A 144179-nucleotide genomic window follows, 5' to 3' on the forward strand; every position below is an offset into this window, starting at 1 on the left:
GTCCTCAGTAGTGATTAGAGAGGTAAGAGGTAAGGCAGGTCTAGAAATGGAGAGAGTATGCAAAGTTTTGGACCTGAGTATTTTAGAGGAAATTTGATAAAATATTCAAAAAGGAATTATTTTCTTATGTTGCTACTTAATGGTATAATCTTTTGGTGGAAAGCCATAATGGGGACAAACATGATATGCAAAAAGCTTGAAAAGGGAGGACTTGTAAATAAAAAGTGTAGATGTGAAAGTGATTAATCTCTAAAATATTTATTTTAGGATGTATGCATTGCCATTAGGAAGCCCTTCCCAATTGTGGCATTTATTTTGGGATGTATACATTGGCACTAGGAAGCCCTTCCTAATCATGACATTCAAGGAAATGAGTGAGAGAAAAATGGAAATTAGTATCTTTGGTGGCATGAAGTTACAAACTAAATAAAAGAAGTTGGGCTATCAAACTATCAGAGCCTTCACTCCATAGGCAATATAGGAGGCCTAGCTAAAACTAATATCTAAGAAGAATAGAGTAAAAATCAAGTAGGAAGGCATAGCATATAGATTGAATCAATTTTGGGGTGTTGCTTGTGAACTAAGTTTAGGGAAAAAGATCGGGCTAATGTACAAGGAAGGGTTACACACGAGGCTTAGTTGATAAGCTTAGAGTGAATTATAGAAAATGTGTATATCATTTATATTACTATATTATTTTTGTTGTAGGTTTGGAAAGCTTCAAACCTCCAGTGGGCTTCTCGAACCTACCCCCTTCCCAAACCTCCCCTTTTTAATTAAAACCCCCTCTTTCTCACATGTAATCTCTTCCTCTCTCTTCCCCCTCCCCTTTTTAATCAAGCCCCCCATCTCTTTCACATGTAGGCTCTCTCTCTCTCTCTAAAAAATAAATCAAACTTTTCACAAATGTCTTTTTCTCCCCCTTTTAAAATCAAACGTTCCTCTCTCTCTCTCTCTCTCTCTCTCTCCCATCTCATTTAGTTAGAGTAAACTTTTTAATTTAAAAATTTTCTTTTTTTATTTTCTCTTTTAATTAAATTTTTAAATAGATTAAATATTTTTAAAGGCTTTTTAAAATTTAACTTTTTTAATGTACTTTGGAGAGAGAGAGGGAGAAAAAGAAGAAGAAGAAGAAGAAAAAGAAGAGAGAGAATGTAAACACAAAGAATTATAAAAGGCAAGAGAGAGAAAGAGAACAAAAAAGAGGAGAGAGATAAGCAAAGAGAAGGAATGAACGAGAGAGAGAGAGAGAGAGAGAGAGAGAGAATCAATGATGAAAGATGAGAGAAAAAAAAAGAAAGAAAATTAAAAAAATAGGGAGAGAGGGAAGAGAAGAAAAGAGGAGACAAAGAGAAGAGGAAAAGAAAAAAGAGGGGAGAGAGAAAGAGAAGAAGAAAAGAAGAAAGAGGAGAGAGAGAGAGAGGAAAAAAGAGGAGAGAGAAAAATATAAGAGAGGGAGAGAGAAAAAGAAGCAGAAGAAGAAGAAGAAAAGAGGGGAGAGAGATAAGAAGAAAAGGAGAGAGAGAGAGAGATTTGGGGGCAAGTAAAAAATAGAGAGAGAAATAACAAAGAGAGAAGAAAAAGTAGGAGAGAGAAAATAAAAAAAAGGAGGAGGAGAGATATGGGAAAGAGGGAAGAGAAAGCCAAAGAAAAAAGAGGAGAGAGAGAGAGAGAAAAAGAGGAGAGAGAAAAGTAAAAAAGTAGGGAGAGAGGGGAGAGAGAGAGAAGAAGAAATGAAAAAAGAGGAGAAAGAGGGAGAAAAAAGATGAAAGAGAGGGAGGGAGAAAAAATACGAGAGAGAGAGGAGGCAAAAGAAATGAGAGAGAGAGAGAGAGAGAGAGAGAGAGAGAGAGAGAGAGAGAGAGAGAGAGAGAGAGAGAGAGAGAGAGAGAGAGGAAGGAGAAGAAAAAAAGAGGGGAGAGAGAATATGAAAAGAAAAATGAGGAGAGAGAAAAAGAGGGAGAAAAAATATGGGAGAGGAAGAGAGAGAGAGAGAGCAGTGCAACTTCGCTTGCTGTTTCTTAGCCGCGGCCTAGCGTTTTATGCATGTCGAATGTTAACATGTAATTGTTCCAAAAGAAGACAAGTTTGAGAAAAGAAACCATAAATTAAAGGCATAGTTTGTGTGTATAGGCCCTTTAGAAATGATAACGTAGCCTGATCTACCCAGACTTTTGTATATGGGAACGTTCACCACCTAGGCCAAAAACCAAAAACAAAGAAAGTATGCATAATGCCATAACAGAAAACATAAAAGGATGTCCACAACGAATCTCTCGATGGCGGGAGCGTAGGCTGTACATTCCCCTCACCTCCCCTCACCTCCCCTCCCCCCTTTCTCTCTCTCCGCAGGGACGAGGCAGCTAAAACGATCATCGGCCTATAGGCATTCACAGTGTCTAAGAGATCCCTTTCGAGCATATTGCGACTATACAAGCAGCGTGCATGCCCGGAATACCGCCGCCTTTGTGTTCAGAGCACACACAACCATGCCTTTCGCTGCCCGTCTTGCAGCCCGCGCGTCCTCACACCAGCCTTGCACAGATGAGGAAAAGCGAGAAGTTGGCAATGCATGGAGTCTCTGAGGCAGGTCAATACCTTGACAGGTTGGTTATTACAGAGAATGCCGGCAATGGAGATGCTCTATGCTGAATGCAGATAAGATTATGGCGGGCCTCAATATTTCAGAGGCGTTCGCCTTTGCCGGCGACGATTGCCCTGACTTGGTGATAACAGGGCGACAGAAGTCGCCAGACGATGAAAGGGAGGATGATGTTACGCTGCTCAGTATTGAGCAGCTCACACAGAGAATCACTTCCTATAAGACGACGATCGGGAAGGTGGGAAAAAACTTGAAAGATAATGGTATCAAACTCAAGTTGCGCCTTGAGAAGCATGAACATGAACTCCAGAGGAAACTCGACTTACAGAGAGAAGCACTGCGATCCAAGGAGGTAGACCGTGTTTTGCTTTTTGTTTTCCTGTTATTCTGATTGCACAGGGTTTCTTGTCTTTCTGACCGATTCTTGAACTCTGTAGCTAAAAGTAACCTTTCCCAAGCAAAAACAAATGTAGAAGCATGTGGAACTATATGCAGGCGTTTTTATGTACGGGCCAGAATTAGATACATGTAATAACGTGGAAGTAGGAAACACATACATCCACTCGGTCATAAGCAAACAATACATTTAGTACCCAGGGTAAACCTATTAGCAAGCTACCTTATTGGCTTTGAGAAGCTAACCCAAAAGGATATGCAAGAGCTAGAGCAGGAACTACTTAGCACAAGGATTTGAATGACCAACTTTGTTGTGTTGGGCTTTGTGAATTAAGGATTCAAGACATGAAGAGGATTTCCCTACTAAGAATTCCTCAAAAGAGTGTTCCAAAGACCATTTCTGAACTAGAGCTGTGCATTTTGACTTCTTAGTAGTACCTTTTGGGTTAACCATGCTCCACCAACATTAATGATGCTATGGACAATATCCTTATATGGTTTCTATGAAAATATGTTATCGTTTCCTATTTAATCTATAGTGAAGTGAAAAGAAACAGCTACCTAGAACACTTGAGGTAGGTAAATTTTAAGGAACATTTCTTATATGCCAAGGAATTGAATTGTCACTTGTTAACAAAAAGGAATTTTATTATGTAGGTTATGCAGTAATTGTAGAACAATGTTACATAGAGATGCATTTCTTATAGGTAGCAAATGTACATACTTGGGAATTTTCTTTTTCCAGGCTCTTTCCTCTCTTTCCCGCGCACCCAATTGGTTTTCTTTTGTTGGGATTTTTGAAAAAGTATTTTTTGGGCCTTTACTTTTGGAACTCATACATGATATAGCTATCTCTTGGACCACCTTTTAGCCTCTTCCATCTCCCTTGAAGAGTATAGCTAATCTTTGTCTAGATCCCTGAGAGAGTCTCTACAGTGGAGATGTCCTAGAGATTTATAGCATGACTACACCTCGTAGTCTAGATGAACTCCTATCTTCGATAGTGTCCCCATACCCGAATTCCATTGTGTTTGGACTTTGCGAGTAGTTTGGAGTGGGAATTTGAAATATCCACTTAGGATCCAACATGCACATGAGACATAATACAAGTATCAAATACGTCTCCCAACCTTAGAGCCAAATGGGCTTACCCTTGAGTGTGGGAGCTAGCAACAAACTGGGTCAGACCACATCTCAAGAGTTGGCATCCCATACCACCAACCCACACATTCCAGTGTACAGATGCATTGGTCTGCGTGCCAAAAGTCAAAGAGTGGTGATCACACAATGATATGCACAGTAGGGCCTTGAGTCCTATTAACAGGACTTGAGTATCCTAACCTTGAAGTACCTTTAGTCATTCACACCAAGTTACCTCATGACCATTGTGACCAACGCTACTAATATCTGTTTGAATGTTCAAGGATGTAATGTCCTTGGATATCTGGATGGGGGCTAGCAACAAACCGGATTACAATCACGTCCCAAGAGCTAGTCTCTTGTACCACTAGCACACACTGATCCTAATGTATAGATGCGTCGGTCTACAGGCCAAGAGTCTGAGTGGTGATTATAAAATGATGTGCACAATAGGGTTTTGAGTCCTCTAAATAGGACTTGGCTTCCTTAGGCTTGAAGTGCCTCTACATTTGCTCTAAATCACTTCATGACCACTACAATAAATACTAGTAGTGCTCATTCAAATGTCCAAGGATATAGGATCTAACATAAATATTGGCCAATGATGAGAAAATAGTGGCTCCTCTAAAAGTCCTCATATACACAAGTTGGGCCTTTGTCTATGACCCTAGCTAATGTAGAAAGCACACGGTATATCGGATAGAATGTGAGCAAAGGGGTAGAGAATACACAACAAATATGAGAAAAATAGAAATTGCTTTAATTTCAAACAAATTGATACAAAGATAACTCTGTGTATTTGCATGCTTCCATTGTGAGCTGTAGATGGTGATCCAGACATATGATAGGTGAAGATCTTAAGGCTAGTGAGAAGGACTTTGACTGGGTGAAAGATAGATTGATGATAGCTTTGGAGGGATCTTTCTTTTATAGCTCAGGAAGGTAGTCCAGTCGGCTTGTTTGACCATCTTATGAACCTTTCCTAATCGGCTAGGAAATATTATAGGGAATATTTTCTCTAATGTTGGGGCCGGGGACATTGCATTGGAATCCTATCAAGGGGGCTGCTCTTGCTACCCCTGGATCCCAAAATAAAAGTTCCTGATAACTCCCACACCCTGTAACTCAATGCATTGTGCCTTGAAGTTGCTATTAGCATAAGTACTCTATCTAACCTAAAAGCTAGATCCTCAAAGGTCACCTTTTTACCATCCGATCACATAGACCTCATCTGACATACAAGTCAGGACTCAACCAATGTTCGTACTTACACATGGCTTCTCCTTATAATGGGGGCCTTACAACTTGGAGCACCATGGATCATTGGTGACACCTTATGAGTAACTAGGGTGGGGCATTGAGCATAGCTAACAGCCCCTCTCAATGCCCACTTGCAAGGTGAACTATATCTTCCGCCCAACGTTGAGTCTTTGAAGGTAAACTCGAAGTAGATCTTTCGTAAGAGCTTTGGTGAAGATATCAACTCCATTCTCCTTTGTTGGACAGTAGATAAACTCTACTCTTCCATCCTCGATCAAGTCACACATATAGTGATATTGGATCTCAATGTGTTTGGTTCATGTATGAAAAACTGGATTTTTGGCAATGGAGATGTAACTCTGATTGTCACATCTTAGCATTGTTGGATCTTCATCTTGTACTCCCATATGCCCCTTAACCATACTACCTCTCATGCAGCAAAACAAGTTGCCTTGTACTTTGTTTTGGTAAAAGACAATGCCACAATTGGTTTTTCCTTACTGATCCAAGGGAATATTCTTGAACCTGAAGAGAAACAATATCCAGAAATTGATTTCTTGGAATCATTGTCACCTACCCAATGTGAGTCATAGTTTTCTACAATAGCACTTTTGGAATTGTATGTGATACCATAGTTGAGTTTTCTTCAAGTATTTGAGCACTTGCATTCTAGCTTTCCAATGACTTTCTCGTGGTTTGTTTGAGAACTTGCTCAAAATACCAACATCAGAATTGATATCTGGCTTGGTGTTGCACAAGTAGATGAGGTTGCAAACCAACCTCCTGTACCTCTCAATGTGTACTAGTGTGTTTGTGTCTTCAATGGATAACTTCACATTGATCTCTATAGATGTAGCTATCTTCTCACAGTTAGTCATGCCAAATGCTTTTAAGATCTTCCATGCATATTTCTTTTAAGAGATGAAGATTTCGCCAAACTTAAATTCCCAAATAATAGTGCAACAAGTCCAAGTCTGTAATTTCAAATTTAAAGCTCAAAGCCGTTCAAGTTTGATGGATCGTATCTTTATAGTCACATGTAATAAGAAGGTCGTTCACATCTAGGACAATCACTACAAACTTTTTACCATTCTTGTAAATATAAAAGTTAGCATCTGAGGCACATCTTTTGAAATTCAAGCCTAAAAAGAAATTATCTATCTATTGGTACCATGCTCTAGGGGCTTGTTTCAGCCTATACAATACCTTCTTTAGCTTATAATCTTTGTTCTTAGAATGGGGGCCTCAAACCTTGGTGGTTGAGCCACGAACACCTTCTCCTTGAGGTTACCATTCAAGAATGTTGATTTAACATCCATTTGGCAAACTTGTCACTTTTTTATGAGCGGCCATTGTAAGTGTTGTATGAATAGTGGTCATTTTAGTAGTTGAAGCAAATGATTCTTGAAAATCAAATCCTTCAATCAGTGAAAATCCCTATGTAGCTAATTTGGCTTTCTACTTTTCTAAGTTGCCATTAGCCTTGTACTTTACCTTCCAGACCCACTTGGTGCTAATATTCTTCCGCTTTTGTGGTGGATCCACTAGCTCCCAAGTATCATTTTTCATTATGCTGTCATACTCAGCTTACATAGTTGCTCTCCATGCTAGAACGGCAAATGCTTCTTCTAAGTTTGTTGGCTCTTTTACTTTTCTCATAATCTTAGACATTAAGGCATTGACTATGTGAGTAGAAGCCTTTTTTTGCTTCTCTATTCTCAGAGACCTCCTTGGTCCACTTGTCTTTTCCTTAATTGTCGTAGGCATAGGATTATTGTGATCATAGAGTTGCTTCATCCATCGTGGCAATGGCTTTTTTAGTGGCGTGATTGCAGATTGATGAACTTGTTCCTCATCATCCGAAGATGATGCTTTCTCTTTCTTAAGGGTAGGAAGCTTGGACTACTTGTTTGTTGGATGATAAAGTGGAAGAACTTATAGCCTCCTCCTCCATAGTATGTAGCCGCTCCTTGAACATAATATTACGACTCGCTATGATATTCTTTGCCTCTTGGTTATACAATGTGTAAGTCTTTTGCTCATCACTATAACCCAAGAAGATACATTTTGTGCTTTTTGGGTTTGACTTGTTTCTCTTATCCTTTGGAACATGTGCATAACTTTCGCATCCAAAAGTTCTAAAATGTGAGACAGATGGTTTCTTACCAGAATAGGCTTCATGAGGAGTTTTGCTTTTAAGAGCCTTTATGTAACTGCGATTGAGAATGTAGACTGTAGTATTAATAGCTTTTGCCCAATACTAGTTAGGCAATCCCTTGCCCTTAAGCATGCACCTTGCCATTTATACAATGGTGTGATTTCGGTGTTCAACAATGCCATTTGCCAAGGTGTGTGAGGCGTCGTCAATTGACTCTTAATCCCTTTGCTCTTGCCAAAGTCTTCAAACTCCTTTGAGTTTAACTCACCATCAAACTCCTTTGAGTTTAACTCACCACCACTATTTGTTCTAAACTTCTTTACACGTTGCCTTGTTACATTCTCAACAAGTTGTAGTCAATTTTTTAAACTTGCCAAAAGCTTGAGTCGTATTATGAAGGAACTACACCCATATCTTCTTGTTGTAGTCGTCGACAATCAACATAAAGTAAGACGATCCTCCCAAGGCTTGTGTAGGCTGCACTAACTCTAGAGGAGCCTTTACTCTATTCTTGCTTTCTTGTGGAAATGTCTTTTTTTGTTGCTTGCCTAAACTTTTCATGCCAAAGTTTACTTGTGCCCACACCAACGGTAGCTGTGAGAGCACTTAGCTCATATAAGTCGTTCATTTTTTCTCCTTTGTTGACAACTTTGCTAGCACTGTTGATAAGTTTTACACTTGTCTTGGTGAACGTCACCTCACGGCCAATATTAGTTACAGAAGCAATTAATAGTAGCAAAATTCTCTTAATCTTTGGAACATACAACACATTTGAAAGATTTTCGAGTTTGCCATTTACAACAACAAAGAAAATAGTACCCGTGCCATCAGTAGGGCATTTTGCATCATTCCCAACCGTCATAGTGATGGATTCTTGCAAAAGCTTAATAGAAATATATAGACCTTTCTTGTTGGTCATGTGACAGGAGGTGCCACTATCCGATGCCCAAAAGTGATTTATCTGCACTAACTATTGCCTGCGGAAATTGTTGATGTGGCAGCCTTTATAGTGGCAAATCGCTAATGCATAGTGTGAATACATCTAAACTGATCAAAAGAAGAAATGCATGCTCTAGAATGAGTTGCCTTCTTCGTCAAAACACATGACAGACATGCTAGAGCTCCTAATATCAGTATTTGACTCAAACTGAGGCTTATAGGCAGGAGATGATAGTACATGATAAACATGACTGCTAACACCCCCTCTCAGATCTTGGTTATGGCTGAAGGTTGAAAAAGATATGGATTCGAGGGGAACATGAAGAGTGCCAATGTTGATGAAGTTTGTTGATGTAGACCACTAATGAAGAAGCTCTTCACAATCCTGGAAATCCCCCTCTAACACCCTAGGGGCCAAGGAATCCACAGTTGTATCATCGAGATTGTACCCCTCTAAAAGGAACAAGGGCACAAGGGAACCAACGGAGGAGGTGGGGGATGGGAAGGAACCTATGGAATAGATAAGGCATAAATAAGAACGGGTATAACAATAGACAATTGCCTCGGAGGACCTTGCATAAGAGAAGGGGAACGGAGCTTGTATAGCCCACTTTCCTATCAACCTGTTGCTAAAATAGCTCTTGTAGAAGAATACTCAATAGGCTATGTAGAAGAATACTCGATAAACATAGGCTACTTGGTGAAGACAACTTGAGTACCAAGTCTAGTTAGGCCATAAATAGAGAGGAGGGGAAAGCCCAAATGGATGCACCTGTTAGCAATCATGTTTGTCATGCCTTGTCATCTCCTGCCTGTGAGCCTCAGTCTGAGTCAGACGAGGACATTAGGAGCTCTGACATGTCTGTCATGTGTTATGATGGGGGAGGCTAGTCACTCTCGACTGGCTATCTTAGGTTGTGTATTTCTTTTTGGCCTCTTTTAGTGGGCAGCCACTGGCTGCCCGGCCACTTTTTGGTCACTGTTGTGGGGCGCCCATTTTAGGGCATTTTTAGGGTTTGCGCCCATTTTAGGGTTAGGGTTAGGGTTAGGGTTTGTCCGTTGCCTATTTATAGGCAGCCCCCCTCCCCACTTGGCCAGTTGTCTTCTTGCAGATTCCGACACTCCTTCTCCCCCGTGGTGGTGCTGCCATCATCATCAGCCTGATCTGGTGCCCTCACTGACGCTGTGGGCTGCGTGCAGGGACTGATCAGTCCATTTCAGTGTATTCAGCATTCATTTCAGTCAGTGCAGATTTCTCTTCCTTATTTTCTGCTTTCTCTCTCTCTCTCTCCCTCCGTGTTCGTATTCCCTCTTCCGCAGCGCACTCACATGGTATCAGAGCCGAAGGAGAGTACACGGAGCTGAGTTTTACGCGGGAGAACACCCACAACTTTGCGTTTGCTGGTCAAGAGGTCTCCAACAGCTGAGGCGTCACCTTCTGCACCATCTTCTTGATCAAGGCGGCCTGTTTTGGTGTCACATCTTTGCGTTTGCTGCTGGCGTCATCCCGAACAGCCAAGGCGGCCCTTCCAGGAGGTCCCAAATATTTGCGTTTGCTGCTGGCGCCTTCTCCAGTGGCTGCCACGTCATCACCAACCTCTTCTTGCTTGCGTTTTCAGCCTGGGTGGCCCTCCTCCAGTTGGGCGACACTCCTCCCACCTGCGCCTTGCTGTTCTGGCTGTTGTTCCATCTTCAGGCGGCTCTTTTCCTGCTGGTGACCTATTCCCAGGCTGCGTTTTGAGGCAGGAGGCTGTTTTTCTGTGGTGATTGCATCGTTAGCACTTGCGTTTGACATCATCCTTGCGTTCTGTGCAAGGTGGCCAGCTCAGGAGCTTCTGGTGTTTGTGTTTCGGCACCGGCAACCTTCTCTTGTTGTGTTTTGGTGTTTGCAGATATCGAAGATGTCTTCTCATCAGTTTACGGGCTTTGATGACTCAGATGACGAGCTTTTGTCTCGACACTCATCTGAACGGAGGCGTGATTTCTATCACGAGGACCGTCGTCCGGAGTCTATTCCTCTTTCCCGTGCCCCTTCTATTCATATATCTCGGCGAGCCCCTTCCAGTGGGCCGAAGATGCAGCCTTTGGTACCCCCTGTACAGGTACTCGTACTTCCTCAGCTGCCCAAAGAGGACCGGTTGGATGGCTCCAACTTTTCTCTATGGTCTTGCAAGGTGGAGTGTATCTTGGACTCCTTCGATCTTTGGGAGCTTGTTTCTGTTCCTATTCCCCGGCCTAAGATGGATCCCGCAGATGGGACTTCTATGGATCGTGCAGCCTTATGGGATCGGCTCAATTCTAGAGCCAGATCTTTCCTCTTTCTGAGTTTGCAGGATTCTGTCCTTGTTCATGTTTACAGGTTGAAGACTGCAGCAGACGTGTGGAGAAAGCTCGCGTCTCTCTATCAACAGAAGACGTTTGCCCACCGGATATCTCTCGAAAAGAAGTTGCGGATGCTCGCTATTGATGATAGTCCTTCCATGAAGGACCACATCAACAGATTACAGGATATGAGGGATGAGCTTGCATCCCTCGGTCGGACGATATCTTCTGAAGACATGGCTATGATTCTTTTGACTCAGCTGCCATCGCCTCGGTTTGATGTCTTCTACACCAGCCTTCTTACATCGAGGACCCGTGAGAAGCTTCTATGGGAGGAGCTATCCCCGCTTGTCTTGGAGCATGACGAGTGACTCAGAGAGGTCAATGCTAGTGGATCCGACTCCACTAGAGCCTTTGTTGCAGGTTCGGGAGGACAGAAGAAGAAGAAGAAGTCAAAGGATAAGGACAGTTCTTCAGGCTCTGACTCAGATTCAGAGAGACCGAAGTGCCCACACTGTGGGAAAGGGACACATCCCGAGGAGAAATGCTGGAAGAAGTACCCTCACCTTCGTCCGGGAGCGACGGGTGGATCTACATCGGAGCCTTCTTCTACCTCTACACCAGCTGTTACCCATGAGTCAGTGTTCCTTCATATCCATGCTTTGGAGGAGGATCCTTCTTCCGTGGCTGCAGTGTCTTCTGCGCCGCCTTGGTTAGTGGATAGTGGTGCTTCGAGTCATATGACTCCCCAAGGTGATTTGTTACAGGATCTCCATCCATCCGAGGGTTCAGTCACTATTGGTGACATTTTATCGGTGCCTATTAGTGGTGTTGGCACATTGCCTTTGTTTACCGACCGACCTTCGAGCTCCTTTTCCCAAGCCCTCCATGTTCCGGATTTGGGCCTTCCCCTCCTCTCAGTTTATGGCCTTACGAGGCTTGGCACACGAGTGATCTTCACCGAGCATGCCGTTGTTATTGAGGATTCTTTTACAGGAGCTGTCTTATCTACAGGTTGGCAGGAGAGCAGGCTTTACAGGCTCCATTCCCCTTCTTTGATGCAGGGTCCTCCGAGGCAGTCTATTGCTACACCCGTTTCCGCTTGTGCACCTTCTATTCCACAGGTTCCTTCCCATCCCCCACCTTCTCCTCCGGTGGTTCCCTCGTACCCCCCATCCCTTTCAGAGGGGGACGATCTCGGTGATGCGGCTGTGGATTCCCTGGCCCCTAGTATTTTAGAGGGGGATTCCCAGGATCGTGAGGAGCTCCTTCAGCAGCAGTCTACATCGACGGACTTCATCGACCTTGGCATTCCTCTTGCCACCCCAGGATCCGTTTCTCCCTTGGCCTTCTGCCACATCCAGGATTTGAGAGGGGGTGTTAGCAGTCATGTTTGTCATGCCTTGTCATCTCCTGCCTGTGAGTCTCAGTCTGAGTCAGACGAGGACATTAGGAGCTCTGACATGTCTGTCATGTGTTATGATGGGGGAGGCTAGTCACTCTCGATTGGCTATCTTAGGTTGTGTATTTCTTTTTGGCCTCTTTTAGTGGGCAGCCACTGGCTGCCCGGCCACTTTTTGGTCACTGTTGTGGGGCGCCCATTTTAGGGCATTTTTAGGGTTTGCGTCCATTTTAGGGTTTGCGCCCATTTTAGGGTTAGGGTTAGGGTTTGTCCGTTGCCTATTTATAGGCAGCCCCCCTCCCCACTTGGTCAGTTGTCTTCTTGCAGATTCCGACACTCCTTCTCCCCCGTGGTGGTGCTGCCATCATCATCAGCCTGATCTGGTGCCCTCACTGACGCTGTGGGCTGCGTGCAGGGACTGATCAGTCCATTTCAGTGTATTCAGCATTCATTTCAGTCAGTGCAGATTTCTCTTCCTTATTTTCTGCTTTCTCTCTCTCTCTCTCCCTCCGTGTTCGTATTCCCTCTTCCGCAGCGCACTCTCACAGCACCAACAACAATAGGAGCATTAAAGAGTGTGATCTTCAAGAGAAAGTGCATCAGCAGCAGTTGTCAGCTTTCCAAGGTTAAGAATATGCAATCTCCATCACCAAACTGGTCTCCAATGGCTGGGAAATGGCCCCAAAAGTTGGCAGCAACAGTCCAACACCTCTTTCCAACAGCTCCAAAATGAAAAAACGAGATTTCCCTCTCCCTTCAGCCCTATTTAGCCTTTCCTCCACTTGCATGGGAAAGTTTTGCCAAGTGGCAGCTTTCTTAATCCATTTTCAGCAATTTCCAGCCATTTAATTAATTTTCAAAATTAATTAATTCTGTAAATTAAATCAGCCCTTAATCCATGCCCAGAAAATTGACCTTGCCCATTCAAAAATTAATTGGCTAGGCCATTTGCAACCCAAAGTGGTCCCATGCATTAATTGACCCTTGAACGAGCATTAATCCATTAATTAATGCCTAGTCCCTAGTGTCACCATTGACACTTAATGGCCAATTAATGGTCCTAGGGGCAAACTGACACCAAAATTCACCTAGAATCTAACAAGTGTAACTTGTTACAACTTTTGCCTTTAACACCTATCTTTTTCACAGGGTCCTTGGGTCTTCAACTGTAAAAAAGGTAGCTTGCACCTCACATGTGCATCTTTTAATTTCACATTTGATTAATCCTTTAATCAAATGTCAATTAAATATAAGCAAAGCATCAAATTTTCACGTCCTCGTGACAAATGAGTTGTTCCTCCGTCAAAACACATGGCAAACATGTTAGAGCTCCTAATGTCCCCGTATGACTTAGAGTGATGCTCATGGGTAGGAGATGATAGTGCATGACAAATATGACTATAAATAGGGCCATCATCGTTGTATCAATAAGCTTCGGTGTTGAATCCTCAATCACCTCCAAATGGAGAAAGGCAGTTGATGGAGGGGTAGCCACCACCAGAGTCCTTCGTAGATTTCTCCTTCTTGGTGTCCTTGTCCTTGTCGGGACAATCCCTCTTCCATTGACTTGTCGTGCCACAAATGTGACAAGTAGACTCCTTGGCTTATCTTGCTTGGTCTTCTCGGCCTTTTTCTTCTTCTTCTTGTTCTTTCCCTTCTGTTAAGAAGATTGACCTGTCAACGCCTCTGTTTTGGGAGTGTTTTGTCTTTTGAGTTGTTTCTCTTGATCCAAGACTATCGGAACCAACTCCTCCCACTTAAGGGTATTTGTTTGGTGTGAAACAATCAAAGCGGAGTATAATCCATTAAATTGGGGCGGTAACTGCGAGAAGAGTTATTGCCATGTCCTCAGAGGTAATTGCCTTCCTTGCGTTCTGGACTTACATCTGCAATTGCTGAGGCTTATTGACATGCTTATGTATAGAAACGGAGTTGGATGGGTTCAATGTCTATATCTGTACCTTTAGAGAGAGGGTTCAATGTTTGTATCTATACCTTTAGAGACACCTGCTTCATCACGGTTATCCGATTGTATAATTGATCCAATTCTAGCCATACCTTTGAGCAATGGTTAAATGCTCCATGTGGGTTATGATGGTGGGAGTGCAAGAGAGAAATAGGAATGATAAGATGTAGGCATTTAGTTTGTCCCAATGTGCTTGTACTTGGCTTGGATGCATCATGGGCTGTAGGACAGTCTAGGGCTTTGGTCACAAGCTCTGCCAAATCATAGGACTCCAAGGTGGCAAGTATCATTACCTACGAGGTGTGGTAATTCTCTTGTCGAGCTTCCCATCCCGAGGAAGAGCTAGTAACATGGGAACCTTACGGTCCATGATAGACTGAAACTCCATGTTGAGCTCAGAAGACATTGTCACTTGAATAACGTGCATAAAAACAAGGGCAGCCCCCTTTGACTTTGAAAGTGCAACTTGCTAGGGCTTCCTCTGCTCATCTCAAACCTATTTCGACCATTAGAGGCAATGAAAACGCAAAATCTGCACCAAAAGACTGAAAACACAGCCTTTTCTCCTTCATGAATAGCAAAAACATGTAGAAAGTCAGTAATTTTACTCCTTTCTTGTGCTTCACTGCTCATCTCAGCCTTGTGTTGATGTGTAGCCTTGCCACTTGCCCTCGAATGGTGAAAACACAAACTTTTGTTACATTGAAATCTTGCCTTCAAGTTTGTTGATGATCAATCAGCCTTTCAATGCTGCTTTGATACCATGAGACTTGAGTGCAGTGAATGCGGAAGTGTATGATTAGATTGAAAGAATATGAACACAAAGGGAAAGGGATAGAAAGAGGGAGTAGAACACAGAAATTTGTAATGAGTGAATGCTGAAATGAAGGAAGCAGATATGTGCAAGGGGTTGTCGAGTGTATGTTTGCTGAGGATCTCTCTCCACTTGCAAAACTCAAGTGGGAATGGCTGGGGCAAGCCAGCCAATATACAGGTAGAAGTAAAAGAATAAAATATGTAGGTTGATGGGCCAAAAATTGGCCGATTGCATAAAAAAACCAGCCGCCATAATTAAATAACAAAAAATAATGCTGCTCAAAATTTGCAGCATGATAGGTGGCATTGCCCAATTGTTGTACACTTGGTCAACTACTCGGAACTTTTGGAAATGAGCTGGGGACTAAATGGAATTGTTCCACTTGACATGAAATGCCTAAATATACCTGAGAGTAATAATTGTACAACAGCACATTGCTTGTGCCCTTCTAGGTGATGATTGAATCTCTAACACTTAGGCCCAAAATTGGAAGTGGGAGAAATTGCAAGCATAACTCACCTTGGATTGTGCTGAAAGGTCCCACCCCAAAGCAACCAAGGTATTAGTCAATGGGTGCACAATGCTTGCCCAAGAATCTACCAAGACTACCAAGGTGATAGCTATCTTTTCTTAAGAGTCCAAATGGCCACCTTAGAGTTTGTAGAGATCCTTGGATAGTTTTAGGTGTGGAGGGGTTTGCAACGATTCGATGACGTGACATTTCATAAGTGAAGTCATACTCAAGGTGTCCTAAGTGAAAGTGCCAAAGATGCTTCTCATCCGTAGGATTCCTAGCGGCAGCTAGATAACGAATATGGAATTCGGAGCCTTTAGTAGTAGTCTATGTAAACAAAGAAGAGGGGAGAGAGGCGAAGCAACCAAGAGTATACACACACAATGGAAACTTGAGCACATAGAGAAGTAGGGTTGAAATCTTCTTCTTCTTCTTCTACACCAAAAAAAGACTTAGTCTACAACATGAGAAGAGACATATACGAAAGTCCTAAAACATATGTACATGCATTTACTAAGTGTGAACCTATTAAGGATAGATGAGGTGGTAGAATGGACATGCCATAACTGAGAGCGGACTACGTTGGTATAGTCTAATTGTGGAATCACTAGCATATCCTTTGTTGGTTATCTAATGTGACAATGAGCGAAGTGGCAAAGTGAGTAAAGTCTTGCCACTTCATGAAGGCATGTAGTAGATACACTATCATGTTGAGCTCGACATCTCAATACTTTCCCTCAAGCTTAGTATGAGCTCATGAACTCCAAGGCCTTGGTAAAAATATATATAGTTTGATCCTTTGTTCCGACGACATAAATCAAGTTAATATCACTTGCTAGAACTTACTTTTGAATAAAATGGTAATGGGTTTCTATGTGCTTTGGTTGCGCATGATACACTGGGTTTTTGGCCATTTGGATGCTACTAAGGTTATTATAGTAGATGATAACCTTATTGTCCACATGCAGCCTTAGATCACCAAGTAGCTTGCATAGCCAAGCTACCTCACATGTTGGAATTGTAACACCCTTATACTCTACCTCAGTACTAAACAATGCAAGTATAGATTGTTTCTTGTTGCTCCATAGTGATAATAAATTAGATAAGGTTGCTCACAATCTTTCTATGTGTAGTGACATCTTCAATCAAGTCCCTAACATTCTCATTGCCTTTTCTTGACATGTGTGATGCACTTGGTGGAGTGACTTGTGACCATAGTCTACCACTCCAAGGTCTATTAATAGAGCTTGACTAGGAGACTCCTATGGCGTGCTCAATGTTTGTGATTGTTGACCTGGTTTTTGCATAGTTACACTCTGATTCACGTCAACCTCAATTGTATCCTTTATAGTCACACTCTCATTCACATAAGCCTCAATTGTATCTTGTATATTACTATACTAATTGCTCATTTCATCAAAGTGAACATTCTTGCTAACTCTCAACTCACGCTTAATAGTAATGGGGTGATAGTACATGTATCCCTTTTGCTCAAGAGAATATCTCACAAAGACACATTTTTTCGTTTTGGAATTCAATCTATTGCGCAACTCATCAAGAATGTGCATATTCTCATCTAAATACTTTCAGATCAAAATATGTATCCTTTTCTTCAAGTGTCATATCATATAGCTATGGGTGTTTTGTTCATAATGTATATAACAATAGCAATTGCTTTAGTCCAATAGAATGAGGTAAGTTTCTTTTAAATATCAATGCACGAGCGTTGTCATACCATGTACAACAACTATGGATATTTTGTTTATAACATATATAGTAATAGCAACTACTTCAGTCCAATAGTTATGAGCCAAGTTTCTGTGAAACATCAATATACGAGCCATCTCTGTAAGATGCATGTTTTTTTGCTCAACAACCCAATTTTATTTTATAATATATCTACATGTAGAGTATTACTATATGCCATTTTTTTGCAAAAAATTAGAAAACTCCTTGGAGAAGTATTCTTATCTTCCATTTGACCTTAGACCTTTTATATGTAACCTTATCTCTTTCTCAGCCAAAGCTTTACAAGTTTTAAAGTGAGTGAGTACCTCATTTTGTTGACATATAAAATAAATCCATACCTTTTGAGTATGATCATTGATGAAGGAGACATAATACTTGCAACCACTAATAGTTGCAGTCTTTGCAATACCATTGACCAAGAGAAACCAGGTTCTTAGTTATGCTTGGTAAATGTATCATATCAACCATATGTTTTGTTTTACCGTCTTGCATACTCAAAGGAACATTTTCAATGTGAGTAACGGGATGATTTGTATCATTCCCCGTCTCCACATAGCTTGGAGACTTTGGACCGGCTAAACCACTCTCCGTGTGATGTCATGCGATTAGAGGCACTTGGGTCTACACATCATACATCATTCTTAGACGAACCATGGATAGTCATAGTATTCATGAACTATTACATAACAAATGGCTATTCACTTCTGTCATCATTGTTTCTAGTAGTAGAAGCATGGTTACCTTAATGCCTTTTTCCATATCTAATTTCAGTCTTCTTTTTGAAGCTATTCTTAGAAATGTGGTCTTTTGTACCATAATGTTAGCATTCCTTGTTATTACTAGAATTTTACTATCTGTTAGAACATGCAACTTTCTCTTCGACTCTCCCTTCCTTGGGACTATCCTCTTTTATTTTGTTGTGCATAATAACGTTGACCACATTGACTACCTTGACCTTGGCCACGACCTCTATCTCTGCTAGTAAAGTAAAATACTTGTTTAGATTTGTTTTTGCTTTGAGAAAAAGAGGAATCTAATAGGGATGATATTCATACATGACTTGAAGCTCTACTCTTGATCTTTAATGCATAATCAATGATGGACAGATTCCCTCTAGCTTGATTTAACTTTGATTTAAGTTGCAACTTTTTGGTCTTTGTGTTTACTTCAAATAGCTTTGCCAGATTCTTCTATGCAATAGCGAGGGTTTTAGATTCTTGCAAATAGCCCATCATGCTATCTTTGACACTCATAGGCAACCAATACATTACTTTACTTTGTGTCTACTCCCAATTTGTCTTAGCCTTTACATATGTGTCAGTTGTTGTATTTTCATCTCTACACTCTCTTTACATTTGTTTCTCTCTCTATTTTGAATTGTTTTGCTTGTGTCTCTCAATCAATTCTTCTGTTGCTCAAATCTAATAAAGTCTGAAGTTGATTTGCTACTGTTCCCGTAAATCCAACATGGGCAAAGACTCGCCAAATGCTCGATTCAAAGGAGTCGGATTCCACACTTGGCAAACCCGCATCAAGCTCATTCTGATGAAGAAGGGTCTCTGGGCCATCACAAATGGCAAAGAGAAGAAACCGCGGGACGCGGACCTTGCAACTACTTGGCAAAAGAATGATGACAGAGCCCAGGCCATTATCAAATTGGAGCTGGACGACAGTTATATCCATCATGTGGATAACTGTGAGACCTCACAGGATACATGGAAAAGACTTGACACCCTGTTCGGTGCACAATCTAAATCATCAAAGTATGGTCTCCTAATTGAATTCTTCAGGCTTGAAATGAAGTCCAGCACATCACTTGCCACACATCTTAATTACATGGAAGGACTCCTAACCCAACTTGCAGGAATCAACATTAAAATGGATGAAGATGTTTGCATCGGTGTTCTACTTAAGAGCTTGCCTCCTGAATATAATAACGTATCAACAACTTTAATCAACATGCCAAATCCTGAACTTGTTGATATCCAAGCATCACTGTTAGAAGAAGAAAAGAAGCTAAAAACTAAGGAAGAACCAAGTACCTCTAGAGATGAGCATGCATTATATGTTGGCAACAGGTACAAAGGCAAGAAAGATCAGCTCTTTTGTGACTTCTGCAAAAGGACCGGACACACCGAGAAGTTCTGCCACGCAAGAAAGAGATCCCAAAAGGCCTATCTAGTCGCAGTCAAAGAAGAAGAAGAAAATGAAGCAAAGGAAGAAGAAGATGAAGATCACCAGGATCGGAAGGACAAGACTCATCAGTCCTTGTACTCTCATAATTCTGATAGATTGTTTTAATAGCCTTGTATTTTCCTTACCCTAATGCTTCCGGCCATAAGCTTTGTAAACTCCTTATGTAACTTGGCATTACAGTCCCTGTACACTTTGTGAGGCCCCTGTTACAGCCTCTGGATGTCCACCATGTTTATGGTACCCACACTTAGCTTTTTCTGCAACAGCCTCTGGTGTTTTGCCATGTCTGTGGTATACCCACACTTTGCAGGTGGTTCTCATTACAGCCTCTACACACTTTGTGCCTTTCCTAGTTGTGATTGAGGAGGGGTGTTGAGAATCAGCAATCACACTCAAACAGCCTCTTTGTATGGAATCTCAGGGTCAAGGACATGCAGGCTAACTTATCCCATATGCACAATGGTGCCTACTGCAGTTTCCTACTTTCCTATAAAGCATTGTACTTGCTTCCTTTCTTAATGCAATGATAGTACTCTTTTCATTTCAGTAAAGTGCCAATGTCATTGTCCACATACACAAGATTGTGTTTATGAGTCCAAGTCTCAATCTTGGAACCTAATTCACTTGTGTAACAAACAGTGTCCATTCCATCATGAGTCTACACTTCTCCTTCCATCCTCCATAGCTTCCGGTTATGTCATGCTCTAGATCCCTCATTTCTAACATGCACCATGATGGAGCATCGACAAACATCTCAGTTTCTGTGGGCCGAGGCAGTGGCTACGGTAGTCCACGTCCTAAATCGATCCCCCACTTCGGCCGTTGACAGGATGATACCTTTTGAGGCTTACTTTGGGACTAAGCTTGATGTCTCTTATTTCGGAATCTTTGGGTGTGATGCCTATGTGCACCAGGAGTTTACTAATACCAACACTTCTCAAGAGAATGGCATTTTGGAGCGGAAGAACAGAAGTGTGATCGAGATGGCATGCACCATGATGGAGCACTGACAAACATCTCAGTTTCTGTGGGCCGAGGCAGTGGCTACGGTAGTCCACATCCTAAATCGATCCCCCACTTCGGCCGTTGACAGGATGATACCTTTTGAGGCTTACTTTGGGACTAAGTCTGATGTCTCTTATTTCGGAATCTTTGGGTGTGATGTCTATGTGCACATCCCAAAGACGTAGCGTGACAAATTTGAGGCGGCTTTTCGACAAGTATTTGTTGGCTACAACTCCCAATCCCAAGGTTATCGCTTGTATGATCCCGTGAAGCGGGATGTCTACACGAGCTGAGATGTGCGGTTCGTAGAAGTTCTGGCCACAGAAGGGGGTGAGGAACACCTCGTACTTGGAGATCTAAGGGAGAGTTCGACTCCCAAGATAGTTTTTTTGGAGCCAGAGCCCTCTTGATGGAGATTCTTCTTCAGAATCTGAGTCTTCTCTTCCATCGGCCATCCTAGTAGAGATCCTGCTGGTGGATGTTCTAGAGTCTTCAGTAGATGGAGAGTGTCAAGGAGAGATTCGACCTCCTCCTCGTTGGGCCCATGACACACTTCGAGATTTAGGGATTGAGGGGGTCCTTGAGAAGTGGGAACCGCAGGATGGACCGCGGAGGTCACGGAGGCACCAGGCATATTCTACGGAGCTTGTTTGCTCTAACTACTGTTTGATGTCTCGTGTTATGCAAGATAGAGAACCTATATCAGTGAAGGAGGCTTTACAGTCTGATCATTGGCGGAAGGCGATGGAAGCCGAGTTAGAGGCTATTGAGCGGAATGACACTTGGTTCATTGTGTCTCGTCCCCCTCATAAGAAGGTGATTGGTGTCAAATGGGTCTTCAAGACCAAGTACCATAGTGACGGCTCTTTGGACAAGCACAAGACTTGCCTTGTTGCTAAAGGTTTCGCACAGCACCAAGGTGTTGACTTCCATGATACTTTTGCCCCTACATCTCACATGGTGACTATTCGTGCTGTTCTTGCCTTGGTTGGTCATAGGAGATGGCCTGTTTTTTAGTTGGGTGTGAAGTTGGCCTTCTTGAATGGTGATTTGAAGCAGAAGATCTATGTAGAGCAACCTCTTGGCTTTGGTTCCTTAGATGGGTAGGTTTATAGGTTGAAGAAGACTTTGTATGGCTTGAAGCAGGCTTCGCGCGCTTGGAACGAGAAGATTGATTCGTTTCTCCAGGCCAAGTTGGGATATTGACGCTCTAGGGCCAATCTGCAGCTTTATGTGCACACTTCCGAGGGTGGTTGTGTGTTGTTTGTTTTGTATGTTGATGACTTGATTGTTGCAGGTGACCATACCCTGAAGGTCGACGAGACGAAGATAGCCCCACATCAGAAGTTCGAGATGACGGATTTAGGACTTCTCCATTTCTTTTTGGGCCACGAGATTTATCAATCTCAAAGGGGGATTTTCATCTCTCAGCAGAGATATGTATAGGAGCTCTTGGTGACTTTTGAGATGTCGTTCCATTTCTACTCCTATGGATCCGAACTGGAAGGCCACTTCACATGCAGATTCTCCTTTGGGGATGCTACCTGCTACTGTTAGCTGATTGGATCATTGATTTGGCTTCTCAACACACGGGTTGATCTATGTTTTGCTGTAGGTCTTTTGGTTGGGTTCATGAGTGCCCCTTGGTAGGTGCATTGGCAGGTTTCTCAGAGGATACTTCTGTTTTTGAGGGGGACCTCCGACCTCGGGATTTCCTATCCAACAAGTATAGGTGCTTCTAATCTTGTTCTTGAAGCTTGGAGTGATTTAGATTGGGCTGGTGATGTGGATCAAAGGCGATTTACTACAGGTTATTGTTTTACCTTGGGTGCTATCTCTTGGAGTAGCAAGAAGCAGCCCACGTTAGCCCTATCTTCGACCGAGGTAGAGTATCGGGCTGCACCTTCTACCACATGTGAGACTGTGTGGCTTTGGCGGTTGTTGGAGTAGCTTGGCTGCCCCCAGACTCGTCCTACTATTTTGTCGTGCGACAATGAGAGTTGTATTGCCTTGTCACGGAATCCCGTATTCCATGCCCGGATGAAGCACATAGAGATCTAGTATCACTTTATCAGGGAGAAGCTTCTGGATGCGACCATTGATGTGAAGTACTATAAGACTGAAGACAATCTTGCAGATTTGTTTATGGAGGCACTTCCCCAAGCTTTACTTCATCGACATTCTAGGTCCCTCCGTCTGCTGCCTTGTCCACGATCTGAGAGGGGGTGTTGAGAGTCATCTCCTGCCATGTCAGCAGTGCCACATGGCAGTAGTCAGACTGTCCGACTGCAGTCGGCTACATTAAATGCATCTGACCTGGTCATTATGGGTCATTTTTGAGGTATTCTTTTCAGCCTTTATAAGGCTGAGTTTCCAGCAGACTTCCACACTTGTATCTGACAGATTTCAGCCTGCTGCTGATGGAGACTGCACTCGGGGCAGATAGAGATCGAGGTCCTCGAGGTGGAGACATACGCAGATATTTTCTCTGCACCCGTGTATAATTCTGTATCCTTATACAGCATTCTTCACTACAGATTTTCTGCGTTTCAGTCTCTTTCTCTCTCTCTCTCTTCTCTCTCTGTTCACTCTTTGTCACGGTCATTTGCTTCCGCATTGCTTCACTTTGATAGAAATGTTTGATACAAGTAGACTTTGCTTCTAGTATAATCTCACATAAGGGGGTCTTTTGGTGGTTAGGCCAAAGGGAGGGAGTCCATGGTCATGGAGTGCTTTTCAGGAGTTGGTTTGTGGCGGGCATTGAGATTCAACTATTTCTACGCTCTTTGTTCAGGGATTGGTAGGATCACCATTGACCTCAACGTATTTCGGGGCATCTTGGTGGTGGCTTGTCACCTATTGCTTGGGTATCCATAGTCCTATTTGATTTTCATTGTTGTGTACTGCAATGAGTCCTTAATCATTGCATAAAGACACCTTGGTGGAGGCTTGATTACCCACTGCTTGGGTATCCATGTTCCTATTTGATTGTCATTGTTGTATGTATTGTGATGAGTCCTTAATCATTGTATATTTTCTTGTACTGATCACCCATGATTTGAGAGAGGGTGTTGGTAGAGTATATATCCTTTGTGATAGTTTATAGTTAGACTGCAATTTTGTTTTGTGTTAGGCGCATTTAGTGCCAGTCAACCTGTATTTTAGACTGCATTCCATGCTGGTTGACCATTCTTTTACCTATTTATAGGCTGCTCCATTCCTCCACTATTATACATGATCATACTTAGCCATTCAACATGTTTTGCTTCTTGGTGGAGAGAGGGAGACTGCAGCACTCTGCCTCACAGCACGTGCCATTGTACTCTCTCTTGACCTTGGTGTGTGGATTCCATTTCAAGAGTCTATTCTCTTTGAGTTCATTTGTGTTCTTGCTGTTCTTTCCAAAGGGGATCAAAGATCATTACCATAGAGACCCCTGAAGTAGTAATGATCCTATTAGAGACCAAGGTCTCTCGGGTTTGCCTTTGTAGCATCTTAAAGATGTCCTCAGAGGATAGGAGTTGTTGGGTGATTGGGAAAGCCTCACCATGATAGGGAAGAGAAAACACTGTTCCTAGTCCTTTGGGGGTTAGTGGGATAAGAGGATCTCCGACAAGAGGTTCATGTTTGCTGTAAGAGGACAAGAAGACATTACAAAGTGCGGGATCTTTTGGAACCAGTGGCAATCAGCGGGCCACAAAATTTGATAGGCTGGCCTTACAAATAAGGTCCAACTCTAGCAACTAGGAGTAGTCCTTGGAACAACCATGTCCACCATTGCTCATAGCCCATGTGAATGGACGTTTCAAAGTGGTGGATTAAAGGTATTATCCCAAACATCTCAAGTGACATCCTTGTGGGGAGGCATTCGGAGGCCCAAGGCAGAGGAGGAAGAGGTGAAGGAGAGCATGGAAGAGGTGGAGGAGGAGGAGAAGAGCGAGGAGGAGGTGGACAGGCACGAGGAGGATGAGGAGAAACAACATGAGGATTTTAGGAAAAATGAAACATGGGCTGTAAAAGCACTGCATATTTTTTATAATGTAAAAGAAGCCCTGATTTTATTTTTGCTTCACAACCCCGTTTTGCGAAATGGAATGGAACGTTTTATTTGCTTTGGGGTTTTGCATTTCTCTCGGACAAAACACATTTTTGTATAATATGATGTCAATGAACTTGATCTTGTGTAAGTTTGATAATCTGATAGATCATAAGTGGTGATGGTCAACATAAACAAATCAGACTCTTTGGGTCTTAACTATGTGGTTGTGGCCTCATCATGCTTCAGGAGTTTTCACAACTTGAAAGGAGGAGGTGTGCGCATGGTGCTTTATAGGGCTGGCCTTTCATGCAAAGGCAGCCGTTGGAGGTGAGGAACTGTGAAGTGCTGTTCAAGAAAAGTTCACTTTCAACAAGTGTTGCCATGACCAGAAATGTTCTCTGTGATAGTTGCATGTGTCATGGCAATTTTTGTTTCTGTTCGAAGCTTGAGGTCTCCCTCTAGTATGTAGGTTGTTGATTGCAAGTTGTCCATCTCTCTTCAGAGTGGTGTGGAGACAACGACGAGATAGTTGTTGCAACCATGGTGAGCTAGGTATCACTCAGCTGGGTACCCTTTCTGTTTTTTTAGCCTTGGGCATGGATATTGAGAGCATAGTGCTCTGTGGCAGCTCCACAGGAAGCTGGCTGAAGGTTTGTATTTGGACAGGAGCATTTTAGCTGAGTATGGAGCATGAGGACTTTCTTTCTTTCTTTCTTTTGTCCTTGTGCATACCTCAGGATATCCATGTGATATGCCAGCTCAAGGCCTTTGCCCTGTATTCTCCCCTTGGACACACAGCTATATACTTTGTTTAGGGGCTATTCATTCTCATGTGTGTTTGTCCACACACTTGTCATCATTCACAGATGTGCAAGGGAGTGAATGAGGGTCTTTATTATTGTATGAAGCTGAATGTGATTGGAAAATGTGAAGTTTCAATTCCGACATCTTGCAACTATCAGATATGAATGATCTCGGCTGTATGTATGAGTAGCATTCAACAAAAATTTACCATAATCTGCACTGCCATGAATAAGTGTGCAGTTCTTGACACTTTTATCTTGTGAAATGTGTTGAAATTTTGAAGATGGTTTTCAGAAAATGTTTCATGCTTGAAATGTCAGGATGGTGGTGCATAGTAATGCATCCTTTTATGGTGTGTCTATGGTGTAATAGTGATGCATCTAAAGGGATATCTTTACATCTTCTCTCCTGCAACATAATTTAATTTGTACTTCACAAAATGTGAGTACAATTACTAATGCTAATGCTAAAAGAAAAGTGGAAGTGGAATTATTTCTCCCTATGTATTGTGAAATGCACATCCATGAAATGTGATTTCTGTGAAATGCTTTTCAAATTCTTTTCAAGCTAAGTCGGAAATTAAACCAAGCCTCCCTACACTGAAATCCAACTTTTACATTTAAAGTTTGATATGTACACCTAAAATAAAGTACTTGTGGTTTTATTGGAAAAGAATGTACAAAATGAGAAGCATCTCATTCACCCTTCCTTGAAGACCTCTGTTCTCAGATTTGAGAGGACGGAACTAATGTAAATGAAGTGATATATGGACCAGGTGTTTACTAGTTTGATCAACATCACACATGGATCTGCATTTTGATTCTTTCTCCATTCTCAACATGCACAATCTGTGACAAGTTTGTTTTAAACTCTCTGCTGGGGCTTTAGACATAGAATGCCTGCTGGATTGCCTAAACCCTTGCTAACTGATTTCATTTGGCAGTCTTATAGCTAGATTTCTGTCTTTGTCTTATGGACTTCATGCTGTGATGTGTGGTGTGACATCTATGTAATTTTAAGATTCCATTCGTTCTAGACAGCCTGTTTATTCTGCCTTCCTGGCTGCCAAGTCGAGGAGAGGGATGCTGGGGGTTACATGAAATGGTGGTTTTGTTTTGGGGGGGTGGTTTTGAGAGAGTTGGCTAGACAGAGGGGAGGGGTGAGGAGCAGGTGGAGAGAGGGAGACAATTTTAAGGCTTGACCAAAAAGGAGGACAAGTTTTGCTGACAAGCCACATGCTTGTTTTGTTCCATTGGTCTCTTAATACGCAAGCTTCAATGGATTTGGTTTGATTTTTTGGATCTTACCATACTGGATTCCTTTCATGCATATGTCAATTTGCTATATGTTTTTGTGTTCCCTCAAGGTTTGAAACATGTCCAATATTGTTCTTGGGCTTTTTGCTCCATGGCACTATATACTTTGTCAAGGCACAAGAACATACTAACATGAATGTAGGATTGTAATTTCATTTATTTTTGTTTAACATACAACCTGCATGGCTATACTTAAATCTGTTGATTCGACCACTCTGGTAATGATAATGTTGAAGTTGCATTGCTCAGACAGGTCAAAGAGTTGCTGCACTACCTAAAGCATTTTCTGCAGATATCGAGGCTCTGAAAGGGACATTGCATAGTGGTTCTCCAGAAGCTAGGCCTTTACAGGAAAGTAGTCCTGCTTATTCTTCGAGAGGCCAGCAGGCACGAAGGACCTCTGCTGACAGTGAAGGTCATATTTGTCCATCAAGTCAAGAATCAAAGAAAAATGAAGAAAAAGAGAGATCGCAGAGAAAAATCAACAAGGGGAAAGATTGCTCTGCTGTGAAGTTTTATACATCCAATGGATCCATGAAAGAAAGAAATGGAATTAAAGAGAGAAATCTTGAACACACTAAGTAAGTTTTATGTAAGATTCACATTGCAATCTGTTCTGGTCATACTTGCCTGTTGGTTTTATGTCTTCTCATTCCGAAATTTTTCTATGTACATGAGCTTTCCACGTTGAAGCATAAGATGTTGGTAGTGTTAAAATGCATATCACCTTTCTCTAAGACCTTAGGAACTCAGAGTACCAATAGCTCTGACCCTGGCAAGCTGGAAGCTGAACAACTTTCTCACAGGCTCTCTTGCAACTCACTGATTAAGGTAAGAACTTACACTAGAGCCCCTTGCTGCCTCACCTGAGCCACCTGCGACCTTTCCTGCCTGCTGTCACCATCAGAGTGACCAGCCTTGAAGTGCCACCTGTCATGCAGCCTTGTGCCAGACTGTCACCACGTCATCAATATCTTACACAAGTTTGTCATTCTGTTCCTCCTGCACCACATGTTATCACAGCCTGACCCGTAGCCCTTGGCTTGCACACCCGGAGTTTGCATAACTCATCATGAGCTCTCCCAACCACTCCAATGGAATCGATAAATTTTGTGGGGAAAGTGTCACAAATTGCTTTTGCTTGGCATGGCCATTGCAAGAGGGCAACATCCTTGACATTAAGGGGGACTTTTTGCCTTGTTAAAATATTATTTAAATGATCATCAAAGTAATTTTATTTGAATGTAAAATTCTGATTTGTAACTAGACGTTGGCCATGCAACACACATGTGCTAAGACCTTTCCATCACATACATAACAGTGTGGATTCTGAAATGAGTTATAACTTTCAGTGGGGTTTGTAACCAATTTCCATGGTCTCTTAGTTGAGATTGAGAGCCATGCTTTGGGTTTCGGCCCCATGCATTGTACATCCATGACATGCTGGCCTTTGATCAGCTTCTGAGCCATGCACATGCATCTCTAAATGATGCCTAACTCTGAGTTCATGAGCTTGTCTGTAAGACATGCCATTTTCTAGTTACAAATAAAATTTTTTACTTTGTATGTCTTCTCTCAAGAAGCTTTTGTATTGGACAAAGGGGGCGTGTTGGTTGCCCAATGGTCCACCAAGAGTGCAGAGGTGGTAAAGATGTGCTCTAGTTTATCCTAAGAGGTCTCCCCAAAGCAACAATGGCATTTGTTAATGGGTGCATGTTGGCCGTCCAAGAACCTACCAAGACTACAAAAACAATAGTAATCTTCCCTTAGGAGCCCAAGTATTTTAATTTACATTTTTTTGCTACACTTTACTTTTCCTTTTCTTTTTCATTTTTATCCCCAAATTCTCTTTAGTGAGTTTCTTGGGGAAAGAAAAGAACGGTTAGCTCACATGCTTGTCAACAAGAAACCTACCCAACCACCCGCAAGAGTGTCAATGCTGAGGTATGGGATGGGGAGGGTGGTGGCAATTCGGTTGTGACAATTTGAGATCAATGGATGATGCTTGGGGTATTTGCTCAAAGGTCTAAAAGGGTAAAGCATGCTACACAATGCATGGTGTTTTGCTTGAGAAGGGGATCATAAATACAAGTGTTCCACTTCCAATTGTATGAAACATAAACACAATGTATATGCGAAAGGAGTATGCAACAAGGTCCACTCAAGCAATGCCATCGTAGGGGTGCCACGCAAGAAGTGCCCTTTTACAATAAGTATAATGTATCCATGCACAAATAGGAGAAAAAGTTAATGAGAAATATGTAAATGATATACCAAACCTTGAAAGTATAATGGAGAAGAGGTAATCCTCCTCCGAGTTGATGTTGATGGTGGAAGAAGAGCCACGACCTGCCCCCTAACTTGATGTTGAGGGGGAAGGACCTATATTCGATGTTGTTGCACAAGCGTTGGAGTGTTAGTTGATTTTTGACTACCTTTGTGAGGTCAGCATAATTTTGTGTAGATGGGACAAACAGGAGTTGAGTAGTCCCCAACTCAACTTGTTGTCTTGAGAAATGATAGTGCACTCCACATGCCTCGTGTTAGGGGATACAATTGGGTTTTCTACAATGGCGATGACACTTTGGTTGTTGGTGGAGATGGCGGTAGGGGAGTTAGGAGGAAAGTGCAACTTGGTGAGGAGGAACCGAAGGTAGATAGTTTCATAGTTGGCATCATAGAGAGCTCTATTCTTTGCTTTTGTGATAGAAGCTATAACATTGGACTAGGGACCAAGAAACTAGAGCTGATCCGAGAGAGAATGTATAGCCACTATGGGACTTTTGGGTATCATGGTCTCCAGTCAAGTATGAATTTGTCAATCCTTGCAAACTCAATCTAGAATTGAAGTGCAAACCATAGATGTAAGTATCACTGTGATATCTCAAGACACGCAAAGTACTACTGTAGTGAGATGCAGTTTAATATATTATGAAAGAACGGATGTGCAATATGCAAGGTTAGGTCGGGAATCTGTTAGCCAAAGCAGCTTGCCCACTAGTTGTTGTTCAGTAAGAAGTCCCATCATGGAGTGCATCATCCAGATCCTTGGTTAGTTTAGGTGTTGAATCAAATGGAGTGGCCACTTATCTGACACCATCACGAAAGTACTGATTCACTAATTGCAAGGCATACTTTTGTTGTGATACAAAAGTACCATCTGAATGTGGCACAATCTCCATGCCTTGAAAGTAGTTGACCGAGGTTAGCCATCTCAAAATTAGAAGAGAATTGTGCTTGAATGCATGGAATTTTGGAAATATGTGAAATTGTAACGATAAATTCATCTACAAAACCCCCTTTGATGGGATCATAAGGAGAGGGTTTAGAATGATTGTTCCTTAAAGAACCAATCAATCCGATGATACTAGGTCCGCGAGTGAAGTGGGTAAGCCACATAGAACTTCTCTCTAGAATACCATTTGGAAAGGCACTTTTTGCATCCATCTGATACAGTTGCCACTTACGATGGGTAGCCAATGCACAAAATTGAGAAGAAATTACTCAAAAGCATGAAAAAACAAAAGAGAGTGTACAATACAAGATTGGGTACAAAACCCAATCCCTCCAGCCCTGCCCTGTGCATTGAGAGGGCTCTCCTTGATGCTTGCTTTTAGTGATTCAATTTGCCTTGTCCCTAAAACAGCCCTTTACAAAAAGAGGGTGAGCTTTTTGCTAATTGAGCTTGCTTAATTGAACTAGGATTTTGAACCTTCATGAATCCAATAGATAATCAAACTCTAAGGCTCAATAATAGTCCAATACTAATGCTAATACATCTCATATATAATAGTAATCGGCAAATAGTAGGCAACACCGTAAAATTAAATAAACCCATTGGTGTTCCTTCAATGAATAAATTCAATGGTGCCAAAAAATAGAAATAAATATGAGATGATAAAAAATTGGTTGAATGCTTGGCCTAGCATTGGGGACACCTGTCTTTGCACATCAATAAGTTTAACTCTAAATAGAGTTAGTGTGAGAATCCATATAAATAAATCATTTCTCAACAACATTAAAAATAGAAATTATTAAACATCAGTTGTCACCAAAAACAAATAATCAAGGGATACTCCAAGGGCACCTGACTGCCTATCATTTCAATTCGCACTATCTATGGCTAGCTTGATTTATTTGACTTCATCTCAAAAAGCTATTCTTGTCTGCAGGACACGCTAGACAATATTGAACTATTCAGGGGTCTTGTGTATTAATTAAACTCTTTTGGATCACATAATCAGTTCTATCTGACTAGTTCCTTTAGTCACTATCTTTAGAATTTGGGTTGGGTATAGAATAGGTGATCCAACCTGTTCTTGATGAAGTAGCAATGAGGATGACTGTGTATTGCATATTGTGTTATAGCTATCATTTATTAACCTGCAACATCAATTGACAATCTCCAAATATGACTTAGATTTACTAACCTCTATACATTTGACAAGGAGATAGAGAGCATTTTTGGCTTCCCTCCCATCACATGCTGCTGGATGTCATGTAAGAAATTTTGATATTAAGTGCTTCACCTATACAGGTTGAGGAGAAGCCTATGGTCTACAAGCTAGGGGGTTTGGGAAGCCAACTTGAAGCTAGCCCCATTTTGCTTTTTGGTGTACCCTACAAAAGGCCTTGTTAATTGTTCTGTGGTTTCTCCAGAAAATCGTTTTTTCCCCGAACAATCTTGATTTAATTCAACACAATCTTCTACATGTACCCCATTCTCTCTCTGGGCTCTTATTTTGTGCAAGTTGAAAACTTTTTATTTATACCTTTTTTATTCAGTAAACAGTTTTGGCAGGTCTTTTATTTTGAGCTTGTGTTGATATCATTTTCTTCAGCGGTTAAATGAGCAGTTTTTAAATCACATTATAATTCATATGTCTATGTCTATGCTGCAGAGAATTGCAAAAAGGCTTGCCTCTTCGGCTTCAACCTGTTTTGGCAAAAAGCCAAACTGTAAAATCTAACCTCAGAAAGGTTCTTACATTCACAAGCAGACTTAGCCTTCAAATGCAATATGGCTGTCTTCTGGCATTAAGTACTGTTGTTTTACCTGGCAGCAATCTGCTCGTGTTTCTGATCTGGTGCACACTAATGGTCACAGCTTTTCAGGGAAACGCAGGCATTCAGGCCCTATTGGCACAACACTGGTCCGTTTTGTATTTTTTGAATACATGCATTGGGCATTCTGCATTCTTGGGTGGATGTGAAACAAGTTAGAGTAAACTAAGCTAAATGTAAACTATCATTTGAAAAGGACTTCTGTTCAAGAACCTTTCTCTTCAAGGTCACGGTTTCTGTATTGATCTGGAAGCTCAACAGCTAGCACGTGTCTTTAGGATACGGCAATGGAGCTTTCAGACGATGAAGAGCAAGGAGTATCAAGTGATACAGCCATTGACTCAGCAAGGAGTCATCAGCATCGGTATGAGTTACGCAGTGATTCAAAAGGGTATGTCTAAAGGTAGTGAAGCAGTCATTTTACTTGATTTTTATTGTACATCCAGAGCATATTCCTAACAATAAATTTGTTGGACAGGAAAAGAGGTCTCAGCATTGCATACCCAAGGTATTTTATGATATGGTCCTTTCTTAAACTGATTTATGACCTTGCAAATATGGAGTTGATAACTCATGTGTTAAGTATGAATGTAGTTTCGATGTTAAGTTTTTAGTCATTTGTTTATCTTTAATTGAGTCTCAAACTTATCACAATTGTAACATGGGAGAGTTTCAACTGCTTTTTAAAAGTTTTTAGACACCTTTGGCATCAGGCACATTCATTTGATTCTACTTCAGTAGAGATGTTCAATTTCTTCCTCTTCTAAAGTTTCCAATTCAACATTTGGTGGTTTGCTTATGAAATACCCTCAGAAAGATCCTAGTCCTTGAAACTCCATCTTTTGTTTGTGCAGTAGGTCACCTTTTCAAAGTTTTGTTGTTCCACATGATTAGCATGTCAAGCCTTTCATTGTGCCTTGTCCACTGTATGTATTGCTTTTGTTGAATTGTCTGATTTCGTCCTGTTACATGCATGGACATCTGAGATGGATGCCATAGCATTGGTCATAGCCTTGGCTCACTTAGTGAATAGGTGAGAATTAAGAGGACTCAGTTACTCGTCTGTGCCACATAGAGGAAAATCGCCACACTTGAACCGTGATGTCTGTACACTAGGATGGTGTGCGTGTGGCCTGTAGACTGTTATGCATGCTTGGAATTTTAAATGTTTTAATGCTTGCTATCATTGTTGCAAGGTTGTATAATAGTGGTGTTCAATGTAACTGCGAAACATTTCACCCTTGAGATGCAGTATTTCAGCATGGAATGTTTCACCCCTGGGTAGGTCTTAAGTGAAGCACTGTGTGGAATGATAATTTGCACATTTAAAGTGTGTATATTCAGCATTTTTTAATCCATTGGAGTGAAATGGTAGGGCCTAGGCAAAAAACTACATACTGGAAGGTCTAATTTGTGAAACACGTTTGACGTTTTATGCCTGGTGAAATGTGTTTCAGGGTTACCATGTTGGTGTTAGAGTATACTCATATTTGTTTGTTGACTATTGTGATTTACTACCACACTAAAAAGGATCTCATTAATGCTCATATTGAAAGCACAAACTACAATCAAATGTTTTTGTTCATACAGGTAGTGGAATTTGTTCTGCAATCAAATGTTTGTGGTTCATACTGGGTAGAAACATTTCTTAACATGTTTCACGTTTCATGCCTGGTGAAACACGTATCATGATTACCATGTTGGTGTTAAAGCATGCTCATATTTGTTTGTTGACTATTGTGATTGACTAGCACACTAAAAAGGATATCATTAATGCTCATATTGAAAGCACAAACTACAATCAAATGTTTTTGTACGTATAGGTCAGTGAAATTTGTTCTGCAATCAAATGTTTGTGGTTATGACTGGTTACGGAAGTTTGATCATGCAATAAAGTATGCTGAGTGTGATCTTATGGCTTTATAGTGCTGATGCAGAAGCTGTTGAGGTTCGAGAGTCAGACATGGCACATTTGAATAATGAGGAATTTTTGAATGATACAATTATCGACTTTTATATCAAGTAAATTTCTGCCCACCCTTTAGTCCAATTTGTTTTTCTTCTGAAGTCCTTAATTTCACTTTAAATTTGTAGCTTTTGTAATTTTAACTTCTTTTCATAGAATCGTATCTCTCTTTTGGTTTTTATATGTACCATACCTAAATACGATGTGTGGGCTATTAGTATTATAGAGGTTATGTTTGTTGTAGACATTGATGCAACTCTCAATTTGTGTAGCTATGTGAAGAGAGCTTGATAGCTCCAAGATCTGGCAAGGTGTTCAAGAGAAAAGGTAGGATGAAAAAAGGTCACATGGGTAGTACCTTAGATCACAAGTTTCTTGACATTAAGTACGATTTGACAATGAGTCCAAGAGAAAAGAGGTTTCCTAAAGAGCATTGTTAGTCGGATGTGTGTACTTGGGAAGCTAGCTGACTTGACACTTGGATGTGGGATTGATGGAGTGTGCTAGTGCGGGGGTTGTGTGCACTGTGCATTGGTGTGGACATTGCCAAATATGCTTTCCTTTCTCTCTCTCCCCCTTGGTCCCCCCCTTGCAAACAGGATAGGTGTTTGGTAGAAGAAAGAAAGAGGAAAGAGAAACCCAACATGTGCTCAAGTGTTCAGTGCATGGTGGTGTGTGCTAGTGCGCACGTGCAAAAAAAAGATCAGATGGATAGTACCTTAGACCACAAAATGTATCCGAACGTGATGCAAAAAGATAAGAACGGGGACACAAATGACAGAAGTCAGAAGCTTCGAAGGCAAGAAGATGAGATGAGACTCTTTGAGTGGAATACTGCTCTAATATTGAGTAATGCTTGCTATCTCTTGTTTCTCTTGTTGTTGTAAGCTTACAATGGGTTCCTTATATAGGTTTTGGATAGAGAAGCAAAAGCTTTCCTGCATAAAGAGATAAGCTCGTATCTTTGAGTGTGGGGTGACATGTAAATGTAGATGCCTTTCTACATGAACAAATATTGGGCTTTGTTACAATCAATAAGAATATTGTACATCAGTAATATTTTGCTTTGCTTTTGCTAAGGTGGTTTCTTGGAAAGAAGATCGGCCACAATATTTTGTATTCCTGGCACATGCTCGAAGGTGACATCTAGAGCATCGAAAAAGAGTGACCAGCGAAGTAATCTTTTATTTCCAATTTCATTCGGGGCCCTTTTGGTTAGATAGCTTGGTACATGCTTTAAGTAGTGCGGATGGTGAAGTGGACAAATTCAATGAAAAAGCGAAAGGCTTTGATGGCCTTTATCATTGCTAATATCTCTCTGTGAGATAGAAAGGGTAATTCTTTTGAGTGCCTGAGAATATTCTTGAGGCATATCGGCATGGGTACAGTTCTGCAGATTCTTCTTCATAGAGGCATGCTCCCCAGCCGGAATTTGAAGTATCCGTATACAAGATGAGAGGATGGACGGATGACAATCTTAAGGGTGGAAGATTGCTAATTAATTTCTTTATGCTCTGAATGGCCATTGTGTGAATTTCCTTCCAGTGGAAATTATCATTTCTTAACAAAGGATACAAATCTTCTTTAACACACGATCCTGGAACTGAATTTGTCCTTGATTTATCTCAATTCCCAAAAATTCAATTGAGGTTTGAAACCTGGTGGATTTTGTAGGTGACAGGACTATCCTTGTATTTTCCACTGCGTTAGCAAACTGTGAAAGATGGTCCATCTTAGACTGTATTAGAGAATACCAAGATGTCATCTATGTAGGTGAGGCAAAAAGGAAATTTGCCAAAAACGGAATCCGTCCATTCTTGAAACTTTGTTGGGGCGACCTTGATTCCGAAGAGAGGACAGCCCACTGGTAGTGTACTTGGGGGACATAGAAGGCGGTCTTGTATCTGTCTTCTACATTTAGAGGCAATTGCCAAAAGTCAGATTTAAGATCAAATTTACTAAATACATTTGCTTTTTTTTATCCTTTTCAACAATAGGTCCTTTAAACGAATTGGATGTTCATGTCCAATCAAATACTTGTTGAGTGACTTGTAGTTGATTACCATCCTTTTTTTACCTCTTTTTTGCTCCGAATGCTTGTTGACGTAGAACGCCTGACAAGCCCATGGGGAATTTGTTAGCAGAGTATTTGTCAGCTCATGTGTGAGTCTGAGCTTGATCTGGGCTGGGCATTTTTATTAGGTATTTTAGGTATTTATTCTAGTGTGGCATTTTATGCCAGTGGAGCATTTTATGTACCAGATTGCTCCCCACTTTTCAGCCTATTTATACTCAGTGGCTCCTCCTCAGTCACTCAGTAACTTCACCATCTGCAGACTCTGTAGAGAGAGGAGCCAGTGCCAGTGCCCACGCAGCCAGTGACTCACTGTTGTATGCGGCTATCTCGTGTTCAGATATATGGATTCCATTTCCCGTGCATACGTCTGAGTTCTCATCTGTATCGTGTTCTTTCTTTCTCTTTTTGTCTTGTGTTTCAGCAGTTTATTTCAGCACATGTTTATGCTTCCACCGCTGTTCCACTTCTGACATGGTATCAGATTTCAGGATCTGTGCTCCTGCTGTGTTTTCTTGCTGATTTTAGGACTGGACTGTTTTGTACCCCTACTGATCAGACGACTGCTGTAGCAGCCAGGTGACCTGTTTTGGGGCTGTTTCAGCCTGCGATTTCTGCAGTTTTGCCATCGCCTGCTGCCTACGCACCCTTTGCTGCCTGCGTTTTCCATCAGCAGCTGCTGGCGACAGTTTTCTACCTGTTTTTCTGCAGTTTACAGCCTGTGTTTTGCAGATTCAGCATCTCTCGTGGCTGGGTGACTGTTAATTCAGGCCGTTTTTGCTGTTTTTGGCAGTTTTTGACTGTTTTTTTGACTTTCTGCAGCAGATTTTGTCTTCTATTGATCAGATTTTGGGTTATATTGCATGTGAACTCTCATTTTCTGCAGTCTGTGCTTGTGTTTTGGCTGTGTTTCCTCTCTAAATTCCATCTCTTCTCTACTTCTCTTCTTATCCTCTCCGTATGGCTCCTCTGTGCACTTCCACTGATGATAAGTTACATGGACCTGATTATCTCACATGGAGTGCTGTCATGAAAGCTTGGTTTGTGCAGAAGCGGTTATGGTATATCGTCTGTGGAGCTATTCCTCGACCTCTCCGTCCTTTTCCTCTTCCTGAAGACTTTGATGAGGACCGCCATGAGGAAGCGGTGCTCACATGGGACTCGGACGATGCCCGTGCTTACTCGGCGTTGCTTCGGTGTATTTCTAAAGCGGTCTTACCGGCGATTACCTCCTGTAAGACATCTCCTGAAGTATGGTAGAAGTTGCAGCAGATGTACGAGGCACCTTCCACCATGCGGGCCGTCACACTTTATGGCCAGATCCAGCAGATGAAGTTTGAGCCGAAAGATACTATTCAGTCTTTTCTTCTTCGTGTTACGCAGGTACAGGACCAGCTTCGGCACATGCAATTTGCTCTTCCCGAGGCGCATCTCGTCGGGACGGTCCTCTACAAGCTCCCCCCGGAGTTTGATGGAGTGGCCGATGCTTTGCGGGCGCAGACATCATCGACTCCTGTCAGTTTTACACATATGACCTCGATGCTTCTTGAGCATGAGACATCCTTGCGATTACAGGGGCGGCTTCCGGCACATTATGGAGGCGAGGCTTATGTAGCTTCAGAGAGGGGTGACAGGAAGAAGAAGTCGAAGGCCCAGTGTTACCACTGTGGCACGAAGGGACATTTGCGGAAGGACTGCAAGATGTTAGCGGCTTCCAGGAAGAAGGAGCAGAAGACGAAGCGGGATTTGACTCTACCGATGTGTCATCTCCTTCATCAGACTCCGACTTAGATCCTCCGACCAAGGTGAAGTCCAAGGCGCGGAAGGGATCCTCTTCTTCGGATCGCGGGAAGGGCTTGGTGGCCCCTTCCTCGGCTGCTTTCTAGTGGTGGTGATGAGATCATCCCTCACGACTCTCTTGTGCCAGAGAGGGAGTGTGAGCGGGTGTTCAGATGGGGCAGCCGTGCCTCATCTATACTTTTATACAGGTGCACAGGTTCCAGAGAGGGACGTACCTGACGCATCGACTTCAGTCTGGCGGAATCAAATCCTGGAGCTGGGATTGATATCCAGGTTTATGATGAGCTGGTTATCTGACAGAGAGCGGGAGGCTTTCGTCTGGCGCTCACATGAGGGGACACTTTGGCGGTCTGGCCAAAGGCGGGGAATCCATGGTCACATATGTTCAACGGCATTTTTGACAGGATGGTCTTGTATGCTATTGCGAGACATTGGTGACGGACACAGAGATATGCTATGATCTTCTCTATTTTCAGGTGTTTGATCCGATCGACATCGACATCAGATTCTCTCCGAGGCACCTTGGTGGTGGCTTGATCACCCACTGCTTAGGTATCCATGGTTCTACTTGGTGGTTCTATGTTGTATAGTTTCTGCTCCCTTTTCATCGTACTATTGTATTGTATCAGATCACCCATGATCTGAGAGAGGGTGTTAGCAGAGTATTTGTCAGCTCATGTGTGAGTCTGAGCTTGATCTGGGCTGGGCATTTTTATTAGGTATTTTAGGTATTTATTCTGGTGTGGCATTTTATGCCAGTGGAGCATTTTATGTACCAGTCGGCCAGTATTAATGCTGGCCGACCAGCATTTATTGCTCGCCACTTTTCAGCCTATTTATACTCAGTGGCTCCTCCTCACTCAGTAACTTCACCATCTGCAGACTCTGTAGAGAGAGGAGCTAGTGCCAGTGCCCACGCAGCCAGTGACTCACTGTTGTATGCGACTGTCTCGTGTTCAGATATATGGATTCCATTTCCCGTGCATACATCTGAGTTCTCATCTGTATCATGTTTTTTCTTTCTCTTTTTGTCTTGTGTTTCAGCAGTTTATTTCAGCACATGTTTATGCTTCCACCGCTGTTCCACTTCTGACAGAATTGGTTGGCTCAATCAAACCTTTTGCCAAAAGAGATTCTATTTCTTCCTTACAGAGTATTAAGTCTTTTTCTTTCATGCCGAGGTGAACTGCCTTTGTGGGTACAACATTTGGCTGGATTGGCAAGGAGATGGCAAACTTTTTTTTTTTCTCTGTATATTAAAGGGCCTTTGTGCATGAACTGTTTGAGGTGTTCATGCATACTTTGTATCTTTTCAGCATATTTTTTCATTTCTAAATTTATCCAGTGTTCCCTTGCATTTACTTTGGTAGGATTAGTGGCTTCAACTATTGAATAGACTGATCTACCAACTTTGGACAATAGAGGCAATTTTGCCTTCTTACCTTTATATGAGATACCAAAAGAGTTTGACCAAAAAGTGTAGGGTACAAGATGTTGTAGTATATCCGTACCTAGCTGAATCTCAATGGGTACCTTCACCTTTCCAAAATGCAGATAAGCTTGGGTAACATGTGTGAGGGTGATTTTCTTCTTGTTTGACATCTGCACTATGATTGGAGTGGTGGCTTTGATGCACTTCTTTGGGAAAAGCTCAAATGGAGCTATGGTTAAGCTTGATCTTGTATCAAGCAAAGCATCCACATATAAAGAAAACTGAGGCATGTTTTTCAGTTGGATGCATACTATTGGAATGGGTCCGCCTGCATTCAGTGCATTAACCTTGTATGCCTTGGATTTGGATAGCCTTATTTAGTTAGTAGGGTTTGTTGATGGTGTAGTAGTAGAAGAAGGTATAGCTTGAGACATTGAGAGCATACCATGAAAAGTTGAGGGCATACCATAGAGTTCTCTAAGTATGGATGTAGTTCCTTGGGCAAGTTCTTTCTGACTTGAAAGAATTCTTCTGTACACTTTGCATAATGAATGTAGCTCCTATTGCATTTGCAAAAAAACACTTACTATTTCTTTGCCAGTTTGTTGTGTATTAGTAGTTGTAGGTGAAAGGGATTGGAGAAGTTGAGAAGCAGTTCTGGGTTGGTGAATGTTCTCCAGTTTATGTGGCAAAAACATATTGGCTTGGCTCTTGGTCTTTGGACCTAGAGTTCTTGGTTTTGGCAAGTCATACAGATTAGCAAAGAACTCTTGCTTGAGCTTGTTCTTATGCTTTTTGTGCTTGAAGGAGAACGTGTTTGATTTGTCAGACTCACTTGATGACTCAATAGAAGCAATTTTTACCTGCTTTCCTTTTGACTTCTTTGAAAAGTCATTTCTGGGATAGGAATTAAAAGTTGAAGACATGAATTTATCTTCATTTCCACCTGGAAAACAAGTTCCATGAGCATTAACAGGATGAAAACTTGTAAGACTGATTGTATCTTTATCTGTTACTTCAGTAGCATCAGATGCAGTATCTTCTGTTGAAGAGTCCCTTGCTGCATGCCAAGATTGGGGTGAATCTGATTCAGTTTCTATTTTTGATGTTGTCTCTGACTCAGTGGTTGATGAAGTACTTGGTTCTTCCTCCTCTCAGTCGTATCATCATAAGAGTAACAATTCTCAATGCCCGTAGAAAACGTCTTATGAAGAGCTAGTATCAAAAAAATGCATATTGACTTTTGCAGAATTATTTTGCTCTTTTTCCTTCTTTGAGTGTTTGTTTGCTAGATGTGAAGGACTGCTGCGAATGAAGTATTTAAGATATTTTTTCTTTGATTCTTTTTGATTTTCCTTGTATTTGTACTTTGCTTTGCCTTTTGCTTGCTTATAGGATTTTCTTGAATACCTTGAGTGTTTATGACCATTAGTATAGTCTTGTTTGTTGGAAAAGGACTTGGAATGAGAGTAATTTTTGTGATACCTGGATGAATATCGATGCCGATGATGGTGATGACTATACTTGTAGCTGTTATCACAATTGCATTTGTCGCATCCAAAATCCATATCAAATTTGTGAGCTTGCTTGCAAAGAGACTATGGGAACTCTTGGTTTAATTGAGTCATCTTTTGGAGATGACAGACTTCCTTAATTGTCTGCTCAATGGTTTGGATTATCTCGCCGACGCTATCTGTGAGATCCTTGTTTTCATTTTTCATCTTTTGCTTACAATAAAAGGGGATTGGCTCTGGAAAAGAACAGACTAGATGTTCTTTCATAGTATTGTCACGGGCTCCTTATTCCTCGTACAAAAGATCTCTCATATATATTAACTATTATTTATACATGCGAGGATCACAAAGCTTTGATTTAAAGAAAGCTTCCCTAGCTTCCAATACATCGTCTAGCTTGTTTCCTACTAGTTCTCCTAGTAACAATTCAAAGAAAATTTGTCTAAGATCAGGACTTTGTTCAATAGCCAATTTTACCTGTGGATGAATTGATGTCCACTAGTGTTTGAGACCTCCCACAAAACCATGGGTTATGACGTTGAGAATATCAATCCTATATTTGTTTGTGGTTTCTCAACTATCTTTTGGCCAACATAGGCGTATATCATGTAAATCAGTAATTTGATTTCTTCTGATGTCTTCCCATCAATGGACCAAATAGGAAATGATCCAACATTTTTAGGTACTCCAATCTTCTTATAGAAGTCATTATGAGAAGTCTTTGATGTGGAAGCCGTACTTGTGGCATTTAGTGGTACAGTTACGGTGGCCAAGGTAGGGTCATAAGGTTGATGATAATGATGACTATGGGCATTCATATGTGATCTGAGTATTGAAGTAGGTGATGTTTTTGACCTATGAGGATTAATGGGGGTAACTTCTTCGTCTATGACACTTTCTCCGTCTTCGTCTAAAGAGGTAATGGCATATGCTCTATTTTACTCAAAATAAGCCTGATCGTGAAAATACCATGCAGGTAATGCCATAGGAGGAAGATGTGGTTGATTATGTTCTATACTTTCTCCTAAAATTCTAGAATCCAATCTTTTGTGAAGATGGCAGGTAAGCTCATTATTATCCCTTTCTTCTAGATCAATGCACAAGGGCATTTGATCTAGAACTTTGTTTTCTTCCCTTTGCCTTTAAAGCTTTTTGACATCAAGATCTATCTCATCAAAAGCTTTTTGTAGTCAGTCTCTGATCAATCAGGAAACATGAGCTCAAGATATTCAGCTAGTTCAGTTGCTGTGGAGCCTGGCTGAATGGGTTTCTAAAACAGTCCTGGTGGTATAGACCATGAACCAGTGGCTTGGTTATGTATTGCTGCTACCATAGGGCAATAGGTATCCTGGATTTCTTATAGAATGTCTTCTGGGTAGTCTGTGTCTTGCAAATTCTCATAGCAATATAAATCCTTTTCAGGGAGAATCGATATAGTGGGGTTTTCTGTAGACTTGGAGGTTCCTTCCCCAGTGGGTATAATTTCTTTCTTTTCCTTTGATAGACGTATACATATTCAAAGTTCCTGATGAGGGAGAAGAGAAACGTGTTGTCCATCCCTTTTGCAATCTTTTGTTTGAGAAGTTAGACTAATCTGTCGTACTGCTTGATGTAGGCACTAGTGTTGAAGAAACATGGGATGGTACTAGTGTGGCTGGTTTTGCAATCATGTTCTTTTGCATTTGCTAACATAGGGCAAATAGCTGATCTGAGATCTGCTGCAAAGATTCCATTTTTTCAATAAGACCTGTAAGGGCAAGGTGTGTTCAATTGATTGCTTGTATTTCTGCTGTCCAAGAACTATTATCGTGGGGTCGCAGATAAGGGGTTGCCTTGTACTGATTACTTTCATATTCAAAGTCTTGAGTGACGTTAATCACAGAAGATGAAGCTCTTTCAATTAGCTTCTTACAATGTTGGCAAACACCATGGATGACTTGATCATGAGAGCATGGTTGAGTATGAAACTTTAATGTGTTGGCTTTTTGAGAGGGAGAAACTCTCAACTGTGGTTGTATTATGGCCTTTGAGGATGAGGAAGATGACTGTTCTGGAGGAGAGTTATTGATCATTTGTTTCTATGGAAGTAGTAGTGTCTTCCCTTTTATGTTTTGGACTTTCATGATTTTTGGAGGAAGTAATTTTTTTTTTCTAATAGAGGAAATATTAAGTTGCCATTCATTCGGCAACTCTATTTCAGACCAATTTACACAGTCAGGCAAAAACCTTTGTGTAATCTTGTCTGATTTCATGATAATAGTTTGACCCTTATCATGAGATTAGTTCACTCCTTCTATGACTCTAGGAATGGCTAGAGACATACACCTGAAAACCATTCTATACTGGATTACAAGATATGCTGATGTGTAATCCCATTGTTCTGATGTGCAACATAAGTAATTCTGGTAGATAGGGGTCATCTATTGCTATTACATAATTGGTATCAGAAACATCACCTACTTCAATACTCAGATCACAGATGAATGCCCATAGTCATCATCATCATCAGCCTTATGACCCTACCTTGGCCACCGTAACTGTACCACTAAATGCCACAAGTACGGCTTCCACATCAAAGACTTCTCATAATGACTTCTATAAGAAGATTGGAGTACTTGAAAATGTTGGATCATTTCCTATTTGGTCCATTGATGGGAAGACATCAGAAGAAATCAAATTACTGATTTACATGATATACGCCTATGTTGGCCAAAAGATAGTTGAGAAACCACAAACAAATATAGGATTGATATTCTCAACGTCATAACCCATGGTTTTGTGGGAGGTCTCAAACACTAGTGGACATCAATTCATCCACAGGTAAAATTGGCTATTGAACAAAGTCCTGATCTTAGACAAATTTTCTTTGAATTGTTACTAGGAGAACTAGTAGGAAACAAGCTAGACGATGTATTGGAAGCTAGGGAAGCTTTCTTTAAATCAAAGCTTTGTGATCCTCGCATGTATAAATAATAGTTAATATATATGAGAGATCTTTTGTACGAGGAATAAGGAGCCCATGACAATACTATGAAAGAACATCTAGTCTGTTCTTTTCCAGAGCCAATCCCCTTTTATTGTAAGCAAAAGATGAAAAATGAAAACAGGGATCTCACAGATAGCGTCGGCGAGATAATCCAAACCATTGAGCAGACAATTAAGGAAGTTTGTCATCTCCAAAAGATGACTCAATTAAACCAAGAGTTCCCATAGTCTCTTTGCAAGCAAGCTCACAAATTTGATATGGATTTTGGATGCGACAAATGCAATTGTGATAACAGCTACAAGTATAGTCATCACCATCATCGGCATCGATATTCATCCAGGTATCACAGAAATTACTCTCATTCCAAGTCCTTTTCCAACAAACAAGACTATACTAATGGTCATAAACACTCAAGGCATTCTCCTTGTTTTAACTCTCTCAAACCGCTTCCCATTTTAGGGGTTTTCATCGATTAAGCATTTTTGGGACTCTTCAAGAGGCTAATTCAGCATATAATACTAATTTTAGCTCACCATCCCCTCTTAGGTCCAAAAACTGAGCTAGAAAGTGTCAAGAAACTACATTATTTCAACAATTTTCCTTTTTCATTCCCATATTTGGTTTCAATTTCCTGTCCCAAAAAGGCTTTCTATGGTCTTTCGAGAGTGTTGAAGTGCCATACGAGAGACTTTAGTGGGTGAGACTTGAGATTGTTTGCACCTATTTATACAACACCTCCCATTCATTCTTTATCCAGTTCTTTCACTTGGTGCGACCATCATCTCTCTCTCCTCTCCTTCCATTGTCTCCATCCTTGTTGCTAGGCATGAGTCTCTAGTTTCCTTGGGCTGCGTTTATGGTGGCAGTGGCTTCTCCTCTCCAATTGGTGACCATCCCTCCATCATGGCAGCAACATCCTGAGGGTGGATCTCTTGCGTTTGACATCTATTGCCCTCTTTCTCCACTTGGCGCCTTTCTTTATCATCAGGCATCACCTTTCTTGGCTTTTGGAGTTTGTGTTTGCAGCATCTGGTGGCTGCTCCACCATCTAGCTTCACATCACAACTGGTGTTTCCATCCTCCGAAGCTCTTTGTTCTCGCATTTGTAGCTTTTGGCTTCCTCCATCCTCTAGCGATAGTGTACCAGTCCTTGGTAGCATCCAGCCTTTTGTGTTTGGGCTGTCGGGGAGGTTACCTTTATAAGCCACTCTTCATCTCTGCGTTTGCAGATTCAAAGGCTTCTTTGCAGTCTCCTTGCTGTAGGTGACACCTCTTCATCTTTTTGTTTGCAGATTCAGAGGCTTCTTTGGTAGTCACCTTGCTCCAGGGTATTCTTTCTGCTGTGGCACCCTTGTATTAGATTCACTTCATTATTTCATTTTATTCATTTGAGTTTCTCTTTTTTTCTCCCTTGAGTGTTTGTCGTACACACTGTGTTTCTCCCTACAAACCCTACTGTCTCTTTGGTTGCTTAGTCCTTTCTTGAAAGGAAGACTAACCCAAAGTTTTGTGTGTGCTTGTTTTTGCCCCAAGGCATCCCAGCCCAAAGTAGCCAGCGTATTGGACAAAGGGTGCATGTTGGCTGCCCAATGGCCTACTAAGAGTATAGAGACGATGCTAATCTTACCAATGGAGTCCAAGTGGTTAACCTAGAGAGGCATGTTGGCTCCTCAGTGGCCTACCAAGTCTTGCAAAGGTGGATAGAATGATAGTTAACTTTTTTTTTTTCCTGGAGTGTTTGTATAAACAATATGTATTGCGGTCAATTAAGTAATTGATTGGAGACTAACAAATGGTTAGACCCAAGACCTTAACAAAATAAGGGAGCTATCCCTACCACCACTAGGTGTTGGTGATAATGAAATGGACTAAGGATGGGGTGAAGCAAATATGAAGGCTATGTGGAGAGGTAAAAAAGATGGGTGGAAAGCAAGCTAGCAAAGCTAAGAAAGCAAGGGAGATGCCTTGGAGAGTGCCGTGTGCAATGTCACGAAAATGATGGATCCAAAGTCGACTACTCCAAAAGACCGAAAAGGGATAAATGTGCGTAGATGTATGCTTATGAGAATAGAATGCCAAGGTACTGGAGTTATGCAAGAGCCAATGCAAGTGTAATTATGCTCATGCAAAATGCTATGTAATGATGCCACTTGGATAGTGCCCTCGTAGAGAATTGTTTACTTGTCCAAGTGTCCTTTTATAATTGTGGTATCTTAATGATGCCGATGAAGATACAAAGTATAATATACAGCCCCTTGTCAATCGTTAGGTGACGTGAAGTATTTTGTTACTTTCATTAATAATTACTCACATAAGGTTTGGACATATCCCATAAAGCAGAAATCAAAAGTATTAGCTACCTTTTAGCATTGGCATGCTCTTGTTGAGAACCAATTTGGGTATAGGTTGAAATGCCTACAATCTCATAATGGGGGTAAATATGTATCTAAAGCCTTTGACTTTGAGTAGTTTTATGATGAGAAGGGCATTAAGTGTTGGTTGATTGCCTTGTGTATCCCATCCTAGAATGGTACTGTTGAGCATATGAACATGATAATTTAGGAGAGTATTTGTAATATGCTTAGCCAATCAGGCTTACCGCAACATTTTTGGATTGAGGCAATTAGTACTGCTATACATTTGATTAATAGATTCCGAGGCACAGCTATTGACTATCCGGTTGCAGAGGAGATATTGTCTAAAAATTCTCCATCATATGCTCATTTGCGTGTCTTTGGTTGTGAGGCTTTCTATCGTGTTCCCAAGGATAAGTGCAATAAGTTGGATCCTAAGTCAGTGAAATGCATCTTTCTTGGTAATGGAGATGTAGGTGAGATGGGCTATTGCCTATGGGATTCGCAGACTTGGAAAGTCATATGAAGCTATAATGTTGTTTTCTATGAAAAGAAAATGCATAAGTAGCTTGATCAGATAGTTGAGATATGCAAGATGATATTTTAGGAGGAGCCTCTTGTATAGTCAGCTAGATAGCTGCAATTGATGCTCAAGTGGCCCATGACCATGATGTTAGATAAGATGTATAGGTTTCATAGCTTGCTGTGAGAAGTTTTACTAGAGATAAACATCTTTGTGAGCGGTTGGCGCCTTCCATGGATTATGTTATGGTGACAAATGCTGGAGAGTCTCTTACTTATGATAAGGCCATGCACAAAGATGATAGTTACTCTTGGGAGAGGGCCATGTAGTCAGAGTATGACTAATTGTAGAAATATCATATGTGAGATTTGATTCCTTTGCCTAGTGGAAAGTATGCTTTGTTATGCAAGTGGGTGTATAAGTTAAAGAGTATCCCTGGATGCTCCAAGCCGGCATATAAGGTCATATTGATTGCGAAGGGTTTTAAGCAGGAGCATGGTGTTGACTTTGATGAGGTTTTTTCTATTGTAGTCAAAATGGCTACCCTACATTTGGTACTGACTTTAGTTGCTTAGTTAGATTTTGACCTTTATTAGATGGATGTAAAGATGGCTTTCTTACATGAGGACTTGGGTGATAAGATTTATATGCAACAACTTAAGGGCTTTGAGGAGAAAGGCAGGGAACACCTAGTGTGCAAGTTGAGAAAGAGCCTTTATGGCCTTAAGCGTTGAGAAAGAGCCTTTATGGCCTTAAGCAGGCACCTAGAGAATGGTACCACAAGTTTGATACTTTCATGCATTCATAGGGATATACCTGCATTGATATAAATCCGTGTTTACTCATGAAGAAGGCTCGTGATGGCAGCCTTATGATTTTGGTATTCAATGTGGATGATATGTTGATTGTTGGGAGTGCTCATAATGAGCTGGAAGCCTTGAAAAGTCAGGTCAAGAAGAGCTTTGAGATGGACGTAGGACATGCCTCACATATTCTTGGGATGTGTATCATTGCGCAATTTCTCTAAGGGGCTCCTTTACTTGTCCCAAAAGGAGTGCATCCTTCAACGATTTCATATGTAGGATGCAAAGCCTATCAGCTATCCTTTACTTTCTCATGTAAAGGTTAGTTAGACCGATTGTCTATAGTTTGATGAGCAGAAGGCCAAGATGGCCAAGATCCCTTATGCATCCGTAGCAGATAGTTTGATGTATGTCATGATAGCCACTCGCCATCACATAGCATTTGCAATGTGGGAGTTGTGGCATGCTATATGGATATACTTAGTAGGCAACATTGGGATGTTGTGAAGGGCATTGTAAATATGTGCATATGTTATAGTACCTGGGATATAGGAGTCGTGGAATACATTGACTTTGAAAAGCAGGGCATGCAGACAATAGAAAGTCCACCTCTGGCTATGTCTTCACCTTCGCTAGAGGTGTTGTTTCTTAGATGTCCAAGGTGTAGAAATGCAAGGCCCTATCTACTATAGAGGCAGAGTATGCCTCATCCATTGAGGCTTGCAAAGGAGGCTCTTTGGTTAGGTTGTTTGGTGGTAGACCTTGGTATTACTGATGTGGTCCCCACATTGCTTTTGGATTCTATGAGTGCTATTTAGTTGGCGAAGAATGTGGTCTTTCATACGAAGACAAAGCATATTGAGGTGCGTTACCACTTTATCAGAGAGGTGGTTGAGGACAAGTCCCTTGAGCTTGTCAAGGTCTCAATTGACCAAAATCTTGCAGATCTGCTTACTAAAAGTTTCTCAGTGGAGTGTTTTGCCTTCCTTAAGAAGATGATAGGCATTGGATGAGATGATGACTTTTCTCATCTTGTTGTACTTTATGTACATTTGTATATTTGTACATTTTTCTTGTTCTCTTCTCACTAGAGATACATTTGCGTTTAAGTGGGAGGTTGTTGGGGATAAAGGCACCTATGCCTACATTGCATGTGTATTCACTACACTTAGAGTACGTGCACACATGCATACTGCAGGTGCCAGGACTTGTACAACTGTACTTTGCAGGTGGTAGGCGCCTATCACTGTCACTTCATTCGTTATTCTTTTAATGACTAATGGATAAGGGAAGGCTAGTCATGCATTGTAATTTGTGATTGTTAGAGTTTCCACATCTTCTTTCTCTCTCTCTCTCTCTCGCTCCTTCCATAGCTCATTTCTCTCTTGCTTTCCCATGCTCACGTTTCCACTCAAGCTTCTCTCTTCACATTCTCTATCATTCATTTTCTATCAATTAATTACATAATTACTTCATGCATGGGCCAACCCAATGGGTGGGCTGACTTGTGCGGCCATATTCTAGGTCTTGACCAGTTAGTATGCCAATTGTGGCATCAATTTGGCTATTTATAGGCAGCCCCTCCCACTCCACATCATCCATCTATCTGATCATTTGATCATTATGCTAGCCCTCCTCATTCTTGTGTCTTATCCCCTATCTCTAGTAGCTAGCTGGTGCTCAAATTGATGCTCTCACTTGTGTGTTGGGTCAATTATTGCGGGCTTGTAGTCGAGATCTGCAAGTAATCAGTAAGACTGTTGCACCATGGGAGTTGACAAACATGTGTATTGCATACATATGTGCCCAAAAGCACTTATGATACATAGAAACACTAGAATTCTTTGTAATTTCTTCAAAATCTCACAAGCAAGAGATAATAAACTTAAATTTCATTGTTGACAGCATCGAGATTGCTTCAGCAATGTTCCCAATGAGCATTACACATCAATTTTGCCAAAATTCACGAATTTCAGCAAAAGCCCCAAAATTTCATTGACCAATGTGCACAATTTCTTCAATTTCTAGGTCATTGTTATGCATGACCAACATCAAATTTGGGAAAACCCTCAAATTTTCGGGCATAAATATGCACAAATCTCAGAGTTGTGCTTACGCATGTGAACCCCTATCAGTGAGAAGGAGAATAGTCTGCAAAATTAATTAAAAAGACCGACGAAAGAAAACAATGAAAACGTGATTGTTGACTTGGTGTCATGCTTGGCCTGTTGACTCATGTCGTTGCCTATTGACCTGCACCTTACGCTTGGCCTGTTGACCTGTGCTTTACTTGTTTGGTAGAAAACGATTGTCGCCAGTTGTCCTGTTGCCCACGCTGGCTTAAAAAGTGTGACTGACAAAATTGACGGATTAACTAGTTGCTTGGTCAAGACAAACGCTTGCACACACTCCACTAGTTGAGAGGTGAATTGCTTGACTCCTTTGCACGTGCATGGAGAACTAACTCACACTGTCCTCGGGAAGCATGCATACTCTTGCTGCAACTTTGATACCAGTTTGTTGGGATGAGTGCGTAATGAAGTGCAAGACAAAAATGGAGCAGGAGTAGTGTTGAGAGCGAGAGCGAGAGAATCCCCAGACGAGTGTGCGAGTGTGTGTCTGTACATAAGGAATAAAATGTATTTATATGTTAGGTACAAATAAGGGTATGTTCACACTCGTATAAGTTTATACACATGGAGATTAAGGGACTTTACACCTGAAGGGACTTTACACCCAACATGCATCAGCAAAGCGACGGCCTAGAAAGTAGAGGGGAGCTACGATAGCCAACTGAGACAAGTCAAGTGAGCAGGCAACGGGTTGGAGGCAAGTTAGGCGTGACCAAGCAGTGCAGTCGGGCGCGACAAGCCAGCTCAGGTGACAGCCTAGCAAGTAGGTGACAGGTTGGAGGCAGGTGTCATGGCGCCACGATTTGGCGCAGGCGATTGCCTGGTCAACAACGTTAATAGTCTTGCTTTCGTCATTTTTATATTTATTTACATTTTTGCAATCTATTTCCTTCCCAGTGATGAGTATTCGCATGTGCAAGCATAGTGTGAAATTTTGAGCCACAAAATTGGGGCTTTTCCCAATTTTGGGGATTTTAATGCAGAATAGGATAATTTGATTCAAAAATTACAAAATTGGTGCACATTTGCTAGGGAAATTTGGGGTTTTTCACATTTTAGTAAATTTTTGTCAATTTCACTGAAATTTTTTGCACACTGTACCCGAGAAATTAGGGCTTTTGCAGAATTTCATCAAATTGTGCAAGAATTGCTTGGTATATGCACTTAGGTACATGTATTGATGCAATTTTGGTGGATTTGCCTTTGAAAATTTGGGGCTTTTGATCGCAATTGTTGAATTTGTGCCTGAGAATGCATTTGGAGCAGAAATTGCAATAGAATTTTGGGGATTTCACATGCAATTGGTGCATTGGCTGTAATTGAATGTGGAGTACAGTAGCATATATTCTCTTATTTGAAATTTCTTGTTTTTTCGCAGCTGGTTGGTATTGCAGCGTATTGTGGTCATTTGTGTGACATTTGGGCTTGCATTTGCTGACATTTGAGTCGATTTAGTGTTGCAAATCATAGCTGGAAATAATGACAGCAACAACCTTTTGCACATTAAGAAGCTTGAGGGTGCACACAATTTTGCAATATGGCAAAAGTAGTGCTACAATGTCTTGGTGCAGAAGAAACAGGTGAAGCCCATCAAAGCCAAGGAAATAAGACCAGTAGGTATGGAATAAGAAGAGTGGGATGATTCGGATGAGCTTGCACGCTCTACCATAGAGCTCTCATTGTTAGACAACTTGCTCTTTAACATTGAGAAGTTGAATTCTGCATATGAAATGTAGCAAAGGCTTGAGGAATTGTATGCTCTGAAAAGTGGAGCCAACAAGCTTTATTGGCTGAAAAAGTTGATCAACCTTCGTATGAAGGAAGCTATACCCATGTCTATCTATTTGGATGAGTTCACCTCAATTTTTAGTTAGCTGATTGCTTTGGATTTCCACATTGATGATGAGTTCAAGGCTACTTTCTTGCTATGCACTTTGTGTGAAAGTTGGGATACTTTCAGGGCAGCTTTGAGTAACTCAAATGCTCAGCTGTTATATTCTAATGTGGAGAGTTCTTTGATGATGGAAAGACTCAATAGGCAAAATAATTCAGTAAACAAGTCTTCTAATGTAGTGCACACTGGGGGCAGATTTCAATGAAAGGGCAGTTCTGAAAATAGAGCACGTAGCAAGTCTCGTGGCAAAAATGTGGAGTGTCATCATTGTGGCAAGAAAGGGCACTACAAAATGGATTTTTTTCAATTTAAGAAAGAGAAAGGCAAAAACAAAAACAATGAAGATAACAAGGCTAAGAAAAAGGATAACCAACTTGCAAATAAAAGCAGTGTGAGGATAGAGGAGGTAAATGTAGTCACTTATGAGAATGACAGTGAGCATACATTCTCATAAGTGAGCATACACTCCTTGGATATTCTTTGAGTGCACATGCATTGATTGTAGATTCTGATGATGACATGCATACTTGGATACTTGATTATGAGTGGTTTTCTGACTACAATGAACATGCACATGGTATTGTCCACGTTGGGGATAACTATGCATGTAACATTGTAGGTATTGGTAGTGTAAAATTGGAATTTCAGCATGGCTCCATGTTTATTTTGTATAATGTGAGGCATGTACCTCAGCTCAAGAAGAGCCTGATAAGCACATGACAGCTAGATGACGAAGGCTATTACACCACACCACCTTTGGGGATAGCAAATGGAAAATTTGTAAGGACTCATGAGTCATGCATTGTTGCCAAGGGCTCCGAAAGTGATACTTTGTATTCTTTATATGTATCTAGCATGCGCGACCATGTAGTCGCCATAATCGAGCAGCCAAGTGTTTTTTTGTGGCTTAGCCAATTGGGACCCATGAGTCAAACTGGAATGAAATGACTCATGGAATGAAAGTGTTTCTCGTTTGGGTTATTTGCCATCTTTGAGGTCTGCTGATTTTGAACAATGTGATCATTGTATTTATGGTAAGCATGCTCAAACGTCACATAAAAAATCTCTTTTTTTAAAGTCTTCACCCTTAGAGTTGGTACATTCAGATATATGTTAGATGCCAAGGCTATCTCTAGGGGGAAAGAAGTATTTCATTACTTTTGTTGATGATGCCACACACAAAGTATGGTTTTATCCAATCTGTCGTAAAGATGAGGCCTTGAATAAATTTAATAAATTCATGGCACTGGCTGAAAATCAGACTAGCAAGACATTAAAGAGTCCCTCAAGAAGCGTGGTTGGGCAAGCCACCTTCGTATGCTCACTTGAGAGTGTTTGGCATTTGTGTACATTCGCAAGGAAGAACACAACAAACTTGAGGCAAAGTCTTGTAAATGTATTTTCCTAGGATATGTTGATGAGGGTGAAATGGGGTATAAGTTATGGGATCGTGGAAAGGCTGAGGAAGTCAGAAGGGTTGTATTTTGGGAATACGTATCGATAGGACAGCAAAGAATGCCCGCTAGACAGCAGCAAATACCTGCTGTAAATGGCCTTGAAAATGTAGGGAATGATGCTGAAAATGTTCAGCAAGATATTGCCCATGATGTATCACAATTTCAGCAAGAACAGATGCCTTTGGAACAACCAAAACTAGCTATACAGCATGCTAAACCTGCAAAACAGCAAGCTGTTAATGCAAATTTGCCTATCATGCCCATGATGTACCACAATCTCAGCAAGAACAGATGCCTTTGGAACAACCAGAACCAGCTATACGGCATGCTAAACCTGCAAAACAACAAGCTGTTAATGTAAATTTGCAGATTGAACAGCTAGTAAGTCTTGATCATTGGGTCCGCAGGTCAACCAAAATGCAAAGACAACCAGATAGGTTTGTTCTTGGTGTCAATTATGTGGCTGATTATGTCATGTTGATAGATTGTGGTGAGCTGTCATGTTTCAAGGAAGCAATGGATAGGAAAGATAGCAAGAAATGGCATAAGGCTATGCTGTCAGAGATGAAATCTCTCATGAAAAATGGCACTTGGGATTTGATGCATTTTCCTAAAGGGCAAAAAGTGCTACCACGCAAATGGGTTTACAAAATGAAAGTCACTTTTGGTTCTTTGCCAAGGTACAAGGCACGATTGGTTGCTAAAGGGTACAAGCGAGAACAAGGAATTAATGTTGATGAAATTTTTTTCTCTTGTAGTCAACATGACTACTTTGTGAACCATTTTGGGCTTGGTTGCATTTGAAGATATGGAACTCATATAGATGGATGTAAAAACAACTTTCTTATATGGTGATCTGCATGAGGAGATCTATGTGTAACAACTCGAGGGTTTTGTTGCAAAGGGGAAATAGCACACAGTATGTGAACTCAACAAGAGTTTGCATGGGCTGAAATAGGCACCACAAGAATGGTATCGTAAATTTGATACATTTATGCAATCTCAGGGATTCCATAGATCTCAAGTTGATCACTGCATATACACCAAGAAGGCAGCCGATGGCAACCTTATTTTCTTGGTTTTGTATGTGGATGATATGTTGATTGCAGACAGGGATGTTCATGCTTTGGACTCCTTGAAACAAAGCCTATAGAGTAGCTTTGATATGAAGAATCTTGGTGAGGCCAATCATATTCTTGGCATGCATATACTCAGGGATAGATCACAAGGTTTTTTCTGTTTGTCACATTAAGAGTACCTTACTAAGGTTTTGCAGTGTTTCAATATGGAGGGCGGGGAAGCCATTGATGTACCGTTGTCCTCATATGTGAAACTTAGTGCAAATGACAACCCTACATCTGATGATGGAAAGGCTGAGATGGCCAAGATTCCTTATGCTTTAGTTGTTGGTAGCTTGATGTATGCTATGGTTGCTACACGTCTTGACATTGCATTATTTGCAGTGGGAGTGGTTAGCAAGTACATGTCTCACAAAAAGCATTGGGAAGTAGTGAAGGGTATTGTGAGATACCTTAAGGGCACTAAGGACTTGTGCATCTACTTCGGGAAGCATAAGTCATTTGTTATTGGCTTCATGGATGCAGACTATGTTGGTCATCCTAGCTGCAAGAAGTCTACTTCAGGATATGTATTCACGTTCACAGGGGGGACAGTCTCTCGGATATCTAGGCTGCAAAAGTATGTTGCATTGTCTACTACAGGTGTAGAGTATGTGGCTGCCACTGGGGCATGCAAGGAGGCTTTATGGCTTTCACGTTTGGTGAGAGAGCTTGGCATTACAGAGGTTCCTATCCTCCACTATGATAGTTAGAGTACTATCATGCTAGTATGGAATTTAGTCTTTCACGCAAAGATAAAGCATATACAGGTGAAGTATCATTTTATTAGGGGTGTACTTGACAACAAGAGCATTGAGCTTGTTAAGGTACATATTGATGATAACCTTGTAGACCTTCTCACAAAGGGTCTTCCAAAGCAGAGTGATTTGCTCATTGCCGCCAGACGATGGGGGTTGGATAGTATATGTGTATTTCAGCTTTGTATATACATAGACTTAGCTGATTCTTTTCTCTACCTTCAAGCATGTTGCCTTTAGGTGGGAGGTTGTTGGGAATAAATGGTCGCCGTGCCTTTTATGGTGTTCAGGTGTGCACGCACCCTTACACATGTACTACACACACACACACACAAAAGTGGTACACTACGAGATTGTACCCACATTGAGTCTTCTGCTCTCTCTTCCTCACTCTCTACTCTGCACTCACTCACTCTCTCTCTCTCTTGACAAAAAGCATTGCGTGTCTCGATCCTCTTGCACTCTACTAACATGGACTAGCATGTACATTTTATATTACATCATTGGACATGCTGGATGGGCGCCCCGAACATTGGCCATTGACCATTGCTCATTTGTTCAGATGTGAATACATCCTAAAGTTAGGTAAGTCGTATAATGAATATGCCTGACAACACTCGGAAGATTCACTACTCCAAGGAAGCTCCATTTGTGTGTTATATCATTGGATATCTTGCATGGGCACCCATAGTGTTAGCCCTTGCCAGCTAACAATTTAGTCACTAGGTGTGAACATGTTAGCAGCTTAGGAGGGTGAGGGGGTTCTTGTGGTGCGAAGATGCCTTAAGGCTACTGTGGGTAAGGAGTCCTATAAAAAGGAATCATAGCTCATTTGTGCTTGCAAGATCCATTATTGGACTCCAGACCACATGCAGTTCCCTGCACGTGCTTGGATGGTGTCGGCTGATGGTATAGGATGTTGGCCTTGGGCTTGTATGGCTTGTGCCATGACATATGTTTTGGTTGTAGATCCATAGGGGCATTGCTTACTGTGACTCTTAGGATGATGGCTAAGTAGGAGATGGACTGGCGACTCTTTGAGGAGTCACACATAAAGAGAGCATGTTATACATACCATTATAGCATGATACATTTATGATAGCTAGCTGCAGACATGCTCTTCATCATCATTCATGATTTATACTACATGATAGAGACTTTCACAAACTTGGATAGAGGTCATTCACACCTTGATAGGTAGGTGGGATAGACTTCAGATTCTATGAGTATGGAAAGGAGGACAGGATGCTTTTTTTAGCCACTTGGGATTCTGACATTGGACTTATCATTCTGTGGCATGGCATTATAGACCTTTTCATTACATTTTTCTTGTATGGAACTACTCCGTTAAGAGCAGCCAGCATGGTAGATTCTCGTTTCCTCCATGTTCTTGATTGTCATTTTATTTTGGCTATGCTGGCTTTTACCTTGGCTCATAGCTGTGGTTAATTTAAAAGACTAGACATTACACCCATATTCAAAGATGACCATAGAGTATCCAAATAAATCAAGACTTCTCCAAAAATTTGCCCTTTTCTTCATGCACCTGTTCTGAAACAAGGAGTGATGTTCCTATTCCTTTCCCAGATGTTATTCCTACCACAAGTTCATCTGCACATCTTCAACCTCTCCCGTGTACCCCGTGAAGTACATTCCACCTTCTGGTTTAGGACCCTTTGGTTTCACTTCCCATGGGGCCCTTTTGCCACCATTGCTATTGAGGTGTACTGCCTTGATATTTGTGTTGTCCATTTTAGCTTTCATGGTCTTTTTCAAGCTAGTAAGACGTCGTCTATAATAAATGTGTTCAACTGCATTCATGAAGTGGCCTTCCCATTGAGTCCACTGTTATCAAGGTTTTTCTAGATTTGTTGTGTTTTCATTTTATTGTTCAAGTTGATATATGGGCAGGTACATTCAACGACCTGAAAATTTGCCAGATGAAGAAAGAGAGAGGTTTCATTTCTTCAATAGCTTTTTCTTCAAGAAACTTTACTTGGAGAAGGTTTGTTCCCCTATGATAACGCACTGAAAAACCTCTCTCTCTCTCTCTCTCTCTCTCTCTCTCTCTCCTCCCCCCCCCCCCCCCCCCGGCGGAAAAAAAAAGAGCCCCTTTCTTTTTGTGCAATATATTTGCCATTTCCAGGTCGTGAATACTATGCACTTCCATGGTTGATAAAATAATCTCTTTGCCCCTACAGAGAAAGAAAAAAAGTAGTGAACACTTTTCTAAGATGAGGAAATGGACAAAGGGAATCAATATCTTTGAGAAAGACTACCTTTTTGTGCCAGTGCATGACAGGTGAGATCTTTGATCCTTGGGTTGTATGGACCTTCTACATTCTCACTTATGGGTGTCTTGTTGCTCTAAAAGATCTTAAGTCCAGATATAATGAGACTACCTTTTGAGCCAGTTTTCTGTTACAGTGCACATTGGAGTCTCTCAATCATTTGCTTCAGGAGGGAGAAAGATCCAAAAATTTTGATACCTTACATACTGCATTTGGATTCTATGAGGGATGGCCACAATAGTGATTCTATCTTTCAAGTATTAAGGAGGTACGCCCACAGTAGTGCCACAGTAGTGAATCTGTCTTTCAAGCTTTAAAGAGGTATTTCTCTATCTGTCAAAAGACTAAAATGTGACAATAGCTTTTATTTCGAAGTACAAGCTGAAGGTGTCTGCTGGCCTTTCTGCACACAAACAGATTTTCAATTGCAGATTATTTGTGCTTGGTAGAGAACAGCTGTCTTAGCAAATAGTGTGCTGTGTCCACTGACATGTATAGTATTTCTATCTATCAGCGACAGTTCTATTGCATGTTATTGTTGTGGAAGGATTTCTGGCAGTAGCAGTGGGATACTGATTTCATGGACTCTGTACCTTGTATTGACAAGATCAAACTTGTCAATTTGGGATTGATGAAACCAAGAGCTATTAAACATCAAATCTACTTCAACTCGGAAGAAAATTAAATTTCCACAGCTTGCTCACATCAGTATTTTGCAAGGGCATCAGAAGGTTTATAGCTGGTCAATGTGATGAGATTTTTTTGACTTATAATACCATTTATTTTGTCTGTTATGCAATGCAAATGTAGTCACAGGATTTTGTAAGGATTGAAAGTCCCAGATAGGTATTAGTAGAGTACTTGGAACATTGCATCAGTGCAAGATCAAGACAAGTGGGTTCTCCTTTGCAGATTTACTCCTCTCAACATCTGATCCCATCCATCATAGAACTCCTCTCTCCATCTGCTCCCATCCATCGAAACTCCATCTCTACCTAACATTGGCTGCTCTGCTGTAGATCCACTCCTTTGTCTGTGGTAGAGACTCAGCTCCCAGCTGGGAGCACATATAAAAGTGCTGGTGCGACCAGCGGATCAATAACTAGGGTTATTAAAGGGTCTTGGGAACTGTATGTGTGCATACAGGCTTGCCATAGCTCCAGGTTCAGCACATCCTTGAGAGTGTCTACCCTCCATTGCTCTCCCTATGGGGAAGTTTAGGCCAGAAAAAGTAAACCCCAAAAGGCTCATATCTCTGACTTCGTAGTGTCTTCCTATCCAAAGTAAAATTGGCTAATTTGTTGATCCACTGAGGTGTTAAACACTATTACCTAGGTCTTCCCAAGGTTCACTGTGAGGTCTCTGTCCTGGCAGGTCTGTGATGCATCCAACTTTCCAAGTGTCTTTACAACCCCTCTGGTGTGTCTGAGATGAGTAGGGGGCCAAAGGTGAAAAAAAAAGAAAAGAAAAAAATGAAAAACACCTCACCCCAATTTAGTGACATTTTTTCACAAAAGATGCATCTATTTTAGCCACTTAACCTATGGTACAAATTCTAGTGTATTACACATAAACTTAACGTGAGCCAAACAATTGAGGTATGCAATCGTTTTTTTCAAATTTTGAATTTCTTAAAACCTTGAAACAGGGCCAATGAATAATTCTTTCGCACTATAGGTCCCACACACTCTAGACAAGGTGTAAGGAGACTTAGGAGAGCAAATGTCCCTTGCCCAAGGGTTGCAAAAGGTTGGACAGGGGGCCATGGATTATTATACTGCCCTGTTTAGTTTGACAATGAGACCTTTATGCTTTGAGGGATAGAGACATTGTATGGTAGAGTACCACGAGGGTGGTCACAAAGAGCATGAGGAGATACTTGCTGGCCTCTTTCTTAGAGGATATTCCAGAGGTTTTGTTGGCATTACCATTAAGGAAGTGCTGAGGGGATTATGGATTGGACATGGCTTTCTTGTTGAGGTACTGGGAGTGATCAGCACAAGCCTTCTAGCAGCATTTCAAGAGATTATGGCATTAGGAGTTATGCCGGAGGAGCTGTCCGAGGGATTGATTCCCATCATCCCAAAAGGTGACTTTTGGATGATCTAAGGGACATAACCTCATCATTTTATTTCTCGATTTCAAGAAGGCTTACGATAGAGTTAATTGAGAGTTTCTAGAGGGCTACATGCTGAGGATGGGTTTTCTAGAGCAGCGGATTAGAGGTGGAATGGCTGTCTGCTCCTTAGCTCACAGCTAGGTTCTTATTGGTCATGCTAGAGGTGATATATTAAGCATCTAGACTTTGATGAGATAGAGATGCTCCCTTGCACCCCTTCTTTTCTTATTTTTTGCAGAGGCTATGAGCTCCTTGCTTAGGGTTAGAGCTATAGGCATTCGAGGCATCAAATTTCACATCCCAGAATTTGAGGAGTTGGTGGATGTATAGTTGACAAATGACACACTTGTTTATGTGGATGGAGATGAGGAAGATTTTAGGGCCTTTGTAGCTGCAATGGAGGTTTTTTGCAGTGCTTTAATAAGAGCTCTTTGGAGGTTGGGGAGGAGGGTACATACATATGAGTAGGATCAGATGGTGCCAGCTGTACCTCAGCCTTGGGCTGCCCAGGGTACATCATAGCCTTTCCCTGCAGATTTTTGGAGGAGATTGGAGGACAATTTTAGACCAACAAATATTTCACTCTTTTTTTGGTTACTAGCACATGAGAGCTTCACGATTGGTACATGGCTTGGCTATGGTAGAGACTATGTCCCTTGCAGTTTATGTGGGAATCATGAGAAGACACAGAGGCACTGCATATGGGATTGCCTGAGGGCTCAAGAGGTTTGGAGAAGAGCTCTTAGGATGGTGTCTCATGGCGTTGTAGACTTTGACTTACATGAGGGATGGTAGCTTGAGTCATGGACAAGGTCCAGCTTGTGGACATGAAGATGTATAGGGGTGTCATGACTACCTTGTTTTGGGACAACTTGTGAGCAGGATTTTCAATGCCAGGTTTCTGAGTGTGTCAACCCCAGGGTATTGCCGTAGATGGGAGCTCATAGCTAGCATAATTGCTTGGCACCTATGGACAGCCAAATGTAGCGATGGTATTTTTTGGACATATCTACTGTAGACACTCTCTCCAGGATTTGGACAGAGATTGTACATACTCTTTGTGGGAGATGGGAGAGGAAACAGGGTAGTTTGGAGACTATGAGGAGGAGAAATGCTTTTCTCAGGACATGGATTTTGGCACTTTCTTCCATCTACTGACCTTCTGACTGGTTATTCATTCAGGCCTTAATAGACTTCCCCTTGTTACATATTTTTTGATGCAGTAGTCACTGATAGGGCTGCTTTATACCTTGTATTTTTCCTTGGGATATTTTCTTCTGAGGGCTCTAATCTGCAATAATCATGCAACCTTTCATTTTTGGAGCATGACCCTCTTTCTTTTTGCTGCTATAGACTCTGGTTTTTAATCCACCATATCTCTGACAGTTCCTGAGGCAAAAGCCTTGACCCATGATGGTTAGAATAGGCTGATGCAAGTTATACAGTTGGTGCTAAAGCTCATCAGCTAGACAAAATTTGGCTGCTTGAAAAGTTTTTAACTGCAACTTTCTCAATGAAACTTTTCTTAATAAGTGCTAGTTTTCTTTCACACAGCTTACTCACAGTTCTAAGGATGGCATAATGCAGCTATTTGATAGCAGAACGAGACCACATCAGAAGTACAGGTGACAGCTCAAATGTTGACATTGCACAGTGTGTTGTAAAGCGAGTTGAGGTACACTTTGTTTGTATAAAAGAATCAGACAACTCCTAAAGAATGTGATGTGACATTGACCACATTAATTGCAGGTTCCATTGCAACAGAATGCTTGGGATTGTGGCCTATTCCTACTCTTTTTCATTGAACGTTTTGTGAAAGATGCACCTTCAGAATTCAAAGCTAGTTCATTCAATACAGTTGTATGAAATCTTCCTCGAAACCTAATCTCCTGCTTGCTTTTGGCTAATTCTGTCACAGGTTTGGTTTAATTTAACTTCCATTACAGTTTGGCAGGCAATGGTTTAAGCCTCAAGAAGCTTCAAAATTGAGGTTCATCATAAGAGACATTCTTCAGAATCTTTTCAAAGATTCGCAGACAATGAGTCTCATTAAAGATTGCAAGGATGCTCGGATAAATCATGAAATATTCCTGGAGGATATGGACTGAGATGATGTGTTAGTATAGCCGATCTAGGTAGATCTGCATAATCATTGGAGGTTCTTTCTCAGGCCTACACTTGTCTGATTTGGTTCTAAAGCAGGATGCTCACACTTTATATTTGGGATTCGAGGCAAGGGACCTCAGATGCCAGAGTTTGTTTTTTTTTGGACATGAAAGAGGATGCAGTAAAACTCAGTTGCAATGCATCAAAATTTTTTGCACAAGGCAGACAATGCAGTGAGGTTTTTGGCACCTGAAAGATGATGCAGTGAAATTCAGGTGAAAGCTAAGGTCTCTACAACAAAAGCCAGGGCTCTGTATTTATGTACTTGAAGTGAAGTACATATGACATGCAATCATCAGAAACCAACTGTAGGTCAATGTTACATTGAAATATCCAAGCAGACCTTTAGACTTCCCATCATGAGCCATCCTCATCATGTGATATGATTATACATGACCTGAGTATATTGAAGGTTCAATTGTAAAAATGAAGAGATGAAGTTCTTTACTTGGAAAGATTGAAGGGTACAATAAATAGTTTATGTCTGATGTGCTGATCACTGGCCAGAATCCCCTCAACATGTTAATAGTTAAAGGTCAAAGCAAGAGGTTGATGTGTGTAATAACCATATGGTACTATCAATTAACCTAATCAACCACTCAACTAACATCTTTGTCTTTTTGGCATCAGGGGTTAGTGATTTTGTAAAGTTGCAAGTACAGTTCATCAGAGGAACCTTTCCCAGTGTTGTTTGTAGTCATGCATCTTGACAACCCAAAGCAGCTCTGAAATGTCTCTTGTAAGACAGATGAGGATAAGGATGTGACATATTCTGGTCTTGTGAACCTGGATCATGGCCTACTTTTTGCCGTGGAGGCTTTTGATATGTATGTTGACGTTCATGTTTTGAGCTTTTACTCTTTTTATCGGTAAGTTTTCTAAGTTGTTGAAGTTTGACATGACTTATGGACTGAGTTCTTGGAGTCTTTGATGTTAGTTAGGGCTGATGTTCATAAAAAACTGTCATTACGTCTCAAAGCGGTGTGAAACAACTTGCAAAATATCAAGGAAGAAACTCTGAATTTATGAATTGGTTGTTTTAAGGTTGTAAGCTTGAAACACTGAAAATCAAAGTTCATAAGTTTGAGGCTACTTTGAAGTTTATATGCTTGCATGGATGAATGTTAAGGTTGAAGGTTCTTTAAAACCATTTCTCTAAAGGTTGTCTCTGGACAACTAGCCGTGACTTGAAATTTGTCTGTTGGAACGCTAATTTCTGGGATTAACTGGAATTGATGACTAAGATTGGGTGACAATAGGCCCTTTCTAGCAGCTATATTTGTAGCATCAAGTGTTCAAGTTGAAGGTTCTTTAAAACTATTTCTCTAAAGGTTGTCTCTGGACAACTAGCCGCGACTTGAAATTTGTCTGTTGGAACACTAATTTCTGGGATTAACTGGAATTGATGACTAAGATTGGGTGACAATAGGCCCTTTCTAGCAGCTATATTTGTAGCATCAAGTTCCATCGGCAATTGGCAGAGTCTTGTGGATTTTGGCTCTAAAACACTATGCAGCCTGATGGGAGACATCACAAGCTCTTCACTTGGGTTAGACCACATGATGACCCTTAATTCTTGTGTATCTAAAGGGCTTTATAATATGGAGCTATGACATCCTTCTTAGGGGAAAAGCTGCTTTCTCTCTGTCTCTTCCCCTTCCCCCCCATATTGAGAGTGGTGTCTGCAAGCTGTGACCAATTAAACCTCTTAGTAGTATCTGAACAGCTTTATAATATGGAGAATGGTTGTAATGTGAAGGGTTGATGGCATGATGACCCTTAATTCTATGACATCACTCTTGGAGGAACAACAAAATGGGGACCAATTTGATTAGACAACAAATAGGTAAGCTGATCCAATTCTGAATACCCTTTGATCTTGCTAGATTTTCACAAGCTAGTGTTTCAAAATAATTATACGAATGTGAAAAAACAAGCAAACCCTAATAATATCTTAGAAAAGCCAGATGGTCTCATTTGCCAATGTGTTGATCGAAAACATTTTACAAGTAACTATTGAGGATTTTAGATGCTCAAAAAAATAGTTAAAATGTTTGAAAGGCTCTTTAAACGAGGCAGACATGCAAATCAGTGGAATACTTGCCGCCTGCGATGAGCATAACACAGCTAAAATTTGGAATAAATTTGTAGTTGGGTCTTCTACATTTGTTTGGCAATGTGGCACGTTTGTTAATATGGTTTTTGCATCCTCAAAGTGTGCTGTAAACTAGTGCATGTGTAGTATTTGCTGGTCCTCAAATATTTTGTTGCTGCTTCATCTCGAATGGATGGTACTGTTGTGTCTTTTGTAACTTGTGTTTTGTGTTATCTTGATTCTTTTGTGTTTCGCACGCTTTCTGTGATTGTGCCTGCAAGTTGTTGCAGATGCAGGTGATCCCCTAGAGCAATACCAAACACAATGGTATCATTTTATCATATAGAGCTGCCCTACTTCACCTATTGCATCTCAGTGACAGCAACAAAGAGAGAATTCGAAGTCAAAAGTATTTTGGATACCGTCGCGAAGACCAGCCACACAAACCCTACTGATTTGAAGATCAGAGAACCAACAAATGCTATCCTACGACTTCCTGCAGATGCAAATGGGCCATTAGCATAAAACACAGGTGCCTCTGGCAAAAATAATGCTAATAATTCCTCTCTGAACAGGGAATGGGAGCACCCTCGGATCTCGTAGTATGTCTTTGGCTTGAGCTCACATTAATATCTTCGTACATTAACATACACTTATTCATGACGAGAGAGAGAGAGAGAGAGAGAGAGAGAGAGATGAACAACCATAACGATCCTTTAAATAATAAGTAAAAAGTAAACTGAGCAGATGAAAAATTAAAAAAGGAAAAAGAATTGAATGAAAAAGGACAGATATAGGATAAATAATTTGGATGGGAAGCTTGGAGAGAAGATTCAAGAATTGTTGAAAGCATAAAGATTTGTGTCGGTAGGTTTAACATTGATGGTTTTGGAGCCTAAAAGATGTAGTTTTGCATTTCTATCGCTCTTATTAGCATAATATACACAAATGCTTGTAATGGATATGTGATATTAGTTGTATAATTGGTTTCTAGTAGTGCAAACCTCAAGTGTTATATACAAGTGTTGATCTTCCCATTCAGAGGGTTCTCGTCATTTGATTTGATTGTGCTTTACAAAAGAAATTGCACATATAGTTAAAGATTGACTTGAGTTTCCAAAAGCCTTGTCCACCATAGTATGGCACCAACATTTGAATTTTAGTTGCAACATAAAATTTCCCTATTAATGAACTTATGCACTCATGATTTGAAACATAAAAAGCATCATTGTCCTTATTACCTTTTGCTGTTGCATTGAAGCACTTATAAGAGCTTCTATTAAGCAACTTTTGGATCATTTTGAAACACCATTGTGTAATTTGGTCATTCTTGTCAAGTTCCTCTTATATGAATGTGATAGCTTCATGTCAAGTTCTCTTTCAATATACGATGCAAGTTGTCCTTAAAAGTTCATAGTCAGAAATAGTGTGATAGCCCCTTATATAATGAGTTGATAATTGCATTTAAATCTTCAAAATATATGCATATATTCAAAATAATGATTGTTTTTAGGACTTTACTATGATGATTTCAAAGGGAAGAGAAAAGGAATGATTCAAATTAAGAATTACATGACTAGTTATGAAGTCATAAGTTAAAATAACTTTATCATTGCATTTCTTTTAATAGAATTGTAGTAAGGAGTCCTCCCTATTTGTGAGCAATATTTTTTGGGCATAATGAAATTTGAGTGAATCCTTGTAAAACCAAGCCACATAATTGCATGTTTTTAAGGTCTCTATAGTGTAAATGGTGGGGGTAGTTTTAGGTATGATTTTGTTCATCTAGTTTAGACAAATAATGCATCAGATATCGGAGAATTCAATGAGTAAAAATAGCAAGTGAATCCATCAACCATGCTATGTTTGCATTTAAAAAGCAATGATCGTCAATTTGGAATTCTTTCAAGCTATTTTTGTTATTACTAAAGATATATATTGAATATGTTACATCGAAGGTTCTATATAATGCAATTTATTTAGAAGATGGAGTATTAACAAAACTAAAGATGGACAAGTTGCTTGTGTAATGTTGTTTACAATCTCATTGAAGTGAACTTGTTCTCTTCTATGATGACCAAGGTTGGACTCATATCATGATGGATCATTAGTCATATCTCTTGCCATTCCTTTGATAGCATTGGTAGCATGCTTTTCCATGAAAACAAAGGAAAAGAAGCATCCATGTGTAGATAATTAGGTATCAATACAAAAGCACAAAAGGAAAAAGCAAATCACATATTTATGAATACTAACTTTACTCTCACATTTTCATACATAAACCTAATCAAATATGTAAAAGCATAATCAATAGAAAGTTATATCTAGCAATGAGGCTAATGTGATGTGATTTATTTTATTAGATAAAGGTTCTCATTACTCATAAGAAAGATTAGTACTTATATGTATGTTGACATCCCTTATATCCTCGTGACCATTGTTCCTTAGCCCCAATATATATGTAACCAGAATCTTGTCCATCTTGATAGACACACACAAGTGGTATGGGATTGCACCACATCCTAGTACCCCCCATAATGGAGATAACAAGTTTATAATACAAGAATCTACTAATGGGGTATCTATGGGCCCTCTTTTTAGTATGTATTTATGGGTGCATACTACACCTTTACACTTGAATAGCTCTTAAGTAGAACATTGTAAACACATAACAAGGTAGCTGCATGAATCAATACAAACCAAAATTTATAGAAAGTAGAGGCATAATTAAACTAACATACCTTAAAGCTTCGATTGATGTACTATTAAGATGGGATGTGGTTGTAGCACTCCACCCAACCAACACAATCCTTTGTAATAAGTCAAAGTTAACAGAACAAAAATTGGTTCAATTCATATAGTGCAAGCCAATGATTGAAGTTGCAATAGTTTAAGAAAAAAAGCTATGATAGTAGCCTTATGAAATGGTAAGTCTAGCAATACCATATCCATAGTACAAGGGACTAGTTTATCATTCCTAACATATGCTCACTTTAGCAGTCTAGTTGATGAGATCATGTGCTCAAGAATCTTTGCATATTCTTGATTGTTCACATTGAGATGGTGTGTTCAAGAATCTTTGCATATTCTTGGTTTACATTTGCAAAGTCATGCATAATGCTACCACTTTTATAATGCAATGTACATCCCCATCAAGGTGTGCATTGTTATATACATGTAGTATCACACATAGAAACATGGTAGCATTGTATAGGTATGTCTACCCTTGACCTTTGTATGCATTTCGTGATTGAGGCCCCAAATAGTTCAACTTTAAGTGGGCGCAACACAACTACATTGATGGATTCACAAATGGTGGACATTGATGGAATCAGCAACACAAAAAAGTAAATAGTGGTGATCCCAAGTAATGGGAAGTGGTGATTCCAAAGCAACACAAAAAATTAGATAGTGGTGATCCCAAGTAATGGGAAGTGGTGATTCCAAAGCTATTGCAAGTGCATTTAATTGAGCTCCCATTAATCATTTATACTAGCTCCTTTTATATTTCCATATCAAGCTAGATACAACAATGTCCATTGCCTCACGAATAGAGGCATAGGTTCCGTGTGACATAACTTCTTCATTTGCATAAATAATTTATATAAAGACTCCATCCATACGCTAACAATCTAGACACAAAGTTTCTATATCCATACTTTCTTAATTTTGACCTTAGAGAGCTTAAGTAAACATGACTTGAGTAGCCATATATATCAAATTGTACTTTTGGAAGTCATGTTTATTAGCTTTAATATATGTAGTCTCTTCTCTCGTGGGAACAAATTTTCATGGCCCTCCTCAAAGTACTTTGCAACGAATGCATCAACTTCATGAGCAAACACATTCGACTGGGTTACATGCAAGTTTTGTACATGAGAGCACTCGAGATTGGTGTTTTCAAGAGCAAGGGGAATTGTCAGCCTGTGCATAACATCCGTGGCATATTTGAGGGAATAGTATTCTAATGGGTTAAGCACATTGCATGCATAAATCCCTAGTTTCAAGATTTCTGAGTAATGAAGTAGGTGTGAGTAACAATAGATAAAGCTTGGGAAAATAAGTAATGGGTGAGAAGTTTTAAGGTGGGGATCCTTGTTGATAATAGATACAGTGGGCAAGAGAACGGTGACCAACAGGCATTACTGAGGGCAGTTTGAAGAATCGCAGGCGACAGAGATCTACAGACAGCAGTATAGATATGCGCCACAATGAGCTACAAATGCATGGTAATAGCTAGCAATAGCGAAAAAACTCAGTATCTGCAGCATACACTTGGGTTTCTCCTCTTCTTTCTGTTTTATATTTGGGGAATCTTAGTCTCATTGCTGGGCAGCTCTTGGATCGCATTAGCAGATCGGAAGCGGCATTAAGAGTTCTTGTTTTTGATATGGTGTGTTTCATGGGCTTTAGATGGATTGCAGAGTTCTCAGTTTGCAAATTTTACAGAAGATTTCTAAGAGTTTAGATTGAGAGCAAGCATTTAAGCAATCCTTGCTTGTCATGGGCATGAACTGTACGCCATCGCCGTTTTGTGAAATTGGGTTGCAGGACCAGAATTCAAACATGAATCAATAAGACCTTGGGTTGCAGATCATGATTAAGGGTGTTGTGAAATTGGGTTGCAGGACCAGAAATCAAACATGAATCAATAAGACCTTGGGTTGCAGATCATGATTAAGGGTGATCACTCTCCCCATGGAAAATGCCAAGTGCATAGGATTGCTTTCATCATAGTGGACCTGAATCAGAGTTGGGATATCCGATGTACATCTGCTCTAATTTATGTTCTTGCCAGCAAGGTTTAGTATGCTCTTAAGCTGCGGAAAATCTATGGATTGTAAACATAGCACATCGCTTATAGTTATAGAAGAATCTATGGATTGTAAACATAGCATATCAGTAAGAATTATAGAACAAAGATTTGATTGCACAGACCAATCTTGAACATGATGTATGCTCAACCCCGGGTGTCAGAGAAGGATGACCTAACTTGTTTCTATAGATCTGACCTACTGGTATTGTTGGTTTGTTTTTGGATATTCCATGTTAATATGTAAGATTAAGACTACAATAGTAAGAAATATGTATGCTACAAGGGTTCATGATAATTTGCAGACGTGCATTAGTAGAATCGAACTATCATAAGACTTGGGAAATAATTGAGAAAGACCTACAAGCTAGAGATATTCATACTTTTGTTAATAGCTCAAGAGGAGAATAATAGACTTATTTGCGTAGATGGTTAGCAGTTCCTGAGCTTGTTGGGATGATTGGACTTGTCCACAAGCAGAGAAATGGTTCATTCTTACAAACTCTAGGGTTTAAGGTGAGAGATTGATGAACTAGAGAAGACTTTGAGGTACCTCCTAGTGGTTTATTTAGACTAGACTACTATTGAGAGATCCTTGGTTCTTGTTTGTGGTATTGGCTTGGGGGTTGTTAGGGGCCATCTTTCTAATTCACCTACCAATGCCATTTATACGTTTTTCCTTATTTACTCAATAGTATTCAAAAACAATTTCTTAAAGGGATATCCCTCATATCCATATCCTTTAGGGTTGTTTAAGGCAATGGTTTTTTAGCTTAGTTTCAATACAACTAATAAGATATTTGTGACTACTCTTTGGAAGGATACAATTTAGTTTAGGCAAAAAAAGTAACATATTGCAAATAAATCTAAAATTTAATGAAATTATTTATACAATTGATAGAAAATGACATGTTATATATGCTCATATGATCTCTTCCAATTGATTTGAGTGGTCATATGACTACATTTGGATATTAGACAATAAAGTTATTGTAGATTTCAATTTGTTACCTCCATGGTAGCTTTGACAATGAAACTACCATGAATGCCTTGTTTACAAAAAGTGATTTGGAGAAACGTCCCTTCCCACCTCCATCAACCTTTGCTCAAGAGATGTTAATTATGGGATTTTTTAAAACCTTTCCATTGTGATATTCAATATAGGTGATTCCTTTTGGAAATACTTAACAAAAAGAACAATCATTTTCTAAATTATCTCCTTTCTCAAGAATTCTAGCTCTTCTTAGCATGTGAGGCCTCCTCTAAAACTAGAGGAACCCTCGAATTGTAATCAAAACTAAAAGTTCATACGAAACATCATTTAGTCTCCCCTTAAAAAACGATAGACTTAGCTAGACATAGAAGTTTTGGTTCCACTTCACAAGGGAAGCATGGCATAGGTACTAGGGTCATTTTTCAACCAATCAAAGGTGAGAGTGGGCTAACACTGCACTTGATTCAAAGAGAGTGGAGTTGTATTTTAAACTTCATTGCAAAAAGGAAGATCAAGATGATTGCAGAAGTTGCAAGGGATATGATGAATCAATTGCACATGACTTTGACTTATTGGGTTGAGGCAGTATATAATGCAATCCATATCATGAACAAGACACCTACAACTTTGACTCATAACATGTCATTGTATGAGAAGATGTATCGAAGGACACCTACAATTGCATACCTAAAGGTGTTTGGTTGTGTACGCTATCTTCATGTTCTTGATGAGTTGAGGAAAAAGATGGAACCAAAGGCTATCAAATGGATTTTCCTATGGTATCCACATGAGAAAAACGGTTACAAATGCTACAATCCCATCACCAAAGCGGTCCACATAAGCAAGGATGTAAGATTCAGTGAGTATGAGTCTTGGTATTGACCCAAAGTTGCATATGAGATGGATCTTAATGAAAATAGTGATGATGATGGTTATGATAAGAAAATTGCCAAAAATAATGGTAAAATAAACTAGCATATTGAGGATATGTCTGGACCTCAAGACCATGAAGAAAGCAATAGAGTTATAGTCCATGGAGTTGCAAGTTAAGGAGTGTACAAAAGAAGGTAGAAACTCCAAAAGGAAAGAAGCCAATGGGTGAAAGTTTAGAGGATGAGTCTATGGATGATGAGTTTGGGATACCACACATAAAAAATTCAGGGACAAAGAGTGTAGGAAAGTATCTATCACCACATGTGAGAATAGAGACTGCCTAGTGCACCTCACTTGAGGACATAAGATAGAGTGAGGAATCCAGTTGATAGATTTACATATAATGGCTTCATGAAGATGCATTATGCATACATGGCATGTTATGTTCAACATGTAGAGCCTACTTACTTTAAGGAAGTAGTTGGAAGCAAAGATTGGAAGAATGCTATGGATGAGGAAATGGATGCATTGACAAACAATAAGTCATGGGATCTAGTTGAGTTGCCTTATGGCAAGAAGACAATTGACTACAAGTGGGTATATACTTTCAGGTGCAAATCAAATGGTTCATTGGAAAGGTACATAGCAAGGTTGGTTGTCAAGGGTCATACACAAACATATGGATTGGAATATGACGAAACATTTAGTCTAGTCGCAAAGATGACTACAATGAAATTGATGATTACCTTAGCTTTGGTTTATGGCTAAAAATTATAGCGAATGGATGTGAAGAATGCTTTCTTGAATGGTACATTGGAAGAGGAAGTATATATGGATTAGTGAGAAGAATATATGTATCCTAAGTATCCACATCATGTGCGCAAGTTGAGGAAGGCATTGTATGGAAGGATCAAAGTAAGCACCAAGAGCTTAGTGTGAGAGGATAAGTATATTCTTATGTAGCATGGGATCATACAGGTACTCTTAAGAGAGCAATTATTGAAGTAAAACATAGGTTGCATAAGGAATTTGATATCAAAGACCTTGGCTTATTGAGATACTTTCTAGGCATTGAGGTGATTAAAACTTTGCAGGGAGTTTGGTTAGTGCAATAGCAATACTCATTGAAGATGTTAGAGAAGTGTGGGACGACAACATATAAGCCAATGGATACACCATTGGATCAAAATATATAGATAATATATTGAGGATATTATTATATTTAGCAAGACGGTTGGTAGCTTGATCTACCTAACCATAATACGACTAGACTTGAGTTATTCACCAATGGGAATGATTAGCCAATTCATGCAAAAACCATGCAAGTCATATTTGGATATACAATGAGGAGAGTCTTGAGATATGTGAAGAAGATAGTTAGTTTTGGCTTGTTCTATGAGAAAGAGATCAAGCCTACATTGATTGAATACACAGATGTAGACTGGATAGGAAATATTGTGAATGGAAGATCCACCTATGGTTATGCTTTTTCATTTGGTTTAGCCATGGTGAGTTAGAGCAGCAAAACAAGCAATCCACAATTGCATTATCTAATAAAAAAGTGGAGTACTAAGGTACATCATTGGCAACATGTGAGCTTACATGGCTGATATTACTATTAGGTGATACGAGGATTGAGATAGATGGTGGAGTTATCATGTATTGTGATAACATTAGTAGTATTATGCTGGCAAAGAGCCTTGTCTACCATGCAAGGATAAAGCATATTGAAGTACACTACCATTTCATCAAAGATAAGGTTATGGATGGGGGGATAGACTTGGTATATGTCAAAACCAATGACCAAGTCATAGATATCTTTACTAAAGCACTAGGTAAAGATAAGTTTAAGTACTTTAGAAGTACATTGGAATCTGCAAGCTCATTTTAAGCTTGAGGGGGCGTGCTAAGAAATAATACATATAGTAAGTCTATATCCTATGTATGCATACATAAAGTAAAAGCTATGTGTGAAGTGACTTAGAGGTCAAAAGGTATCTATCACTTTAGTGAGATACTTTGTATACACTCAGTTGACAATGGGAAAAAGAGAAGAACAAAGATGATGATGATGATGATTGCCTCCATATCTTGTGACATTCTCCCTTTTGTTGTACATCCACATTGATTCTTTTCAAAGGAAGAGCTTGGATGTGTGCTCTAGTTAGCCTTAAGGGTAGAATAATTTCAACTCTCTTTTGGATATCTCCTTGAGGTAGAGCCTAGCTATGTGTTCAAATCTAGCCTTGAGGGCAATATAGTACAACTCTCTCTTTGATATCCTATTGTGGTAGATCTTGGCCATGTGCTCAATCCTAACCTTGGGCAAGATACTTTTAGCTCTCTCTTTGGGATCTCCTGAACTTGGCCTGTATGAGCAAGATAGATTCAATTCCCTCTTCAATATCACTTTGGATGCAAATCTTGGCAATGCACTCAAGCCTAGCTGAGTAGGCAAGTTGATTTCAACTCTCTCTTGGAAAGATTCTTGCAATAGAGCATGGCCATTGTTCAAGCCTAGCATGATAGCGAGATAGTTTCAATTATCTCTTTGAGATCCCCTTGAGATCAAGCTTGGCCCTATGGATAAGATAACTTTAATTCAATATTATGCATATATAGACTATGTTGATAGTCAAACCAATTTTTCCTTTATATATGTTTCATGGGCGTCACAACTTTTAAGCTAGAAAACTACTAATAATTTACTAAGGATCATTTCTAATGCACAAGAATAATCAACATGGTCTTTGGCAAGAACAAAAACTATTTGATTGAGAGTGAAAATGGAAAACAAGTCAAATAGAAGAGGAAAATCATTTTTTTTAGTTTAGATATATGAGCTCTATACAAAATTCTACATTGTCATAATAGAATATAGATTTACTCTATATCTATATCATCCTCCTTGGCTACAACATATAATGCACCTTTAAGATCTTTTGCAAGTTCTAGTTCTTGAATCTATTTGCCTTTCTCACTTGTATCTCCTTTACTACTTGTAGAGTGTTCTTTTCTTTGAACCTCCTTTGGTACACACACCCAAGCTCTAATATTTGGTTGAGATTTTGCCCACATTGTTAATGTTCAATGCAGCTTCTCATGGAGTTTTGGTGTTTCAGCAAAACATATCACACATTTATGAGTTTCTAGAGCTATTTTTGCAAAATATCCATCAAAGAAAGAATCCATGATGTGGTCCTCATCTTGTAAAATTTACTTATACATGTATGAATTAATCATGTCTTCTTCTATTGTAGATCACCTTCAAAAATATTGTACATGTTAAGATGTGGCTTGTTGTTATTGGGGACACTTAAATATAGATCAAAACTCTCATAATCATGTTCCTTTTCAATAGAGACAAAAACTGACATAATCTTACGAACATGGTTGAAGGATACATTGTCTCTTGTGCTTGCAATCTCAAAGATGTTCCAATGCTTCCAGAATCCTCATTTCATGGCCTATTGCATCACAACAAATCTATCCATTTTCATAAATAAAAAAAAAGGTTTTTCTTTGTAATACACAGAAGTGCTTAAAAGAGCCTGAAATACAACTAGAAATTCCATGACATCCTTGATGCACATCGCTTAGTTTGGTTGATTGTACTGTATGCATACCCAAAGACACACACCCATATATGCACACATCATTGTTTTATATACACTATGCACACATAAAAAGCACATACGCAACCAAGTTCATCTAGATACCTTTTCCTTCTCCACAAACCAACATCCATCCTTTTTGGAAGGAAGGATAGTAGGGAGTGAGGAAATGAGAGGGTAACTAGTGAGACATTTGTGTGATACACACCACAAGTTCATTGCACTATGCATTCATTCATTGTTTACATCCACCCACATATAGTGCATAACCTACTAATACATTGTGCATCCATCTGTTCTTTTTAAGAGGCCCCATTGCCTCACACACATAGTGCATCTGTAGGAGACTTCTCCCTCTTCACAACCCAAATCCAACCTATTGGGAAGGGAGAACAATGAGAAGTGCGGTAGGAGGAAGAAACCTTATAGACGCATGTTTGTGTGAGCATCCACACATACATAGATATACACATTTTGCACTTATTTATTTACTTCCATAGGCACATAGTGCATCTACCTATACCTACAGTGCATTTGATTGCACATAGTGCATCCACTTGCACCTATTATATTCAAAGTGCATTCGACTGCACACACAATGCACTCACCCCACATAGTAGCACACATATATAGTAGTGTGTATCCTAGTCATTTGTATAGTGTATCGTCCTACACATACACACTGCACAATACACATTGACTACACATACTCCACTCCCAAAGCTACCTTAGCACATGTAGGTATCTCTCATACCAGTGCACATTAATAACCCCCCTCTCCTTCTTCACTACTTGGATCCAATGTACCAGAAGGGAGGATAGCAAGAAGTGCAAAAAAGAGTAGGGTACTTTGAACACTTACTAGTGTGATGCGCGTGCATCCATGTGCATCTATGCATCCTCCTACACTGCTTAGTGCACCCATAAAGCAAACTTGTTGATATTTGTTGTTAGAGAAACCTAATTGGAAATGGATCAATTTACACCATGTGCATGATGGTTTCTTTGTTGATTACAAGATGGGAGGAAAATAAAAGCATGGGTCGTCAGAGTACCAAAGTGCAAAGGACATAGATAATGAGTCTATTGACTATAATATACATAGGAAAACTATTGAGAAAATCCTAGTAGATCCAAGGTTGAATGACTAATTTTGGATGCTAGAGTAGTTGAAATAAGATCTGAAATGGAATGCCTTAACTATTTTGAGATTTTAGATCGTGAGCAATTAGGATATAAGCCAACAAACCTTGTTTTGACTCTTGAAATCCTTGTGCAATAGTAGGAATGAAGGATGTAGACACTGATTCTCCTCAAGAGTAAGATAAATCAATCTCAATGTTTGAATGTACTATGAAAACTGACCCTAAGATTCCTTAGCTACCCAAAGAGTGATAGACAAAGAGATCTTCGTACACAGTGGAAATGATGGTGGTTGAAGGGTACTAAAAAAAGAAAAGACTCTAACAAGGAAAACCAAAAGAAATGATGGTGGTTGAAGGGTACTTAAAAAAAAAGACTCTAACATGGAAAACCAAAAGAAACCACAAGATATTCCTAAAAATTATATGAAGTTTAAGAAAGGGGATCGTATCATGATGATATTTGTGCAAAGAGACATGGTAAGTAAATAAAAAACTCATTAGTTTACTCAAAGATTTCCAGGAGATACTTACCTCAACATATACTAATCTCAAAGGAGTTCCACCTTATGTGCTGATACATGGAATCCCAACAAATCCCAATGTCAAATCCACCAAGCAATGACCGTATCCAATGAATCCATAACAAAGCCAACCTTGTTCAAGAGACCTAGATAACATTCTCAAGGTAATATTTATTTACCAAATTGTACACATTGATTGGATATTACCCATCATCATCACACTTTAGAAGAAGAACAAGATCCAAGAATATCTGAACTATAAGAAAGTGAATGCTTCCGCCAAGAGAGATCATTACCCACTACATACATCAAACACACGATTGAGTATGTGGCAGGCCAGAAGACATATAGCTTCCTTGGTGGATTCTTAGGCTATGACCAAGTTCATGTCCATTTGGATAATTAAACTTTGCCATTGAATGGGGAATGTACACATCCATTGTTACACCTTTGCTACTGAATGGGGAGTGTTCTGTGATATCCTGACTTTGATTTAAAATCTCCTGACTTCTCGCAAAATGGACTTGAAGAACTCTAAAATCATTGAATAGAAAAGATCTCGAGAAAAAAAAAACCTGAGGATCGTAACCTGATATTTTTCTTGGATTGATAGGGACTGTAGCACCCATTATGGAAGTTACCACGTGAGCGAGACTTATGAGCCATATTAGTCATTAGTGTCAGTGTCTATAGTATGGATGGTCCAAAAATACTAGTTTTAGGACAAAACTAGCAAAGTTTTGATATTTTGAATATTATTTATTGTAAATATCCTAAAAAGCTATGAAAAATTCTAGAACAGGGTGTCATCTAAAAAAAGCAAGTGGTTTTTAAAGCTAGTTTTGGAGATTTAATGCAAAAAATAAGGATTTCATCGGTGTCATCTAAAAAAAGCGTGGTTTTTTCAGCTAGTTTTGGAGATTTAATGAAAAAAATAAGGATTGGTGAAATCGCATGTGTCGCGATTGCAATTTACAGACAGTAAATAGCACTCCGAATAGGGAGAATAATAAGGAGTGATTTGGAAGATTTCTGAGTAGGCGTCCCTGGAGTTTTATCCCCCTTTCGGAGCCAAGGGAACCATCAAATTTGTGATTTAAGCATCATATTGCATCTTGGAAGCTTCAAAATTGCTAGCATAGTTTGATATTTTGGATATTATTTATTGTAAATATCCTAAACAGCAATGGAAACTTCTAGAACAGGGTGTCATCTAAAAAAAGCAAGTGGTTTTTTCAGCTAGTTTTGGAGATTTAATGCAAAAAATAAGGATTGGCGAAATCGCGGGCGTCACGATTGCAATTTACAGACAGCAAATAGCACTCCGAACATGGAGAATAATAAGGAGTGATTTGGAAGATTTCTGAGTAGGCGCCCTAGAGTTTTATCCCCCTTTTGGAGCCAAGGGAACCATCAAATTTGTGATTTGAGCATCAAATTGCATCTTGGAAGCTTCAGATTACTGATTTTGCCAAGATCCCCTCCATAAAGAGCTCTTCTTTTTCTTAGCCGCCACAACCCTTCTTCTAATTTAGCTATAAAGAAGAGGCGTGGGGAGTAGTTGGGGAGGTTTGAGCAAGAGGGGAGAGGCCCTTCTCAGAAGTATAGAGTAAGAGGGAGGAAAAGAGAGGGAGGTAGAAGGATACCCTTCCCCCCGCCTTTGAGAGACTGTGAGATGGAGCTAGAGAGGGGGAGAATTAGAAAGAGAGAGAGAGGGATGAAGATCCCAAGAGGCTGTGAGAGAGGGAATTAGAGAGGAGATTTGAGAGGAAACGAGTTAACTCAACCTCCCTTTGTCTCAATCTTCAACTCAGCAAGTTGCTCTCATGCTCTCCTATCTCGAATTCATTCCACCTTCTCTATCTCTCAAACCCACTTGCGAACGATGGCTCCAACGCAAGAGATGGAAAGACCATGAGATCCACCACAATTGGTCAAAGAAGAGGTATTTCCAAAGATACGGGAGTGCCCGAGGTTGCTGAAATTGCCACTACCAAAAGGAACATTGGGTGCGGCAAACGCAAGTGCAAGCAAAGTCGAAATTCCCAATGACATCATGCCAAACCATGTTATTCACAACTCAGAAATAGGCTATTATTTTCATATCACCAACATAAAATGATAAGGTTTTTTCCAAAATTAAGTACATAAAATGTTAGCTTTTGCATTTACACTTACACGAGATATCAATTTCATCTAGAGAGCGTATTAATACATGCACAACTAGTTAACTACTACATATGATTTGTAGATAGATGGATCGAGGTTATAGTTCTTAGAATCATGATGCAAATAGTTGTAGGAGGTTGTTGCACAAAATGAGTAAAGGACGTTATGCGCACTCGAGATTAGTAAAATAACTCGATATATTTATTGCCAAACGTGACAATGATTAGGAGTCGATTAACGCTTAAAAAGTGAAAGTCTATTTAAAGAATCTTGTAAATCATCTTGTTAAATTATTGTCGTAATATTTTTCTAAGTACCAACTAAAGGAAATTCGCTTATGTTGGGTAAGTTAGCCCTAAATGCGAAATTCGTATCTTGCTTAAGAACATTGAAATATTTGTAATCAACACTTCTTTATGAGAAGAAGAATCCTCATTAGAATGTAAGGTTACCTTGGGTTAAGAATCTACCTTGGTTATGTGAAGCTGTGAACTGCACAAGATCGCACTAGGCTACCCCCAAGCTACCTGTGAGACCCTACTCCAAGGGGGTCATGATTATCGCTTTGAGAGGCTTAGATTGGCTATGTAGCGGAAAGGTTTTTCATAGGGATAGTCTCAAGTAGTAGAAAATGTGGATGCTAGGGGGAGCTCTGGCCATAAATTACGCATTACTCCTAGAATTTGACGACCCAGGATGGGATCCTAGAACCATAATACTAGTTATAAGGAAGGAATCTTGGTGGATAGAATACCCCTGTGGAATTCAGTATATCTTCCGCATGATCGGAAAGATGGAAAATGTAATAAGCTTCCAATATAATAAAGAATTTTTTTTTAACTCAAGGGTTATTTGAGTTGTATGCGTGCTCATGAAATAAATTACATGAAGAAACTTGTGATTTAAAGGACTAATTAATGAATAAATGTAATGTAAGTAATTAGAAAACTACAGATGATACCAGCATCAAAGGAAAGTGGGTGGGCGTGATGATCCCCGACGGGTCCACTGTCCAACGGTAGGGTAGTCCCAGTTAACTGGGAGCTTTTCTAAATCGGTGATAGAAATAGGAAGATGATAAATTGACCAACTACTGTTAGGTAGAATTGACTTGCATTTTTTTAGGGGACCGGAATGGGATTTTTCCTTAAGGGTAGGAGGGTTGATGTATCGCACTCCCCTTCATCTCCCATTCTCTTTGAACCAAGTGCAAGGGTAAGTCCGCTTAAGTTCGAGTAATCTTGTAGGAAGTGGGAACTCAAAATTATTGATGCTAGCTAGCTGTTAGGAGACCCGTTTGATTTTAGGAACCTGAAAATCAAAGTCAATCCTAGTGGGTTTAGCCAAAACTCTTTTGTTGCGATGTAGACTCAGTAGGGACTAAGTGACAAACCCTTTGATACGCCAAGGGAGTGCTGGGCGGCATCATTTTGGAAAACCTACTGATGGACTACTAAAAGGTGCACCTTGGAATGAGACTGTGGCAAACACCTCACATGTTCACATCTGTTGCCATGCCTTTTGGTCTAACTAATGTAGTAGCTACCTTCCAATGTTTGATATACACTATTTTCAAGGATATGCTATTAAAATGGCTAAAAGTGATTGGGGAGGATCTTTGTGTCAACTCCAATTGGAATGAATGTCTAGAAAAGTTAAGGCATGTCTTTTAATGGGGGAGGAAGTATCAATTCTCTAGACTCTTTAAATTGCCAATTGTGGGTAAAATATGGACTCATCTTGGGCCTTGTAATATCCAAGGATGGCATTCTATAGACACTACAAAGATTTGTGTCATCATGGTCTTACTGTTACCAACAAATTCCAAGAACACTATTCAAGCTCAACATGAGCTAACACTCATGTACTTGGATGACCATTTCCACATTTTCATATCACTAATGTAGTTGGTACTTGCATCGACATATGCTTCTGGTGATACTTTATAGCTAAACATTAGTTAGTCCACCTACTCGAGTCACAATATATCTATCTAGTCAAATTTCTAGTTAGCTTGTGCACACTATGGACTACTTGTATATTATGTATGTTGTATTTTCTTTTTATTCTTTTAGATAGTTATAGTGGAGAAGAAGAAGAAGAAGAAGAAGAAGAAGAAGAATAAAGATTACGATTTTCAGCTTCTTATCTTGTGTGTATTCTCTTTATCTTGTAAGAGCTTAAGCTCTCTCTCTCTCTCTCTCTCTCTCTCTCTCTCTCTCTCTCTCTCTCTCTCTCTCTCTCTCTCTCTCTCTCTCTCTCTCTCTCTCTCTCTCTCTCTCTCTCTCTCTCCCCATTCTTTTTATAATATTAGATAGTATTAGAGCAACATCAATGTGAGGAGTTATGAGCTACAAGCACAAGTGTCTACAAGAAAGCCTTGCTATGGAGCACTCTTGTGGAACTCTATCTCATAAGATCTTCAATTTTCAAGCCATCTTCATGAGCTTGGAGTGGTTAAGGGAGTGCTTTGAATCTCCAGTCTTGGCCTATGTAGTCAAATCTATGTTTTGACCACATTTCTGTCTCTATTTAAAAGTGAGACTATTTATGTGCTAATGTGGTATGGTTCAAGAACTTTGTAAGCCTTGTCATTTTGCAAACAGGTTGTAGATGTTGGGTGTTGCAACTAGTATTTTTAGATTGTTAGAAATTATAGATGTTGCTCAATATATGCTTATATATTAAGATCAGTATAGGTGAAGTTTACTTGAATTAGCAGATTATTGGTAATAGCAAACTTTGGATTGAGGGGTTCAATTAGATTTTCTGTGACAAGGTTGACAAGCATAACTTCCATGCTTGAAAGCTTACATTGACCAACTCCCTTATGGGGGGTAAAGGAGATAATGCCGAGGTTGCATAGTTATTTGATAAAAACGCCACACATGAGGATACCAAGGTATTTAAGGAATGGAACTAGGATGTTCAAAAAGTTATATATTAGCTTTCCAATAGTGTTTCTAGAAAATAAGATTGGGCATATATAGGATGCAAATAGTCATGCAGAAGCATGGAATAAGTTGGTCAAGTTGTTTGATACAAATACCAAAGCTAGAGAGTTACAATTGAAGTTTGAATTAAGCAATGTCAAGCATGGCAAACTGTCTATCGATGACTATGCATTGAAGATTAAGAGCATTTTTGAAGCTCTTGAATCTATTAAAGTGCAAGTTGATGATGATAATATAGTCGCCGTTATGGGAAAAATTAGGGGTAATCTCATACTTGCAAGAGTAGTCACATATAGGTGGTAGAAGCTAGTCTCAAGGCAAGAGGAGCCATAGAAGAGGACATGGCAAATAGGACACATGCTATGATAACAAAGAATGCTATAATTATGGTTAGAAATATCATATTGCATATGACCGTCTAGAAAAGAAAAGAGACGAAAATAATGAGAAAATAATAGAAATGGAAGAAGACAACACAATAATTATGCTAGACCAATAATTAGGTTGATAATGAGTAGCTATTAGTTATGCATCACATGATGAATGTTGTAAATGTAAATGCATCAATAGTGAGTGATGATGTATAATATGTGGATTTAAGTGCCCCTAACCATACGACATATCATGGAGACTAATTTAGAGAAATGAAAAGTCTTGAAATGCTCAATTTTGTGGAAAAAGGTATCAATACAACACATCTTATTGCTCATATTAGACGTGTCCCACTATTTATTCAAGATGGAAAAGTTGTGTTTGGTTGATGTGCTACATGTGCCTAACGTTACAAAGAATTTGGTTTCCTTTGGGTAAATGATTGAGCAAGGATTTCAAGTAAAGTTCAATAAGAATGGTTGCTTTGTTAAAGATTTCAAGAATGGATGTAAATTGGTTGTAAAAGGCAAACATGTGGGAAGAACGTTTAACTTAGATGTAAATATACCTAAGTTAACAATTGTATGTTTGTACAAGATGAAGGATTTGTTGCTACTATTGATATTTGGCATAAACATATTGGCCATATAAATGTGTATCGATTTTTAAATCCCGCTTCTTAAAGTTTGTACTTGAGCAATCTTTTTCCATCATTAAGATCACAACGGTTTTTCTTTCAAAAAATGGCTTTCTACTCCATTCCAGATAAACTATAACTCTCGCTCTTTTCAATTAGTTTGACACCATTTTCTTGAGCCAAAAATTACATTTTGTTAATGCCCTCATCTTCACCAACCAAATCCAACAAACTAATGGTGTAGCTTTGCCATTAGCAGCCCTAGTGTCCCATTTTCTTATTGATTGACATAAATGTTTCAAGCACAAAAATTAGAGATTATATAATCCATGAGTAAGGTTTAAAATGAGAAATTTATTTTTGAAGGATGATACTAAGTATTACTCTATGGAATCCCAGATTTCACTAAAGAGGTAGCTCTATTATGTAAGAATAGAAATCTAATCTATGAGTGAGATAATCTCTCATTGAACCAATCCTCAATCATTAATAAGCTTCAATGTTGGCTCTCAAAAGCGCTTGAAGCTTCAATGTCACTCTATAACAAGACATGGTTGCTAAGATATATGTGAACTGTCAATCTTGAGAGACATTCATCATTCTTGGATGGTCATTGATAAACAGTTGAAGCATTATGACAAAAAAATCCCCAAATTTACCTCATAATGGATTCTTATTGGTAAATGAAGGGAGAAGCTTGAGTGAAAGCACAAGCAAGTGGAAGCAATGGAGGAGTTAGAGCTATAGTGAAAGGAGCAAGATAGAGAGAGAGAGAGAGAGAGAGAGAGAGAGAGAGAGAGAGAGAGAGAGAGAGAGAGAGAGAGAGAGAGAGAGAGAGAGAGAGAGAGAGAGAGAGAGAGAGAGAGAGAGAGAGAGAGAGAGAGAGAGAGAGAGAGAGAAGATGTGGGAACTCCAATAGTCACAATGTGTGATCGCCCTTCCCTTATTTAGATGTCACTAAATAATAAAGAATGAAGTGACAGTGATGGGCACCCACCACCTGCAAAGTATAAGTATGCAGGCATTATTAGTGCAGTAATATATACGTGGTATAGGCATAGGTATCTTTTCCCTCAATAAACTTTTACTTAAAGGTGAAGAGAGAAAAAGAAAAAGTGACAAAGTACAAATGTATATAAAGTGCAATAGGACAAGGAAAGACGTCATCTCATCCAATGCCCATCAACTTCCTAAGGAGGGCAAAATACTCCACTAATAGACTTTTAGTGAGCTAATCTATAGGATTTTGATTAGTTGAGATATTGACAAGCTCAATGGACTTGTCCTCAATGACCTCTCCGATAAAGTGGTAATGCATCTCAATGTCCTTTGTCTTTGCATGGAAAATCAGATTCTTGGCCAACTGAACAACACTCATAGAATGTGAATGCAATGTAGGGACCACATCAATAATACCAAGGTTTGTGACTAGATGGCCCTAACCATAGAGAGCCTTTTTGGAAGCCTCAATGGCTACAACATACTTTGCCTCTATAGTGAATATGGCCATGCATTTTTGCACCCTAGACATCCTAGAAATAATGCCTCTAGCAAAGATGAAGACATAGCCAAAGGTGAACTTTCTATTGCCTGGATATCCTACATAATCAGAGTCAGTCTACCCCATGATTTCTGTATTTTGGCCACCATAACATATGTACATATGTGTAGAATCCTTAAGGAACCTCATGTACCCTTCATGGCATCTCAATACCACCTATCAAGTGTAGCCATATAGCATGCCACAACACCTACTACAAATGCTATGCCAGGAAAAGTGGCTATCATGGCATACATCAAATTGCTCACTGCAGATGCATAAGGGATGTTGGCCATCCTAGCCTTCTTCTCCTTAGACTACAAATGATTGACTTGACTAACCTTCACATGAGAAGGTAAATGACAACTAATAGACTTAATGTCCTTGTATATGAAACCATTCAATGACTTTTTGGATGTATTCATTCTGTGACAAGTAAAGGAGTCCCAATGATCATGCATGATGTGCATTCAAAGTAGATACCCAGCTTGACGCTGCACTTAGTGCCAAAGTCACTAAGTGTCAATGCCTTTTGAGATGCACATAGTCTTGCCTATCCTAGCCCTATGAGACAAAACACGGAAGGGAATTGTAGATACTGCGGCAGGAGTGAGTGTGTTGAGCCATACTGTGCTCTAGGCTTGGGGAAACCTCCTATCGAAACCGCTAGGTTCAACATCACTCTAGCTAATAGAATAAAAGTTAGGCCATTTGGAGCCTTGAAGAATTGGCCAGTGAAGATCGTGGGTGTCCAGTTCTCTGTGAACTTCATCTTCATGAAGGGAGTGGACTACGCCATTCTGCTAGGACGACCCTAGATGAGGAACACTCGAGTTGTTGAAGATTGGAGGAATGGTCTAATCTTCTTAGGAAATCAAACGGAAGTAGTGAGGGTCGAGATGGACATTGGAAGACGACCCTCGTTGACCTAGATGCCATCTCTGCCATGCTTAAGGGTGATGTGCCAGTAAAGAAATCATACGGGCCATTAACCAAGTACATCCCTTGCCTTGAGGATGAGTAAGATTGGATGCACATCCTAGCAACCATCGATCTCCCATTCTTAGACGAAGAGGAGATATATAAACAGGCTGCAAAAATTGCGAGTGTGTTAAAGAAGGAGCCCCCTATGTCAATGTCTGCATAGCCACCATCACTAAATTATAGGATGAGGATGAGAAGGTAGTAGCGCCAACATACCTATGCAACACGACCACTGCTCGGTGCACACACATATTTGATGCCTTGATTGATGAGGAAGTTGACTTCAATGTCTTGACTCATGCTCATTGGACTCTCATTGGTCAACCACAATTGCAACCCACTAATGCTAAACTTAGCCCATTCAAGGGCAAGTCATATATACTCCTAGAGAAGTCATATATACTCTTAGTCTCTGTCGAGTCTAAGAGCTTACCAGTCATCTTCTATGTATTGCCAAATATGAAGGATGCAGGTCAAGAATCGCTATTAGGATGCACTTTCAAGAAGCAAGCATATTGCAATGTAGATTACGATCTACAACATATTCACCTTGCCATTGGCAATGTTTGAATCGTGATAGCTTTCAGCAAGGGCATCAAGGCTCTACCAAAGCCTGCTATGCCGATGATAGAGCTACCTAGGACCAAGCGTAAGGAGGGGGGTCGTGAGTCATCACAACCTATCCAAACTACAAAACCACCGCTAACTAAGGCCATCCCCAAGCCACAGAGCCCACGCTTAAATGGGTGCCAAGGCACCAAAAGCAACCTACTCGTAGCAAGCAAACACAGCCCCGCAAGGCTAACAACTATCATTCAAAACCTAAGAGACCGATCCAATGATATCAACATAGGTACATAATCAAGCTGCGATGGATCCCCAAAGATCTGTTGTGAGCCCAAGGATATTATGAAGGCAACACATGGATATGGGTGCCCAAGAAGGGAAATCTTAGAAGCATAGCACAACCATGACCATTGCTTGCCACCCCACCCTCAGGCAGCCACACTCCATCTAAGGCAGTGACAACCCATGAAACCCAAGCTACAAGACCCACAGAACCCACAATGGTGTGATCATCAAACCCCAACCAATATATCGATCGAAATAATAGCTTGATACTTGAGAATCATCTAAGTCCAGAGAGGTTGGCACCCCAGTGGTTGTGCAAGGGACAACACACCAACTATGCCACTGGAGCCACCCTTAGTACCCCAAAGCAGCACTGGACACACGGATCAGAGACTACAGAGATCCCCTTAGAAACACCATTGTCTAGTCTCCTACTCCTAGAACCATCGCTATCTAGTCCAATTCCATCGTAACCACTAGCACGTCTTAGGCCTTCCTACGAGCGACGTTCATTTCTATCGGTTGCCAAGGACCTTGCTGAGAATATGGTAGATGACTTGGTGACTTGCATCAAGCTCTTGGACAACACTTTCACCATGTTTTCTAGGAGCTATGAAAGAATTGACCTCAGCTTGCTTGACGAACCCCTTTTGCCTTTGATGTTCATTCTTTATCTTGCACTTGGGAAGAATATGACTTCATGACCGTAAAATTCTGCAAGGTTGCAAAGGAGATGATCGATAATGGTGAAATCTCAAAAGAGCACACACTCATCAGATGGCTAACAACATCATACCGCAAGCCCTAAAGGCTTGTGTTACCCATTGAGCTTGAGGAACTCACTCGCCTCGTTGACGCTGACTCATCATTCTTACAAAAATGGTGTAATCTATGTCTCCAATAGAAGAAATGGAGTTGCCAAGTAATGACTAATGCTAAGCATCAACGTGCAATTAAAACAATCAAGTATGACCCAACTTACATAGCACCTACCTCTTTTAGGGTCTTGTCCATCACCCGAAACAAGCACCTAGACAACCACCCTTACATTAGTCTCATCCTTACGGAAGAGGAGCTACATGTGGCTAGCCACATTAACTCGGGTGATTTTCTAATCGATGTCCTAACTTACATTACCCAAGTATGCGTTAGCCCTCGTAATCTCGATTGTGATTCCCACTTGGAATACAACCTTGATTTCTATGATTGGCTTATGCCAAAGCAGATAGCACCATATTGCGCTCAAATGCCCCCTTGCCTCTCCCATGTCCAATCCTAGGAAGGATTCTCATCATTTCCCAAGGGGGAGGGGGTAAGGTGATTAGGTGATTAAGAAAACATAGGCAAGAAGGAAAACAAAAGCCTTAATCAAAGTTAAAAGCATGAAATAGTAAAAAAGGGTTGGAAAGAAAGTGTTAAAAATGTTTTGGAATGAATAGGCTACAGTTCAAAATTTCATCTTTAATTCAGCTTGTTCATTCTCTTCATGGAAGCAAAATCAAATTCTTGCTTACCAAAAATCCATATGAGGAATACTAATGTTGGACTATGGTAAATGACAAGTACCCACAATGGCAGGGCAAGATAAAGGTGGCAAACTCTCCTTCATGGAGGAAAAACAAATGAGATATGGCCTAAGTGTAGAAACAAGGGGCTTCAATCAATTCACCTTCAAGCACAAGCTAAACTTGGACGGAGCTATCCTGGAAGAGTTGGCTATAAAACAACTGATGGACAAGTGTGCCCTCCAAAAGTACATGGAGAAAGTAGGGCAAGCGATGGACTACTGCATATGCACAGAGTTCTTGAGAAGTTTTGATGATGCAAGGAACTACAGCACAGTAATCGTCAGGACAAGAGAAGAAGAACATCAAGTGGAGGTACCACTAAGTGTTGCAATGATCGAGAAGGCCCTAGGCTTGGCCATCAAGAAAGAAAGGCGCCCTCGGAGAGATGTATATGCCATGTTGGGAGCGAATAAGCATGATGTGCACATGGTGGACGAGATAAGTTTGGTAGACATCCCAAATGGAGAAGTAAGGATGCAAGCGAAGATGGCCCATGCCCTCTTATCGCGACAGAGGTGCAATGCATTGATGAATCGAATTGGCGTGCCTTTGCTAGAGAGCATAGCTGCAGGGTCCCTTGAAGAAGTGGACTAGAACAGGTTTGTCCTGAAAACCATCAAGAACTCGGGCCGCTGTCCTAGCCACAAGTGCAACACCAACAAGAGGGGAATCCCTAGCCTCAATGGCCAGATCAACATGAAAGAATCCTGCCTCCAAGGCCTCCACAATTAGACTTGGTGGGGTCTTGACAACAATCATCCAAGAAGCAATAAGGGAGGTAGAAGGAGTTGAAGAGGAGGTAGGAGAGACACCTCATCAGTTGTCGTGTCCTGATGTAGAGCAATCTAGCGAGAGAACCATTAGCAACCGGGGAAAGTAGGAAGTGAAAACTACCCAAAAGGAGGCCATGGCACAGGAGAAGAAGAAGGCCACGAAGCCCTAGTAACAAAGGAGGGAGCAGATGACAAAAGAAGAACGGGTTGAACTATAAAGATCCCAAAGAGAATCCAAAAGGGTGGAAGAAGGACGAAGGAGAAAAGAGGAGGAAGAAATGAAGAGGGTGAGAGAAGAATCACAGAGAGCTGAGGAGGAGAGAAAAAGAAGAGCAGAAAAAGAGGTTGAGAAGCTGAGAAGAAAGGAGGATGAAGACATGGCCAATGCCATGCACAAGTCTATCGAGGAGACCCATGGTGCCAAAGAAATGGCCACCTTGATCCCATGACATGAAGGCAAACCAAGTGGCAGTGCTAAAGCAGCCCTAGTTGTTGTAGGAAAGGGCAAAGCCCCGCTACACCCCCTCCCTTCGACACTTACAACTTAGACCGCCACCACCACCTCCACAACACAAGAGCTAGAGCTTGCCATGAACACTAATAAACTTATGTCCATGATGCAGTTCTTAGTCACAAAAGTACAAGAGATAGTGCCAAAGGAAGGAGCCAAAAGGTCAAATGCAGCAGACACCAAGTCAAGGCAAGACCCAAAGCGACAAATGTTGGAAGCATCCACTACCACATCATCACCTATAGTGCCCCAAGTTGCAGATTACGATGCATATGTAGCTAAACTTCTAGCCCAACTGGAGAAGGCTAAGAAAGAGAAGAAGGCAACATCAGTAGAACTAGAAATCAAAAGAGAAGTTTCTATGGTGCTAAGGCTAGAGGTGACACGGCAAGCTGCGGAACATAAAAAAGAAATTCAAAACCTGAAAGAGCAACTCAGGGGCAAGGAAAAGGAGGCTCAAGAGAATGAGGATCACTTAAGGCAGAGGCTCATCGAATAATATGTTGAGCTCCAACAATGAATGGCATATGTGGAGGAAATGAATGTAGAACCATGGGAGAACCAACAGGAAATCGACCAAGCAAGCATCAGAATAACAACACCAAGAATAGGAAGATGCCATGGTATTCTGGCTATGATTAGTAATGGAAGAGCAAGGGAGACTAGAGAGGGAAATAGAAGTAGTGGCAAAAGAGAAGAAAGAGGTCATAGATGAAGCTACCAGAAGCTTGCAAGACAACCTAGAAAACGCCCAGCAGGAGGTGGAGGCACTGATGGCCATGGCCATGACCGAAGGAAGATTGCACCTAGTGGAGCTAGAAAGCCATGCCCAAATTACTGAAGATCTATCAAAAAGGCTCACAGAAGCCCACTAGTAGTTCACTGTGGCTGAGCAAGGTAGAAGGATAGCAGAAGAGCAGTTGAACCACCAAAACAAAGAAAAGACCCAAATATTGGAAGTGTGGAATGAGTAGCAGCAGGTGGTAATGATGCTGTCTTAGGAGATGGAAAAAGGCAAGAAAGATCTGGAAGAGAAAGCACAACAATGGGAGAGGCACAATTTTGAAAGAGTGCGAGCAGAGTGCATGGTAGTGGTGGAGTGCGAGAGAGTGCTCATAGAATCTAGAGCAGAAGTTGTAGAAGTGTGCTCAGACACTCAAAGGCAAGATTTTTTGAGCACGGTGCTTCATGTCACCCAAGTTGAAGGCAAGGATTTGATGGAGAGAATGAAAAGGAAGTTGGAGTTGACGACCAGAGCCTTGAGGTATGGCCTGCAAGAGCACACACTCCCAACCGGCACATGCATAACCAAGGAGCAGCAATGCAGCTACTTATGACAAGCCGGCCTCTCCACTGATGAGCTCAGGGAACTTGGATTCGAAGAACAAGAGTAGCCCCATCCATCTCGAGTCCAACCCATGATGGAACAAGACACCGGAGAAAAGGCCAGACTTTGAGCAAGAATTCGAAGAAGAACCGCAAACCAGAGAGCCCAATCCGCCCTTGCCTAGCCTACCCCTAGAAGAACCAAAGGGTGCTCAGGTCCCCAAATGCATCATTGCTACCAGAAGAAGAAGACAGGAACCACCATCTTGTCAACTAGTCGCAGGAGCTAACCATGTGGCAATAGTAGAAACTCCAATCTCGACCCTTCAAGTTCTCCTTCCTCTACCCAGGAGCCTTAGAATGAGTCCTACCCTTGGAGGTAGTGGAGAGGATCATTCGTTTAGGCAACACCTTAGCGAACCAATGGGTTGAGGAGTAGAGCATTGTGATTACTTAGTGGAGGTGAGAACCTGTAGATTATTGGCAGAACAAATAAATCGGGTTTCCAAAACCGTCCAAGGCTACAATGAATAACTGAAGTGGTAGAGGAGGATTTGGGATACCAACTTTGATGCCTAGATGGCCTTTTGCAGTGCATTTCTAGAGGAACGGAATGATCCTATCTACATGCCCTACCCCCGCAGACACGAAGCCGATTATGACAGGGAGGTGCATGGAAGATATGACTTTCCAAAGATCTACAATGTTAGTGCAGAGACTCCCAAGGTATGCATGACCTTCAAAGCAGGGGACTTGTGCCCACCATCCATCAATGACTTCCTCGAGTATTTCTCTTCCTACCTGGACCTAGCCTTCATAACTACTTGTACTTAACTTAGGACCATTAGGTTGTTACTTAAGAAAATGCTAGCAGCTGAGGAAGCCCACCTTCCCCCACTCTTTTTTGACATTAACCTAGGAATAGATAACTGCACTATGGCTAGGCTCATGATGAGGGCAACCCTGCTTCCCTCTTTTTGTATAAAGATCCTTGAGGACATGAGTGATAGCCATTTTATGAGGTGCAATTATCCTTTCTTATCAACCACATCTCTTAATGTAAAGGCTATCAAGGAATACCTACAAAGTCGCGCCTTTTTGATTAAGTCTTTAAGACTGCCTTGCAATGCATCATTCACAGAAGATTGGGGTAGAGGCTAAGAGCACTCGTTGCATCAAAATGCTGGCTATAATCATCTACTAAAAAAAAAGAGAGAAAAAGAAAGAAAAAAGAAAGAGGAAAAAGAAAAAGAATAAAATAATCAAAGAGAAAAATAAAAAGAAAAAGTGGAAACACTGGATCCTCCAAAAACATCTTGAGTGCCACAATCACTACACCTAGGGTTTTATACCTAGCCCCATCCCCCATAGGAGTTTTCTTTGTGAGATAGACTCAAGAGAGCCTAGGTAACAATATCTATGATATTCCAAAGTGATTTTTAAAGGGCATCATCTAGGACTGTTTCTTGATTAGCTACCTATTTCATGCTTGCAGGGGTTTGTTTGGTGGGCATGTTACAATTGTAGTGTTGTATAACAAATACTCAACGTATTTCCAACATGTGATTTCTTATGAGGATTAAAATAGAAATCCTTTATCACTTCATGAGGAAAACTTTTTTTTTTTTGTCATTTTATCTATCTGCCACAATGGACCGCACTTATAACAATGCACGAAATGGGTCCTCAAGTGTGGGACACCATTGAGGGCTTGCCCAAGGTTAGACCCATCTCCCAATTCCACAAGCACATGCACCATGCACTACACGGTAAGGCAGACACACCTCTTAAGAAGTGCACAATTTTGTTTTGTAGGTAAAGATCGTGTCACATCAAGGAGAGAGTACAATGAGGGAAACTCATCCAATAACATCTTCAACCTTGAGGACATGTCCATCATCTTTGGCTTCCCCAAGGAGGATCCATCCAACTCCATTTTTAATCAAGGGTAGATCCACCCATGGCCAACCTTAAGAAGGGGGTTTGCCTTAATACCATTGTCAATTTCAAAGGTAGACCTCCACCACAACTAGCTCCCTAGAGGGACTCACTCCAACACCATATTTAATTCCAAGCATGAATCCCTCCCAACACATCCTCAACCAGGGCTTGTATACAAACTCAAAAAGCCACCCGGCTATCCCATCACCACCGTCCAAATCACCACCCAGCAGTGCCATGGGACTGACACTCGGTTAGGAGGGGGTAATGTTTACTGCAAAGCAGTAGAGAAAGTGGAAAAAGAGGCATCAAGAGGAGGAGCGAAAAGCAAAAAAAGGGAAAAGGATCCTCACAAGAGAATGGGCCCGAAAAAAATCTTAAAGCATGGGAACAACCACCAGGAGTCCAAGGCGCAACCATTGAAGCTGCAAAAAAGCCAAAAGCAAGAAGGCACACCTTTAAATATAAAGGTGAAACCAAAATCTTTGTAAAAGAGTGCCAGGATCCCTCCTGCACAATTTGTAACCATGGATGGGCGGTAGGACTAAGCTAGGAACTTAGGGCAAAGGGAAAAAGGGTGTAGGCCACGGCCGGCCATGTAAAAAGGGGATGATTGCCCAAGGGAAAGAGGGTATGTATATAAGCCAAAAAGTTAATAGAAACTCTCATTCTTGGTGTGTGGCAAAAATCTTCTCTTCTTCTTCTTGTCTTCTTGTGTGTACTTGAGTGAGGGAGTGTGAGAGAGTGAGGGAGTGAGTGTGTGAGAGTGAGGGATCGAAGAGAAGAAGCTCCCTATCTCCTCTCTTCATCTTCTTCTCTTCTCTTGTCTCACATGGCTATGGAGGATGGAGCTTGAGGGAGAGGGATTGAGGTTGCTCGAGCTTGAATTGAGGATCATGGAGCTACCAGTGTGGATGAGAGAGGAGGGTACTCGATCGGGCATCAAGGTAAGCTCACTACACCCCATAGGTAGGGAGAGCACGTCGACTATGTGAGAGGTACCCATGGCCGTTCGGCTTGAAACGCTTGACCAATAAGTGGTCCGTAGGTCTCGGGGGTTGGGTGAGAGAGCTCCCTTCATTTATTAATAGGAGGCTCCTCTTGAACTATCACCTTGTATACCTCAATGACCTGCTCAAGCTACTTATGCATTTTCTCCTCATGGAAAACAACATCATGGTTGCAAAGGACCTTCCAAGATTGCAAATCCCATAGAAAATAGCCATCTCACCTGCATCCCCATAACCAAGAAAGATACATTTCATGGACTTATGATCCAACTTATTGCACTTGTCCTTGGAAACATGGCAGAAAGCCTAACAACCAAAGACATGCAAATGAGCATATGATGGAGGTTTTCCAAACCATATCTTTTCTACAACTTGATAGTCAAGAGCAGTGCATGGGGATCAATTAATCAAATGTATGATAGTAGTAGCTGCCTTAGCCCAAAAGTGCTATGTAAGCTTACTTGGCTAAGCATACTATGGACTCGCTCCTAAATCATCCTATTCATGCACTCAACCATACTATTTTGGGGTGGGTTATACGGGCCAACCAACTGATAATTAATACCCCTCTCATCACAAAACTTTTTAAAGGCTTTAAGTAAGCGATAGCAAAATAGGCCAAAAGCATAACTAAAATAGTGCCTAATAGAGGAAAAACTACAAAGAGTAGAATTGTCTCTGACGAAGGAAATTTGATATGGCAGCCTTTATACTATGCCAAACTCCCTTTTGCCACAAAGTGAATGAGGTAAGGGCACCACCTAGTCATGGAAGAGTGGACTAGGATGCTATGCAAGAGGGAGAGGAGCTTGTGAGGGAGAAGAGAGAAAAACACAGAGAGAGAGAGAGAGAGAGAGAGAGAGAGAGAGAGAGAGAGAGAGAGAGAGAGAGAACTACAAAAAATAGATGAATCAATAAAACTTAAGAGGGCATAAGAGATGGATAATCCTTAAGATATAACCAATATACACAGTATAGACACCAATAGCATGGGCTTATTACACTGTAGAGCATGCATAAGCTATAGTAAGGGAATGAACCGCATAAGCTCATGAGAGAGAATGGGGAAGGCTCAATAGGGCTGAAGAAGGCCTCTTGGATCTCTCTTGCAAATTACAAAGGAGAAGGCCTCTTTATATAGGCCTTGAGGGTGTTTAGAGAGGAGGTTAAGATAGAATAGGAATTAACACCACCAAAGCTGCATTAAGGCAGTTCCACCAATGTGAAAGATCCATCTAGATATTTTGTTGACCAATTTTGTACTTAATCAAGTTCCATCATAGGTGAGTTGTCTCCTTTCTCCCCCCCATAGCTTGAGCCCAAGAGCTCTCCTATAAAAAAATATAGAGAATCTTCATAAAATAAGATCATATCTAGCAATAATGGAGAGAGATTAGTGAGAATTCATACATTACTACTACAATTAAGGATGATTTGAGGGTGATTTAGGAGGGGAATTCTAATGGTATATTAGCTTGAGAGAGAGAAGAGAGGGGAAACGGTTGGCAGTCTAATGAATGATTTTTTATGGAAGTGTTAAGTGTGGGGAAGAAAGTGTGGGTGTGTATAAAATTGGGAGGTGGTCTCCACCGCAGTTGGAAAAAGTTGGCGTCCACCATTTTAGCCATATCTCTCGACTCGTAGCTCCAAAAAATTACAAAAAAATACCAGCCAAAACTTCAGCTCACGTGCTACAACTTTCATGTTGAAAAGTGTTTTTGGATCGGAGTGGAAGTATTTTTAAAAAATCTTACAAAATCATGTGCCTGATTTTTCTTCCACTAATGCTTCCAAGAAGGGTCCCATTTGTTTGAATCATCATAAGGCTCCAAAGCCATGACATTATGAGCCTCGCATCCCCTTTGGATGGCTCCAAATCCATTTCATGTCTTTTCTTTTCACATTACACATTTTCCCTTCACCTTTCTCCATTGATCTTTACTCTTCACCCCCCTTGGTAAACTGGTCCATGAAATATTTCCATCTAGTGATTTCTTGGATTTCCCAAGAGGTTGTTCCCACCCTCTTCTTTATTTCAAACCTCCAAATGTACAAAAAATCAACAAAGTGTTAGACGAATATTTTTTTGTGATTTTCTCGGATCATCTACTAATTGCCAAAGAATGATGGCCAAGTCGAAGTATTTGATCTCATAAATGATGCATAAATGTGAAATTGTAGCAAGCTAAAAATAATGACAATAGTAAATCCAAAGCCAAGTGTGAGCAATCAACTAATAGAATCCAATTTGTAAAACTGCTAGGTATATCTTACAAGAAGTGGGGTATGAACAAACATTTAACAGTCAAACTTAATGTGTTAGTGGGATACATCCAATAGGCATAACTATCATGCATATAGAAAATCTCAAGATAATGAAAGAGAATTGCTAGATATACAACTGAATGAGTAAGTATAAAGAAGCTTAGTACATAGCCAAGCTAGATGAATACATCACTAACAACAACTTAATAGAAATATGTATTGGTTCAAAGAATGAATCACAATAAACCACTAGGTAACAATTACATCCAAATAGTATCAAAAGAGCATAGGAATAACTCAAATGAGTCCCAAGTTTCATTGAAGTAAGCTCAACTACATAAACCCCAAAGCTCTACTCAAATGCAAAATAGCTAAGTAGCTTAAGTGACTCCCATTTGGAACAAAACCAAATGCTAAATGAACAGTGCAAGCTTAAAACATCAAGTACATGCACATTTGATATCCTAATACATCAAGCATAGAGCCAAGAGCATAAAACCCAATAGAATCTTTAAGCCTTTAAGTGAATGATCACTGTACCAATTGACCGAAGCTCCAAAACATGCAACCAAGCTCAAATGTGAAACTCAAGGCATTCCATAAGCATATCTCGATTCATAGCATCACCATCATATGTCAATACATCCAGCAAAGTGCCCAAATATCATCAAATGGCAATAGGCATAGAGTTCATAGTCAAATAGCTTCTTGTGATAATATACAGGAGGCATGTCCTGAACAATAGTTGAGAGTAGGTCTGTCTTGAACACAATAAATAATAGGTTTGTCCTCAATGTAGTGAATAGTAGGTCTGTCTACAACACAATGAACAACAAGTAAGTCCCAATGCTTGGAATCTTGCCGCAACCTTGAGGTAATAGAACTATAGGAGAGCCTCAAGACCAATATATTGATGGATCTTGCCAAGATTGAGAGCTTCAATGGTTGCTTGCTTTGTATTAGGGTTTTAAGGATAGAAGATGAATAATAGAAACTAAACTGGAGTCATCCTTGCTAGAAAACCTAAGGAGCTTGATGTTTGATCAACATTTGCTATGTTGAACTAATGATTAGTAGCTGATGATGGAGCCTAAGTGTGTCATAGTTTAGCATGCATTGCGCCAAAGAAAATGGCTATTGTTTTGGGTATAATCATGAGCAAAACCACTACTAAATGGTGAGTTGAGTCCTTAAGTTCTCAAGAAGGCTCTTGAACACAAGGCTTAAAGGCTCAAGATGAGAGTTTTGAATAGGAGGAGGTCCAAGAATCCATGATATTTTTTATGTCTTGAAGAAGAAGAAGAAGAAGAAGAAGCTTTCTTTAAGAAGCTCGTCAAAAACTAACTAAGACCAAGACTTCTTCTAACTCTTGTGAGTCAGTTTTTGAGAAAACACCTCTAAAGTATGCTTAGAAGTTGTTGTCGACCTACCATTTTAGCTTGTTCACCTCCAAATTTGTGCACAAGTCCTATGTGAGCCATTGAATAAGTTTTTTAGCCACATATGGATGTCATGCTAGTCACTTTAAAGGTTTGTTATAGCTCGTACCATTCTACCATAGACGAAGTAGATTTTTCTAGAAGAATAATAGGTGAAAATGGAGATGGAAATGGATCAAAGATTGAAGGTCTAATACCATTTGTTAGAGAGTGAATTGAGAGGAGAAAGAAAATAGAAATAAGAGAGTGTGTGTAGAGGAGAGAGAAGATTGTAGAGAGCAAATAGAAAGACTAGTGAATGAGAGAGAAAGATAGCTAGAGGTAAGAGAAAGTAGCCATGGAAGTTGAGACAAGAAGATGAAGATGTTGGGGGTAAAGGTGCCTCCGTCTAGCCGCCCGTGTATTACTACACTGACAGTCACCACCCCACTGCACACTACAGGTGGCAGGCGCCCGTCACCATCACTTTATTCTTTATTCTTTTAGTGACATTTTGAATAAAGGAAAGCTCGGTCACACATTGTGACTGTTGGAGTTTCCATTTCTTGTCTTTCTCTTTCTTGCTCTTGCTCTCCCACCATAGCTCTCGCGTGCAAGCTTCAATCCTTCTCACCTTTCAACTGGTATCAGAGCTTGGCTTCCCAACTCTTGAGCTTGGCTTGTGGCATTCTCAGCTTCCCATCGGCTCCCCACTCGCATTGGATCTCCTTCTCGGCAGCCATAGCTCATTCTCTTGAGCTCTCGTCACTCCCTAGCTTCCCGAGCTTCTTCCTGGCCTATTGAGGCACCACTAGGGCATTGACATTGAGGTATTGCTTCATTATTTCAGAGATTTATTTCAGTCCACATGTCTAGGTAAACATGGCAGCCACCATTGAAGCTTCCAATCTTCATATCTCTTTGCCACTGGTTGTGGGTTGCTAGAGGCTTGTTCCAAGGCCTCTTTGGCTCATGTTTGAGCCCTACAATCTCTCCAGACCTGCCACATGGACCAGCAGGAGTAGGGTTCATGCATTGATATCTTGGAGTTGCTTTTGACTTGAGCTTGGGCTTTGCACTCTTGTGAGCACACACCTACTCGTGTCAGGTCTTGCCAGTGTTATGTATACTTTGCCCTATTGTCCAGAGAGTATGCCTACTCACTAACGGATGCTTTGGTGACATGTTTGGGTGTTTGCTCAGGGTCTTGATGACTATTTAGTACTGATTTATGCAGTTTATGGCTAGTAATGTCTCGGCTGTCATTTATTGACTTGGTGCAGTGATTTGGTCAGCAATTGACTCTCATAGTACCCTGTTGTCATTTATTACAGCAAGCATATAACTCCGGACTGACATGGATTTTTCATGCTAAAATATTTTGAAATGATGTACTTTCACTAGTACTTAGTGGGCAGCAGCTTTGGTTACACTTTTCTCGCCATTTTCTCTCGATTTTCGCGATTTCTTTTATCATTTTCTGCAGTAAACAACAAGCAGTTTTTGAACTGTCTGCAGCCTTCCAGCCCGCATTATGGCGAGTTTGTCCACTAATCATGCTATTTTCAACATCACTAAGCTCGATGGTATGAATTACTCTTATTGGAAGAGCTAGATTTGGCAGGTGTTGGTGCAGAAATTGCAGATCAAACCATTGAGGTTCAGTGGGTATCCACCTGCAACTATGCCAAATGAGGAATGGCTTGAGCTTGATGAGTTATGCAAGTCCACTATTGTATTATCTCTCACAAAACAGGTTCATTACAATGTATTTGAGGAAAAGCAGAGTGCATGGGAGTTGTGGGATAAAATCAAGAAACTCTATGACAAGAAAAGTCCAGCGAGTCAGATGTATTGGCTGAAGCAGCTTATGGATCTGTGCATGAAGGAGAATGTGACTATGTTTGCTCACTTGAGCCAGTTCCATGCTATATCAAGAAGTTGACTTCGCAGGACATCACTTTTATAAAGGATGTCACTCCTCTTTTCTTACTTGGTACTTTTAATGAGTTATGGGATGTATTGCGCACTGCATTATGTGCCTCTACTGCTACCTTGAAATTATCTGATGTTGAGAGTGCTCTTCTACAGGAAGAGGTTAACCGTAAGAATTTGGATGCCTCTCGTGCATCGCATGCTATGATAGTTAGAGGCAGGAATGATGGATATGGAAAGCATGGCAGTGGTAGTGGCCGTGGACGGGATTCTTAGAAATCTTGGTCCAAGTCTCATGGGAAGTCACGTAGCAAATCCCGTGGTAGGAATGCAGATGTTACTCGTCACCATTGTGGGAAAAAGGGCCATATTAGGCCACAATGCTATGAATTGCGCAATGAAAGGCACAAAGATAAGGTGAAAGACAAAGTGCAGGATAAGTCTTTTGATGGTAGCATAGTGCCTGCAAAGTCTAGTGTTAAAATTGAAGAGATCAATGTTATGTAGCCTGAGGATGTTGATGATGATTATATCCTTGCAGCTTCTTCTAGTGCTTTGCAGATGACAGAGATACATTCTATGTATGCATAGAATGTATCTTTTGGACTCAGGTGCGTCCTTTCATGTGACACCTTACCGAGAGTGGTTTCATTCATACCGTACTATTTCGGGTTCTGTGCGCTTGGGTGATGGAAGGTCTCTTGATATTGTGGGCGTTGGTGATGTTAGGCTACAGTTTTGTTCTGGCAATAGTTTTGTTATGCAGGATGTACATCATGTACCTGCTTTGACATGTAGTCTCATGTCAGCTGGACAGCTTGATGATGCAGGTTATCATATAACTTTTGGAGACTCTGCATGGAAGATCACTCGTGGCAGACTTGTGATTGCAAGAGGTACCAAGGCTAACAGCCTCTATCTCTTGATTGTATCCGCTTCTTCCCTTGATCATGTTTTGTCTGTGGGTTCTATCCCACATGTATCTCTTTGGCATGCCCGTTTGGGCCATATGTCTTTGAAGGAAATGAAAATGCTTTCTGGTTTGCAGTACTTGCCGCCCCTTGATTATGCATGTTTTGATTCATGTGAGCATTGTCTTTATGGCAGGCAGACTAGGTCTATGCATAAGAAGTCTGGTAGGCCACGCATGAGTGAGCCCTTGGCATTGGTACATTCGGATGTCTGTGGGCCCATGCCTTGTCAGTCTATGGGTGGTGCAAAGTATTTTGTTACTTTCATAGATGATTTTTCACGGAAAGTTTGGGCTTATCCCATTAAGCTAAAATCCGATGTCTTGGTTGTGTTTCAGAGATGGCTTGCATTGGTTGAGAACCAGTCTAGGTATAGGCTAAAATGCCTAAGGACAGATAGTGGGGGTGAGTATGTCTCATGTGCCTTTGAGCAGTTATGTGATGAGAGAGTAAGCATCAGTTGACCGCCCCCTATACCCCCCCCAGAATGGTTTGGCTGAGCGGATGAATAGAGCCATCCAGGAGCGTGTACGCAGTATGCTTGGCCATGCAGGCCTACCACAGAGCTTTTGGGCTGAGGCAGTTAGTATAGCTGTGCATATCATAAACAGATCACCTTCTAGTGGTTTGGATTTCCAGGTTGCAAAGGAGGTATGGACTGGAAAACCTCCCTCTTATGCGCATCTCCATGTCTTTGGATGTGAGGCATTTTGCCATGTGCCCAGGGACAAGAGAAGTAAGATGGATCCTAAGAGTGTCAAATGCATTTTCCTTGGTTATGGGGTTGCATGGATCCGCAGTCATGATGCAGTCTTCCATGAAGACAAGATGCATAGGCAGCCTGAGAGAGTTGTTGAGATCCGTAGGGTCATATTTTAGGAGGACCCGAGAGCTCCACACAACCAATTGGACAGCCTACAGCTGCAGTAGATTCTCATGGTCAGGGTGTTGGATAGGTAGTTGGGCAGGCAGCAGAGCTTGCCGTGAGATAGTCTGCTAGAGATAGACGTCCACTTGATAGACTTCAACCCTTGATGCATTATATCTTAATTACAGATGCAGGAGATCCTTTCACTTATGATAAGGCTATGCGCAGGGGCAACAGTCACTCCTGGGAGAGGGCTATGCAGTTTGAGATAGACTCCTTGCATAAGAATGAGACATGGGATTTGGTTTCCTTGCCTAAGGGCAAGAAGGCTTTGCCATGCAAGTGGGTGTACAAGCTAAAAAGTACCCCTAGACACCCCAAGCTGGCATACAAGGCTAGATTGGTAGCAAAGGGTTTTAAGTAGGAGCATGGTGTGGACTTTGATGAGGTCTTTTCTCCTGTGGTTAAGATGTCCACACTGCGCTTAGTCTTGGCTTTGGTTGCTCAGCTTGACTTGGATTTATACCAGATGGATGTCAAGACGGATTTCTTACACGGGGACTTGCATGATGAGATTTATATGGAGCAGCCTAAGGGCTTTGCAGAACCTGGCAGGGAGCACCTAGTGTGCAAATTGAAGAAAAGTCTTTATGGCTTGAAGCAGGGACTTAGGGAGTGGTATCATAATTTTGATGTCTTTATGTAGTCACAGGGCTACAACAAGAGTGCTATGGATCCGTGTCTTTACACGAAGAAAGCCCATGATGGTTCTTTATTGATTTTGGTACTCTATGTGGATGATATGCTGATAGCAAGGAAAGCTCATGATGAGCTAGATGCTCTTAAGGCTCAGTTCAAGAAGAGATTTGAGATGAAAGATCTCGAATAGGCCTCTCACATACTTGGTATGTGCATTAGACGCGACAGGCATTAGGGACTCCTCTACTTGTCACAGAGGGAGTACATTCATAAAGTGTCAAGATTGTGGGAGAGAAGGAAGGAGTCTCACTTGTAGCTTTCTCACTTACACAATGGGGGAATACACACAAAGGTGGAGGCTGAAAACAATTTTCCTCTTCTTAGTTGTGTAATCCAAAAGAACTCTAGTACAGAGAAATAAAAGAACCCTATATATGGGTCTCAAACCAAACTCAACTAACTAAGGTGGCATACTAACTGAGCCACGAACTAGAGTAGATAAGGATAGCTGTCATCTAGCTATTATTCATGGGTGGTGTACCAACCGCATCTGCAGCTAACAAGTCGATGACATAAATGCACAATGGTCACCCTGGCATATCATGAGTGGAGCTCAATATCTCAACACTCCCCCTCGAGCTCAATCCCAATTCCTGCACACCAAGCAGGTCTCTGAATTTGCGCAGCTTCTCTGCTCCCAATGCCTTCGTGAATATGTCAGCTACCTGATCCTTTGTGCTGACATAAACTAGATCAATAAGACCTAGTAGAACCCTCTCCTACACATAGTGATAATGCACCTCAATGTGCTTTGTTCTAGCATGATAGACTGGGTTATTTGCCAAGTGTATACTGCTCATGTTGTCACAATAAATGACAACTGGCCCATCTGTAGGGCTGATGCATATCATAAAGTAGCTTATGCAACCAAGCTATCTCACATGCAGCCATTGCTCCACCCCTATACTCAGCCTCTGTGCTCGACAAGGCAACTGTAGGCTGTTTCTTACTACTCCAAGTGATTGCAGCACTCCCAAAAGAGAACACATATCCACTGGTAGATTGTCTATCAGAAATACTACCATCCCAATCAGTATCAGTGTATCCATGCAACTGTATTTGAACCCCAGTCTCATAAAATAGTCCATACTGCAATGTGGACTTCACATACCTGAGTATGCGTCTAGCCGCATCCAAATGCGGTTTCTTTGGAGCCTCGATAAACTGACTTACCAATCCAATAGCATAGCTCAAATTTGGCCTGGTAATAGTCATATAGATCAAACTTCCTACTATGTGTCTTTACATAGTAGGGTCTTCCAGAAGCTCACCTGCATCTGCGCTCAGCTTCACATTCTGCTCCAAAGGAACTGAAATAGGCTTACAGCCTGTCATCCCATATTTGGATAGCATGTCCAATCCATACTGCCTCTGCAAGAGCCGTATCCCACTTGGTGATCTAATCACCTCAATGCCCAAGAAATAACGCAGCTCTCCCAAATCCTTCATCTCAAACTTTTGCTTCAATAGCATTTTCACATGAAGGATATCTTCATCACTATCACCTGTCATAATCAAATCATCAACATAAATGACAAGTAGCATAATACCTTTCTCTGTTTTTCTCACATAAAGTGAGAAATTTGCCTTGGAAATCTGAAAGCCAATAGTGACAAGATACTATCCTATCTTGTCAGACCATGCTCTAGGTGCTTGCTTCAAGCCATACAAGGCTTTCTTCAACCTGCAAACAAACTTAGGATGAACATCATGCACATAACCTGGTGGATGCTCGATATAGACCTCTTCTTGCAAATCACCATGCAAGAAGGCATTCTTTACATCCATATGATGTAAAGACCATCCCTTTGATGTAGCCATAGCAATGACTGCTCTTACGGTTGCCATCCTTGCAACCGAACTGAATGTTTCTTCATAATCAATGCCATATGTTTGTGCATACCCCTTGACTACTAATCTCGCCTTGTATCTATTCACAGAACCATCTGCATTGTGTTTCACCTTATAAACCCACTTACAACCAATTGCATTCTTATCTTTAGGCAAAGGTACCAATTCCCATGTAGCATTTGCTTCCAAGGCATCCATTTCTTCATCCATGGCTTTCTCCCATTTTTCTTTTCCCATGGCTTGCTCAAAAGAAGTGGGTTCTGGTTCCTGTATCACTTTGACCATATAGGCATAGTGAATGGCTCTAAATCCATCATATTTCAGCGTATCCACAGGATACCTAGCTCTGGTAGACCTGCGCAAAGTAGGTTCACTCCCAGGTGGTCTCAAAACATCCCTAGTCTTCCTTACTCCAGGTGTAACAATAGAAGGAATACCCAACTCATCATCAATGCTCTGTTCTGAGCCACTGGATTCACTATCCACATAAGAGTGACCTGCATTCACATCAAACATGGGCTGATCTACCTTCTCTTTTCCTTTTCGTGAAACCTGCATACCAGTATTTGCATTGTTTTGAGGAGATTCTCCTGATCTCAATCTGGCTGTCCATAGTGAAGAATGTGAACCACTGCTAGAGGACACTCCAGGTCTACTAATATTTTGTGACTGCTGCTGTGAATTCTGTGCAGCATGACCATTTTGTGCATCTACATCATCAATCACATTTACTGGTTTATACTAGCTACTCATCTCATCAAAAACAACATCTCTGCTCAATCACTGTAAACTTACGAGTAGAAGGGTTATAGCATCTATACCCTTTCTGCTACAGAGAGTAACCAATAAAGATGCAGTTCTCAGCTTTTGGATCCAACTTGGATCTCAACTCATCTGGCACATGAACATAGGCAATGCAACCAAAAATCTTCAAATGAGAAATATCTAGTTTCCTACTAGTATACCTCTCCTCTGGAGTCATCCCATATATTGCTGTAGTGGGAGTCCTGTTCATTATGTAGATTGTTGTAGCAACTGCTTCAGCCCAGTAAAAATCTGGCAAGTCTTTTTTGTTGAGCATGGCACGAGATACCTCTCCAATATACCTGTTTTTCCTTTCTGTAATTCCATTTTGTTGTGGGGTATGACTGCATGAATATTGCTGCTTTATACCATGCTCTTGCAGGAACCTTGCAAACTCATTTGAGAGGTACTCTCCCCCTCCATCTGACCTTAGGCATTTTATTTGCAGGCCTGTTTCTTTTTCAACCATAGCTTTAAGAGTTTTGAAATGCCCAAACACTTCACTCTTCTTTTTCATAAAATACACCCAAAATTTTCTGCTATAGTCATCAATAAAAGTGACAAAATAATGATAGCCTCCAATAGATGCAGCTTCAGTAGTCCACACATCAGAGTGGATTAATTCCAATGGCTTCTTACTCTCTTGAACATCTCTAGGAAATGGTTTCCTTGCCTGTTTTCCAAATTGACAGGCTTCACATACCTTATGCATTTCTGCAACCTTGAATTTCGGCAATCCTGCAACAATATTTTGGGCTTGCATTGATTTAAGTCATTGTACATTAATATGACCAATGCGTTTATGCCAGATATCAATATCTGCAACTACTCCAGTCCCATGTGCAAACATTGCTGCACTCAATTCAGGAATGTCTGCATCCAACGTAAACATTCTGTCCTTCTTCTTTCCTTTTGCTATCAAGCGACCTTTATTTTTCATATCCTCAAGAAAGCATCCATGAGAATTAAATTTGACCTGCAAGCCCTGCTCAACCATTTGACCAATAGAAACCAGGTTCTTGGTGATATTCGGGACATGAAATACATCCGGCAGGTATTTCTTTTTCCCATCCTGCATAGACAAAGGAATTTCTCCAATCTGCACAATAGGATGTGCATTATCATCACCAGTCTCCACAAATCCTGGTTTTTCCATTTTCCTTGCATCTTGCATCCATTCTGCATGACATGTCATGTGGTTTGATGCACCTAAGTCAACATACCACACATCGTTGCTTTCTTCTACACTTGTCACAGAATTGGTCATGTGTTGCACCATAAACAAATGCTCATTTCTATCATCACCCTGCCTACTAGAAGATGCATAATTCCCTTGTTGCAATTTTCCATTCATGATGTCATTTTGCTTTTTATAGCAGTCTTTAGCCATATGACCCATTTTACCACAGTAGTAGCATTCAACATTGCTGTTTGCATTTTGGCCTCTTTGCCATCCACCACGACCTCTTTGGCTCCCCCTGCCTCTAGAGTTACCACGTCCTCCTCCATAGGATTGGTTTTCTTGAGTTTGCTGCATATTTTGATTTCTACCACGGCCTCCAGATCGGCCTCCTCTACCTTTGCCTCTACCTCTTCCAGAATTTGAGTAGAAGACAGCTTCTTTTGAAGTTGCTCTTGAAGAAGATGCACCACCATTTCTCTGCTCCTCAGAAATTAGAAGAGCAATCAACTCCTCAAAATCAGGAAATCTTTCACAGACGGAAATTGATGTTCGGAACTGTGCGTAATCCTTTCTTAGACCATTCAAGGTCACAGAAACTAAATCATCGTCTTCCACTAGTGACCCAATGGAAGCAAGTGCATCTGCAATCTTCTTCACCTTCATGTGGTAGTCATTTATGCTCATACTTTCTCTTTGCACATTGTGCAACTCTTGCTTGAGCTGCATTTTCCTGGCTTGCGTATTTGTGCTATACATTTTTGACAAAGTATCCCATGCCTCCTTTGGCGTACTTGCATCCTGAATATGCACAATCCTAGAGTCTGAAATACTGATAGACAGCCAGTACATAACTTTTCTGGCTCTCTCATGCCATCCTTTAAATGCCTGCATTTGTTGTTGATTGCGAACATCAGGAAGAACTGGTTCTTCGTTTCCTGCAACGAATTCCCAATATCCTTTTCCCATAAGGAAATTCGTCATTCTAAACTTCCATGCTTGGAAGTTGTTCTTGTCAAGCTTTTCAATGACAATCTGTGAAAGAGAATCAGACGCCATTACAAAACACTGCAAAAAATTCTGTCACTACAAAAAACACAGCTTCAGCCTCACAAGGGCAAATCTGCAAAACTGACGAAAGTGGTATTTGACCACACAGTCACTTCCTAGTGACGATTTTGCATCCACAGGCAACAAGGATGATTCTGTAACTCCCAATGTCTCTGCGCACAGGCATACGATGCAATTTCTACGGTAACTTTGCACCGATCTGTAGAACAGTGGTCGCATAGCAAAAAACAGGGCCTTTTCTTGAGTGCGTGCGGAAGACTTCCGTCTCCAAAACAAGCCCTGAAATGGCCTCGAATAAAAAAAACAAGGCAACCAAGGTTAAAGCCCTTTCCTGCAGCATATGCTGCCCTCTTGCTACACCGCGAAGGGCATCTCAATTTGAGACAATGCACTCTTGCACTTTTCAGCTGTGCTACCTGCAGAAACTTGCTCCCAAACTCGAAAAATGAAAGCAACACTGGTCCTCTTACCAGAACACCGCGAACTTGGTTTGCTTTCTTGAGCTCCTTACCACGAACCAGGCTCTAATACCATGTCAAGATTGTGAGAGAGAAGGAAGGAGTCTCACTTGTAGCTTTCTCACTTACACAATGGGGGAATACACACAAAGGTGGAGGCTGAAAATAGTTTTCCTCTTCTTAGTTGTGTAAGCCAAAAGAACTCTAGTACAGAGAAATAGAAGAACCCTATATATGGGTCTCAAACCAAACTCAACTAACTAAGGTGGCATACTAACTGAGCCACGAACTAGAGTAGATAAGGATAGCTGTCATCTAGCTATTATTCATGGGCGGTGTACCAATTGCATCTGCAGCTAACAAGTCGGTGACACAAATGCACAATGGTCACCCTAGCATATCACGAGTGGAGCTCGATATCTCAACATAAAGTCCTTGACTGCTTCTGCATGCAGGATGTAAAGCCTATTGGCTGTCCATTGCCTTCTTATGTGAAGGTATCACAGGCTGATTGTCCACAGACAAATGAGCAGAGGGTCGAGATGGCCAAGATTTCCTATGCATCCGCAGTGGGCAGTCTTATGTATGCCATGATAGCCACTCGTCTAGATATTGCCTTTGCAGTTGGTGTTGTGGCACGCTATATGGCTACACCTGGCAAGAAGCATTGGGATGTCGTGAAGGGTATCATGAGGTACTTGAAGGGCACTGTAGATATGTGCATATGCTATGGCAGCCAAGATACAGGAGTCGTGGGGTACACTAACTCTGATTATGCAGGACATGCATATAGTAGGAAGTCCACTTCCGGCTATGTATGCACCTATGCTAGAGGTGCTATTTCTTGGATGTCTAGGGTGCAGGAATGCACGGCCCTTTCTACTACTTACAGAGGTCGAGTATGTTGCAGCTACTGAGGCTTGTAAGGAGGCCATTTGGTTGGGTCCTTTGGTTGCTGACCTTGGTATTGATGCTATCCCTACACTGCATTCGAATTCTATGAGTGCTATTCAGTTAGCCAAGTATCTGGTCTTCCATGTGAAGACAAAACACATTGAGGTGAGGTATCACTTCATACGTGGGATTATTGACGACAAGTCTATTGACCTTGTCAAGATATTGACTGATCAGAATCCTGCAGATCTATTTATGAAAAGCCTCTCTATAGAGCGCTTTGCCTTTCTTAGGAGGTTGATGGGCGTGGGATGAGATGACGTCTTTTCTCATCCTGTTGTACATGTGTACATATTGTACTGTCTTTTTTTTTCTTTTTTCTTTTCACTCCTCACTAGGGCAGATTTGCCTTTAAGTGGGAGGTTGTTGGGGTTAAAGGTGCCTTCACCTTACCGCCCGTGTATTATTACACTGACAATCATCACCACTGCACACTACAGGTGGCGGATGCCCGTCACCGTTACTTTATTCTTTATTCTTTTAGTGACAGTTTGAATAAAGGAAAGCTCGGTCACACATTGTGACTGTTGGAGTTTCCATTTCTTGTCTCTCTCTTTCTTGCTCTTGCTCTCCCGCCATAGCTTGCACGTGAAAGCTTCGATCCTTCTCACCGTTCAAAAGATAAAAGAGACTTGTATTATTATTGGATGTTACTAAAAAATGAACCTCTTACATCTTATATACCTCGCTAATGTGGATGTCATTATTTCCCTATCATTAATAATTTTCCTCTAGTTTTTTCCTCTTTTTTCTCCATTATAGTGACACATTACTATTGAGATTTAGCAATCACACTCACTAACAGCCTCTTTATATGGAGCTTCAGGGCCAAGGACATGCAGGCTTACCTATCCCATATGCACAGTGGTGCCTATTGCAATTTTCTACTTTCCTATAAAGCATTGTACTTGCTTCCTTTTCTTAATGCAATGATAATACTCTTTTCTTATCAGTATAGTGTCACTGTCATTGTCCACATACACAAGATTGTGTTTATGAGTCCAAGTCTCAATCTTGGAACCTAATTCACTTGTGTAACAAACAGTGTCTTTGTCTTCTCCATCATGAGTTTACTCTTCTCCTTTCATCCACCATAACTAACTGCCATGTCCTAGATCCGGCTCATTTCGACAATTACAAGCCTTAAAAAAAGCTAAAATCAAAGCTTGAGGCAACTCTCAATGCTAAAAAATGTTCATCATGTGCCATAATTCTGATGCCACCCTACTTTGAGAATGTTGCCAACATGCAATGAATGCCATGAATCAGTGAGAGAGAAGCTATTGCTACCATGAACCTTATGATAGTAATAGTATTTTCCCACTCTCTATCTTTCAAAATAATAGCACACATGCCATGAATGAGCGTCCACATCATAGCTACAGATCTGAGAACTCATACAACTAGTTGACTCTATGCAAATTTTAATTCTTTTTTACACAAAAATATAATATTTATGGTTTGGATATCAAGCATTTGATTGGTTTATGTTCTATTGATGCTTATAGGGAATGTTCACAATGTTGGGATGATGCATTGATGCTCCAAAAATGCATTTGAGTTGATTAGAGCTTGATTAGCTTAGTCATTGAAGTGTTTATTATTGTAATAATAGTTTGGGCAGCAAGTATACAACAATGAGCCTCATTCTTGTTGAATGCAGAGATCAAAGGAGTGAAGTTGTAGATGCAGGTGAGAGAGAGAGATAATGACACAATAGTTTTGTGGTACTCAAGAGTACCCAATAAAGTTTTTAGATAGGTATATAAGTCATGTACAAGCCCAACCCTTAGGGCGGGCACGTGCATTGCATTGGGCATTGCCCTTTATCCCAAAAACCTCTCCCCCTAAAGGAAATGTGCCAAAGGTGGTAGAGGAAAATAATTAGCTAAGTCTAAGTATGTACATAGCTAAAAGAGACTATACCTATCCAATACCCATCATCTGCCTGCAATGGGCAAACCGCTCTGTTGGGAGACCCTTCGTGAGAAGGTTTGCAGGGTTATCATCAGTGTGTACCTTGACTAGCTCAATGCTCTTGCTGTTTAGTACCTCCCTGATGAAATGATACTTCACCTATATGTATTTTGTCTTTTCATGAAAGACAAGGTTCTGTGCTAACATGATAGCACTCTGACTATCACAGTGGAGGATAGGAACCTCAGTGATATGAAGCTCAACAACCAAATGTGACAACCATAAGGCCTCTTTGCATGCTTAGTGTGGCAGCCACATACCCTACCTCAGTTGTAGATAGTGCAACACACTTTAGTAGCCTAGATATCCAATAAATAGATCCTCCTGTGAAGGTAAACACATACCTTGAGGTGGACTTCCTATAGACCGCATGTCCAACATAGTCTACATCCGTAAAGCCAATGACAGATGTCTTTTGTTTACCAAAACAGATGCACAAATGCCTTGTGTCCTTGAGGTATCTCATAATACCTTTCACAGATTCCCAATGCTTCTTGCCAAGGTTTTCCATGTACCTGCTAACCACTCGCATTGCAAAGGCAATGCCGAGACGTGTAGTAACCATGGCATGCATCAGACTATCAAAAGTAGCTGAAGCATATGGAATCTTGGCCATTTCAACATTCTCATCAAATCTGTAGGGATGTCCTCTACATTGAGTTTCACATATGGAGGCAATGGAACTCCAATTGCTTTGCCCCTCTCCATATTGAAACACTATAAAATATTGGAGACATACTCCTCCTGAGACAAATAGAGTAACCCCTTTGACCTATCTCTAAGTATCCACATCCAAAGAATGTGATTTGCATCACCAAGATCCTTCATGTAAAAACTGCCATGTAGATTTTGCTTCAATGAATCCAAAGCATGAGTATCCCTGCTAGCAATCATCATGTTATCTACATACAGAACCAAGATAATCAGGTTGCCATCTGCTATCTTCTTGGTGTACAAGCAGTGATAAACTTGACTCTTCTAATACCCTTGAGACTGCATGAAAGTATCAAACTTATGATACCATTCTCGCGGTGCTTGTTTCAGCCCATATAAATTTAAGTTTACAAATCATCATCTCTTTGCCTTTAGCAACAAAACCCTCAGGCTGCTACATATATATGTCCTCATGTAGATCACCATTAAGAATGTAGTCTTTACATCCATCTGTATGAGCTCCATATCTTCAGCTGCAACCAAGCCCAAAATGGTTCTTAAAATAGTCATCTTGACTATAGGAGAAAAGATCTCATCAAAGTGCTAGGAGAGGGCCTACTGTCTACAGGTGCAAATAGCATAGACTATTCAGGCAGGGCAGCAACACTATGTGGAGTCAATGGAGCCCAAGGAGGGGCATAGATAGAGCCAAAGAGGGCTTACACAATGCCCATACAAGCCTCTATGAGTTGCAGAAAAAATAGGGGTGGAGAAGCTTCAACACACCTGAGCTATGGTTGTCTTGCAACTTGTGAGAATTCAAAATAAGACTTATTGACCATGTTTCCAAGCTCTAGTTCCATAATGCCAAGCTCTAGCTCCAAGTCTTGCGCTGTGATACCACTTTGTTGAATGCAAATATCAAAGGATTGAAGCTATAGATGCATGTGAGAGAGAGAGACAATAACACAGTAGTTATGTGGTACTCAAGAGTACCCAATAAAATTTTCATATAGGTATATAAGTCATATACAAGCCCAGCCCTTAGGGCAGGCACGAGCATTGATGTATGAGCCCGGATATGGTTATGATATGCCTTGGCAATTGGATTTGAGCAACATCTGATGTAATTGTCTTGGTCTTTGCTTGCTCTCTTTGCATTCTAGATTCACTTCCTATGGGAGATGTTGTATATACTTGTCAAAGCTTGGTTCTTTGAGACAATGGGACTCTTGGTTTATGTATGTGCTTTTTTGCATACTATTGGACATAGTTATCTCCACTTGTGGGCTAATTTGACTTCATAAATTGGACACTATCACTTATCTTTGTCAATAGTTTGTCATTGATGTATGCATGCATATTGGTTATGTACTGGACACCACACCACTTGAGTCTCCTTATGTATCGTACGAAAGAATCTTCTGAAGGATATTGTGGAGGAGGTTGAAGACAAGGAGCAAGCCATAGCCATATGGTCAGAATTATAAAGATCTTTATATTTGATGTGATTGAGAAGAAGAACGTGCCATTTTGTTCAAATCTGATTTGTACAAGCTCTGTTTGCCACGGACCTAGTCTACCCAGAAGAACATCAATTGACATTAGCAAATTATCATCATGTTGCTACTAGCCAGTGTATCGTGGTCACAAGTACCTATGATTGAGTCCATGACAAAAGATGAAATATTTGAGAATATGTTCTATTTCTATCCTTTGAATTACTTGCAATGAATTCTATTATTGTGTAGCCCAATACATGCTTCTATCTTGAATTCCTAATATCAAAGTATGTTCATGCTCTTCATGACATATAGATGTGTTGAGAGTTGGTTTAAAATTCATATTCTTATGCTTCCATCTCACAAAGCGTCTCTGTGATGAGAGACACCACGAACCCCCATGTGTGAATATCGTGCAACAACATAGATAATATCATTTAGCTTCTTCTATTTGAGGCGCCAATGAAAAGCTAAAAAAAACATTCTTTATTTTGTCTTTGATTGACATCAGAGCTTACGTTGTTGTGCTGCTGCAGGATGTGCCCGTGAAAGTTGCTGCTATTGTCTTCTACATGTTGTGATTGTATGTCATATAGGACCATTATTTGACCTTAGTCAATGATAGTGCAAAAGAACTCTCTTCACAATTATAAGGCCATCTTTTCCTGATCTTCCCACATTACATTAGGCTTTAGGCCTCAAGCTTGATGGAACTGTTAGCTCTTTCAAAAGAGTTTTATGTGTATCATTTTTCTCTCTTTTGTAACTTGCCAATGGCAAATCTTGTTGCATGGACTAGAATAGTCATGATCAGTGATAGCAACCTAATTCATGTTATAGTACATTTAAGTGTCAAGTAATGGCTCTCACATTGTGACAAAGGAAATTCGGTATGGCAACCTCTATACTACGCCAAGCTCCCTTCTGCCACAAAGTGAATGAGGTAAGGGCACCACAGAGAGAGAGAGAGAGAGAGAGAGAGAGAGAGAGAGAGAGAGAGAGAGAGAGAGAGAGAGAGAGAGAGAGAGAGAGAGAGAGAGAGAAAACTACAAAAATAGATGAATCAATAAAACTTAAGAGGGCACAAGAGATGGAGAACCCTCAAGACATAACTAATATACACAATATGGACACGAATAGCATGGGCTTATTACACTGTAGAGCATGCATAAGCTATAGTAAGGGAATGAACTGCATAAGCTCATGAGAGAGAATGGGGAAGGCTCAATAGGGCTGAAGAAGGCCTCTTGGATCTCTCTTGCAAATTACAAAGGAGAAGGCCTCTTTATATAGGCCTTGAGGGTGTTTAGGGAGGAGGTTAAGATAGAATAGGAATTAACACCACCAAAGCTGCATTAAGGCGGTTCCACCAATGTGGAAGCTCCATCTAGATATTTTGTTGACCAATTTTGTACTTAATCAAGTTTCATCATAGGTGAGTTGTCTCCATTCTCCCCCCCATAGCTTGAGTCTAAGATCTCTCCTATAAAAAAATATAGAGAATCTTCATAGAATAAGATCATATCTAGCAATAATTGAGAGAGAGTAGTGAGAATTCATACATTACTACTATAATTAAGGGTGATTTAGGAGGGGAATAATTCTAATGGTTTATTAGCTTGAGAGAGAGGAGAAGAGAGGGAAAAGGGTTGGGAGTCTAATGAATGATGTTTTATGAAAGTGTTAAGTGTGGGGAAGAAAGTGTGGGTGTGTATAAAATTGGGAGGTGGTCTCCAACCGCAGTTGGAAAAAGTTGGCATCTACCATTTTGGCCATATGTCCCAACTCGTAGCTCCAAAAAATTATAAAAAAATACCAGCCGAAACTTCAGCTCATTCGCTGTCGTGATGTTATGAGGACACAGTGTGAAAAAGTATGGAATGCATCATCATCCGACTTCTCTATTGATCTAGAGAGTCAATGTGATCTGAGCCATAAGTACTAGTGTGAGTTGCATGGATTATCCAACAATACTAGATTTTTGGATAATTTTAGTCTACTTTTGATATTATTTATTGTAAAAATCCGAAAAAGTTAGAAAAAGCTTCTAAATTAGGATGGCATGCAAAAAGCTAGTTGCTTTTTCAACCAATTAGGGGATTTTCACAAAAAAAAGATTGACAAAATCGTGCGCATCACGATCGCTGTAAACAGGCTAAAAACTGCAGATTGAACTGAAAGAAGAAGGAGTGATCTGGGAGATCCGTGAGCAGGTGTCCTGCTGTCCTGGGGTTTTACCCTCCTTTCGGAGCCAAGGGAGCCATCAGATTTGGGTTCCGAATAGCAGAGAAAGAGCTGATTTTTTTGATCCACGTTTTTTGGTCTACGAAGGAGCTCCAAGAGAACTAATGCCTGGAGATTGCTTCTGAGTAGTGCAAAAATTCTAGGTTCTTTCAATACATATTGAATCAATTCATTGTGATTTGTTTTTGTCATGTTTACCACTTGGGTATTCTCTATCTTCTCTTCCATCTCCTATCTCTACTTCCTTCTACTTCTGATCCCTGGTGGATTCGACCTTTCGACAAAAACCCCTCAGACATTGGTGAACCCGACGTGAAAGGTCATCACAGAAGAAGGAAAGATAATATGGGAGAATCTTCGAATACATTCTCCAGTGATGTTTTGCAACAGTTGATGCAAAATATGAATATGCTTATGCAGGTACAACAACAACAACAAGTGATGCAAGCTTCAACTCAAACAGAAAGTGTTGTGATGAATGCTTTGCAAGCAGTTGAGCGTGAGGTGAAGTTATTCAATGGCAGGAATGTATCTGCATATGTACATACCTATGCTTAGAAGATGGAATTCTTTGGAGTGGCTCAATTTGCATGGAGCCGGTATTTTGTACGTGTTACTGTTCATGAACTGAAAGCACGTATTACTGAATTATACTTGCAGAATGCAGACTGGGTAGCCTTCAAGAAGACACTCAGGGAAGAATTTTACATTGAGGACACCAGTTTGATTACGCGCAAGACTTTTTAGGAGTGGGTTTTACAACCCAATAAGGGTCTTGTGGCTACGGAATTCTTAAGAGAATTTGAAAGTCGATTTGAGCAGTTGGATCTTGCAGGACAACAAGCTCTTGCAAGTCAAAAAATTGAATTGTTTCTACAGGCAGCTGATCCTGAGCTTCAAGAGAAGCTTGATGATTTGCTGGAGGATCAGACTACAAATATAGGTTTGAAAACAGAGTGGAGACATGTCAAGGAAGCTGTTACTGCACTTGTGAAGAAGCATAGAAGAAGAGAAAGATTGCATGTCTCTAGCTTGCCCACTGTTACGGGTAAGACAGTTGAAGTATCCAGTAAGGCACCCGCTTCTGTGGCTAAACCTATGGCTGTATCTGCTATTGTTCCCTTTGTTAGGGAAGATGTCTTAGATGAATTGGTCAAAGGGATGCGGGATCTTGAATTGAAGGTTGCAAAATTGGATGAAAAAGGACAAGAGGAAAGGGGACGGGCAACATCCCCTAAGCCTGGAAAAAGACGTATGTGGTGTGATAGTTTGCAGCACGAGAGAAAGGATTGTGCTGCCTATAAGGAGGCCTTGGCATGATAGCTTATCTTTTGGAAAGATGGCAAGAACCATACACAAGAAACAAGATTGCCTCTTGCTTTGAATTTTGGAAAGGGATGTATGCAGAAGTTGTTGGAAGACTTGGCTGTCCGAAATGCTTATGCGGTGGTACATGCTTCTACTTTTGGTCTACAGTTGGATAGAATGCATGGCCAAGTGATGGTTGGTCCAAAGGCTGAAATATGGACACATGCTTTACATGCAGCTGAAAAGAGAAAGGTCACTAATAGTGAAATGTCTCGTGCAAGGCAAGACATTCGTGGCATAACTGGTTGGGAATCACCGGTAGATGCATATTCAGTGTATGCATATTTAGCAAAGGTACAAAACACGGATGTACTTGTGGAAGAAAAACGAAAAAGAGATGAAGATATTGCAGGGACATCTAAAAGAATGACAAGAAGAAGTGTGGATCAGCCTAAAGCTGCAAATCAGCCACCTCCCGAGCATGTTATGGAAGAGGTTAGTCAGAAGCAAAAACAGGATAACAAATAAGAAGGCAAAAAGAAGGGCAAGCAGCCATGATATAAGTTGCAATCTGACATTGAGACAGCCACAGATCTTAAGAAGGTTCTTGAAGAACGGATCTTAAATAGTCGAGTGAAATTTACCTTGGAAGAGGTGCTTGGTATTTTCAAGTGAGAATTTCATGATGAGATTATTGACATAATTAAAAGGAAGCGTCAGTTTCTTGGTGATACCACTTGTGCATTGCTGCAATTTGAAGAGGAAACTGGTTTGTTGGGTATTCGGGCTGAATATGAGCATGAAGTAAGTACTAGATTATCTATGCAGGATGCTACTAATCAGTGGATAGCATGTGGAAAAGAGAAGAAAGTGGCTGAAAATGTATTGTCTTGTAGCAATATGCATGGTGGAGTAAGGCAAATGTAACAATATGGAGAAGAGACTCTAGGATTTATTTCTCGAAGTCACTACACAAGAAATCATTGGGCTAGAGCTACCACTGAAACGGTAGTAAAAATAGGGGAGCATGAAACTCCTTGTGTTGCTTTACTTGACCATGGGTCTGAGATAAATGTCATTGAGTGGGGATTGTATGAAAATGGTGCATGGCCTGTGGACACTGATCATGGTTGGCATATGAGGGCTGCAAGCAGTTCATGTTGGTTTAAGCCTATGGAAGCTATGTGTAGGGCTGAACGCGTATCTATGAAACGGGCTATTAAGAAACTGAGATCATTGGGCCTGTTAGTAGCTAAAAATGATGGCATTTCAGGCATCTTTTATGGGATGAATATTACTAACACTATGGCTGAAATTTCAGCAACTATACATGCAAAAAATGAGGTTGAAAACAGAGTGTTGTCAGTATGTTCTTTGGATATGTATGATGTTATAGCTTTGTTTGCTCAGCAGGAAGGATTACAATGGGCTAAAGCACTTGTGGAGACAAAGTATAAGACAGTTGACAAAAAGGTGAAACCAATTGCTTTGCCACTTCCACCAGAGAGTGAGGGTATGTATGAAAAAGTGTCAAGGCAACCAAGCTTACGGGATCCTAAAGATATAGGTCATCATTTTACTCTTAAAATTTGCTCCTACGTTGAGAAAGGCTGACTATTCACATGGAAAACCTATCATTATTACTATTGATACACGCCCAATCGGGATTGGATGGGAAATTGGGCAAGATGATGAGGAAGGGCAAAGATATGCAATACGCTTTGATGCGAAAGTATTGATTGAACGATAGAGAAGATATCCAAAGGTAAAAAGAGAATTATGGGGAATTGTGACAGCCCTTAAATGTGATAAGGAGTATTTTATGGGTGCTCATGTAGTCATTGAAACCGATTGTTTGCCGGTATTGGGTATGATTACTAGTTGTGCTACCTCGGACATTGCTATGCTCTGGTGGATTGCATACATCAAATCTTTGAACCCTGAATTTCAGCATATTGCAGGAAGAGATAACCCAGTGGGCAGACATGTTATCTCAAGCATGCTATGAGAATGAAGATGGGATGATGGATGAGGAGGAAGAAGATGACTTTCTTATGGCTGAAAATGATGTTGCAAGAGTGAATTTAGCAATGCAAGGTATTGCTATAGCATTAATAGAAGCTTGGACAACAAAGAGAAGACACTTTAGATGTTTTGCATCTTGTGTAGAAGTGTTTCTGGAAGACAAATATGCAGGAGAGTGGCTGAGAATTGGTCAATAACTCAGTACATTAACAAAGAGAGATGAATGGTCAGATGAGGAGTTTAAGAAGATCAAGAGGAAAGCCTATGGATTTTTCTTAAAAGATGGATACTTATGGAAACATGCTAAAAAGAAACAGGGTATGCCATTGTGAGTTTTGGGTGACAGAGCTTCACAAGTAAAAGTAATGCAAGAATTTCATGAAAGCTTGTGGGTTGGTCATAGAGGTGTTTGGGGTACTCTTACAAAGATCAAAGAAAGATAGTGGTGGCAGGGTATGTATAAGGATGTTTCTCACTTTGTGGAAACATGTATGACATGTCAAATGTATTCAACTGTGAGACATCGGGATGGATTGCAACCCACATATTCATTGTCTCTTCATTTTAAGTGGGTGGTGGATTTGGTCACAATGCCTATAGGTCTTTGGCAAATGAGGTATCTTGTGCTTGCTTGTGAAGACTTGACTAATCAAGTGGAAGGGAGAGCTCTATGTACTAAGACGACAAATGCCGTATGTACCTTTATCATAGAATAGATCTTTTATCGATATGACTGTGTGGGAAAAATTACAGCGGATAGGGGTGAGTTGGATGTAGATGAAGCTTATGATTTCTTTGCACGGTTGGGGATAAAGCTTGCTTTAACTTCAGCCTATAGCCCTGAAGAAAATGGCAAAAGTGAAAGAGGTCATCCACCTATTGTGAAGGCATTGGCAAAAGCATGTGGAGAGAAGGTAAAGGAGTGGCCACGATTGCTCCCTTATGCTTTGTGGGCTGATAGAACAACTCATTGTGCTGTTACAGGATATATACCTGTAGAATTGATGTATGGTCAAAAACCTATCATACTGATAGAAGAGATGACTGTCACATGGAGTGTGTTACCTTGGGAGGAGGAGTTGAATCGAGTGGAGTTGTTGGCCTTACGCATTAGACAGTTGGAAAGAAAGTCAAAAGACATAGAGGCAGCAACTGCAAAGTTAAGGGCAACAAGGATACATAACAAGAAATGGTTTGACAAAAGACATAGACTGAGACCAAGAACCATACAAGATGGGGATTGGGTATTGGTTTATGATAGCAATTTAGATAACTAGCATAGTGCCATGTGTAAAGTTTCCAAAAGATGGTTTGGACCATATGTGGTAAGACAAGTGTTTGATAATGCTACTTATGCATTAAATGAGCTGGATGGGACAGCCATAAAACTTCCGGTAGTAGGAAAAAGAATCAAATTATTCAAAAGTTGGGAATCTACTACCTATGAGTTGCTAGAATTGGAAGAAAATAATGGCCATGATATAGGGGCTATCCAGGAAGATATGGAAGATGAAGAAGCAAAGGATATGGTTGTAGAGGATGAGGACTCAGAATTCGGTGACAACTAGGACTTTTGCACATACCAAAGGATGTGCAGGTTCAGAGGCGGTGGATGTCATGATGTTATGAGGACACAGTGTGAAAAAGTATGGAATGCATCATCATCCGACTTCTCCATTGATCTAGAGAGTCAATGTGATCTGAGCCATTAGTACTAGTGTGAGTTGCACAGATTATTGAAAATACTAAATTTTTAGATAATTTTAGTCTATTTATTATATTATTTATTGTAAAAATTTGAAAAAGTTAGAAAAAGCTTCTAGATTAGGATGGCATGCAAAAAGCTAGTTGCTTTTTCAGCCAATTAGGGGATTTTCAAAAACAAAAAACAGATTGACGAAATCGTTCACATCGCGATTACTGTAAACAGGTTGAAAAACTGCAGATTGAACTGAAAGAAGAAGAAGGAGTGATCTTGGAGATCCGCGAATAGGTGTCCTACGGTTTTACCTCCCTTTTGGAGCCAACGGAGCCATCAGATTTGGGTTCCGGACAGCAGAGAAAGAGCTGATTTTTCTGATCCACGTTTTTGATCTATGAAGGAGCTCCAAGAGAACTAATGCCTGGAGATTGCTTCTGAGTAGTGCAAAGATTCCAGGTTCTTTCAATACATATTGAATCAATTCATTGTGATTTGTTTTTGTCGTGTTTACCACTTGGGTATTCTCTATCTTCTCTTTCAACTCCTATGTCTACTTCCTTCTACTTCTGATCCCTGGTGGATTTAACCTTTCGACAAAAACCCCTCCAATAGCGCTACAACTTTCATGTCAAAAAGTTTTTTTGGATCAGAGTGGAAGTATTTTTAAACAATCTTACAAAATCATGTGCCTAATTTTTCTTCCTTTAATGCTTCCAAGAAGGGTCCCATTTGTTTGAATTATCATAAGGCTCCAAAGCCATGACATTATGAGCCTCACATGCCCTTTGGATGGCTTCAAATCCATTTCATATCTTTTATTTTCACATTACATATTTTCCCTTCACCTTCCTCCATTGATCTTTACTCTTCACCCCCCCTTGGTAAACCGGTCCATGAAATATTTCCATCCAGTGATTTCTTGGATTTTCCAAGAGGTTGTTCCTATCCTCTTCTTTATTTCAAACCTCCAAATGTACAAAAAATCAACAAAGTGTTAGACAAATATTTTTTTTGTGATTTTCTCAGATCACATTGGAATAAAAGCCACGAGCAACAAAGCTCAAAACCTCATGTGAGTAGCATCCATACATCCAGGATCCAAGTAATAGACATCAACATCATCAAACCCAATGTAGCTAGCAAACCACTTACTATAGAATCTAAAGAGGTAAATGACAGCCAATGTCAAGTGCCCAAGCTCTAAGATAGCTCAAGTGCAAGTCAAATATGAAGCTCAATGTTTGCCATAACACAACTAAGAATATAGCATCCATATCAGAATACATCTAGCAAATGACTCATGTATCATCCAATGATAAGAGACATGAAGTGTCTCAAATGAATGCTTACTATGAGAAATGATAGTCAAAGTCAATGATATTGAGCTTCAATCTTAGCCCAAGAGCATTTCAGAAGCATAACCAAGTATGTGGCATCAACCATAGACATCATTATAGCATGTTGAGTAGTTGATAAGCATCAATAAGCAATAGGCATGAAGTTTCTCTAGCAAAATAGTACTCAGCCATGCTTGAGTGCTATTCTAGATGTTATTACAACAAATTATCCTATATGACAATCAAGGACAAAAGTATGGAAGATCAAATATAATGCCACATGCTCAATATCAATGTGGGGAGCTTATGTTAAGCCTTTGCCTAATGCCCAAGATTGTTTAGGGCTACAAGAGATGAATGGAAGTGGGCTGAGTTGGGAAGAGTAGACCAAAGAAATTCACATTGAATTTTACACATGTTTTTGATGATGCCTTTACTGAGTACAATGTTGGTGCTATTGAGGGTTGAAAGGTTGTTGATGGTGCCTCAAGTATTCTTTGAAAGGTCTTTACTAAGTGTAGAGAGGCTTGAAGAAAGTTGAGCATCAATGGTTACCTTGATGGGTTGAAACCATGACTGCCATGAATGAAGAGATGAAGCTTTTCAAATCTGTGCTAAAGTAAACTGAAGGGGAAGAGCTCCTCAATGCCAATGCAATGGCTCAGATATCGGTTGGAGGGAGTGAGCCTGAAGTGGAAGCACGGATCAGAAGCAAGATCTATGGTGGAAGGAGAGAGAGAGAGAGAGAGAGAGAGAGAGAGAGAGAGAGAGAGAGAGAGAGAGAGAGAGAGAGAGAGAGAGAGAGAGAGAGAGAGAGAGAGAGAGAGAGAAGACGTGGGAACTCCAATAGTCATAATGTGTGACCAGCCTTCCCTTTAATGATGGGTCCCCACCACCTGTAGTGTACAAGTGTGCAGGTAACTAATACATGGTGTGGGCACTATCAGTGTAACTTATACAAGAGTGGTTAGGCACAAGTGCCTTTACCCCCAACATCTACCTCTCATAAGAATGCTCTACTCTCACTCTATCTATCGGAATCAGATATGCATAGAGGAGAACCCTCTAGCTAAGAAACACCTCACACAGGTCAATATGCCTCATATGGTAATAAACCTCACATGGACTATTATCTTTATTGCATGTGATTTGATGTGGAAAGAATAAAGTAGGATAAGAGTGCTACAAGTGAGCTCTCATGCGTTGGGATTCCTCAATAGGGTGGTTCTTGAACTTAAGTAAGAAGAATAAGAGAAAGCAAGAGCTTCACATTGGTCACACACACACACACACACACACACACACACACACACACACACACACACACACACACAATCAAAAGGCATACAAGAAGTTATAAGAGAGCCCTTAAGATTGCACACCACAAGAATGAGCTTATCCATTCAATTTTTAGTCTTTTTACATGGCCTCAAATGTTTGGGCACTCTCCCATTGCATTAGCCTAGATTGGCCCCCTCTCATCTTGCACAAATTATTTTATATTTTACAACTATTTTTTGACATGCTAGGTTAAAATCCTTTGAGCCCATGCCTCTCTTGGATTTTAGAATTTGCATGAGAGAAAACTTGGGTCTCTTTTACAAAATAATTCCAAATAATTTTATTGTCCAAAAATTGCATCCACTGAATAATTGCTCAATTTTTCCTTTAGCATTTAAAAAAAGTTTTACTTATTTTGAGTGTTTCCTTTGTTGCGCTTTCCTAAAAGGGGTCAACATTAACCCCCTCCTAGAATTGTGCCTAGATCCTATGATACTCTGTAGCCTCGTGGGGTCTATGGGTGGCTGGTGCTAGCTAGAGGTGTAAAGGGTAACCATTAGTATCATTGTGATACTAGGCTAATGTTGGGATTAGGTCTAAGTTCATATTTAGAAGTTGGTTTCTTGTCAATGTAAAGAAGATAGACGGGCTCCCCCTATAGTATCATTACCGTGGTAGAGTTTCACCGCCAAGTTTGCGAATCGGTGTGGTTCCTCCATGCCTAAGACACCAGAATATCAACCCTTGAACAAAAATGCAGGAATTGATTGAAACTCTAGCTTGGGCCCCATCCTTCCTTAGGGAAATCTGAGGGATGGGGATGGGGATGGGGATGGGCCCCCAGTATTTAAGTCTATCCACATCAATTGGGTATTTCAGGCAACCTGTGAATTCACCAATTATGAGTTGGGTCCTTTGACCGTTCAGCCATGGATGCTGCTAATTCCTTAATTCTTATTTGGATCAGTAACAAATCAGTAACAAAGGAATTACTTTTGTACATAGGATTCCCTAAAATTACCAATATTTCATTTTCACACCTGGTTACCGGATACTCATGGAGAAGCCCATTACAGTACGTGTATGTTGTTAGCTGGATGCCACAAGGTATGTCTCACACCATCCAAATGAGGCTTACAAGGCACCTATATAAACTAACTCTCTAAGCCAACAATGTAGTTACAATATGGCCTAGTAATAGTAGTGAATATAAAACTTCCTACCATCTTCCTATACATTGTGGGATCTTCCAATATCAATACTTAGCTTCGCATTTTAATCCAATGGTATTGAGATTGGCTTAAAATCAGTCATACCATGCTTCGTCAACATATCCAAGATATACAGTCTTTGTGAGAGAAAAACCCCCTTAAACACCATATTGGGGAATATGGGAATTTCCCATAAGTTTGGGACACGTGGTCAAATATTTGAATTTGTCATAACTTGAACACTATAACTCCAAATCAAGCATTCTATAGCTCAATAGATTCCATTTTTCAAGCGCTTTCCAATGATAGGTCACATCATATGGTTTTGAGAAACATGTTATCCGGGTGCCACCTTTTTAGTATTCAAAAAATGGAAATTGGGAGATTCCCAAACTCACTAATATTGTGTTCTTAGATGTTTGTATCACCTTAATGCCCAGAAAGTACTATAGCTCTCCCAAATCTTTCATGTCAAACTTTTACTTGAGAAGACTCTTCACATGCTTCATCTCTTGCACATTGTCACCCCCAACAATCAAATTATCCACATACAATGTAATCATAATAATGCCTCTATCACTCTAATGGCCATAAAGTGAGTGATGCGCATTTTCAACATGGAAATTAATAGAGACAAGATACCATGCTATCTTATCATGCCATGCTCTTGGTGCCTATTTCAACCCATACAAGGCTTTGTATAGCCTACACACATAATTGGGATGAACAATGCTCTCGTAACCCAGGCTACTCCATGCACACTTCTTCTTGCAACTCACCATGCAAGAATGCATTTTTTATATCCATTTGATGCAAAACCCAATCTTTTGTTGTAGCCATTGCAATGATAGCTCTTATAGTTTCTATCTTTGCCATTGGAGGAAAGTCCCCATAATCAATCCCATAAGTCTATTCATAACCTTTGGCAATTGATCTTGACTTATACTTGTTTACATACCATCTGCATTATGTTCTACTTTGTAAACCCACTTGCAATCTATAGCTTTCTTTTCCTCAAGGATTGGCACCAAACCCCAATTTTGATTTACATCTAATCTAGCCATTTCTTCATCCATGGCTTTCTCCCAATGTAGATGAGCTATTGCTTCCTCAAAACTAGTGGGTGTAATTGATTTTATAACCTTCTCCATATATGTATAATGGCAAGAAACATAACCGTCATATGTCAACTTGTTTACAAGATATCTTACTCTTGTTGATCTCTACACTTGCGGAGCACTCTCCAATGCTTTTGCATTAGCCTTGGTTTTCCTTACATAGGGTATATGAAGAACTGGAATACCGAATTCCTCATCCATGCTCTGATACAAGCCATCAAATGCACCATCTACATGTGAATATCCTACAAAAATATCTAGCACACCATGTGACTCAACCACCTTTTCTTTTGCCTTGTGTGATATATTTTCTACATTTATAGGAGTATTATTTACACACAACTTGCCACTCCATGGGTTCTCAACAAACCTACTAGAAGAGGACTCTTCTAGCCCACTCAATATCTATGACTATGGATCCACATTTTTTGCAATCACCTTTTCTTTTGCATAATCTATAACAACCTATTTTTCAATAGCATACCAACTACTCATCTCATCAAACACAACATCTTTACTTACCTAATCAAACACAACATATCTACTCACCTATAACTTGCATGTAAATGGATTATGAAACTTTTAATCTTTTTGTTCAAGAAGGGAATAGCCCACAAATAAAATTTTCAACATTTAGATCCAACTTTTTTCTTAGCTCATTAGGAACATATACATATGCAATACATCAAAATACCTTAATGCATGACAAATATGGTTTCTTACATGTAAACTTCTCCTCTGGTGTCACATCATGCACTATAGCAACAGGAGTCCTATTCATAATATATAGAGCTGTAGAGACATCTTCAACCCAATAATCATGAGGCATGTTCTTTTCAATCCCATCAAGGCTCGTGCTATTTTTTGCAATGTGCATGTGTTCTTCCTTTCAACAATATCACAATGTAAATTTTCTCTAAATTCCATGCTTGGCTGAAGTTATTTTAGAGATACTCTCTCTCTCCATCTAACCTCATGCACTTAATTTGCATATAAGTTTGTTTCTCAATCAAAATTTTAAGATCCTAAAAGTAAGAGAACACCTCACTTTTCTCCTTTATGAAGTACACCCATACCTTTCTTGTATGATCATCAATAAATTACATAATATTATATGCAGACATTGATGCAGTATTTGTACGACCCCATACATCTGAATGTACAACATTAAGTAAATATATGTTTCCATGTTTATCACGAGGAAATGCGTGCCTTGTCTATTTTTCAAATTGGCACGATTCATACACTTTCTGCATATTAGCCACTTTGAACTTAGGCAAGTCCATCACAATCTCATGTGATTGTATATTTTTTAAGTGCTACATGTTTACATGTCCATATAGTTATGCCAAATGTCAATATCAGTGGTGATAACTCCTACACCTTGTGAAAACATAATAGCCTTTAGCATGGGTACATATACATCCAAGGTAAACATCCTTTCCACATGCTTACCTTTTGTAACCAATTTACATCCATTTCTAAAATATTTTAGAAAGAAACTATTCTAATTGAACTTGCAATCCCTGCTCACAATAGAAACTAAGTTCTTTGTGAGGTTAGCCACATGCAACACATCAACCAAACACTTAACTTTTCCATCCTACATAGACAATGGGACACTCCCAACATGAATAATAGGATGTATTGTATTGTCACATGTTTGAAATAAACCTAGCATTTCAAGATTTTTTATTTCTCTAAACCATTTTTCCACTCCCATACATCATCAATCATTACTACCAATGCATTTGTACTTACTCTATTTATCATGTTTTGCATAACAAAAAACTTCTAATTATCAACTTGATTATTGGTAGATGCATAATTGTTATGCTCTCTTCTCCCATTTCTGTTATTTCCACCCGTTCTCTTTTCTAGACGATCATAGCAAAAATGACATTTTTGACCACAAATATAGCATTCTTTGTTATCATAACTTGCATTTTGTTTGTCGTATCCTCTATGGCTCCCCTTGCATCAAGATTGGCCTCTACCACTTGTATGTGACTGCTCTTATGAGTCACGAGACTACCCTTGATTTTGCCTAATATAATGGCCCTACCATCACTACAGCCTCTACAACTATGACCTCTACCTTTGCTTGTGTTAAAGTAGAGAACCTATCGTGAACTATTCTTGTTTTGTGATAAATATGTAGAAAGACCTAAATTTTTATCTTATAATATCAATATAAATAGTTGATTTGCAAAATCAAGGATGGTGTCTCTCGTGTTGATGGAGATTCAAAATTGCTTGCACTCCTCACCCAAGCTATCCAAACATGCAGCCATTATATCATCATCATCAACATGCACTTTAATAGATCTAAGAGCTTTAACAATGCTCTTAATCTTCAATGCATAGTCACTAATAGACAAATTGCCATGCTTGACATTGTTTAACTTAGACTTGAACTATAACTTTCTAGCTTTAGTATTTGTATCAAAGAGTTTGACTAAGTTATTCCATGATTTTGCTAGACTATCTGCATCCTATATGTGCCCAATCATATTTTCTAAAATACTAATGGAAAGCCAATATGTAACTTTTTAGCATCTCTGTTCCATTCCTTAAATGCCTTAGCATGCTCAAATGTGGTATTTGTTAACTCCAAGTCGAGATGGCAGAAAAAAGAAGGAAAAATCAGAAAAGAAACATGGAAAAAGAGTAAAGACACGCAGGTGACCTCCAAAGCTAAGTCAGGGCAAAAAGCGCAATTTTAAATGAAAGGCGCCTCAAAAAACTTGGAAAATTCTTGTAAAAGAGCGCCAGGCTCCCTCCTGTGCCAGTTGTAAAATATTAGACGAGTGTAGGCTAGAGGCATAAGGCTAGAAGAGGGAAATGGAAAAAGGACCTTGCCACAATGGTCGGTTATGTAAAAAAGGGATGGGCGCCCATGGGGTTTTAGGGTTTGTATATATAAAGTTCAAAAAGTGAATGGAAGCTCATTCTTCGGTGTGTGGCGAACAAGAGCTCTCTTCTTCGTCTCTTCTCCTTGTCTTCTTGCTTGTGTGTGCTCTTGAGAGAGGGAGTGTGAGAGTGTGAGGGAGTGAGTGTGTGAGAGTCAGGGATCAAGAGGGTGAAGCTCTTCACCATCTCCTCTTCTCTTCTCTTTTCTTATGTGCGAGGCTATGGAGGATGGAGCTTGGAGATGGAGGAGGCTTGAGGATGCTTGAGCTTGCATCTAGGATCGTGGAGCTACTACCGGGGTGTGCGAGAGAGGAGGCAACTCGTATCGACATCAAGGTAAGCTCACTACACTCATAGGATCGATGGCGCGTCGGCTAGGTGAGAGATAGCCATTAGAGCTCGCTTGAAACGCTTGAAGCAATAAGCGGTCCGTGGGTCTTGTCGGTTGAGCATGAGCTCCCACTACATTTTGGTTCCGTTGTCTGGACAAACGGATTCAAGCTTGAGCACTTGCACGCCTCATATCGAGCATCGAAGTAAGGGATTCATCCCCGGAACAGAGCTTGAGATAGGTAGGAAGTTTGGGTGTTTTTGATCTTCAAAACAAGTATTTTGGGATATTTTGTTTGTTTGATGATTGGGAAACATGGAGAAATTATTTCAATTTTTTGCTTTCGATTGTTGTTGCATTTAGCGTAGGTTAGGATTAGGAAATTGCACCGGAGAAGGGTAGGGTTTAATGTTGCAAAACAGGGCAAAACAGGGCAAAAATCGTGCAAAACATGGTAAAAAGCTCGCTTGTGATGCCTAATATCAGCAAGTGAGTGATTGGGGGCATCAACACCATACCCGGGAAGGGGTATAAGAGCCAAGAGGCCAAGGGAGAGCTCATTTGTGACCATTTCAGTGAGAGAGAGAGAGAGAGAGAGAGAGAGCCATCGCACGATCCGATCGCACCATCGAGACGAGCCTACCGCTATATTCAGGTATATGAATCCCTTCCCCTATCCCCCTAGATAGGATCCGGAGGTTTGTGCTTGCTATGATTGATTAAATCGCAAGAATCAAGCAAAATCAACCTCTCGTTGTCATGGTCGCGCCGCGTTCGGCCCGTCCGAGCGGTTGCTTCTGGGCCTAGTCCCAAAATCGGCCCTCGGCCCTCTTTCATTCGGCCCACTTGGCCCAAAACCCTAATCGGCCCTCGGCCCAGACCTACTCGGCCCGTCCGAGTCAACCATTTGGACCATCGACTAATTCGCCGTCTGAGCCAACCTGTTCAAGAGACTTTGTCTGAGTCTGCGCCTCAGCCTGTTCTAGTCTACCTTGTCCGAGTCACAAATTCGGCCCTTGGGCCATGTACCTCGACCCGTCCAAGTGACCCACTTGGACCCTGCAATTCGGACCAGCTAGACGGGTGTAAATTTTTATCAAATTCTCAGAAATTTGACCTGACCCGCAACAGCGCAAACTGTCGAAAGTCCTTCTGACGCTCAGAACTTGATTCTGGCACATGGAATAGACGAAATCGTAGGGAGCAGCCACTTAGCAGCTTGAAGTAGGCAACAGCGAGACCTAGAGACCTAGATGTAAAGCGCTGAGCAGTTAAAACCTGATTGGCCAAAAACAAACGAGGAAACATATTAGAAAAACCCTGAACCCTATCAAGGCGGCCAAAAAATTGACCAACAAGCCTATCAGGCCCGAAACAAAGTGAGAGTGTGTAAGACACTTCGAGATTGTTTGCTGCACTCACCTTGAATTTCCGCACTTGAATGCACTTAAGGAAATTGAAAGCCTGATTGAGCACAAGTGCATGAGAAGCAACACGCACACTAAGTGACCATAAATTCAGGATTGTATTCAATAACTGAAGGAACTCACTCAGATAAACCACTCAAGGAACCTCCCAGTAGGAGAGGACCCAAGACGTAGACAAACCATCAACGCGCGAAGTAGGACCAAGCAGGTGGCGTCAACGACGTGAATTTGACAAATCTATTCAACCTGATCGATAGCTTGGTGGAGCACGACAACACGACTATGGCAGAAGGAGGCTCAGACCATAGGTCTAATGAGGAACTCAACTTGAACGACTTCCCGGAGGCTATTTAGCAGAAGCTGGTCAGTAGCTACGATGCACACGCCCGGTACGAGCACCGTGGCAGGATGGTAGACGCTATCATTGCAGACCTAGAGGAAGAGAGAAAACTAGCCCACAAGGCTTTGCAAAGCATAGTCGAATACAATAGGGACCAGCAGGCTAGGAGGCAAAGGCAAAGCACGGAATTGCGTGAGGTACAACGAGTGTTGAACTTAGCAGGTAGAAACTGAACAGATCATGAGAGAGCCCTAGAAGGAGACTTGACGTTGAGTGAGCTTCTCATGAAGCGACTGCTAGATAACATGGCAGCAGAGTAAAGTGCCGCGGCACTAGCGACATTGTTGCTCGCAGGATTAGGAGCGAACCAAGGCTTAAAGAGCCAGTCTAAAATCCCTATTGTTGCCAAGCAACTCGACAAATACCAACCCCATGACGATCCATACAGCTTTGTAGAGCAATTCGAGCAAGTCTGCGAAGCCAACGGCCTCAATGACCTGACTCAACGCTCTCAAGCGTTCAGGCTCTGCTTAGGTGACAAGGGAAGGACTTGGTATACAAGCTTAGATGCCGCAGAACGAGCTAACTTCAGTGGCCTCAAGGATCTCTTCATTAAGAGATTTGCTGAGCCTGGATACTTCAATAATCTGCTAGTACGCTTAATGAACATCAAGCAGAAAGAGGAGGATATTCGCGACTACGTAACCCACGTGAGGAGTCTCTTCAAGAGAATCCCTATGGAGTGCGACAGACTGAAAGAGCAGTTTGACTGTATTTATCAGTGGAATTCGAGACGAGGAGTTATATAAGGCTTTGGCGGGCAATTCAAGCTTGCAGCGAGACACGCTAGCTAGAGTGTTTGAGGAAGCCATCAGAGTCGATGATTAGCTGAAAGAGCGGAGCTCCAGGAGCTCGAACCTAGAAGAGACCAACTCGCAAAGCTCAGAGAGAGCATCAGCCTCTAGTGAGTGATCAGTCCCATCATCCCAAGATAAGGGGAAGGCCACCGAGAGGAACCAAGACTTGACTGATGTAAAGATGGAGTTAGCCAAGTTGCAAGACATGTTGAGACGACCAACGCGCCCACACATCCAATGCGTGTACTGTGGCAGAAACCACTTTCCAGCCGAGTGTCAAGACCCTAGGTCAAGACCTTGTGCTAACTGCGGTAGGTTCGGTTATGACGTCGTGCATTGTAGATTACCAAGAAGACTTCTGTACTCGCAACCCTATGGCCAGCCTTACCTAGCGAATAGGCCGCAGCCATTCTTCGGAAGGGGAGTCCCATTGGCCCTTCCTGCACCTAACGACATTAAGCCACCTGTTACGATGGACATAAACCCTACTAGCATACCTAGACCATTGAGAGTGGAATTTTGATGCCGAGAAGTGCTTAAAAATAGCTTAAAAATATGAATATCAAGGGAAAAATATTCAACGTCGAAGGCGGCAGCTCGATCTAGGACGATTTTAAGCGTCAAAGTCCTTTAAAGGCGCCCAAGCGACACTTGTTGATTTTTCATAAATTTTCAGACTGTCGTGCGGGTTGACAAGAGTTATCGGCCAATGCGGGATGCTGAGCCGGACGCCCAGGATTTTTGAGAGCTCAATTCAGAGTCCGGACGGGGAAGGAGCCAAGAAACCGGTCAAGATGCGAAGGCGTGGACTTATTTTTGGCCAAAATGGGCAATGACCTTTGGGGCCAAAATTTTATGCCACATGAAATGTGGATGAAAAAATCGTGATCAAGGAGGAGGAAACATGATGTCTACAGGCACCGAAATTTGCGCCCTCTTTGTTGATCATGGGAGATGGAGGTTGCATTCAACCCCTGCAGATGATGATTGCCCCTCATTCCCCCCTGGATGCTGATCATATTGCCGTGCTTCGCCCGTCAAATGGTGGTCTTTATGAAGATATTTGATTTCAGTCTTTCTCTCCCCCTCCCTCTCTCTCCCCTAAGGGCAAATTCATGTGGTGAAGAAGAAGAATAAGAATGGGTGACAGATGCTTGTCCAATGAAGACCGGATTGCTCCGTGGTTCAAGAGGAATGAAGATTGCTGATTGTGGACTATCATGAGCATTAATGGCTGCTGGAAATCAGTCCCGAGACATGGCAAATTAAAACCCGCAACCCGCAAAGAACGGTAATCTCATTTTTACAAAGGAAATTGATGTTTTATGCAATTTGCTTCATGAATATTTGTTCCCATGGGATGATTATGCATTATGTTGTTGTTTTCTATGAGTTTGATCAATTTATGCTCAGAAAATCAGAAAATCATAAGTGTTGTGACTGAAATTAATAGTGTAAAACCCGTAAAACACGCGAAATATGGGGAAATTGGGTGTTTTTGATATATAAATGGAAAATATAATAAGACACACCAAGTAAATTTGTGTTTTTGCTGCAAATGAACAACCTAAACGGGTGAGGGGGTAGAGTGTATAAAAGGTGTTTAAATGCTGAATGAAATGATGAAAAGCTTGCTGGTTTTTATGCATGCCATTTAGGTTGGTCGTTAATTAAAAATTAAGAACCTAGTAGCATGAGGGTTTCTCAGTGCTAGGTTCATGCAACGCAGTATACGAGCGATAGTAAAATTCATTGAAAGAATGTTTTGCACTAAGCACAATGCTGATTTTCTTAATTGTTTGAGCACATGCACATTCACCATTTGCATGAAGCATAAAATGATAAAAGGTATCAAACAATACCTCCTGGATGCATAGCACCTGTATTCTCTAGATCGTGACCAACGTTGAGTGAGTAAGGTTGTTCCAAGCTCTAGGCTAGGCGTTGGGTCTAGGGGAAAGTAAAGTGAGGTATGGTACATTCCTGGATACGATCAATTGGTACCTTGAGTGGAACTATGTGCGATATTGTGTTTTATGTTTAGCGATACATCGAGGGGCCAATGCCCAAGGTGTAGGAGAGTCGCAGTGAGGTAGCGGCAGTCAGCCGTGGGAGGACCTCCTATGTTTGTACTTCGTGCTATTTGGCAATGTGCTGGGACTCCCTCTGAGGAGTGTTAATTGGGTTAGAGTTGGACTACGATAAGTGATACAAATGCAAGATGTTTAGGAAGATGATGTATGTGTCATCAACGCTCCTGGCCGCGAGGCCATGGGGTTGTCGAGTGCATGATAGAGGTCCGGCTAGTGCATGAGCTAGTGCCAGCCCGTTTTAGGTCCCATCAACCACCTGGTCCTTACGTGACCCATCCATCGAGCGATGCTCCAGTCCACTACGTGGAAGAACCAAATGAGGAAGAAACTTACATATGCCGTTATGTCTCGCATGACGATGAGGGCAACGCTATCCTCATGGATTATCGCCCCGTGCCGGTGATGGCGTTAGGAAGAGGACGAGGTAGAGGCCTAGGAGGGCAGACGCAGGATCCAATCACCTATTGGACTTGTGGTCACCCAGGTCATGTCTCATCACGCTACCCTGAAAGGGAGCAACAAAACAGAGACAAGGTTGACCAAAGGTGTGCTGAGTGCGGAATCACTGATCTCTTCGTCGATTGCCCAAGGCGAAAGCCGTCTTCTAGCTCAGCCAACATACCATCTGTCCCATTGTGGCTATTTGGTGTCGAGAACCTCGATGGGGAGGCTACACCTATCCCATTGTGGGTCATGACCCGTGCCCAAACAAAGTAAGCTGGCATATCACTGCTAGGACCTAGCAACCTTGACGCAGCTTGATAGGGAAGAAAAGTCGCAGACGGAAGAAGAAGAGGTCGGAAGCTGAAATTGCACTAAAAACGGAGAGTGCTACAACTCTGCCTGCTGCTGAGAAGAAGGTCTCTGATGCAGAGGCAGAGACTTCAGCCCCTAAGACGGCCGAAAAGGGAAGTGCTAAGGTAGGGGAATACCCGTATCCAAAGCGACAGTTAGAGGCCATAGAAAAAGTGAAGGAATGGGTGAAGGAGACTCAAGAGCATCTAAAAGACGCTGATCCCATCATAGAGGACGAGATCGATGATCTCTCCAGCATAAGCACGCCAACCTCACCTCCTCAACCAAAGTCGGGAGAAGCAACTGCACCACAAGCATTGCCGCTAAGGCCAAGCCTGATGCTACAGGGCCACAGATCAGTCGGCCATTGGCCAGGACAATCCAGACGAGCACCCAATGATCTCCTGGCCACATTGGTGACTACCCCTATAACACTTAGCTTGGGAGATCTACTTAGGCAGCATCCCACCCTATGGCAAGATCTTAAGTAGTGGATTGAAGGGTCACGAGAGCAGGTCATGGCAGACCTGCATGACCATGATGCAAAGACGCAAATACCGAGTTTGATGCTGCACTCTATGCCTAAATCCTTACACGTCAATGCCTTCTGGGAAGGTTCCGAGATGCATGCGGTCTTACCGGTTCTAGCCCTAGGCGATACAATGAGAAAGGGAATCATGGACACGGGAGCTAGGGTTAGTGTGCTTAGCCACGCAGTGCTTCAGACTTGGGGAAACCCGCCTGTTGAAATTGCTAAGTTTAATGTCACATTAGCAAACGGTATGAGAGTCAAGCCATTCGGGGTGCTTAAGAATTGGCCAGTGAAGATCGCAGGTGTCCAATTCTCTGTGGACTTTATAGTCATGAAGGGAGTGGACTACGATATCCTATTAGGCCAACCCTGGATGCGCAACGCTAGAGTCATCAACGATTGGGGTAACGGCTTGATCTTCCTTGGCAATAGAACAGATGCCGTGAGAATAGAGATGGACACTTGGAAGACCTCACCAGTCGACTTAGATGCCATCTCTGCTATGCTCAAGGGTAACACCCAGGTCAAGAAGTCCTATGGGCAATTGACCAAGTATATCCCATGCCCAGAGGACAAGCAGGATTGGATGCACGTCCTTGCTACAATCGACCTGCCATTCTCAGATCATGAGGCGTATGAGCAAGCCATCAAAACAATCGGCAAGTCTAATGACACACCCTCCGTACCAGTATGCATGATGGCAGGAACCCTTCATGGGAAACCTAAGCCTGTCAACTTCCAAGTCCCAACCAACAAAAGGGAACTCCAGGAGATACTGGAATACGTAATGGACAAGCTAGCTGGCAATCCAACTGCAAACTTCAAACCACTCTAGGATCTCTTAGATGAATTCAAGTGGCAATGGACCAGAGTGCATGACTTAAACCTCATGTATAACTGGGCCCTAGTTCCTGACCAACAATAAGAGATATACCAAGCCCTAGGAGATGACGAGCAGTCTGACGAAGAGGATTCTAATGACGAATACGAAGATTGCCAATCCTTCAATGACAAAAGTGAGGGTGAGGTAGATACCGTGGAATACGACACTGAAGGACAAAAAATAGAGCAAATACGAGCAGACTCCAAGCCGCAGAAAAAGAGTATCTTCAGGATAGAGCGAGGAGTCATACGCATGGAATGTGATCATGCCTGGTTGGAACACGTAGGAGCCATAGACCTTGAGCAAGCAGGCCTAGCCCAGCCAGGAATGACATCAGTGCTTAGGACGGAGTCGTCGTCCGAACTGCACCCACCAAGGGAGACCACCTCTTCTAGCAAGGACGAGGAGTTCGACTTTGAGTCGGAGGTTAGTTCGGATAGTGGTCCAGAAATCCCTAGGCCGCCCATGGCCAGACACACCAAGCGGGACCTACCCGTCCACCTGAGGCGCAGACGATTAAGGCAGAAAAAGGCAAAACAACCCAAGGATACACGAACGGAAGAACAGCAAAAACCGTAGGACCTCCCTAAACGGGACCGATCGAGGGACCAGCCAAGGTCAAGGAGGTGAACCTAGCCCAGGAAGGGAAAACACTCCGACCAATCTTCATTGCCGATGACTTGACTGAGGAAGAAGAAACGAGTCTTGTCGCTCTCTTGTGAGAGTACATAGACGTGCTCACCTGGTCCTTAGAAGAGCTTAAGGGGGTAGATCCGAGTGTCGTGACTTACAACATACCCATGATGCCAAACGCAATGTCGGTCAAGCAGCGACCGTACCCTATGAATCCAAAACACGCTCATGCTGTCAAAGAGGAGATTGATAACCTGATGAGAGCAGGATTCATTTAGAAATTGAACACACAGACTGGGTATCGCCCATAGTCATCGTGATGAAGAAGAATGGAAAAATCCAAGTGTGTGTCAATTACAAGAAGTTGAACGTTGCTACTAAGAGGGACAACTATCGGCAGAGCACATGCTTGAGAGAGTGGTAGGCAAGGAAGCCTATAGTTTTCTGGACGGCTTCTCAAGGTACAACCAGGTGCAAGTGCATCCTGCGGACAGGCACAAGACTGCCTTCACCACTGAGTGGGGCGTCTTTGCTTACATAGTCATGCCCTTAGGTTTGACTAATGCCCCTGCCACCTTCCAACGCCTTATGTGCACCATCTTTAAAGACTTGCTTCGCAAGGATTTGGAAGTCTTTGTCAACGACCTCTGTGTCCACTCGACCTGGATCGAACACTTAGACAAACTCTTGCAACAGTCTTTGAGCGGTGCCGCTTATATCGTCTCTCCTTGAACCCCTTAAAGTGCCAGTTTTGGGTAAAGCATGGATGCATATTAGGGCACGTGGTGTCGAAGAACAGCATTGCCACTGACTTCTCGAAAGTCAGGGCTATTGTTGACCTTCCATCCCCAATCAACTACAAGGGAGTTCAATGCTTCCTAGGCCATACGGGGTACTATCGACGGTTTGTATTGAACTATGCATTGATCGCCAAACCTTTGTACAAGCTGTTGATCGTCTTCGAATGGACTGAGGCATGCCAATGAGCATATGAAGAGTTGAAAAAGGCTCTAACCACAGCACCAATTCTACGAGCCCCAGATTGGACCATTACTTTCCACGTGCATATCGATGCTTCTAAGTTTGCCATGGGGGCAGTGTTGTGCCAACCTGGCAAGCACAACTTAGACTATCCAGTGAGCTTTGCTAGCAGATAACTCACTGAGACGGAAATGAACTACTCGATGATAGAAAGAGAAGGATTAGCCATGGTGTTTGCTATGAAGAAATTCCGGCACTATCTATTGGCCACATCTTTTACCTTTTTTGTGGACCATCAAGCCCTGCTCTATCTAGTAAACAAATCTTGCGCTACAGGATGCATAGCTCGGTGGCTCCTTCTACTCTTGGAATTTGACTTCTCCATGGTTGTACGAAAAGGAAAACAGCACTACATGGCTAACCATATGTCATGCATTCCCACAGGAGAAGCCGTTGGACAAGGCATTGTTGACGAATTACCCGATGCCCATCTATTTAACCTATCCAGTGAGAGAGATTTATTCAAGGCTGATCTAACGCCATATTGGGCGGATGACATAGTCCAAGTGCTTGAACACAGATTGCTTGATCGACCAATAGAAAAAGCCCGACTTAGGCAATTAATCCTTAAGATCCAGCCCTATCAGCTGATCGCAGGCCAACTCTATAGGCTGGGGCAATACGAATTGCTATGCAGATGCATATGCAAACATGAGATGCACGATGTGCTCTTAGAGGCACACAACGGCATTGCTGGAGGGCACTTTAGCGGAGATACGACAGCACGAAAGATGTTGCAATCTCAACTGTGGTGGCCCACGCTTTTCCGCGATGCAGCGCGATTCGTCAAGCATTGTGACGAGTGCCAACGGACAAAAGTCCCAATTTGCAAGGATCAGATGGAGTTGACCCCAGTTATTACATGACAACCCTTCGAAAAATGGAAAATTAACTTCATAGGACCCATCAGTCCTACGGCACAGTATTCACAGGCCAAGTACATCATTGTGTCCATAGACTACCTCACAAAATGGGCAGAGGCAAGAGCGACACGAAAAAATGATGCTAGGACGACTGCCAAGATCTTATGGGAGCAAGTGATCTTGCGATTCGGCTGTCCCATCGAACTGGTCAGTGACCAAGGCACGCACTTCACCAACGAAGTGATAGCACATCTCCTGTCCACCTTTCTCATCATCCATCGCAAATCCTTGCAATACTACCCTCAGGAAAACAGTCAGGTAGAATCCACGAATAAGATTCTTGTCAATGTCCTGACCAAGGTGGTCTCAGCCTCACGCAGCGCTGAGACAACAAGCTGATGGCAGCTTTGTGGGCTTACCGCACAGCTTATAAACCGGCTGTCGGTCAAACCCCCTTCAGTCTGACCTATGGAATTGAAGCGGTTCTACCATTAGAATTCTTCGTTCCTAGCCTGAGAATAGCACTTCAAGAATGATGGGAAGGGAAGGAGGCATGGACGCAATGCCTGGTCAAACTCGAATGCCTCTCAGAGACTCGCCTTCTAGCCACCCATGCGCTTATATGTGAGAAGGCCCAACGCAAGAGTTGGTTTGACAAGCATGTCAAGCAGCACGACTTTGAACAAGGCGACTTAGTGCTCCTCTACTCAGTTAAGGGGCATAAGCAGAAAATAAAATTTAAAGGTCTTGGACCTTTCAAAGTTCGTGCAATTAGCCGCACAGGCAATGTCGAGCTCGAAACCTTAGACGGTGAGGGCATAGGCTTCTTCAATGGCAGTTGTGTCAAGAAGTACTACCCTCCCACCCATACTTTGCACGAGCCCCCGATATTAGAACCGCCTATCAAGATACGAGTGGCCACAATCACTGAGATTGATGATGAGGATGAGGAGGTAGAGCCCGCATACCTCCATATCATGATCACTGCAAAAGAAACATGCGCTTTCAATGCTTTAATCAACGAGGGAGCAGACTTCAATGTCTTAACTCACGATCATTGGACTCAACTTGGCAGATCATCACTTCAACCCACTAATGCAAAATTAAGCCCATATGGGGCCCATTCCTACGCACTTCTCAGCAAGTGCAGAGTCGTTGTTTCTATCGAGTCTGAGACTGTCCCAATGATTTTTTACGTGTTGCCAAATGCTAAAAATGCAGGTATGGAGTAGCTGCTGGGGCGAACTTTCAAAAAGCAGACTCACTGCAATGTTGATTATGAGTCGCAGCGCATCCACCTCACAATAGGCAACGTTTGCATTGTCATAGCTTTTAGCAAGGGCTGCGCGACCTCATCACTGTACGCAATGCCATCGATAGAAATATTCGTTAACCAAATCTAAGGAGGGGGTAGTGTGCGGCGGCCATCTCCCAGATTTCATGAATCACATCCCATAATAGCAAAACCTAAGGCCCAACAGCCTAGATTTCAATGGTAGCCTAAGCATCCGCAACCGCCGCCTAGGAGTCGACGCTCCTATCCTCATAAAACCAAAAACTCTAAACCTAGGAGGCCAAGACGCAGTCACAGAAAGTGCCGCATGATCAAGCAAAGATGGGTCCCTAAAGCCCTCTTGCATGCGCAAGGCTACTACGTGGGCAACACCTAGCTGTGGATCCCTAAGGCCTACACGGCCAAAGGCACTACTCATACGCCACCCTCAAACTTGATCAACCCAAGTCCCATAAACCTTCCAAACCATAAGCCGTAGTGCTCCCCTAAACCACACCCATCCGACTCATCCACGCCTAAACCCAAGAGAGTCACACAAGCCTATCGGCCCAAACAACAGACTCCGTCACAAGAGTCATCACCCGACCAAGTCAATCCGACTCCCCAAATCCAACCTGAATGCAGTAGTCCATCCGTCGTGGTTGCTCCCAATCCACCCATAATCTAAGCAGCCCCACTATAGACTCAAGAACAATCCCAACTGCAACTCTTCGTTGTCAAAGGCTCTAGTTCTAGCAAACCTCGACCACCCAATCAGCCTTACGCCCTCCTATGAGATGCAAATCCTTTTTAGCGATGGCCGCCGACCTCACTGAGGACACCCGGGATGATGTGGTGGAATGCATTAAATGACTAGACGCCACCTTTATGTCGCTAGCACTAAGCTACACCCGCTTGGACTTAGGACTATTGGAGGAACCCTTTGTAACTGAAGTTAAAACGATGCCATGCTCCTGGGAGACCTTTGAATTCGCATTCGCAAAAGCTTCTCCCTCCGCTGTTGAATTGCTCAACAGCGAGATCTCCAAGGAGCAAGCCATTAAACAACGCCTCATCACGTCATACGATCAGTGAACCACTTCTACTATCATTGATCAATAAATTACAGCGTTATCAAAGCTCGCTGATACTGACTCCCCGTTCTTGAGGCATTGGTACACTCTTAGGCTGCAATGGGAAGTTGAAGGGTGCCGCATAATGACCAACGCTGAGCAGCGCCGCGCTATCAAAACAGCGGAATACGACCCCACATATGTCGCACCAACCTCGTATAGAGTGTTAACCAATCTTCAGGGCCGACCCGTGGAAGAACACATCAAAGGACACCCCTACCTTGATCTCTTGTTAACTGAGGAAGAGTTACACATTGCTAGCCGTGTCAACTCTGGTGACTTCCTAACAGATGTTCTCACATACAACACGCAAGTGGAGATTCGACCCTTTGATCTGGACCGCGAAGCTCACTTAGAATACAACCCCCAGTTCTATGATTGGCTCCTTCACAAGCAACTCCTACACCACCATGTCGAACGCCCTTGCCCTTCAAACCCTAAATCCTAGGAAGGATTCTTCTCAAGATGGAAGGGGAGGGGGTAAGGTGAATCAAATCAGGCCAATCAAATCAAAATTAGTGAAACACATAAACATATATTATGAAAAATGGATGGGGTAGGAAAAAGGGCATGGAAACTTTGAAGTAAAGGGCAAAAAGTCAAAGTCTGAAAAGGAAAATCTACATTGGTTCTTAATGAATTCATTCAAAAAGCATAGAGTTTTTCTTTTTCAGCAATCAACAAATTACTATGTGGAAAGCACTAATGAAAATTATGGTTTATGACAGGAACATAAAATGTCGCAACAAGACCGTGCTTCCCACCGGCTCCCGTTCACGGAGGAGGAAAGAGCGCAGTATGGCATATCCCTAGAAAATTGCACCTACAATCAACTGAAGTTTCTGACCATCTGGAACATCGAAGAAGTAGTGTCGAAGGAGGAAGCAGCCAAGAGAGTCGTCGAGCAGTGCAACCTCACCAAGTTCTTGGAGAAATTTGCGCAAAAGCCTGACCACACGAAGTGTGTGGAGTTTCTCTTGACATACGACCCCGACCAGGAGTGTGGCACTGTGATGGTGGGAAGGGGAGAAAATGCTAAACAGGTACAGGTGCACTTGAACCCAGCCTTGGTGGAGAAGGCGTTGGGATTGGAACCGAAGATAGAGAAAAACCAGAAAAGGGATGTCTACACCATGTTGAAAATGAAAAGAGAGGAGGTGCTAACTAATGACGGTATCAGCATCCACAACATCCCTGATGCTGAAGCCAGGATATAAGCAAAGCTAGTGCACATGCTCTTCTCTAGCCAGCGCTACAATGCCTTAATGCATCGAATCAGTGTGCTTGTGCTGGAGAATGTAGCAGCCTACACCTTAGATGAAGTCGACTGGAATGGGTATGTCCGCAAAACCATCGACCAGGCGGCTAAAGCACTGGCTTTGGGAAGTACGCCAACAGGTGGAGAGTCTTTAGCTTCTAAGGCCACAGAAAGGAAGAAGGCCTCATTTATCGGCTACGGAAGCATTTTGACTGCGCTCATCTAGGAGGCAGTAAAGGAGACACAGAATGCACAAGAAGGAGAAGGAGAAACGCCGGATAGGTCGCCCCCTCACCAGGAAAAAGAAGGTTCCACCAACAGAAGCAAGACCAAGGAAGGAGGGGAAGAATAGAAAAGCAAGAAGACGACCAAGAAACCCAAGAAGAAAACAACCCAAAGGAAGAAAAAGGATGACGAAGGCCGCAAGAAGGAGAAAGAGGACTTGGAAAGGGCGAAAAAAGAATCCCTTAAAGAGGCCAAGGAGAGGGAGAAGAAGAAGAAAAAGGAAGAAGAAAAGGAAAAGGTGGAATTACAGAAGGCAAAGAAGGCATCAAAACAGGAGGCAAAGAAGAGAAAAAAGAAGAAAAAGGAAGAAAAAGACAAAAAGGAGGAAGAACACCGAAAAAGAGAAGCGGAAAGGCAAAGAAAACCCGCTGAGGAAGAAGAGGAACTAAGAAGAAAGGAGGAATAAGACCTGGCTGAGGCTACACGTCGGTCTATCGAACAACAAAGCAGGGCAGATGAATTGGGGAATCTGAGCCCGCAAAGAGAAGAAGGGCCTGGTTCTAGCACACAGGCGCCAGAAATCATGCTGCCCACTGTCATTGAGGGCAAGGGAAAAGCCCCAATTCACCCGATTCCTCCCCTCATGGTGCCTCCCACCGAACCAACCACCATCACCCCTGGCATTCCGACTAGTGCCGATGTTTCGAATTTCGTGGCATGGATGCAATACTTCATCAACAAAGAAATGGCCCATGGACAAAGCACCGAAACTACGGCCACAGGTTAAACACTATAGATCCTATAGTTGCAAAGAGGTCTATGGTCTTGAATTTGCATATTCGCATGGAATGATGCATCTCATCTATCTTGCAATTACTTACATCTTTTAGGGGAAAGTACTTGCAAATTTAGAAGAACGTATTTGCATCTTTAAAGGGAAGATCATCGTTAATCATAGATTGGTTAGATCAACTAAGTAATTCGTGTGTAAATGAGTAGCCTACATGAAATTCATAAAGGTATGATTAGTTAGCATATGATGGTCACCTCAATGTGCTAGATAGGGTTAAGCTATGTTAAAATTCGGCCTAGTATCTCACTTGGGATGTCGATCTAATATTTCCAATCCCAAAGTTCCTACCCACATTCTCGAAATGTTAGGACTATTTAATCACCCGTGCAAGAACGATCTAGGGTTCTCACCCTAGGGATCAGTTGACCAAATGCTAGACTTCCGTAAGGAATCTAGGAACTCTAGGGCCAAAACATTTATCAGCCTAGTAGGGTTAGGTTTTGGATTGGGTCAATAGGACTCCCAAACCCTACAACTTGATCAAAGGTATTCTTGACCAAGGAATACCGTGTGATGAGAAAAATAATCCCCACAAGTTAGGTGCTAACACCTATCTCGTGCAACAAGTTGCAACGTCGTATGGTCTTGTGTCTAAATAGTATTGCCACTCCTTAGACCAAGTTTGGCGAGTTCTAAGTACGAGTCTAACTTTTCTAAAGGATGAGTAGTCATCTTGCTACATCACTCTTCCTTGGACTTAACTGCCAAGCTAGGGGAGTTACGAATTTTCCAAGAAAGCAATTGACCAACCAAGTTAGGGCGACGAGGTTTTCCAGGATTTATTGACCTTAATTTAAGGAAACCTAAGGTAGAGACAATTTGGGTCAACAAGGTATAAACCCTAACCCAAGGAAAAAGGGTAAACAAGAAACTCAGCTTACAAAACCCTTGGGACCTTGCCAAGTCGCAATTGATCCAGAATTGAATACTGGAAGCATTCAGGGAGAAGAAATCACACCTTAGTAATTGGTTGTACAAACAACCACTAGAATGCTCATGATTGTACATTTAGATGCACTGTTTGTTCTTCTTTGCTCAAGGAACTAATTCAGGAAAAACAACTAATGCTTCAGGTTGAGAGCCTGGAGGGAGAGGCAATTTCAGTTACCTCCGACTATTTGCCTGACCCTATCCAAGGGGGTTGTTAGCCACACCGGGTACGTGGACTGAACCCGCCGCGAGAGGTCTCTCCGTGGGTACTACTTGGAGCAAGAGGACGCTTGGGTGCCAGGAGAGGCTCTGGCCGTAAATCCCTTGCCTCCGGATCCTGCACAAGAGGCCGACGTGACTCAAGATGGGATCTCGAGGCCCTCATACTAGTCAACGGGCGAAGCTTGGAATAGCGATCCCTGAGGATTGCTGGAATAGCCTTTGGGCAGGTTTATTTGATGTATTCCAAAGTCTGATAAATAAAGATCAAATGTTGAAAAGGAACTTTTTTGACATTGTTTTTCTGTGTCAGTGCGTAAGTTACGTGAAGGAACCAGTGATTAATTGGCTAATTAAGAAAGCTGTTTTTGCTTATCAAACCAAATGTGGTAGGTAATTAGATAACTAAAGAAACCCGAGGAAAGTGGTCCGTCCTACGAAAGGGTGGTTCTGGTTGGCCGGGAACTTTTCTCAAAAAGAAATTGACAGCGAGGTAACAATGACCTAGAATCTATTAAGTTAGAGTCCTGGTTTATGCTGTTTTAGGGGATCAGAATGGGACTATGCCTTACGGGCAGAGAGGTCGAGCTTCGCATCCCTTTTGTTTCCCATTCTCCTTGAACCAAGTGCAGTATAAATCCGCATTGACCCTGATGTTTCTGCGCAAAGTAGTTTGTCTGGGGCTCGACGTTAGCTACCTCCTATGAACTGTCAAGAATCGCGTGGTGGAGGGGGTTGCTCAAGATGCTGCGCCGAATACACATAGAATGCACAAGGAGAAGCTCACTCAAGAGACAAGAAGAGAGATGGAGGCCAAAACGTTTTCTTGCTGATTTCTTCTTCTTCTTCCACACTTTTTACAATGTACACAAAGTATAGATAAGATACAACATAAAAGGAAAGTGGCCTACTAAGTCAAACAATGCATAACCGACTACACTAGTCGACTGGCGCTATAACTATGCCAGCTGTAAACAGGTGTAACAACCTGAATATAATAAGTAATGAGTCAGTGGCCATGTGAGAGTCATAATGACCACCGACATGCTAAGTGTAGACGTGTGGACCCATCTAACCAGGCGGTCCATCATCAATGTCCGCATGTGTTGAGCTTGTCATCTCAACACTCCCCCTCAAGCTCAACTGCATCTCTGCAACTCCAAGTAAGCTTCGAAACTTTTGAAGCTTCTCTGTACCCAAGGCCTTCGTGAAGATGTCAGCTATCTGATCCTGTGTGCTGACATACACCAAGTCAATCTCACCTGCTAGTACCTTCTCTCTCACAAAGTGGTAGTGTACCTCAATATGTTTTGTCCTGGCATGGAACACAGGGTTCCTAGCCAACTGTATACTGCTCATGTTGTCACAATAAATGACAACTGGACTTTCCACCTGGACATCCAAATCAGCCAATAGCTTTTGCAGCCATACTACCTCACATGCTGCAACAGCAGCACCTCTATACTCAGCCTCTGTACTCGACAAAGCAACTGTAGATTGCTTTTTGCTGCTCCATGCAACTGCTACACTACCAAGAGAGAACATGTATCCGCTGGTAGATCTTCTATCAGACATACTACCAGCCCAATCTGCATCTGTGTATCCAAACACCTGTACATCTGTACCTGCCTCATAGAAAAGTCCATGATGTAATGTGGACTTCACATATCTCAATATGCGTCGGACTGCATCCAAATGTGGCTTTCTAGGTACTTGCATAAACTGACTCACAAGACCAACAACATAGCTCAAGTCTGGCCTTGTAATGGTCATGTAGATCAAACTCCCCACTATCCTCCTGAACATAGTAGGGTCTTCTATCTCATCCCCAACATCAGCACTCAGCTTTACATTCTGCTCCAACGGGACTGAAAGTGGTTTGCATGCAGTCATACCATACTTGGACAACATATCCAAGCCATACTGTCTTTGGAACAGCCATATACCATCATCACATCTGATCACCTCAATGCCAAGAAAGTACCTTAGCTCACCTAAATCCTTCATCTCAAACTTCATCTTCAAATAGCCCTTGACTTCAGCAATCCCACTATCACTATCACCTGTAATAATCAAGTCATCCACATAGATGACTATGATGACCAAACCTGCATCTCCCTTTCTCACATAAAGTGAGTGATCAGCATCAGAAACATAAAAGCCAATATTGACAAGATACTCTCTGATCTTGTCAGACCATGCTCTTAGTGCTTGCTTGAGCCCATAGAGTGCCTTCTTCAACTTGCACACATACGTGGGATGCTCTAAATCTTCATAACCTGCTGGCTGATCCATATACACTTCTTCCTGCAAATCACCATGCAAGAAGGCATTCTTTACATCCATTTGCTGCAACCTCCAACCTTTGGCTGCTGCCAAAGCAATCACACATCTGACAGTTGCCATCCTAGCAACTGGACTGAAGGTTTCATCATAATCTATGCCATATGTTTGGGCATAGCCTTTTGCAACCAGCCTAGCTTTGTACCTGCTAATAGAACCATCTGCATTGTGCTTAATCTTATAAACCCACTTACATCCAATAGCTTTCTTTCCCTTTGTCAATGATACTAGATCCCAAGTCTTATTGGCCTCTAATGCAGCCATCTCCTCATCCATTGCTGCATCCCAATGAGCATGACCAACAGCCTCCTCAAAACATGTGGGCTCAACATCCTCAACTAGTTTCACCATATAAGCATAATGGTGAGCTGCATAACCCTCAAAACCAAATATTTTAACAGGGTATCTCACCCTGCTAGACCTGCGTACCACTGGATCACTCAATGGAGTCTTTGCATTAACACGTGCTCTCTGCACACCTGGAGTCCTCACTGAAGGAATGCCAAGCTCATCATCCAAGCTCTCTGAGCCACTGGAGTCTCCATCAAGAACTGCATCAATGCCTTCTGACACTTT

General features: G+C 41.3%; 1 protein-coding gene across 3 annotated transcripts; it reads left to right on the forward strand.

The window, feature by feature from the left end:
- The first annotated feature begins 2248 nt into the window (after positions 1-2248).
- LOC148033563 (putative ubiquitin-like-specific protease 2A) lies at positions 2249-61948 on the forward strand. Of its 3 annotated transcripts, none has more exons than XR_015691325.1 (13): positions 2249-2954; positions 26875-27206; positions 31527-31605; positions 31689-31778; positions 31968-32080; positions 32168-32197; positions 33616-33711; positions 56412-56505; positions 56702-56802; positions 56928-57059; positions 60498-60535; positions 60660-60770; positions 60857-60995. XR_015691325.1 is itself a non-coding variant. In XM_087681506.1 (13 exons), the coding sequence occupies exons 1-13, from the start codon at positions 2646-2648 to the stop codon at positions 61016-61018; spliced, it is 1737 nt and encodes a 578-aa protein (XP_087537632.1). In that variant the 5' UTR covers positions 2249-2645; the 3' UTR covers positions 61019-61948. The 3 variants fall into 3 exon arrangements, 2 of the variants coding, with proteins under 2 accessions (XP_087537632.1, XP_087537633.1); XM_087681506.1 differs by having other exon boundaries at positions 60498-60585; positions 60857-61948; XM_087681507.1 differs by having other exon boundaries at positions 2815-2954; positions 26918-27206; positions 60498-60585; positions 60857-61948.
- Positions 61949-144179: the final 82231 nt, after the last annotated feature.

Source organism: Lygodium microphyllum, chromosome 7, assembly GCF_053477565.2.
Source record: "Lygodium microphyllum isolate KBCC chromosome 7, Lygodium_microphyllum_v1.1.10, whole genome shotgun sequence".
In the NCBI taxonomy this organism is placed as follows: domain Eukaryota; kingdom Viridiplantae; phylum Streptophyta; class Polypodiopsida; order Schizaeales; family Lygodiaceae; genus Lygodium; species Lygodium microphyllum.

Bases quoted from the DNA above. Each gene is read 5' to 3' on its own strand.
- LOC148033563 (XM_087681506.1), top strand. From the start codon at position 2,646: ATGCTGAATGCAGATAAGATTATGGCGGGCCTCAATATTTCAGAGGCG. The intron at 27,207-31,526 runs GTAAGTTTTATG...TCTATGCTGCAG, and splicing joins AGAAATCTTGAACACACTAA to AGAATTGCAAAAAGGCTTGC. The intron at 33,712-56,411 runs GTAAATTTCTGC...ATATATGGGCAG, and splicing joins ATTATCGACTTTTATATCAA to GTACATTCAACGACCTGAAA.